Raw genomic sequence first — 123142 nt, forward strand, 5'->3', positions numbered from 1 at the left:
TATATATTAACGAAACTGATTTCAATATCATAATTCCTGCCATATTCTGTTCCACTTTGACTATTCTATGTTGCTTGTATACAGATCTAAGTAATACAAAGATTATTTATTTGTCTTCTAGTCACGTACGGAATTAGTGTGTAGTGTGGGAGTCACGTTGAAGCACGAACCTTACATCTTCTGTGGTGTGATATTTGGTACAAACGTTTTACCATTAATAAATTCCATTGTGCCTTCGAATGTAAATAATAATGCACTAACTACTATTTGTACACATTATACATTAATCCACAGTATTTCATGCAATAAAGAGTAGAGAAAAGCTTCATATCCTGTCGGTTTGTTTATTCATTTCGAGTCGCACGCAGCTGTGTTCCTGGTGTGTGGCGCCGCAGGGACATTTCAAGCCACGCAGTCGGGAGCATCGGTCACTAACGCTTACATCCGCATTTGCCTTCAGTCTCATATAACAAGCGTTATGTTTCAGTGATGTCAGTTGTATGTCAGCATAGCCAACACGCTTCAAATATGTGATTGAAGCGTTCCTCTGTGGAATATTGCCTACACTCTGCGGGATAATTAATTCCGGGAACGGGGTAGAGAATAAACAAGGGTTTAAAGGAGATAAATGCATCTACATTTTGTTGAATGAACAGTTCTATATACACATCTTTTAGTGATACATATATATGTTTGACTACCTTAAATACAGCTTCATTTTCTGTAACAACTTGATCTGCACCGCAGTAGGTTTTCAACAGGTATGTTATGAACAATATATTTAGGTCTGTTGAACATATTTACACGCTAACGACTAAACTAAAATATCATATATAGATTATATAATAAAATTACCACTTGAATCCATTTGAATTTCAGTTGCACGTAACATAATGAATACTCTTATACATCAAGATTAAGATGTATGGTTGTACTAAAGGCCTCCGGTTCATATACAAGACAGGCGTACAAAGAGATAACACCAGTGAGTACAACACGGCTGTAGAGTGTGCAGACAATGTTACAAAGTGGATGTACACAATTATTTTACTAAGTGACGTCACGATACTAAAAATTCTTTCGACGACAAAGTGCATGGTGAACAAAGAGTGCTGAATTAGGAATTGTTTTCCATCCTTAGCGTTCAACAGTGTTTTACATGGATACAAATTTGGTAAATGCAGGTATTTCTATGGGATATATGCTTCCCTTACATCAGTATAAACAGTGCAAACAAACAGTATATGAAATTCATTCTCTATACAAGTTTGACAGAAAGGACGCAATCTCTTTGGCTTCGTAAAAAACGCTGTCGTCCAATGTTAACCATTATTTCAGATAATACAAAACGAAATCTTGAATACCTCAGACATGAAATACAAATATATTGATTGTTTCATTGTAATTATACATAAACACGCACCTAAAAGTTGCTCAAAGTATTTGTGTTTGGACTAGAAATACCTGATTTGTAATCAGTTCTTCAACTTCGAGTCATGGTACCGAAACATGACATACGGCCTTCAAACTATAGTTAAGTTACATTTGCTGGTGAGATATTTATGCAAGAGTGTACCGAATTCGACGTAATAAGGGTGCTCTCAAAATTAGAAATAGGGCGCTCTTATTAGAATATTATTTTGGTGGAAAAAAACAGAGTTGAAAGATATATTTCGTGGATTATGTTGACAGCCTGAACTGTTTATATACGACAGATATATTTTCCAGAATTTAATTGCCCATAAATAAGGGTGCATATAACACACGAGTGCGTATTATACACAAACGGATAAGTCTTATGTACATTGATCAATCGGAAGGGGTGCTAATGGGGATTGTTCACTAGCCAATATATTAGCAATATCGCCGTCCGCTCTTATTAGAGCGGAGCGCTTATTACGTCGAATACGGTACGTGAATCTTAGTATATTGGTTTGTAAGAGGAAAGGGGGCGGTCGGGTAGCCTAGTGGTTAAAGCGTTCGCTCGTCACGCCGAAGACCCGGGTACAATGTGTACAATGTGTGAAGCCCATTTCTGGTGTCCCCCGCCGTGATATTGCTGGAATATTGCTAAAAGCGGCGTAAAACCATACTCACTCACTCACTGTAAGAGGAAAGCAGTACAGTGTAGTTTCACGTAACATGCATGAAATACCAATTTGGTTTTTAAAGAACCTGTAGTATTAAATTACCTCACACAAGAGTGAGAGAGTGTGTTAGGTTTTACGCCGCTTTGACCAGTATTAGAGGCCTATCACGACGTATCAGCTTGTTGTGGAAGGAAGCCCGATGTGATGCAGGTCATAGACGTTTACCACTTTGACACCACGAGCAATGGCATGGTGCTGACAATCCTTGAAACATAACCAGAGCGATGCGAAACCGCGATCAAAGGTTTCTGGACGCGTATTTTAGCGCCTTAAACGACTGGGCAGCCCGAATCCCCATACACAAGACGTATATGGGATGGTACATGTATCTGTAGACAATATCTGGGTTAAAGTAGCTAATACAGACAGGCTATCAGGGTTGTTAGAACTGATTTTAGATTGCCCATTTCTTATGAGACGCCCCCGAAATAGTCCTCATAACTGACGGCTCGATAGTGAATTGCCCATCCCTCCGCCATAACCTTTTTTTTAATTCGACAAATATTTAACCTGACCGTTTCTTTTTATGATGTGGTTGAATCATGTTTGAGGCCGCAGTTAGCAATGTTCCATCTGTATCGCGACGACCTGTTTAACATAACATCTGGACCAGGGTCCACTTGCACAAAGCGATCTTAGCGCTAAGATGATCTTAATTCCCATACTTTAACATAGGCTTACAATAGTCTTAGCGCTAAGATCGTTTTGTGCAAGTGGGCCCAGGTGAACGAGTGAGAGCATGAACAATGATCCACGACATAGGGTACGACTTTAGTGCAGAATGGTCCTGATTCAGTTTACTGTGGACATTGCTCAGAAATACTCTCCACATTTTTACAAGACTAGACCTGAGGCATATCCATCCATGGAATCCACTCAGAGATAGAATGAGATATAGCGTTACATGAGAGTCTGCACGACATCGGTGTCAGAAAACTAATCCAGCCAAGTAAAACGTCTCTCCTCTTGTAACTAACGACTTGAACACGATGTGTGTTTGAACATGCATAAACAGATTCCTTGGTCCAGATATATACTTTCCAATAATATGATGCCTTCTCAGTACCCCACATATGTCATGTCTCATTGCGACAAGGCGTTTATGGATCTGGTGGTCAAGTTGGGTGACTTCCGTGTCGTTGTACCCAGACGGCGTGGCTCGATACTCGTAATATCAATCACAGGATTATTTACAGACCGACGCCATATTACTGGAATATTTAAACAAAACCGATCAATATTTTATCCAGAGTTTAACACGGCCACTAAGCTCGTTGTCTGAGTGGTACGTCTGATTTTTCCTCCTAATTGAGCTGTGTTAGCTAGAACTTGTTATACAACCACGGATCATGGACTGGATAACAGAATATATAATAACTAAATGAATTTCAAATTGTATTGGCGCAGACCGAGCATAATCAATATCACGAAGGAAAATGTATATATAAATAATTCAAAAGAGGTAATCCAATAACACATTATCTCAGACACACACATCTCACAATGACACGTATACACTGGTGTAAACAGCATTGTTTTCAGAGCGGCAGTCATGAAAAAAAAGGCAGAAATCATATTTCAGTCAATCTTTATTCAAGCACTCTAGCTGCTACATGCCTATTAATGAGATATCACAGATGTGTTGCACACAATGTTAACTATTATTTTCAAGTTTGGGTCCATGTAACAGCGTGTTGTACATAAGCGGACAAGTTTTGAGTTGTTAATGTATCTAGATTATTTAACAGTTGTCGGAATTTCACAATATTCATGAAAGGATTATACAGGAATAAACATTTTTCTCCCAGTGGAGTACAACTGACATACAGGTAAAAAAGTATATTCATCCTCATTAGCTAGGATATTACATATTTTTTTACATAATCGATCTGACCAAGGAGTACTTGTATATCGCCACCCTCAATGCATAGTTCATGGGATGAACATCGGAACCATGCCAATGAATAACGATATTTCTTAGTATTTACATCTCCTAGATATTGTTCAATATACATATGTTTGAGTTTTCAACATTCTATGATATACTCTGTGTGTGTGTGTGTGTGTGTGTGTGTGTGTGTGTGTGTGTGTGTGTGTGTGTGTGTGTGTGTGTGTGTGTGTGTGTGTGTGTGTGTGTGTGTGTTTAGCCTCTGTAGAGAAGACTTGATAAATACACTTTCACATTGTGCATACCACTATTGCACAGCAATTTTTCACACCCAGTTATTCTTTCCACTCGTATCACATAACATCATGATATTATTGTTACATTTCGTTGTGTATCTTGATGAATGTATTTTCCGGAGTTTCAGTCTGTACTTTACACCTCTTAGTTGTGAATAATGAGTGAGTTGGGTTTAAGGCCGCTTTTAACAGTATTCAAGTTATATCGCGGCATGTCAGCTTAATGTGGGAGGAAAGCCCGAAGTGATGCAGGTCTCAGACGTTTACCACTTCCGTGAAACCCGCGAGCACGGGTATGATGCTGACAAACCTAGAAACATAATCGGGGCGAACCGAGATTCGAACCCAAAATTATAGATTTCTGATGTGCCTAAGGGACGCAACTCTGCATAGCGAATCACGACGCCTTAGACGACTGGGCCACCCGTGCCCCTGTGAATAATGAATAGAGGATATCTACGACAATCGCCACAAACCATTGCGTTAGATGTGTTGATTTTTACACCAAGAAATCTTTTATATGCGCTCAAGTGAATCTTTTCGATATCATTAAAGTGTTGTAATCCCCATATTTCACCACCGTACATTAAGATTTGGTTAATTATAAAATAGAAATTTTAAAGGAATTACTTGTTACTTATAACTCCAAGGAAGTTTATATTCTTCATTATACCAAATGAAACTTTCTTGGCCTGGGTTGATGTTTCTCTTGCATGTGAAGACCAATTCAGATTGTTCCTGACATAAACACCCAAACATTTATAGTGTGTAGTTAAATCCAAAGTTTCAGCTTAAAATGACTATTTCCTTCTTTTATTTGTTCGTTTAGAGCTATGTTTTAACATAATCTTTTTAGTTTGTACTCCATTAAAAGTGAGTGACAATTTTCCAGTCATTTTCAAATACATATTTTTGCTTTTGCAAGTCAACAACTGTGCTGGAGAACACAGGTACCACATATCCCCACTTCTCATAATAACACGACTACGCTGGCGTCGAAAACGTTGTTAAAACAGAGCAGTGATTATCAGTATCGATTCACGAATACGGAACATGGTGATACAACTATCTATTTTTTTACTAATAATTACCCACGCTAAACTTTACCAGGGAACTATACCATGTCTACTTACGTACCGCGTATGGTAAAGAACACAGTTGACTTGAGATCTGTATTTCAATTTTGGCAATCTGACTCCCAGTTCGAGGACCAGTCGGCTAAGGCGCTGCAATTGGCTGTGTGTTCCTTAGAAACCTATGACGATTGGTTTAAATCCCTGACCTTGTTTCCTGGTTAGTAAGCACCATATCCGACCTCATGCTTTTCTCCAAAGTGGTAAACATTTATCGCCTCAATCATAAACACTACAGGCCATGTTCATGATTATAAGTCGGGTATATTTAAAAGCCACGTTAACCGTTTCTTCAGTGATCTGTTCACATTATTTTCACCACTATATTGACTTTTCAGCGTAGTGGAATCTATTTCGGCTGATAGCATTGTGTGCTGTATAAAGTCGACCTTAATGCTGGTCCACCATTTTCCGGTCTAAGTAACTGCAGGTACTGCTGACAGATACGCTTCACATTCATCAAGTGGTAGTTCTTTATATTTAAAAGTCTTTAGAATCTATAATAAAGACACTAATATGAATCTACACGCGATATCTACAATAGATCAACCATAACTCACTTGCAGCATCTAATACATTGGAATTGCAAAGGTATTATTATGATAATTATAATTAATATTTACCAATCATAAGCCATCAGCATGTTGTCATAAAAATACATATAAATATTATATACGTCAGTAAATTTTCTCAAGTTAATTGATACTAATTCTGTCACGCTGAGGCAATTGACATCCAAATTACTGATCCTCAGTTAATGCATGGTGTCCTTCTCTGCACAATGCTTTTTTTCCTTACATATCTCTTCATTGTGTGATGTATTAGATGAATCTACACCATCAGGGCCCACTTGCTGATCTTAGGCTATCGTAACTCTCATACTTTAACATGCACTTACGTCTTAGGGATCGACCTTTTGATTCATGTATGCTGGAGAGGGGGTCTGTCCACGAAAATACTTGTGAAACATAATTATGATTCAGACTGTTGAAATAAAATAATGGCCTGCCACGAAAAATACATTGTTGCAAGATGGTTTTTGTTTTAAAAAAAAGTAAGCTTCAGAGTTGTATCAAAAAAGATGGTTTTAAAATATATATAACCTCCATACAAAATCGCGGCCACCCCACCCAGTCATCCACCATCTGCAGTCAAAATTCGACATTGACATAGCGCCGTATTAAGATGGAATACTCTTGAATATAGCATCAAACAACATTCACTCACACAAGCCACATCTGCACATGTCATGACCTATAACCCGTCGTGAAGGTCGAGGTCTGTTCTATGACCTATAACCCGTCGTGAAGGCCAAGGTCTGTTCTGTTAACCCTTGAAATATTCTACGACCATCTAGCACCAGGGAATGCATGTCATGTTGTCTTCCATAGGTTCAGAAAAAACGAAAACAATAAAACAATAAAACTCCAATAGAGTTCATTACAATAAGTCTTCCTGAGATCGTGAACAACCGATACTGACTGCATATATCAGTCATGTATATCTGGTTTACTCAGGTTATACCAAGCCATTTGTAAGTAACTCGCTATTTGACATTAGAAAATCATTGTCTGTGTGTCTGCCTTGTGGAATAGTTGAAGAAACACGGATGTTGCTGATTACTCTGCTGAAAAACGTGATTCTACGTACATGTACCATGATTGATGACTATTCACATATATTGTGTATAGTGAGTGAGTGAGTGAGTTGGATTTAACACCGCTTTTAACAGTATTCCAGTTATATATCACGACGTGTCAGCTTGCCCGAAGTGATGCAAGTCTCAGACGTTTACCACTTTGGCAAAACCCAAGAGCACGGGTTTAGTGCTGACAAACCTAGAAAAATATTCGGGGCGAATCGAGATTCGAACCCAAAATCATAGGTTTCGTGCTTGACCAAGGGACAAGGGACAACGAATTGCGGCGCCTCATTCGACTGGGCTTACCGTGCCCCCCACAGACATACTGAAGCATCCAAGGGACGCAATTCTGCATGGCGAATTATGTTATTCATGTTAGATGACTGGGCAATCCGTGTCCCTTGCAAATACCAGAGCAATGTGGCTTCATATCGATTGATAATATTTACAACGCTTGGGCTTCTAAAGCATTAAGCGTGTCCCTTCTCATGTATCACTCGTAAATCATTGCAATACTACACTTTGTCAAGTTTTGTAATGTAATATTTTTGAAACCCACGAACACTAGTATCGCATGGACAAACCTAGAAACAGAGCGAACTCGGATTCAAACTGACGATACTTTTTTGGCTTAACTCTTCACGGCGACTTGCCTCCTTATAGGCGACTGGGCCATCCATGCCCCCTGTTTAATTGTTATATTAGTATCCTACTGAAAGAGCCACAACGTAGAGAAGACGGGGAGAATTATGTTAGTATCCCTAGCTACGTACGTGTAAATCACCGGTGGGATTACTCCACAGTCCATACATCGATACAACCAGTAGAGTCGAGGTCAAACTCTGCCCCATTGGCTGTGCATGAGACCAGTGCATGTACTGGTATATCACCTAGTGCAAACTCATCAGATGAATTCGATATTGTGGTCGTCCTTTAAATTTATGTAGACTTTTGAGTTCAATTAAGCATGTTCCCAATCAAACGACAATGAACAGAATTAAAAAATAGAAGCACCAAGTCGTTCGTAAAAAACGCAAACTGGAAAACCACTGTAAACTACAACAGCAGCAGAGCGTCCGTTTGTTACATGTGATTGAAGGTCAAGTACACAGATTCCAAATTCTTCTACAGTCTGGGAATATACACGTTCCAGTGACATGAGGAAGCACACATTTTTAAATAATGATCATGACAAACCTCAAAGTAACATCTCAAAATATCGTGAAAATAATCGAATGACACAAATATACATATTCATATGGAATACTGTAAGGGACATTCTCGCGATCTCGCATTCTCGCGATCTCGACCTTTGGAAACGAGCTAAATATGCCCAAAACACGAGAATGCGAGATCGCGAGAATGCGAGATTTGGCCAAAATCTCGCGTTCTCGCGATCTCGCATTCTCGTGTTTTTGGTACATAGCACTTTTTGTCAAAAGTCGACAACGCGAGAATGCGACATTTGGACATGATGCAAAATCTCGCAATCTCGCAATCTCGACTTGTCAAATTAGGCCACAAAAACACGAAATCGCGAGAACGCGAGAATGCGACATTTCATTTTCTCGCGATCTCGCGTTCTCGCGTTCTCGCGTTTTAGACCCTGTCCGTGCGCATGCGTAATATCATAAGGTCAAGCGCATGCGCACGTTAGTAGTCCTATGGTCATGCTTCTTTCATGCTCTTCATTCTCCAAGTAGCATTTCGCAAACTTATGACTTGAGCTTGGAAATGCTATGTAATTTAAATACACAAAGTCTCAGTCATCTCCCGTTGTTACAGTTTCCCATGTACTTTATAATAAAACCCTCAACATGCTCAATATATTTTACAAAAGAAATTGTGTGCATGAATGTCCAATGATGGTGAAAACATTAACTATCACCGTCAGTGAGTGAGTGAGTAGTATTGCTTAAAGCCGCATCAGCAGTATTGCAGCTATTCGCGGCTACACTGTGAGTTACAGAAATAATCACAAGCCAGTGAGTTTCTCAATGAGGCAATTTTATACACGGCTAGAATATTCATTAAAAGAAAATTCTCACAGACCAAATTGTAGCATTCGGATAAAATGATATTGTCCGATGGGTTTTTTTGTTTGTTTTTATACGATACCTTATTCGCTACTTTAATAAATTGATGTTCATCCGCGCCGAGCGTGACAACAAAACATCCTTCTACATTATTAGAAGTATCGTTAATATGAGTGTTTCTACTTTCTTTACCTGATAAAATACTCCGCAACACATAGCCCTACTGAACACACATGATGCATGTGAATCGCATCCGTCGACAGCAATTGTACACATATGCCTAAAGTAGGTCGATAAGAACAAAATAAAACGTTAAATTTAAATGTCTCCTGTCTCCCATGTTTTTAAAAAATCAATCAAACTGTAACTATTAATTTATTGCGGCCATAACATCCAAATGACAGGCATGCTTATACTGGAAAAGTACCCCCAATATCAAGCCTGGGGGACCGGCATGGCTCTGAATAAGTGAGTGAGTTTGGCTTAACACTGCTTTGAACAGTATTTATATTTCAGTTATATCCCGGCTTGTAGGTTTAAAGGGGCACTAATCTTCTTCTCGGCTGTCTAACACTGCCAGCTGGGGTTCACTATCTGCCGATTTGCTCGCTGACGCAACTGAGTGTGACAAGAGACTGGACTACTGTGTTCAAGAACACTGATTGGTTACCTGTAATCTCTGAATCTCAGACACAGGGCGCATGTTAATTAATTTCGTCAGCCTAAACAAACGGACAAAAAAACAACGATGGAAGCTCATCGGATGTCGTTATTTGGAAATACCCCAGATGGTTATTTCACAAATACAGCCTTTATGTTCGCTGTCGTTCTTTACACGTGCTTTACGGATTTTGGGAAATATTGGTGTTTTTCAGCATTTTTATAAAACATTCTTTCCCAAATTATCGTGCAATCCCGGGTATAAATTACGCACGGATCTGTTCCCTATCAATGGTTGCGATGATTAACACCAACGAACTTGCCAAGACTGACCGCTGTCCAGAGTGAGTGAGTGAGTGTGTTTGGTTTTACGCCGCTTTTTGCAATATTCCAGCAATATCACGGCGGGGGACACCAGAAATGGGCTTCACACATTGTACCCATGTCTGGAATCGAACCCGGGTCTTCGGCGTGACGAGCGAACCACTAGGCTACCCGACCGCCCCACCGCTGTCCAGAGGGAGAGAGCTATATGTATGCTGGAGCGACACAGAGAGCGGTTGCCATTAACATGAACTGCTCCAGACTGGTCGCACGTCTCCGACAGACTGGCAGAAGCGCAGACAGACCACGGAGTGGCAGACTAAAGGTCACGACCCCGCAGGATGACCGCTTTTTACGAGTACTTCATCCGAGAAACAGATTTCTTACTGTGACGTCATCAGCTGCCAACAGCTTAGGACATCCGGTCAGCAGACAAACAGTGACCAGACGACTACGACATTATTGTCTCCGGGCTTATCGCCCTTTCAAGGGCATGACCTTGACCCGTCAACATCCACGTGCCAGATTGACGTGGTGCAGGCAAACTCAGCGATGGCAACAAAGGGATTGGCGGCGAGTGCTGTTAAGTGACGAGAGCAGGTTCCAACTCTTCAAACCTGATGGGCGGACGCGAGTTTATCGCGAAGATGCATTGCCGCTCATGGAGGTCATATCCCGTTTTGAACGGTCTGGGCCGTTGTCACCATAAAGTTGTAACCAATGTTGTTGATCGAATACTGGACGAATGACCCCTTGTCAAGAAATGTCCCTGTTGGAGGTCAAGGACTTTGTTGTTGAATTAGCAATTTTACGGTTCTGAATGATGAATTTCTACAATACAATAATTGGCCCAGTGGCGAGATGGTGTAAATATTGAGTTTTTGAACTCTTTTTTCATTTTTTCTTCCTTAGTATGTTCCCATAAAAACAGCATGCTTATTTTTGTAAATACCTTTTACCGACACTGGGAAAAGACCGTAGAGTTTCTGGCCGTTAGGGATTCCAGAATTAAAATGGGACGTGTTAATTGTTATTGCTGCTTCAATGTGTGTTGGTCATATTTTATCATAGAAATATCGTTGGTAACGTTTCTTTTGGCCGTCAGTTTATTTTAATAGATTAAAAAATGGTATCCCAGCAGTGAAAGCATTTTCGGATTTTGGATTGCGCGGATAATACGATTGCTATCTCTTGTTGTTATCCACGTTTTCTGGCATAACCCTACACCTGTGTCTTTGCTCAGTTAATGAACCTATTACAGGTATAGTTAGTGGTAGCACTACTCAGATTACCTGACAACGGTTCCCATTTGGCTGTTGTGTCTTGTGTCTGGGGTAATTATTTCATCTGAATCCAGGTTTGAAGTGAGGTGAAATGTATGTTGTGTAATATTCACGTCGCAGCCCAGCAAGAGGAGTGATCAGTTCATTTACTTTTTTGTAAACGGATCATTCCTCGCCATCAAAAGTTCCACAGAAAATACGTTCATTGATTAATCACTGTTATCTTGCACAGTGGGTTTGTAAGTGTTTACATGTGTAGGTTTACTAAAGCAGACGGAATACACTCATATCATGGCGTGAAGTGCCGATGTAAAAACAACATACTTGGTTCAAAGGATTAGCCGATAATACGTTTATTGATAGTTCATTGCTTTCTAACTCCATGGATATTTATAAAGCACCATGGACATCATGAACATAATTGTCACACGTGCTATCTCAGCTGACCGATGAGATTAGACACCTTTGTGAAACATCTGAAACAAACTTAGTGATCAGTTGAGAAACGTACACGGGTTATAATATCCAGAAACGCTATATGTATATATTTTAAAACATTTGAATGTAACAGAGCCATGTGAAGTCGAATAAATTTATTTGTACAGCTGCAGACGTATGGGATATTGTTCCTATATGTGAATGTTCACGGATACATTCCTCGAACAAGGAAGCTGCCCAAATGTATACATAAAACTTCGGTGGGTCGTAATTATGATATTTGCATTTTGTTTTCATTCATTTGCTGTTGCATTGGACAAAATCATTTTTGTTCCTCTTGTACCTGTAGGCGTGTATACATGTATATTACACTCAATGTGTAAAATGTGATTCACTCAGGCAATTTATAAAATGTCTAAATATATCAGTAATATAGAAATTGACTGAATCCAAGTCCAGATTGACTAACAACTTTTAAGAGGTTGAAAAGGGCTTAAAAATAGACTATTTATCCTAGTATTAGAGTGAGTGAGTGTGTTTGATTTTACCCCGCTTTTAGCACTATTTCAGCAATAACCACTAGGCTACCCGACCGCCCCGCTAGTATTAGAAGCCAAAACTATAGAAACATACTTTGAATTTCGTTTCCTTTAATTTAATCCTATCATTTTCAGTCACTGGGTGATGAAATTAAAACATAAAAATGTTTGGAATTCGTAATAACAATAACATAAATTGACCGATTTTCAGTCAATTTGTAAAATAACTGAATATTTATGCGTTGCAAAAATTGCCTTCGTGAAACTTTATACATTTTGTCTAAACAATGTACCCACAATGAAATACTATTAATAAAAGCGATACATGCGCTTACGAATGGCGCAGCACAGGTCGCGACAAGTCTTGACATCTGCTATATCATCCGGATACTCACGGGGGAAAACAATAACAAAGACAACAACCAGTCTCGGGGCATTGCTGTAGATCAGTGCCCCTTTTAAATGGGAGGAAACCTACCATTGGGATTGCCTAAAAGTCGGGCCAAGAAAAGTCGGGGCGGGCCGGGCCAGCGGGTAATACTAAAACTGGATTGCAGAATAATAAAACGAAACGTGCATATCTAGGCAGATCTCAAATGTCCAGAAACGTATAGTTTTGCTCATTTAATTGAGTTTGTATCAAAATACATCTTCAGCAATGTAATAAAATGATAATTATAGCTACATACCGAGAGTCCATACCGAAAAGTCAGTGTCTTGACTGTGTCTTTACTTTGATGAGAAGGTTTCTTACCGACCTTAGCGTGCAGGGGTGTGATGTCCTGGGCAGGAATTCGAAATGACAGTGTTTTGACTACTCTTCTTTCATTAATTAACGTGTTTGGCACTAATTCGTGTTAAACCAACACAGGATGTTTTCTGCAAGTGGATATTCGCGAATGTCATAGGACTGACACGACACGTGTTAATAACTGTCAAAGCGCTTCTAAAGTTACAACACATACTTAACATCTATAGACTAATATTATATCTACCTATATTACACTTTAGTGTCTCATATTGCACTAGCAAACAAGGTGCTCAAAAGTGAAGCCCTTTTCCCTCTACATTATCTCTATCAGAAGTGTTTGGCTTGTGTTGGATCCGACTTGGCCCGGGCGGTCAAAATCAACTTTAAACACACAGATGTATCTTCAAGTGTGTTTACATCTATAGATTAGTGTTATATCTACCTACATACCACTTTATAACGTCACAGTTTTTCGCATTTAAAGATCTTCTCAAGGAAATCTCCGTCACATGTCCTTGTCCCGACTTCGCCCGGGCTGTCAAATTCATCTTAAACTTCACAGATGTATCACCAAATGTGTTGGAGTGAAGTATACTCGTTAAAGTGAAGCCCTTTGTTCATGGTTTGTGTCTGGTCGGAAAATCCCTTGCTTTTACCTATTCCGTCGTGTTTGTTTCAAGGATCATACTTACAGAGTAACGCTTGGAGAAGGTAAGGTGAGACACTTTGGATTTCAGGATAAACCTCTCCCTCAACCCTGCTTAATGCTTCTATTATCCGGGCCAAGTCGGACCCAACACAAGCAAAACACTTCTGATAGAGACTATGTTGAGAATGTAGAGGGAAAAGGGCTTCATTTAGATATAACACTAGTCTATAGATGTTAACACATTTGAAGATACATCTGTGAGGTTTAAGTTGATTTTGACAGCCCGGACCAAGTCGGACCGAACACTTCTGACATAGATTTTCTTAAGAAAACACAGTAAACATGCTTCACTTTGAGCCCCATGTTTTCTTTAAATACGATGTACCGTGACATTATCAAGTGGTATATAGGTAGATATAACACTAATCTATAGATGTAAACACATATGAAGATAGATATTTATGTTTAAAGTTGATTTTGACCGCCCGGGCCAAGTCGGACCCAACACAAGCCAAACACTTCTGATTGAGAGTATAGGGAGAAGAGGTCTACTTTAACCAACGTGTCTGCTTTAAATACGACGATCAGTGACATCATAAAGTGGTATTTACTTATATATAGTACGTTCCTATAAATATAAACGCTATGCTCACAGATGGAAATTTGTATCACGATAGCTAGAAGTATTTGATACGTTTCAAATCTTATTTCGTTTAACGATTGCTCTTTTACATGTTACCAAGATCAGCGACGCTTGCACACAGCTCCACTTTCTGGTTTTCAAGTGATTTACTCCGAATTACTTATTTATGGTGCACTTTTTTTTTTGGTGATTGTTCATTAATGTCATGTCTGTATGTTGCATCAATTATATGTAGGTATGATCGCCGATAATGAAGTAATTAGCCAGTAACACTTTGGCCCGCCTTGGCCCGGCCCGGCCCGGCCCGACTTTTAGGCAATGCCCCTACCTTTGTAGGTTTCTGGCACATCCAAGGGACGCAACTCTACACAACGAATTGCGACAACTCAGACGACTGAGCCACAAGATGACTGTACAGGCAAACAGGAACAAAAACACGAGAACGCGAGAACGCGAGATTGCGACATTGGTCAAGTGTCGCGATCTCGCGTTCTCGCGTTCTCGTGTTTTTGAAAATAGTTACATATAACTGTATAGGCATTTAGCACAAAAACACGAGAACGCGAGAACGCGAGATCGCGACATTGGTCAAGTGTCGCAATCTCGCGATCTCGCGTTCTCGTGTTTTTGAAAATAGTTACATATAACTGTATAGGCATTTAGCACAAAAACACGAGAACGCGAGATTGCGACATTGGTCAAGTGTCGCGATCTCGCGTTCTCGCGTTCTCGTGTTTTTGAAAATAGTTACATATAACTGTATAGGCATTTAGCACAAAAACACGAGAACGCGAGAACGCGAGATTGGTCAAGTGTCGCAATCTCGCGTTCTCGCGTTCTCGTGTTTTTGAAAATAGTTACATATAACTGTATAGGCAATTAGCACAAAAACACGAGAACGCGAGAACGCGAGATCGCGACATTGGTCAAGTGTCGCAATCTCGCGTTCTCGCGTTCTCGTGTTTTTGAAAATAGTTACATATAACTGTATAGGCAATTAGCACAAAAACACGAGAACGCGAGAACGCGAGATTGCGACATTGGTCAAGTGTCGCAATCTCGCGTTCTCGCGTTCTCGTGTTTTTGAAAATAGTTACATATAACTGTATAGGCATTTAGCACAAAAACACGAGAACGCGAGAACGCGAGATTGGTCAAGTGTCGCAATCTCGCGTTCTCGCGTTCTCGTGTTTTTGAAAATAGTTACATATAACTGTATAGGCAATTAGCACAAATACACGAGAACGCGAGAACGCGAGATCGCGACATTGGTCAAGTGTCGCAATCTCGCGTTCTCGCGTTCTCGTGTTTTTGAAAATAGTTACATATAACTGTATAGGCATTTAGCACAAAAACACGAGAACGCGAGAACGCGAGATTGCGACATTGGTCAAGTCTCGCGATCTCGCGTTCTCGCGTTCTCGTGTTTTTGAAAATAGTTACATATAACTGTATAGGCAATTAGCACAAAAACACGAGAACGCGAGATTGCGACAAAGGTCAAGTGTCGCGATCTCGCGTTCTCGCGTTCTCGTGTTTTTGAAAATAGTTACATATAACTGTATAGGCAATTAGCACAAAAACACGAGAACGCGAGAACGCGAGATTGCGACATTGGTCAAGTGTCGCGATCTCGCGTTCTCGTGTTTTTGTGCTAATTGTCTATACAGATAAATGTAACTATTTTGTAAGGTAATTCGTCACGGTAAACTCGGGGCGGTCGGGTAGCCGAGTGGTTAAAGCATTCGCACGTCACGCCGAAGACCCGGTTTCGATTCCCGACATGGGTACAATGTTTGAAGCACATTTCTAGTGTCCCCCGCCGTGATATTGGTGGAATATTGCTAAAAGCGGCGTAAAACCAAACTCACTCACTCACGGTAAACTCGCGTGCAGCGGCGTGAACTGAGGTGCGCACGAACCATTGTATCCAACATCTTATTACTGTCTGCAAACTGAAAAAGTTGGAAGAATGATGTTGGATGATGAATAAAATCTCACGCTCGTGTCTTTTAACATAAAAACGACGGGATGAACCACAACGTTCATAGAAATTTCTGCTTTGCAAATTAATGAAGTTTATTTCAAAATGGCTGCTCAAAATCACGTGACTTTTGACAATGTCAGAATGCAAATGTTCCAAGTCTTTTGATTATACAGAAATTTTATGTAGACTGGTAACATTATAAAGTCAAGAACACTCTCCGTTTCTTGCCTGTGAACTGACTGAATTTGACAAATATTGTCTAACAACTAACAGTCAAATAACCAACATGGATGCCTAAAGGTATTTTTCAGAAAGATTTTGTTTGTTTGTTTGTTGTTAACGCCGCACTCAGCAATATTCCAGCTATATGACGGCGGTCTGACATCAAATATATCAACACTCGTTAGGGTGGCCCAGTCGTCTGAGGCGCCGCGATTCTCTGTGCAGAGTTGCGTCAGTTGGGCACGCCCGGAACCTATGATTGTGGGTTCGAATCCCGGTTCGCCGTTCTCGTGGGCTTCATCGAAAAGGTAAACGTCTGAGACCTGCATCACTTCGGGCTTTCCTCTCATATTAAGCTGACACGCTGTGATGTAACTGGAATACTGTTTAAAGCGGTGTTAAACCCAACTCGCTCACTTACTCTATAGATGACTACACGTTTACTCGCTAAAATCATTGAAGAACGAAGCGGGGTGTATTATACGATTAATCATGACCTCATTTCTGATGATTTGATTGTGATCATGTACTTTAATATCGCAGAGAGTTTGATGACGTTAATTGTGAGAGGGAAAGTGACCGTCAGCTGGCTTTATTTAATTACTTATTTTCGTTGAGAAGGCGGTTGCATGAAGACGATAAACATCTCAGTGTCACCCACTGGGTATGGGTAATTTACATATTTGTCGTGTCTCGAAATATGAATTGTAAATAGTGTATCGTGCCAAATGTATGTGAGTTACTGAATAAATACAGCAGTTTCTAGAAAATGGTAATCGTATTTATAATGTTAAGTGTGTTTTACAACATGGACCAGGTTTATATTGTATCTTATGAGTGATGTCGGGATCGAGTTATCGCCCTTGATGAATCGTTTGTTCATTATAGGGTTAATATAATGATTTTGTATATCATTGATTAGTAAGTTCATGTACATGTACAGAATATAGACGTATGTTTATATGAAACGAATGAATGAAACCTATGCAGTATTGTTTTGTACATTAAAAGATGTCATTATCTACTCTGGCAATAAACACTCACACCCGTAGTCTATGTTTGAAATTGTATTTTCCATCACAATCCCCGGTTACGATATGAAAATATGAAAGTTAATTTTGTATTACAAATTGGTCTATGAGAATTTTGCCTTTCATGAATATGCTAGCCGTGTATAAAATTGCCTCATGGAGAAACTCACTGTGATTATTTCTGTAACTGTAGTACTGCTGATGCGACTTTAAGCAATATTACTCACTCACTGACGGTAATAGTTTCGTTTCCAGCTTTCAGACACATTAATATTTTCACTATCATTGGACATTCATGCACACAATTTCTTTTGTAAAATATATTGAGCATGTTGAGGGTTTTATTATAAAGTACATAGGAAACTGTAATAACGGGAGATGACTCAGACTTTGTGTATTTAAATTACATAGCATTTCCAAGCTCAAGTCATAAGTTTGCGAAATGCTACTTGGAGAATGAAGAGCATGAAAGAAGCATGACCATAGGACTACTAACGTGCGCATGCGCTTGACCTTATGATATTACGCATGCGCACGGACAGCGTCTAAAACGCGAGAACACGAGAACGCGAGATCGCGAGAAAATGAAATGTCGCATTCTCGCGTTCTCGCGATTTCGTGTTTTTGTGGCCTAATTTGACAAGTCGAGATTGCGAGATTGTGAGATTTTGCATTATGTTCAAATGTCGCATTCTCGCGTTGTCGACTTTTGACAAAAATGGCTATGTACCAAAAACACGAGAATGCGAGATCGTGAGAACGCGAGATTTTGGCCAAATCTCGCGTTCTCGCGATCTCGCATTCTCGTGTTTTTGGCATATTTAGCTCGTTTCCAAAGGTCGAGATCGCGAGAATGCGTGATCGCGAGAATGTCCCTTACAGTATTCCATATATTCATAACTAAAAAAAAATCATATTTTTCAATCATACCGTATTGTACAAATTGTGCGAGACTAAAATCTTGTGACATTGAAAAACAAATTAATTTTAATTTTTTTTTGCTTTATATATATGTTAATACATCACGAATGAAACACAGACTGGATACTGTAGAGTATGTAAGTCCCAGATGGGTGTGGTTTGATCGCTTTGTTGTTGTTGGTTGGGGTACCGTGCTTTATACAGATTGTGAAGCATGTGTTTATGCTTCCTATTCACAGGCAATTCAGTAATTTTCAGTGAAATTAGATGTTACGTCTCTGATGTGTGACATGGGACATCGCAAACATTGATAAACACCAACCTATTGATAGTTTAAAGTTGTCCAAGCAGAGGGATTCGTTTCATGAAAACCTGCATGATAACTGGATTCGTGAGCGGTACACGAGACTTGAGGACTGTGAGTCTCCCGAGAAGGAAATTATAACTACCTGGTATCACTGATGTGATCGAGTATGACACACGAACAACGTTCATCACAATGTGCTGACACGGTGTCCTTATTTAATCATTTTGGTACCTTTCTGAGTCCGATACCGGAATCTTGAGACAGCTGCACAACATTCTAATCACGACACATGTACGGGGACTGTATTTTACGTTCTTTGTCACATGTAAACACGGAATAGATTATGCAGATGATGGTTAATAGCCCGACATAGGAAGGCCTACTGGCACAGGAGAGTTGCTGTTTGTTTGGGGTTCCAGTTGACGTCACCTTACAGAAGTAGCCCGAGTAGGGAGTGACACACCCAATATGGCAACCCCCGGTCTCCTGATTACAAGTTCCATTTTTACAATGGTCCGGACACGCCTTATTGCACATGGCACCATGAAACCCTGTTCTGCAATGTGTGTCACAGACACCAGTTATTTTGTCACATGTACTCTTTGCACATCCGGAAGGGCACACTTGATCGCACGTGCTTCCGTAATATCCAGGTTTACACTGATAGCAGTGACCGATTCGATTACAGGTTTTTGAATTACTTGTGTTACACTCTCTGCCACAGCTGTGTTCACAGTTTCGCCCATAACAATGCTCCATACACATTAAACACACTCCATTTCCCGGGATTGCACACCCAAAATTTGCACAGTCATCAAGGGATGCCCCTGTAAAATGAAAAATATAATGTGAAAGAACAAGGATCACACCACACACAAAACAAGGATCATTTGTACAAAGTGAACAAGGATCACACCACACACAAAACAAGGATCATTTGTACAAAGTGAACAAGGATCACCCCGCACACACAAAACAAGGATCATTTGTACAAAGTGAACAAGGATCACACCACACACAAAACAAGGATCATTTGTACAAAGTGAACAAGGATCACCCCGCACACACAAAACAAGGATAATAAGTACAAAGTGAACAAGGATCACACCACACCCAAAACAAGGATCATTTGTACAAAGTGAACAAGGATCACACCACACACAAAACAAGGATCATTTGTACAAAGTGAACAAGAATCACACCACACCCAAAACAAGGATCATTTGTACAAAGTGAACAAGGATCACACCACACCCAAAACAAGGATCATTTGTACAAAGTGAACAAGAATCACACCACACCCAAAACAAGGATCATTTGTACAAAGTGAACAAGAATCACACCACACCCAAAACAAGGATAATAAGTACAAAGTGAACAAGAATCACCCCGCACACACAAAACAAGGATCATTTGTACAAAGTGAACAAGGATCACCCCGCACACACAAAACAAGGATCATTTGTACAAAGTGAACAAGGATCACCCCGCACACACAAAACAAGGATAATAAGTACAAAGTGAACAAGGATCACACCACACCCAAAACAAGGATCAGACCTCACACAAAACAAGGATCATTTGTACAAAGTGAACAAGGATCACACCACACACAAAACAAGGATCAGACCTCACACAAAACAAGGAACATAAGTACAAAGTGAACAAGGATCAGTTTCCCCGCATCGAAATATCAGCCAATTTCAGTGGCGGCTAATCGTCAAGGAGGGTATCACAGTGTGCGTGTCGCGGTAGCCCGACTCCCGGAGCAGGAATGGATTACTGTGATATAGTTCGTAGCCCGACTCACGTGCCATGTTTCTCATGGTGCTTGTACAGTTTACAGACAAATAGGACAGTAACTGACATCACATGTCTCATGTCTCGCGGAGGTCATGTATCAATAACCAATAAGATATGCTAGCTTCTTACCTTTTCCCACCAACAGCACACACACGAACCAGAAGAAGTATCGCATGCCTAGTTTCTACGCACTCATCGCAAGGACTGTGTGGAGAAATCCAGCAAAAATCGCAATATTTGTGTGGTAAATTCCTATTCTATAAATACTATAACGAAAGTTGAATGGCGCTTGGTAAATTCCAGCATGAGTGAAACACGTCATTATCGTTTAAAGTAGCGACAATGTAACATTTGGTTCGCCGTTCAAAGCGTATAGGTTTTCAATAACACTACACATGCGCTGTTAGTTGAGGTTGTCGTGCGCACCAATTGGGTCCGCCCGGAAATTGTACGTCCTTGACATGAGCTGAAATTAACTTGCTATACAAGTGCAAACTCATTGTATTGGAGATACTATATTAAAAACAAATCTTCAAAGCTGAAATATCACATTTTGTAGGTAGTATAATGTCGATTCTTTATCCTATGTTTTTGTATATTCTGAGGAATATTTCATTCACAGAAACAATTTCGCATTTTTTAAAATGTATTGTTCTATGTTTTTTAATCGTTATGTTTATGTATTCATCATTCCCTAGCACCACGCAATGAACCCCCTTCCCGACCTACAGTGTGATAATACGTAACACACTGGAAAGTAGATCTGAAGGAAATATCTGGTTTCCAGTTCTCTTTGCGCTGCGAGATTATTGTGACCTCTTCCGGAATACTAAGAATTCACTTTAGTTTAACGATGTGTCCGCTCAGTACAGGGTCAAACATGATATAGTTTGGTATAGGTTTTGAGCAATCCATACAAATAAATATTGGAACAGTAGTCTTGATCCCGCGTCTTAATGTGCAACGCCCCCGTGGTCTAATGGATGGAGCGTCTTCTCGGAGAGCGTAAGCTCGGTGGTTAAATCCCAGCCTAGGGCATGCCAAATATGTTAATGACACTTGTTGTTACCCTGCCTGGCGCTCGGTGCCAGTATACTGTGTCATCTGCTTGAGGTATCAATCTTAAAGTGTGGCGTGGTATCTCAGTGGGTTAGCCCTTTACAATTAGCATCAGTCCGGACATGTACAAGCACACACACACACACACACACACACACACACACACACACACACACACACACACACACAGTATATCATAGAATGTTGAAAACTCAAACATATGTATATTGAACAATATCTGTGAGATGTAAATACTAAGAAATATCGTTATTCATTGGCATGGTTTCGATGTTCATCCCATGAACTATGCATTGAGGGTGGCGATATACAAGTACTCCTTGGTCAGATCGATTATGTAAAAAAATATGTAATATCCTAGCTAATGAGGATGAATATAACTTTTTACCTGTATGTCAGTTGTACTCCACTGGGAGAAAAAATGTTTATTCCTGTTTAATCCTTTCATGAATATTGTGACATTCCGACAACTGTTAAATAATCTGGATACATTAACAACTCAAAACTTGTCCGCTTATGTACAACACGCTGTTACATGGACCCAAACTTGAAAATAATAGTAAACATTGTGTGCAACACATCTGTGATATCTCATTAATAGGCATGTAGCAGCTTAAGTGCTTGAATAAAGATTGACTGAAATATGATTTCTGCCTTTTCTTTCATGACTGCCGCTCTGAAAACAATGCAAGGATTACACCAGTGTTTCCTTGTCATTGTGAGATGTGTGTGTCGGTGATAATGTGTTATTGGATTACCTCTTTTGAATTATTTATATATACATTTTCCTTCGTGATATTGATTATGCTCGGTCTGCGCCATGCATGTTGCAATATCTTGAACGTAACACTAAACCCTATCCCACACCACGCACTTCACCTAAAAGTGCCATTCTTATTAACAGGGAAGTAAATTACGCGCACGCCTCAACCAGGTCAAATGTACGACTGTTTGCATAGCTCATTGGTAAAGCTTAATCTCCACCAGGAGAATGCTACAGGGAATTCACGCCCACAGATAAAACCACCTGGGTTTACCCATATAACTCTAAATATTTCAATCTGCCAAATATGTTTGCGTCCTCGTTGCCCATTTCCCAAAAATGTGTGTATTTGCCCGTAAATGTTTAATCACTCGTTTATGACTAATTAGGATCCTACGTGCAGATAAACCAGGGCAGGACAAAGGGCCTAAAAAAATCCTAACACTCTACTTGTTACGCCACTTCTGAATACACACGGGGGCACGGGGGCACGGGGGCACGGGGGCACGGGGGCACGGGGGCACGGTGGTTTGTCCTCTTAAAGGGGCACTGATCTAACGCCATTTCCCGGATTGGTTGTTGCCTTTGTTATTGTTTTTTCCCCTGTGAGTACCCGGATGATACGCAACGCAACTGAGCGTGACCAGAGACTGGGCTACCGTCTGCAAAGACAGCTAAATAAACTTGGAGGCTGGAGGCAATATTTGTTTTACGCATTTTTGAATAAACACTGATTAGTTAACTGTGATCTATAAAGATTCGACAAAGGGCGCATGTTAATTAATTTCTTCAGCCTAAACAAACAGACAAAAAGAAGGGCGGAGCTCATCGGAAGCGATTACTACTCCCTTGTTGTCATCAACGTTTTCTCGTATAACCCTACACTTGTGTATTTGTCGTCATTCACTTGATGCTCAGTTAATGAATTTATTACAGGTACAATTAGTGGTAGCACCACTTAGATTACCTGACAAAGGTTCCCATTTGGCATTTATTGTGTCTGTGGTAATTATTCAATCTATATCCAGGTTTGAAGTGAGGTGAAATGTGCGTTATGTAATATGCACGTGGCAGCCCAGCAAGAGATGAATGATCACTTGATTTACTTTTTTTGTAAATCAACGGATCGTTCCTAGTCATCAAAGGATTAACAGAAAATATGTTGATTGATTAATCACTGTTATCTTGCACAGTGGATATGTCAAAAGTGAGTGTTTACATGTCTAGGTTTACTAAAACAAAGGGAATACACTCATATCATGGCGTGAAGTGCCGATGTAAAAACAACATACTTTGTTCAAAGGGTTAACTGATAATACGTTGATTGGTTGCTCATTGTTATCAAACTCAGTGGATGTTTTAGGAACCGTGGACGTTATGAAAATAGTTGTCACGTGGCCTTTCTCAGCCAACCCTTGGAAACAATCCAAGTGATCAGTTGAGAAACGAACACTGGTTATAATATCCCGAAACGATATATATCTTTTAGAATATTTGATAGTTACAGAGACACGTGACATCGAATAAGTTATTTTGTATAGCTGCAGATGAGTGGGACATTATTCCTTTGTGTGGATATTCACGGATACATTCCTCGAACAAGGAAGCTGCCTATTTATACACATAAATTTGGTAAGTTGTAATTATGGTATTTGCATTTTGTTTTCCTTCATTTGAACCGATTCGTTCTTGTTTCTCTACGTCTTGGTTGGGAAATTCTTCAATGCGCGATAGACATTGTTTTCACAGGTCATTTCCTTTGTAAGCGTGTATAGATTACCGTCAATTTGTAAAATGTGATTCTCTCAGGCAATTTATAAAATGTGTAAATATTTCAGTCATTTTGACTAAAAGATCTGTCCAGATTGATTAAGACGATCAAAAGGGCCTACAAACATCACAACAGATTATTATGTAGGATTAGAAGCCAAACAACATAGAAATGTACTTTTCAACGTAACATTTTCAGTCTCTTGGTGATGACATTAAACATCAAAATGTTTGGAATTCGTTATCATAATAATACAGATGGAAATGTTTTTCAGTCACTTTGTAAAATAACTGAATATTTATACGTTTAATAAATATGTTACACATTTTGACAGTAAAAAAATATACACACTATAAAAAAAGCAATGCTCAGATGAAATATTTACTTTGTGTTGCAAGTCAAAATAGTGTAAACGAAAATCGCAAAATTACCAAGCAAGTGACTTATCAAAACTTCGTCACCATTACCGATGCTACCCACAAAAATACCTACATTTCCTTATTATCTCGAAAACTGTATTTCATTTTGTTGATCAATGTGACCATACGCTCTTATTACTACCGGTATCCATAAAAGTGACTAATGCGCTTACGAATGGCGCAACAGAGGTCGCGAGCTAGTCTAGATTTCTGCTCTACATCCGGGTACTCACTGGAAAAAACAATAACAAAGGCAACAACCAGTCCCGGGGAATTGCGTTAGATCAGTGCCCCTTTAACGGCCGCAGTTCTTTGCGCAGAATTGTCTAAAACCTGACACCACAGGCCGTGATATAACTTAAACAACTCACTCTCAAAAAAGGGGAAGATAACGAATCATGAATATATATGGCCTTTCCACCTGCCACGACGTATAAACATCCTCCAGATGTGAGTCTATGTAGCCTCATTATTCGTGTCACGTTAGGTTCGAAAAGCCTTGTTCCCAGTAAAGGACTCGCTTTGCTGGAAAACAGTTAATAGATACAGAGACAAATGCAAATGAGTTAAATTGAGTGAGTGAGTTAGCACTTGTATACATCAAACGTAAAATAAAAATCGCCATATAAATGAGTGAGTGAGTTGGGTTTTACGCCGCTATTAACAATATTCCAGCTATATCGCGGCGTGTCAGCTTAATGTGGGAGGAAAGACCGAAGTGATGCAGTTCTTAGACCTTTACCACTTCGGTCAAACCCACGAGCACGGTATGGTGCTGACAAACCTAGAAACATAATCGGGGCGAACCGGGATTCGAACCCACAAGCATAGGTTTCTGGCATGCCAAAGGGACGCAAGCCTGCACAGCGAATCGCGGGGCCTTAGACGACTGGGCCACCCGTGCCCCCAAATGAGTTAAAGGAAACCTGTGGCATATCAGTTCCATCTCGTCAATGCGCCTTCATATTTTAAGGCTTAAATGATGTCATTGAGTATGATGCCAGTAGACCCAGAGCACAGCGTTAAATAAATGCATCATTGTGAGCATTCATATTGTTTACATGTCACTTCCCTGACTGAGAATATAGTACATGTTTTAGGTAAAGAGAACTTGATGTCTATCGTCTCAGCTGACAAAGGACATATACAACCTGCGACTATCATCATTGTCCTGAGTATGACATGAGCTTCGTCCTCTAAAACACAACATTCTCTGCATAAAACATCCACATCGTCAGTTGTTCATAAGCCTTTCCAGATTTTCTGATAAACAAACGATGCGAAAACACTTTGAAGTAAACAAGAACCTTATTATAGTTTGAAATACTAATATTACTTTGATAACATACACAACGAATGTATTAAACGTAGCTTAGAACTTTTCCAGTTATGAAGAGAACAACCTTGAATTTGTAAATAAGAAGATTGACAACCCTTATCTCCATCCTTGATATACTTATTTATACCCAATCCCCAAACCAGATCTCAACAGGAAACCTTTAATATGTGTTACCCTGATATTGTGACTACCTCAACATAAGATAACAATTTTATGAGTATCTACCCCGTGTTTATACTACTCAAGGTAACCAGAACGAAATACAAGACTCTTTATATTTTGTATATAAAGCAGTCTTCCACGTTCCTATACGCATCTGTTTTAGGTAATTAATAACTTATATTTCTTTGTCGGATAAACGTTTTTATTATAAAACTTCAACTACACAATAAGCCGAAGGAGTGAAGGAGTGAGTGTGGTTTTACACCGCTTTTAGCAGTATTCCAACAATATCACGGCGGAGGTACACTGGAAAATGGGCTTCACACACTGTACCCATGTGAGGAATCGAACCCGGGTCTTCGGCGGGCCGAGCAAATGCTATTACTACAAGGCTAACCCACCGCCCAATAAACTGAAGGAACTGCAGTTAAAATCATACATAACATTATTATATATGTAAAAAGTGGCTTTTTCAGGTCAACATAAGTGAAATACCTATTTGTGATGTTTGTGAACCAGTACATGATAGACCCATTAAAACTTTATCAGCAGTAATGTTTCTGATATAATGAAACATTCCTTACAAAATATACATAACAGCCCCTTTCAGTTAATTTATTATAATACTAGATAATATTGATCATGTATTTGAGTTGCTAGATTTTCATGTAACTAAGTAAAATCCCATTATTCAAATATTAAGTTGTCTGCAGAAAATCATATTACTGATTTGAAACAGTCATTAATAATACATACAACATCACAAGTTATTAACCGATCTGCACACATAAAATATTGTTTATTCTGATAGGAATTTTAGCCCCTGACCACGTGGACTTGTATCCATGTCATGTGAATAAAACAAAGTTATAAAAAGCATGTCGGATATTCTGCTCTGTAATATAACACATAATCTGGTACAGATTCCTCTCCCAGTTCGAATGCCACTTTAACACCTTCATACCTGTTTAAAGTCTTGTACCACTGCTGTATAATCCCTGTATCACTGTTTAGGCCTCTATACCTGTTTAAAGCCTTGTACTTCTGTATGATCCTTGTACCATTCTATAAACATCTATACCCTTTTAAAGCCTTACTGCACCGTATAACCCCTGTACCACTTTATACACCTTCATACCTGTTTAAATCATGTTTAAAGTCTTGTACCTCTGTATAATCTCTATGCCATTCCATAAACCTCTATACCCTGCTTACAGCCTTGTACCAGAGTATAATCCCTACATCACTTTATGCACATCTAAATCATGTTTAAAGCCTTGTACCACTGCTGTGTAATCCCTGTATCATATTATATGTCTCTATACCCCGTTTAAAGCCTTGTACCTCTGTATAATCTCTATACCATTCCATAAACCCCCATACCCTGCTTAAAGCCTTGTACCACTGTATAATCCCTACATCACTTGATGTACATCTAAATCATGTTTAAAGCCTTGTACCACTGCTGTGTAATCCCTGTACCATTCTATAAACCACTGTTTAACTCCAGTATCACTTTATACACTTTTATATGCGTGCTTTAAAGCCTAGTAACGATGTATAATTCCTGTGTCACATTAAACACCTCTATATCATGTTTAAGGTCTCCCTCCACTGTGTAAGCCCTGTACCACTTTCAAAACCTCTCTTCCCTGTTTAAAATCTTGTACAACTGTATAATTCATGTACCACTTTGTGCACATCTATAACCTTTTTAAAGCCGTATACTACGCAGTCTGTATAATCTCCGATCTAATGCAAGAGAACACATTCCTATCAAGCCCAGAAAAAATAGAAACTTTGATCAACTTCGTTTGTTATCTATCCGATCAGTACCTGGGGCAAAGCTTGTTTTCACACGTTTGCTATCGTGTGGGACCCGCACACAACATACTATCCCATGTTAGTATATTGATTGCACCAGCACAGGACAGAGGACATGGCTGGACGACGCAATTTGTTCTTGATATTGCTGAGTCTCAACTTAACAGCCGGTAAGAAATTTAGTATAGTTGTGTGTTATACGAGCAATAGTGTCAGGAGATGTTTCCTTTCATATTTTAACTCTGAACCACATAAAGCCAACACATAGAGTGATAGGATATGTTTCTTCTTATCCTTTAACATTGAACCAGCTCACTCAGGCAATGTGATGTGACATGGATTCTTTTAAAAGTTAACATTGAATCACTACATGCAGCCAACCCATTAAATGATATGACATGTAGTCTCTCATAATTTATCATTGAACAACCACATGAAGCCAACACATTAAATGATATGACATGGATTCTCTCATAATTTAACATTGAACAACCACATGAAGCCAACACATTAAATGATATGACATGTAGTCTCTCATAATTTAACATTGAACAACCACATGAAGCCAACACATTTACTGATATGACATGTAGTTTCTCATAATTTATCATTGAACAACCACATAAAGCCAACACATTTAATGATATGACATGTAGTCTCTCATAATTTATCATTGAACAACCACATGAAGCCAACACATTTACTGATATGACATGTAGCCTCTCATAATTTAACATTGAACAACCACATAAAGCCAACACATTAAATGATATGATATGTAGTCTCTCATAATTTATCATTGAACAACCACATGAAGCCAACACATTTACTGATATGACATGTAGTCTCTCATAATTTAACATTGAACAAACACGTAAAGCCAACACATTAAATGATATGACATGTAGTCTCTCATAATTTAACATTGAACAACCACATGAAGCCAACACATTTACTGATATGACATGTAGTCTCTCATAATTTAGCATTGAACAACCACATAAAGCCATCACATTAAATGATATGACATGTAGTCTCTCATAATTTAACATTGAACAACCACATGAAGCCAACACATTTACTGATATGACATGTAGTCTCTCATAATTTAACATTGAACAACCGCATGAAGCCATCACATTAAATGATATGACATGTAGTCTCTCATAATTTAACATTGAACAACCACATAAAGCCATCACATTAAATGATATGACATGTAGTCTCTCATAATTTAACATTGAACAGCCACATAAAGCCATCACATTAAATGATATGACATGTAGTCTCTCATAATTTAACATTGAACAACCACGTGAAGCCAACACATTAAATGATATGACATGTAGTCTCTCATAATTTGACATTGAACAACCACATAAAGCCATCACATTAAATGATATGACATGTAGTCTCTCATAATTTAACATTGAACAACCACATAAAGCCATCACATTAAATGATATGACATGTAGTCTCTCATAATTTAAAATTGAACAACCACATAAAGCCAACACATTAAATGATATGACATGTAGTCTCTCATAATTTAACATTGAACAACCACATAAAGCCATCACATTAAATGATATGACATGTAGTCTCTCATGATTTAACATTGAACAACCACATGAAGCCAACACATTAAATGATATGACATGTAGTCTCTCATAATTTAACATTGAACAACCACATGAAGCCAACACATTTACTGATATGACATGTAGTCTCTCATAATTTAACATTGAACAACCGCATGAAGCCAACACATTAAATGATATGACATGTAGTCTCTCATAATTTAACATTGAACAACCACATAAAGCCATCACATTTACTGATATGACATGTAGTCTCTCATGATTTAACATTGAACAACCACATGAAGCCAACACATTAAATGATATGACATGTAGTCTCTCATAATTTAACATTGAACAACCACATGAAGCCAACACATTTACTGATATGACATGTAGTCTCTCATAATTTAACATTGAACAACCGCATGAAGCCAACACATTAAATGATATGACATGTAGTCTCTCATAATTTAACATTGACCAACCACATAAAGCCAACACATTTACTGATATGACATGTAGCCTCTCATAATGTAGCATTGAACAACCACATAAAGCCAACACATTAAATGATATGACATGTAGTCTCTCATAATGTAGCATTGAACAACCACATAAAGCCAACACATTTACTGATATGACATGTAGCCTCTCATAATGTAGCATTGAACAACCACATGAAGCCAACACATTAAATGATATGACTAGTCTCTCATAATTTAACATTGAACAACCACACGCAGCCAACCCGTTAAGTGACATCACATCAACAGGGCAACGGGTTCGGTTCACAAGTAATGCACTGACCTGTTCATGACGCTGTTCATGATGTACTTCTCATTTCAAGGTAACACAATGTGTTGTCGATGGTGATAGTGATCACTCACTCACTCACTCACTCACTCACTCACTCACTCACTCACTCACTCAAACTGAATGTTGTATTCATTGTACGATATCTTTAATGGGTAGATACTGCCAGTGAATAGAAAAACATGAATGCATTTGCAATACTATTTCAAAATACTTCATGTTTATTTCGCTAGCTATGATCACAACAGAAAGGTCCTTATCATGGTATCATATCATGCGGTATATGAACTGGAGGTCAACGTAAACACTGACGGCAGTTCGCGTGATTATAAAAATAGTGATATTACAGAATAGTGTACCAGACTGACGCTTATATCAATTGTAGACCCGACTATGTGACAAACCGTACGTGCTAAAGGCTAGCTAATGTTCAACAGATGAGAAGCACGTATGGAAAATGAAGTTTATTTCCCCTCAATATCGAAATCTCAAAATATATGATATAACACTCTTCAACATACCCCATACGCAACTGTTCCAGGTAATAAATACGGCGCTTTTTTTTGTCGCATAAATGTTCTTATTATAGATCTTTCACTAGGTGCCCAAACACATGGAGAAACATAAATAACACGAATACTGTTTTTGAGAATTGTGAATTATACCGAAGATTTGCATTGTATTCGAGCGCGGATACAACGTGTATTAAATTTGTGTGTTAAACAAAGTGTGTTGAAAGTATATGACCAAATGTTGCAGAATATATTAACGTTTCCCTTTGGTAAAAAAACAGGAGCGTATACCACGGACTGCGCGTATGCGTTGTTATGTCATCCAAGGTCAAGAACTAACATACCAGTGTCTACCTTTTATTGTTATTTGTTAACAATTAATCAAAACTGGCAGAGGTATAATCTCCCTATCACCTGAAGCGAAACATGGTTCTATACAAAATGATAGAATGTGACAAATTTAAATGTTCCTCCCCAATAACCAATTGATATTGACGACACAAGCGCTTCGAGATACGGAGCAGCATGTCGTATCGTGCCAGGGTGAGTGAGTGAGTTGGGTTTAACGCCGATTTTAACAATATTCCAGTTATATCACGGCGTGTCAGCTTAATGTGGGAGGAAAGCCCAACGTGATGTAGGTCTCAGACGTTTACCACTTCGGTGAAACCCACGAGCATGGGTATGGTGCTGACAAACCTGGAAACATAATCGGGGCGAACCGGGATTCGAACCCAAAATCATAGGTTTCTGGCGTGCCCAAGGGACGCAACTCTGCACAGCGAATCGCGGCGCCTTAGACGACTGGGCCACCCGTGCCCCCGTATCCTGCCAGAAGCACACAAGTACGTTGAGGATAAGGTTACAATAGAGGCGACCTTAGATTATGTCATGGAACTAGTTCTCACCCCCTAATTGTGGTTGACTGAATCCTTTTTAACCAGCCACACGGAGCGTTACTCCCACAGTACAGCAAATAAACACACATTTTATAAAAGGAGCATGGTGACATGACAGACGCTGGCGACATGATATAATTTCCGAATTTCTCATCATTGACAGACATGATTAATTTCAATATGATGTATGGAGTAAAGAACATATTCTTATTAAACATTGTCAGTGTTAATGAGACCACAGGAGAAACTGATGGTTTGTGTGTAAGTATCGCCGAGTCTCTCAAGGGCGAATCGTATTTACGAGCCAACATTAGAAGTATGTTCTCCAACTTAAGACACATCCCAACTTTCTCAGACTTAGCATAATCCCCTCTTTTAGTCTTTGACCAGATATTCTTTCATGAAAAATATTTGAAGTATAAACCAGAATCTTTTGAAGTCTATTTTTGTACCGAGCGAGTCAACCCTTGCATGCTTGAAGTTTCCATTGATGACCACCATGCAGGTGCTGCAAAGTCCGTCTCGAGTTCGAGTTCATCTATACAATGCATGACACAAGTTTCCTAACTGTTTTACGGGGCCCTAACCCAGTATTTTATTAACAGCTTGCATGGTTTTCGCACAAGGTGAGGGTTGGTCGGGTAGCCTAGTGGTTAAAGCGTTCGCTCGTCACGCCGAAGACCTGGGTTCGATTCCTGACATGGGTACAATGTGTGAAGCCCATTTCTGGAGTCCCCCGCCGTGATATTATTGGAATATTGCTAAAAGCGGCGTAAAACCATACTCAGTCACTCACTCACTCGTACAAGGTGAAGGGGGTAAGTACAGTCATGCCAACACGAGCTCTATTGTTTGTCACAGTGTTCATATCCGTGAATGGTTAGATCCCATCTGTCGACTTTCTGATGGGTGTAAAATAATTATTATCATTTTTAAGTCAACTGTACAAAACATGAAAATATATATCCTTAACAGGGACCTAAAAATAATATTCTATCCCAACTATACATGTAACCCTCTGCACACAAATATCTACCACCGAGAGATATAGGAATGAACGTGTCGCCTAATTGTAAAGAAATGATACTATCAGCACGTAACTTGATATAACCTAAAGCACTCACTCACTCACTCACTCACTCACTCACAAGAATGACTGCACTGGAAATTCGACCATTTAAGCTGCTTCATGCCTATCTCGCTAGCTATGCTCACAATAGCAAGGTCGTTGACTCTGCTGAGAACATGTGGTATGTAAACTTGAGGTCAACTAAGTCACTGAAGGCAGTTGACAAGACTTGAATAACTATTGATTCAGACTACTTATATGTGTATATCATCGTGCCTCCACCGAATATGCTAAAGGCTAAAGTCCAGCTGATAAACAACCACGTCTGGGAAATATGTTTTATTCCCCCTAACACTGAAATGTTAAAATATATATTTGGTATTTTACATGTATATTTGTCATGGTAGTTTGTTTGTTATATCTCTCTTCGATATTCAGTCATCAAAGATGTCTCACAGTGTTACACAGAATTCATGTGCACGAGGGATGAGAACCGCCTCACGGTTGTGATTCAGTGAGTGAGTGAGATGGGTTTAACGCCGCTTTTAACAGTATTCCACTTATATCATGGCGTGTCAGCTTAATGTGGGAGGAAAGCCCGAAGTGATGAAGGGCTCAGACGTTTACCACTTCGGTGAAACCCACGAGCACGGGTATGGTGCTGACAAACCTAGAAACATAATCGGGGCGAACCGGGATTCGAACCCACAATCATAGGTTTCCGGCGTGCCCAGGGACGCAACTCTGCACAGCGAATCGCGGCGCCTTAGACGACTGGGCCACCCGTGCCCCCGGTTGTGATTCAGTCACACGGAGGTCACACGGAGGTCACACAAGGTATTGATAAATGATCGAAGGCCCTGTCAAAGGAGTCGTGAAACAAGAGTTACTCACTCCTATGTCACTGTGCTGTTAACAGTCATGCTACGTCCCATTTACTCCCAAAATGTTATAATTGCGTCCATCCATATGCCACACATGTAAATACAACAGACATATTGTTTTTTGCGAATTGTGAATTATACTCTAAAAATGTATTGAATCATGAAATATAAAATTTAATGTTAATACCAAGTATCAGAACAAAGATAACACCCTATGCAAGAACGTCAGTAAATGTCAGTAAAACGTAACACCAAACACATCCTATAGTGCGCAGTAGCGCCAAACACACCGTCGGGTGTAATTGCAGATTTTGACACTTTCAAGGAAGGTCGATCAATATCTATAGACCATCTTTTCTGTCAATATCATTGATTCTGCTTATCATATAGTTGTGATTTACCAGACAATAATCATTTTTTTGTGCATGAACTAGCGGTGCGGACTCTGCAACGCGTGGGGCGTCTACGGGCTATTGATATTCTGGAAACTGTTAGAAATAGGCGTGCAGTGGCAAATACGTTCAATGTTTCACAGTATGTGATAAGCAGACTATGAAACAGGTATTGACAAAACAAAAATGTTGACGGTAGGCCCCGTTCAGGACATCCCAGGTCATCGACAAGAGTACAGGATTAATTTATCCGAAACCATGCTCTACGAAATCGGGTTCAAACGGTGAATCAAACTTTCATCAGGCTACAGGAGTGCGAGTTACGGGTCAGATGATTAGGAATCGTCTACATGCAGTTCGTGTTCATGCTCGACGGCAGCATGTTGTGTCGTCCCGTACAAATCGTTAAATTGCCAATTGTCGTCAATGGTGAACACATCGTCGGGCTAATCGTCGCTAGTCATGACACATGTTTTCAGATGAGCCCCAATTCACGTTCCACTTCCTAGATTCAGATTCAGATTCTTTATTTTCCATAGAACACCGACGGTGGTACAAGAGCATACATAAAGTACAGAGATAAATATAATATGTACATCAAGACGGCTGTGTGCATTTAGATTTAGCATTCAAAGTGTTAAATACAAATAATATATATTTTGATAGACGTTTTAGCTCGTTTAGTTTGGTCGCTGAAAATAGGCTTCTTAATGAAAACACATTTGACCAAGTTAAATATCTTCTAGGAATAAGTGCAAGACTTTTGTTATCAAAAGCTGGACATCGAAATATATAATAGAATTCGTCTGCTATTGCTGGGGAGTTACAGAGTGAACATAGACGTTGTTCTCTGGGTACATTATTCCAGCGGCCAGTCTCGGCTTAGTCAAGACAACTCAGTATTGTGATAGGTCGATAAGAAGCAGGGTCTAACGGGTCACCCTTTCTCTTGTATATAGGCTTAATAATACCAGTTGACCATGCATTAGGGAGTATACCCGTGGTGAATACAAGATTGAATAGTGATTTGAGTAGAGGCAGTAACAACTCAAATGCGTCAATCAAATAACTATTATCTATCAAATCCAACCCACAGGCTTTAATTCGTTTCAAAGATCTAATTCCCTCTTTTATTTCTTCTGATGATATAACTTTATTCAGTACAGTAATGTCATAGTTATCTGATTCAGTAACGTCTATTAACTCATCATCATCATCATCATATCTTGTAGAATTGATGTCCTTAAAAAATTCGTAAAACCTGTCTACATCCGGGGTCCATTATTTGTGTTGTCTGTCCCGTTTAATATTTTCCAGAACTCTTTGGGGGAAGCCTTAGTTTTTCTCCTCAATTGGGTACTAATTTCGTGTTTGTGTTTATTAATGTGTCTTGTGAGGCACTTTTTATAATTCTTTGTGACTTGGCGATAATGTAATCTATTCCTTTCGGTTCCAAATTTCCTGAAGAGTTTTCTGGTTTTAGAGTAGTTTCTACGCATGAACCTGCATTCTTTATTAAACCAGGGTTTATTTACCTTATTACTGTTACAATTCTGCTGACCTATTTATGGCAGTTACGGGGTCGTCATGACCGGTGAGTGCTGATTCAGTGAGTTTAGTTTTTGCGTCCATTTGATCTGCATCTATGATAGGCGCCGTCGTGTCTGACGAGGTCGAAACGAACGTCAAGCCAATGTCAACCTGAGACACTATGACAGATTTAGCTGTGGATCGGTTAAGATGTGGGGTAGCATCACTATGACTAACCGAACCCCACTCTATAAATTGTAAGGAAGGGTCACTGAACAGTACTATCGGGACAACATACTGGCAGCCGTTTGTGTGTGGGTCGACGTTTTGTCTTTCAGGACAACGCCCTTGCTTGTCGTGCACGAATCGCAAATGTTCGCTTGCTGCAGCACAACACGCATCTAGTATGTCATGGTCAGCAATGATCCCAGGCTTCCCCCAGGCCAGATGCTGCAAGAGGAGTGGGACAGACTCCCTCAAATCGCCATTGGCAGACTCTTGAAAGATGTTTGACAAATCGTGTCGGCATTACACACTACTGATCCCAAAACGTCAAATTTAAAATCTTCTTCCAGATCGTTGCCTACTTCATTGCCGGTTGTAAAGTGTTCTCATTTCGTCCATTATTGATATCATACAACTATTTCTAGAAACTAATATGTCTTACGATTTTGAAAATTTTAATTATTTTTTAGTATATCCTACTTTTCTTGAAGAGTAAAAAAAATACTTTTTCAATATTGCTAAATTATTGGAATATTGCTAAAAGCGGCGTAAAACCATACTCAGTCACTCACTCACTCGTACAAGGTGAAGGGGGTAATTACAGTCATGCCAACACGAGCTCTATTGTTTGTCACAGTGTTCATATCCGTGAATGGTTAGATCCCATCTGTCGACTTTCTGATGGGTGTAAAATAATTATTATCATTTTTAAGTCAACTGTACAAAACATGAAAATATATATCCTTAACAGGGACCTAAAAATAATATTCTATCCCAACTATACATGTAACCCTCTGCACACAAATATCTACCACCGAGAGATATAGGAATGAACGTGTCGCCTAATTGTAAAGAAATGATACTATCAGCACGTAACTTGATATAACCTAAAGCACTCACTCACTCACTCACTCACTCACTCACTCACAAGAATGACTGCACTGGAAATTCGACCATTTAAGCTGCTTCATGCCTATCTCGCTAGCTATGCTCACAATAGCAAGGTCGTTGACTCTGCTGAGAACATGTGGTATGTAAACTTGAGGTCAACTAAGTCACTGAAGGCAGTTGACAAGACTTGAATAACTATTGATTCAGACTACTTATATGTGTATATCATCGTGCCTCCACCGAATATGCTAAAGGCTAAAGTCCAGCTGATAAACAACCACGTCTGGGAAATATGTTTTATTCCCCCTAACACTGAAATGTTAAAATATATATTTGGTATTTTACATGTATATTTGTCATGGTAGTTTGTTTGTTATATCTCTCTTCGATATTCAGTCATCAAAGATGTCTCACAGTGTTACACAGAATTCATGTGCACGAGGGATGAGAACCGCCTCACGGTTGTGATTCAGTGAGTGAGTGAGATGGGTTTAACGCCGCTTTTAACAGTATTCCACTTATATCATGGCGTGTCAGCTTAATGTGGGAGGAAAGCCCGAAGTGATGAAGGGCTCAGACGTTTACCACTTCGGTGAAACCCACGAGCACGGGTATGGTGCTGACAAACCTAGAAACATAATCGGGGCGAACCGGGATTCGAACCCACAATCATAGGTTTCCGGCGTGCCCAGGGACGCAACTCTGCACAGCGAATCGCGGCGCCTTAGACGACTGGGCCACCCGTGCCCCCGGTTGTGATTCAGTCACACGGAGGTCACACGGAGGTCACACAAGGTATTGATAAATGATCGAAGGCCCTGTCAAAGGAGTCGTGAAACAAGAGTTACTCACTCCTATGTCACTGTGCTGTTAACAGTCATGCTACGTCCCATTTACTCCCAAAATGTTATAATTGCGTCCATCCATATGCCACACATGTAAATACAACAGACATATTGTTTTTTGCGAATTGTGAATTATACTCTAAAAATGTATTGAATCATGAAATATAAAATTTAATGTTAATACCAAGTATCAGAACAAAGATAACACCCTATGCAAGAACGTCAGTAAATGTCAGTAAAACGTAACACCAAACACATCCTATAGTGCGCAGTAGCGCCAAACACACCGTCGGGTGTAATTGCAGATTTTGACACTTTCAAGGAAGGTCGATCAATATCTATAGACCATCTTTTCTGTCAATATCATTGATTCTGCTTATCATATAGTTGTGATTTACCAGACAATAATCATTTTTTTGTGCATGAACTAGCGGTGCGGACTCTGCAACGCGTGGGGCGTCTACGGGCTATTGATATTCTGGAAACTGTTAGAAATAGGCGTGCAGTGGCAAATACGTTCAATGTTTCACAGTATGTGATAAGCAGACTATGAAACAGGTATTGACAAAACAAAAATGTTGACGGTAGGCCCCGTTCAGGACATCCCAGGTCATCGACAAGAGTACAGGATTAATTTATCCGAAACCATGCTCTACGAAATCGGGTTCAAACGGTGAATCAAACTTTCATCAGGCTACAGGAGTGCGAGTTACGGGTCAGATGATTAGGAATCGTCTACATGCAGTTCGTGTTCATGCTCGACGGCAGCATGTTGTGTCGTTCCGTACAAATCGTTAAATTGCCAATTGTCGTCAATGGTGAACACATCGTCGGGCTAATCGTCGCTAGTCATGACACATGTTTTCAGATGAGCCCCAATTCACGTTCCACTTCCTAGATTCAGATTCAGATTCTTTATTTTCCATAGAACACCGACGGTGGTACAAGAGCATACATAAAGTACAGAGATAAATATAATATGTACATCAAGACGGCTGTGTGCATTTAGATTTAGCATTCAAAGTGTTAAATACAAATAATATATATTTTGATAGACGTTTTAGCTCGTTTAGTTTGGTCGCTGAAAATAGGCTTCTTAATGAAAACACATTTGACCAAGTTAAATATCTTCTAGGAATAAGTGCAAGACTTTTGTTATCAAAAGCTGGACATCGAAATATATAATAGAATTCGTCTGCTATTGCTGGGGAGTTACAGAGTGAACATAGACGTTGTTCTCTGGGTACATTATTCCAGCGGCCAGTCTCGGCTTAGTCAAGACAACTCAGTATTGTGATAGGTCGATAAGAAGCAGGGTCTAACGGGTCACCCTTTCTCTTGTATATAGGCTTAATAATACCAGTTGACCATGCATTAGGGAGTATACCCGTGGTGAATACAAGATTGAATAGTGATTTGAGTAGAGGCAGTAACAACTCAAATGCGTCAATCAAATAACTATTATCTATCAAATCCAACCCACAGGCTTTAATTCGTTTCAAAGATCTAATTCCCTCTTTTATTTCTTCTGATGATATAACTTTATTCAGTACAGTAATGTCATAGTTATTATGATTCAGTAACGTCTATTAACTCATCATCATCATCATCATATCTTGTAGAATTGATGTCCTTAAAAAATTCGTAAAACCTGTCTACATCCGGGGTCCATTATTTGTGTTGTCTGTCCCGTTTAATATTTTCCAGAACTCTTTGGGGGAAGCCTTAGTTTTTCTCCTCAATTGGGTACTAATTTCGTGTTTGTGTTTATTAATGTGTCTTGTGAGGCACTTTTTATAATTCTTTGTGACTTGGCGATAATGTAATCTATTCCTTTCGGTTCCAAATTTCCTGAAGAGTTTTCTGGTTTTAGAGTAGTTTCTACGCATGAACCTGCATTCTTTATTAAACCAGGGTTTATTTACCTTATTACTGTTACAATTCTGCTGACCTATTTATGGCAGTTACGGGGTCGTCATGACCGGTGAGTGCTGATTCAGTGAGTTTAGTTTTTGCGTCCATTTGATCTGCATCTATGATAGGCGCCGTCGTGTCTGACGAGGTCGAAACGAACGTCAAGCCAATGTCAACCTGAGACACTATGACAGATTTAGCTGTGGATCGGTTAAGATGTGGGGTAGCATCACTATGACTAACCGAACCCCACTCTATAAATTGTAAGGAAGGGTCACTGAACAGTACTATCGGGACAACATACTGGCAGCCGTTTGTGTGTGGGTCGACGTTTTGTCTTTCAGGACAACGCCCTTGCTTGTCGTGCACGAATCGCAAATGTTCGCTTGCTGCAGCACAACACGCATCTAGTATGTCATGGTCAGCAATGATCCCAGGCTTCCCCCAGGCCAGATGCTGCAAGAGGAGTGGGACAGACTCCCTCAAATCGCCATTGGCAGACTCTTGAAAGATGTTTGACAAATCGTGTCGGCATTACACACTACTGATCCCAAAACGTCAAATTTAAAATCTTCTTCCAGATCGTTGCCTACTTCATTGCCGGTTGTAAAGTGTTCTCATTTCGTCCATTATTGATATCATACAACTATTTCTAGAAACTAATATGTCTTACGATTTTGAAAATTTTAATTATTTTTTAGTATATCCTACTTTTCTTGAAGAGTAAAAAAAATACTTTTTCAATGTCTGCAAATGCGGATACAAAGTGTTTTAAATTTGGCAAAAATCGTGTACTCGGGCACTGGTCTGTCTGGCCACACTCGACTATTTACAGGCCGGCTTTATGTATGATTTGTAGCGATAATACTCACTTAATGCAAAGAAACGATAATGTAATATCTGATACAATCAGCTTCAAGCGGAGGGGGTTGGGCCACTCACACGGGAGTATCCCATCATGGCGACTATTTCGGTTGTTGGGTTAATGGTCAGTCTCATCATACAAAGTGCCAACTGACACGCGCCTGCATCGGCTTCTTTAGTCCTATTGTTTTACCATCTGATATAATCTCTACCGTAAGATAATTGTTGTTTCGTCAACAATCTTTCGCTACACAAATATTTTCAAAATATTAACGTTTAGTCATAATCGACCTGAAATACATTCCCTTACAAGCCAATGTGATAAAATAAACATGTTTTATATTTTTCAACATTTCTCCAGCATATGTCCACGACTGCAGAAGACAATGTGTCAGCGTGTTTCGATGCAGGACAAGTGTTTCAAATGGCTAATATAAAGCTTACTGTTGAGATAGACATTGATGCAATTGAAATTGTCAAACTACTTTCCTTTCTCTGACATAACATTTTACTCTTTATGATATCTATTTAACCATAGTTTGGATTATATAATTGAGTGTTTCAACGCTGCCTTTACATTATTTCAGTCACATCGTAGCGTCTCAGCCTGATGTGGGAGGAAAACCCTAAGTGATGCAGTTTTTTAGACGTTTATCACTTTGCCGACAAACATAAAAGCATTACCAGAGAGAATCTGAGATTCGATACCTACAATGATAGGTTGCCGGTGCGCCTAAGGGGCGCAACTATGCAGAGCGAATTGTGGCGTCACAGGCGACTGGGGCTAACCTTAGTTACATCTTAATCATACATTGTCAGCGATAGCCAAAGAGTATTACATACTGAAACACACTTTGTAACTTCATCATACAGCTTTCATCATGACATACTGTAACATGTTCTCCTTGGAAGTAATTTAACTTTACGCGGGGGTTCGTATATATTGGTTTCACTGGGTCTTTCCCCGATCGGCATAAAGACCACCATGTTCAGGAACAACCTATGGTGTTGAACGCGGGAGTACGTACCTACTGATACATGGGTGTATACCATGATAGAACAAAGTCGCCTCAATATTCTTTGTTCCTGTTTCGTGTGTCAGGCTGTCATCATCATCATCATATGCATTATCATCGTCATCATCACCACCATCATCAGGGACATTTTTACACTATCTTTGAAACATCTGCGACAACTTTGCAATGTAAATGTGCATGTTGGTTTGTTCCACCTGACCTTGCTTATACATAGGACGGGAGGTCGGGTAGCCTAGTGGTTAAAGCGTTTGCTCGTCACGCCGAAGACCCGGGTTCGATTCCCGACATGGGTACAATATGTGAAGCCCATTTCTGGTGTCCCCGTCGCTATGTTGCTGGAATATTGCTAAAAGCGGCGTAAAACCATACTCACTCACTAACTATACATAGAACTCCTGCTATGTTTTATGACAATGCTTCTTGCGTAATAGAAAATACATGAACGTCAACACAGTATCATCTGGTCTCTTTCCAGGTTGTCCATATAACGCTACAATCAGTTACATACATTGAAGCTGCATGTTTTCGTTTTACATCGTTTGATTATCCTGTTCATACCAGCGCCGGGCTCAGTGGCAGGTACAACAACCAACTCCGTCAGGGACACATCAACCGACTACAGCACAGCGACAGCTGATGCAAGTGAGTCCATCAGGACTACTTCAACCGCACCATCTACAGAGGCTGCATTCACCTCAGCTACGACACTCGAATCAACACGACAGACAGGTAGGACGGTGCTTCATAGATAACATTACACGCACATCGCAGATTCGTAATAACCATAACCTTCTTCAGATCCACACAACTGACTACAATAAGTTTTAGCATCTGATGGTTACACGTCCTTCAGAACAATTCCCCTGAAAATTGCAGCGGGAGAAAATATGAGTTTTGATATGTAACTAAAAGAGGCGACCAAGGTCATGTCAGTATGAAAGCCTATTTTTCCACAGAAGGAGTTAAATAAGATATTGAAGGATATTGATAGAGTAGATACCAAATGATACATGGGAGTAGATATTTACTGATACACGAGAGTAGATACTGACTGATACACGGGAGTAGATAACTACTGATGCAAGGGAGTAGATATCTACTGATACGAGGGGGTAGATACTTACTGATTCACGGGGGTAGATAGCTGCTGATAGGCGGGAGTAGATATCTACTGATACAAAGGGGTAGATACTTACTCATTCACGAGGGTAGATAGCTGCTGATAGGCGGGAGTAGATATCAACTGATACAAGGGAGTAGATACTTACTGATACAGATGAGTACGTACCTACCGATACACGAGAGTAGATACCTACTGATATAAAAAGAGTAGATACTTAGTGATACACGGGAGTAGATACCTACTGATAAAAAAGAGTAGATACTTAACGTCCAAAACACAACTATGATAGCCGTGTCAAAGACATCACAATCGAATAACGAATTCATGTCTGTTTCATTCTTGGCCACAATCAGTTATGATTGCATAGTATTACTGTTCATGTTCATTTGTTCCATGTGACCTTGCTTATACATAGGACTCCTGCTATGAAGGCCGGCTGATAACTTAACGTGCAGTGAGGACGTGCTTGTGCTTGTATTCTGAAGGATATTTTAAAATCTAAATACATGTTTTATTATAATGCTTCATACGTAATAAAAACTACCTTCTCGAATCAGTTCAGATTTTGTATCTTACGTAAAACATCCGACATGAGCGTCAACACACTGTCATCTGGTCTCTTCCCAGTTGTCCTTATAACGCTGCAATCAATTACATACATTGAGGTTGCATGCTTTCGTTTAACATCGTTTGACTGTCCTGTTCATACCAGCGCCGACCTCACCCTATGCGAGAGCTAAAACAAGCGTGTCAACCAGTACTATTTCAACAGAACCATCTACAAAAGATGAAGCCACTTCAGCCACACCTACAACATCTACAGAGGCATTCTCAACTACTACACGCGAATCAACACGGCAGACAGGTAGGACGGTGCTTCATAGATAACATTACACGCACATCGCAGATTCGTAATAACCATAACCTACTTCAGATCCACACAACTGATTATTAATACATTTTAGCATCTGATGTTCAAACGTTCTTCAGAACAAATCCCCTTGAGATAGGAGCGGGAGAAAACATGAGTTCTGATATATAGCTAAACACGCCGACCAAGATCATGTCAATGGGAAGACCATGTATTTGTCCACAGAAGGAGTTCCTGATAAAATATTGAAGGATATTGATAGAGTAGATACCTACTGATACACGAGAGCAGATACTTACTGATACACGGGAGTAGATACCTACTATACTGATGCAAGGGAGCAGATATCTACTGATGCAAGGTTGTAGATACCTACTGATACAAGGGAGTAGATACATACTGATACACGGGAGTAGATACCTACTATACTGATACAAGGGAGTAGATACCTACTGATACAAGGGGGTAGATACTTACTTCTTCACAGGGGTAGATAGCTGCTGATAGGCGGGAGTAGATATCTCCTGATACAAGGGAGTAGATACTTACTGATACAGGTGAGTACGTGCCTACCGATACACGAGAGTAGATACCTTCTGATATAAAAAGAGTAGATACTTAGTGATACACGGGAGTAGATACCTACTGATAAAAAAGAGTAGATACTTAACGTCCAAACACAACTATGATAGCCGTGTCAAAGACATCACAATCGAATAACGAATTCATGTCTGTTTCATTCTTGGCCACAATCAGTTATGATTGCATAGTATTACTGTTCATGTTCATTTGTTCCATGTGACCTTGCTTATACATAGGACTCCTGCTATGAAGGCCGGCTGATAACTTAACGTGCAGTGAGGACGTGCTTGTGCTTGTATTCTGAAGGATATTTTAAAATCTAAATACATGTTTTATTATAATGCTTCATACGTAGTAAAAACTACCTTCTCGAATCAGTTCAGATTTTGTATCTTACGTAAAACATCCGACATGAGCGTCAACACACTGTCATCTGGTCTCTTCCCAGTTGTCCTTATAACGCTGCAATCAATTACATACATTGAGGTTGCATGCTTTCGTTTAACATCGTTTGACTGTCCTGTTCATACCAGCGCCGACCTCACCCTATGCGAGAGCTAAAACAAGCGTGTCAACCAGTACTATTTCAACAGAACCATCTACAAAAGATGAAGCCACTTCAGCCACACCTACAACATCTACAGAGGCATTCTCAACTACTACACGCGAATCAACACGGCAGACAGGTAGGACGGTGCTTCATAGATAACATTACACGCACATCGCAGATTCGTAATAACCATAACCTACTTCAGATCCACACAACTGATTATTAATACATTTTAGCATCTGATGTTCAAACGTTCTTCAGAACAAATCCCCTTGAGATAGGAGCGGGAGAAAACATGAGTTCTGATATATAGCTAAACACGCCGACCAAGATCATGTCAATGGGAAGACCATGTATTTGTCCACAGAAGGAGTTCCTGATAAAATATTGAAGGATATTGATAGAGTAGATACCTACTGATACACGAGAGCAGATACTTACTGATACACGGGAGTAGATACCTACTATACTGATGCAAGGGAGCAGATATCTACTGATGCAAGGTTGTAGATACCTACTGATACAAGGGAGTAGATACATACTGATACACGGGAGTAGATACCTACTATACTGATACAAGGGAGTAGATACCTACTGATACAAGGGGGTAGATACTTACTTCTTCACAGGGGTAGATAGCTGCTGATAGGCGGGAGTAGATATCTCCTGATACAAGGGAGTAGATACTTACTGATACAGGTGAGTACGTGCCTACCGATACACGAGAGTAGATACCTTCTGATATAAAAAGAGTAGATACTTAGTGATACACGGGAGTAGATACCTACCGATAAAAAAGAGTAGATACTTAACGTCCAAACACAACTATGATAGCCGTGTCAAAGACATCACAATCGAATAACGAATTCATGTCTGTTTCATTCTTGGCCACAATCAGTTATGATTGCATAGTATTACTGTTCATGTTCATTTGTTCCATGTGACCTTGCTTATACATAGGACTCCTGCTATGAAGGCCGGCTGATAACTTAACGTGCAGTGAGGACGTGCTTGTGCTTGTATTCTGAAGGATATTTTAAAATCTAAATACATGTTTTATTATAATGCTTCATACGTAATAAAAACTACCTTCTCGAATCAGTTCAGATTTTGTATCTTACGTAAAACATCCGACATGAGCGTCAACACACTGTCATCTGGTCTCTTCCCAGTTGTCCTTATAACGCTGCAATCAATTACATACATTGAGGTTGCATGCTTTCGTTTAACATCGTTTGACTGTCCTGTTCATACCAGCGCCGACCTCACCCTATGCGAGAGCTAAAACAAGCGTGTCAACCAGTACTATTTCAACAGAACCATCTACAAAAGATGAAGCCACTTCAGCCACACCTACAACATCTACAGAGGCATTCTCAACTACTACACGCGAATCAACACGGCAGACAGGTAGGACGGTGCTTCATAGATAACATTACACGCACATCGCAGATTCGCTAATAACCATAACCTACTTCAGATCCACACAACTGATTATTAATACATTTTAGCATCTCATGTGTCAAACGTCTTTCAGAACAAATCCACTTGATATCGGAGCGGGAGAAAACATGAGTTCTGATATATAACTAAAAACGCCGATCAAGATCATGTCAATGGGAAGACCATGTATTTGTCCACAGAAGGAGTTCCTGATACAATATTGAAGGATATTGATAGAGTAGATACCTACTGATACACGAGCGCAGATATTTACTGATACACGGAAGTAGATACCTACTATACTGATGCAAGGGGGTAGATATCTACTGATGCAAGGGAGTAGATACCTACTGATACAAAGGGGTAGATACTTACTGATTCACGAGGGTAGATAGCTGCTGATAGGCGGGAGTAGATATCAACTGATACAAGGGAGTAGATACTTACTGATACAGGTGAGTACGTACCTACCGATACACGAGAGTAGATACCTACTGATATAAAAAAAGTAGATACTTAGTGATACACGGGAGTAGATACCTACTGATAAAAAAGAGTAGATACTTAACGTCCAAACACAACTATGATAGCCGTGTCAAAGACATCACAATCGAATAACGAATTCATGTCTGTTTCATTCTTGGCCACAATCAGTTATGATTGCATAGTATTACTGTTCATGTTCATTTGTTCCATGTGACCTTGCTTATACATAGGACTCCTGCTATGAAGGCCGGCTGATAACTTAACGTGCAGTGAGGACGTGCTTGTGCTTGTATTCTGAAGGATATTTTAAAATCTAAATACATGTTTTATTATAATGCTTCATACGTAGTAAAAACTACCTTCTCGAATCAGTTCAGATTTTGTATCTTACGTAAAACATCCGACATGAGCGTCAACACACTGTCATCTGGTCTCTTCCCAGTTGTCCTTATAACGCTGCAATCAATTACATACATTGAGGTTGCATGCTTTCGTTTAACATCGTTTGACTGTCCTGTTCATACCAGCGCCGACCTCACCCTATGCGAGAGCTAAAACAAGCGTGTCAACCAGTACTATTTCAACAGAACCATCTACAAAAGATGAAGCCACTTCAGCCACACCTACAACATCTACAGAGGCATTCTCAACTACTACACGCGAATCAACACGGCAGACAGGTAGGACGGTGCTTCATAGATAACATTACACGCACATCGCAGATTCGTAATAACCATAACCTACTTCAGATCCACACAACTGATTATTAATACATTTTAGCATCTGATGTTCAAACGTTCTTCAGAACAAATCCCCTTGAGATAGGAGCGGGAGAAAACATGAGTTCTGATATATAGCTAAACACGCCGACCAAGATCATGTCAATGGGAAGACCATGTATTTGTCCACAGAAGGAGTTCCTGATAAAATATTGAAGGATATTGATAGAGTAGATACCTACTGATACACGAGAGCAGATACTTACTGATACACGGGAGTAGATACCTACTATACTGATGCAAGGGAGCAGATATCTACTGATGCAAGGTTGTAGATACCTACTGATACAAGGGAGTAGATACATACTGATACACGGGAGTAGATACCTACTATACTGATACAAGGGAGTAGATACCTACTGATACAAGGGGGTAGATACTTACTTCTTCACAGGGGTAGATAGCTGCTGATAGGCGGGAGTAGATATCTCCTGATACAAGGGAGTAGATACTTACTGATACAGGTGAGTACGTGCCTACCGATACACGAGAGTAGATACCTTCTGATATAAAAAGAGTAGATACTTAGTGATACACGGGAGTAGATACCTACCGATAAAAAAGAGTAGATACTTAACGTCCAAACACAACTATGATAGCCGTGTCAAAGACATCACAATCGAATAACGAATTCATGTCTGTTTCATTCTTGGCCACAATCAGTTATGATTGCATAGTATTACTGTTCATGTTCATTTGTTCCATGTGACCTTGCTTATACATAGGACTCCTGCTATGAAGGCCGGCTGATAACTTAACGTGCAGTGAGGACGTGCTTGTGCTTGTATTCTGAAGGATATTTTAAAATCTAAATACATGTTTTATTATAATGCTTCATACGTAATAAAAACTACCTTCTCGAATCAGTTCAGATTTTGTATCTTACGTAAAACATCCGACATGAGCGTCAACACACTGTCATCTGGTCTCTTCCCAGTTGTCCTTATAACGCTGCAATCAATTACATACATTGAGGTTGCATGCTTTCGTTTAACATCGTTTGACTGTCCTGTTCATACCAGCGCCGACCTCACCCTATGCGAGAGCTAAAACAAGCGTGTCAACCAGTACTATTTCAACAGAACCATCTACAAAAGATGAAGCCACTTCAGCCACACCTACAACATCTACAGAGGCATTCTCAACTACTACACGCGAATCAACACGGCAGACAGGTAGGACGGTGCTTCATAGATAACATTACACGCACATCGCAGATTCGCTAATAACCATAACCTACTTCAGATCCACACAACTGATTATTAATACATTTTAGCATCTCATGTGTCAAACGTCTTTCAGAACAAATCCACTTGATATCGGAGCGGGAGAAAACATGAGTTCTGATATATAACTAAAAACGCCGATCAAGATCATGTCAATGGGAAGACCATGTATTTGTCCACAGAAGGAGTTCCTGATACAATATTGAAGGATATTGATAGAGTAGATACCTACTGATACACGAGCGCAGATATTTACTGATACACGGAAGTAGATACCTACTATACTGATGCAAGGGGGTAGATATCTACTGATGCAAGGGAGTAGATACCTACTGATACAAAGGGGTAGATACTTACTGATTCACGAGGGTAGATAGCTGCTGATAGGCGGGAGTAGATATCAACTGATACAAGGGAGTAGATACTTACTGATACAGGTGAGTACGTACCTACCGATACACGAGAGTAGATACCTACTGATATAAAAAAAGTAGATACTTAGTGATACACGGGAGTAGATACCTACTGATAAAAAAGAGTAGATACTTAACGTCCAAAACACAACTATGATAGCCGTGTCAAAGACATCACAATCGAATAACGAATTCATGTCTGTTTCATTCTTGGCCACAATCAGTTATGATTGCATAGTATTACTGTTCATGTTCATTTGTTCCATGTGACCTTGCTTATATATAGGACTCCTGCTATGAAGGCCGGCTGATAACTTAACGTGCAGTGAGGACGTGCTTGTGCTTGTATTCTGAAGGATATTTTAAAATCTAAATACATGTTTTATTATAATGCTTCATACGTAGTAAAAACTACCTTCTCGAATCAGTTCAGATTTTGTATCTTACGTAAAACATCCGACATGAGCGTCAACACAGTGTCATCTGGTCTCTTCCCAGTTGTCCTTATAACGCTGCAATCAATTACGTACATTGAGGTTGCATGCTTTCGTTTAACATCGTTTGACTGTCCTGTTCATACCAGCGCCGACCTCAACCTATGCGAGAGCTAAAACAAGCGTGTCAACCAGTACTATTTCAACAGAACCATCTACAAAAGTTGAAGCCACTTCAGCCACACCTACAACATCTACAGAGGCATTCTCAACTACTACACGCGAATCAACACGGCAGACAGGTAGGACGGTGCTTCATAGATAACATTACACGCACATCGCAGATTCGTAATAACCATAACCTACTTCAGATCCACACAACTGATTATTAATACATTTTAGCATCTGATGTTCAAACGTTCTTCAGAACAAATCCCCTTGAGATCGGAGCGGGAGAAAACATGAGTTCTGATATATAGCTAAACACGCCGACCAAGATCATGTCAATGGGAAGACCATGTATTTGTCCACAGAAGGAGTTCCTGATAAAATATTGAAGGATATTGATAGAGAAGATACCTACTGATACACGAGAGCAGATACTTACTGATACACGGAAGTAGATACCTACTATACTGATGCAAGGGAGCAGATATCTACTGATGCAAGGTTGTAGATACCTACTGATACAAGGGAGTAGATACATACTGATACACGGGAGTAGATACCTACTATACTGATACAAGGGAGTAGACACCTACTGATACAAGGGGGTAGATACTTACTTCTTCACAGGGGTAGATAGCTGCTGATAGGCGGGAGTAGATATCTCCTGATACAAGGGAGTAGATACTTACTGATACAGGTGAGTACGTGCCTACCGATACACGAGAGTAGATACCTACTGATATACAAAGAGAAGATACTTAGTGATACACGGGAGTAGATACCTACTGATAAAAAAGAGTAGATACTTAACGTCCAAAACACAACTATGATAGCCGTGTCAAAGACATCACAATCGAATAACGAATTCATGTCTGTTTCATTCTTGGCCACAATCAGTTATGATTGCATAGTATTACTGTTCATGTTCATTTGTTCCATGTGACCTTGCTTATATATAGGACTCCTGCTATGAAGGCCGGCTGATAACTTAACGTGCAGTGAGGACGTGCTTGTGCTTGTATTCTGAAGGATATTTTAAAATCTAAATACATGTTTTATTATAATGCTTCATACGTAGTAAAAACTACCTTCTCGAATCAGTTCAGATTTTGTATCTTACGTAAAACATCCGACATGAGCGTCAACACAGTGTCATCTGGTCTCTTCCCAGTTGTCCTTATAACGCTGCAATCAATTACATACATTGAGGTTGCATGCTTTCGTTTAACATCGTTTGACTGTCCTGTTCATACCAGCGCCGACCACACCCTCAGCGAGAGCTAAAACAAGCGTGTCAACCAGTACTATTTCAACAGAACCATCTACAAAAGATGAAGCCACTTCAGCCACACCTACAACATCTACAGAGGCATTCTCAACTACTACACGCGAATCAACACGGCAGACAGGTAGGACGGTGCTTCATAGATAACATTACACGCACATCGCAGATTCGCTAATAACCATAACCTACTTCAGATCCACACAACTGATTATTAATACATTTTAGCATCTGATGTTCAAACGTTCTTCAGAACAAATCCCCTTGAGATCGGAGCGGGAGAAAACATGAGTTCTGATATATAGCTAAACACGCCGACCAAGATCATGTCAATGGGAAGACCATGTATTTGTCCACAGAAGGAGTTCCTGATAAAATATTGAAGGATATTGATAGAGTAGATACCTACTGATACACGAGAGCAGATACTTACTGATACACGGGAGTAGATACCTACTATACTGATGCAAGGGAGCAGATATCTACTGATGCAAGGGTGTAGATACCTACTGATACAAGGGAGTAGATACATACTGATACACGGGAGTAGATACCTACTATACTGATACAAGGGAGTAGACACCTACTGATACAAGGGGGTAGATACTTACTTCTTCACAGGGGTAGATAGCTGCTGATAGGCGGGAGTAGATATCAACTGATACAAGGGAGTAGATACTTACTGATACAGGTGAGTACGTGCCTACCGATACACGAGAGTAGATACCTACTGATATAAAAAGAGTAGATACTTAGTGATACACGGGAGTAGATACCTACTGATAAAAAAGAGTAGATACTTAACGTCCAAAACACAACTATGATAGCCGTGTCAAAGACATCACAATCGAATAACGAATTCACGTCTGTTTCATTCTTGGCCACAATCAGTTATGATTGCATAGTATTACTGTTCATGTTCATTTGTTCCATGTGACCTTGCTTATATATAGGACTCCTGCTATGAAGGCCGGCTGATAACTTAACGTGCAGTGAGGACGTGCTTGTGCTTGTATTCTGAAGGATATTTTAAAATCTAAATACATGTTTTATTATAATGCTTCATACGTAGTAAAAACTACCTTCTCGAATCAGTTCAGATTTTGTATCTTACGTAAAACATCCGACATGAGCGTCAACACAGTGTCATCTGGTCTCTTCCCAGTTGTCCTTATAACGCTGCAATCAATTACGTACATTGAGGTTGCATGCTTTCGTTTAACATCGTTTGACTGTCCTGTTCATACCAGCGCCGACCTCAACCTATGCGAGATCTAAAACAAGCGTGTCAACCAGTACTATTTCAACAGAACCATCTACAAAAGATGAAGCCACTTCAACCACACCTACAACATCTACAGAGGCATTCTCAACTACTACACTCGAATCAACACGGCAGACAGGTAGGACGGTGCTTCATAGATAACATTACACGCACATCGCAGATTCGTATTAACCATAACCTACTTCAGATCCACACAACTGATTATTAATACATTTTAGCATCTGATGTTCAAACGTTCTTCAGAACAAATCCCCTTGAGATCGGAGCGGGAGAAAACATGAGTTCTGATATATAGCTAAACACGCCGACCAAGATCATGTCAATGGGAAGACCATGTATTTGTCCACAGAAGGAGTTCCTGATAAAATATTGAAGGATATTGATAGAGTAGATACCTACTGATACACGAGAGCAGATATTTACTGATACACGGAAGTAGATACCTACTATACTGATGCAAGGGGGTAGATATCTACTGATGCAAGGGAGTAGATACCTACTGATACAAAGGGTTAGATACTTACAGATTCACGGGGGTAGATAGCTGCTGATAAGCGGGAGTAGATATCAACTGATACAAGGGAGTAGATACTTACTGATACAGGTGAGTACGTACCTACCGATACACGAGAGTAGATACCTACTGATATAAAAAGAGTAGATACTTAGTGATACACAGGAGTAGATACCTACTGATAAAAAAGAGTAGATACTTAACGTCCAAAACACAACTATGATAGCCGTGTCAAAGACATCACAATCGAATAACGAATTCATGTCTGTTTCATTCTTGGCCACAATCAGTTATGATTGCATAGTATTACTGTTCATGTTCATTTGTTCCATGTGACCTTGCTTATACATAAGACTCCTGCTATGAAGGCCGGCTGATAACTTAACGTGCAGTGAGGACGTGCTTGTGCTTGTATTCTGAAGGATATTTTAAAATCTAAATACATGTTTTATTATAATGCTTCATACGTAGTAAAAACTACCTTCTCGAATCAGTTCAGATTTTGTATCTTACGTAAAACATCCGACATGAGCGTCAACACAGTGTCATCTGGTCTCTTCCCAGTTGTCCTTATAACGCTGCAATCAATTACGTACATTGAGGTTGCATGCTTTCGTTTAACATCGTTTGACTGTCCTGTTCATACCAGCGCCGACCTCAACCTATGCGAGAGCTAAAACAAGCGTGTCAACCAGTACTATTTCAACAGAACCATCTACAAAAGATGAAGCCACTTCAGCCACACCTACAACATCTACAGAGGCATTCTCAACTACTACACGCGAATCAACACGGCAGACAGGTAGGACGGTGCTTCGTAGATAACATTACACGCACATCGCAGATTCGTATTAACCATAACCTACTTCAGATCCACACAACTGATTATTAATACATTTTAGCATCTGATGTTCAAACGTTCTTCAGAACAAATCCCCTTGAGATCGGAGCGGGAGAAAACATGAGTTCTGATATATAGCTAAACACGCCGACCAAGATCATGTCAATGGGAAGACCATGTATTTGTCCACAGAAGGAGTTCCTGATAAAATATTGAAGGATATTGATAGAGTAGATACCTACTGATACACGAGAGCAGATACTTACTGATACACGGGAGTAGATACCTACTATACTGATGCAAGGGAGCAGATATCTACTGATGCAAGGGTGTAGATACCTACTGATACAAGGGAGTAGATACATACTGATACACGGGAGTAGATACCTACTATACTGATACAAGGGAGTAGACACCTACTGATACAAGGGGGTAGATACTTACTTCTTCACTGGGGTAGATAGCTGCTGATAGGCGGGAGTAGATATCTTCTGATACAAGGGAGTAGATACTTACTGATACAGGTGAGTACGTGCCTACCGATACACGAGAGTAGATACCTACTGATATACAAAGAGAAGATACTTAGTGATACACGGGAGTAGATACCTACTGATAAAAAAGAGTAGATACTTAACGTCCAAAACACAACTATGATAGCCGTGTCAAAGACATCACAATCGAATAACGAATTCACGTCTGTTTCATTCTTGGCCACAATCAGTTATGATTGCATAGTATTACTGTTCATGTTCATTTGTTCCATGTGACCTTGCTTATATATAGGACTCCTGCTATGAAGGCCGGCTGATAACTTAACGTGCAGTGAGGACGTGCTTGTGCTTGTATTCTGAAGGATATTTTAAAATCTAAATACATGTTTTATTATAATGCTTCATACGTAGTAAAAACTACCTTCTCGAATCAGTTCAGATTTTGTATCTTACGTAAAACATCCGACATGAGCGTCAACACAGTGTCATCTGGTCTCTTCCCAGTTGTCCTTATAACGCTGCAATCAATTACGTACATTGAGGTTGCATGCTTTCGTTTAACATCGTTTGACTGTCCTGTTCATACCAGCGCCGACCTCAACCTATGCGAGAGCTAAAACAAGCGTGTCAACCAGTACTATTTCAACAGAACCATCTACAAAAGATGAAGCCACTTCAGCCACACCTACAACATCTACAGAGGCATTCTCAACTACTACACTCGAATCAACACGGCAGACAGGTAGGACGGTGCTTCATAGATAACATTACACGCACATCGCAGATTCGCTAATAACCATAACCTACTTCAGATCCACACAACTGATTATTAATACATTTTAGCATCTGATGTGTCAAACGTCCTTCAGAACAAATCCCCTTGAGATCGGAGCGGGAGAAAACATGATTTCTGATATATAACTAAACACGCCGACCAAGATCATGTCAATGGGAAGACCATGTATTTGTCCACAGAAGAAGTACCTAATAAAATATTGAAGGATATTGATAGAGAAGATACCTCCTGACACACCGGTGTAGATACTTACTGATAAACAGGAGTAGATACTAACTGATAAACGGGAGTAGATACTAACTGATAAACGGGAGTAGATACCAACTGATACAAGGGAGTAGATACCTACTGATAAACGAGAGTAGATACCAACTGATAAACGGGAGTAGATACCAACTGATAAACGGGAGTAGATACCTACTGATAAACGGGAGTAGATACCTACTGATAAACGGGAGTAGATTGTAACTGATACACAAGCCATATCGAATACAGGATATTCTACATCATACCCCTGGACAACTAGATCGACTTCGCTGACAACTTCCTCTAAAACAGAGGTGCATACATCAGGTACACCTACGTCTGAGACATCAACATCGCATACAACGACCGCGTCCCCTACAACAGATGTATATACAATGTCATCATCACCAGCAAGCGTCACAGCAGGTATGTTAATCAAAGTACATACACACTCTCAGGTAAGCATGTATACATGTTACGTTACTTCACTGAAATATTATATCGACTGTACATAAATATATATCATATATATTATATATCATGTGATAAATGTATCAGTTTGCTAACTCTCATTTAACATTCTTATTATGTTCATATGTAATATGTGTCTTATAGCTTTCAGTTCCACTGGTACATTGATAAAGTAATAATAATAATAATAATAATAATAATAATAATAATAATAATTTAGAATCATAAGAATTTATGGATGTCAACTTCTGTATTATGAGGAACACAACGTTTCGGAGTATATGCTTACTCCTTCAATAGGTTGATGAATGCCATGAGGCAGAGACCATAAATATGTACATGTAAGGACATCAAAATTAATAAGATAAGAAAAGGTGAAAAATAACAAAGGATAGGCACTTACAAGGGAAGCCAACATATGATTGGCGCTGATAGGTGATTAGAAACAGACATTGGAAGCCAACCTCATAAAACGAAGTTGACATCCATAAATAATCTTCCTTATGTGTATGACTTCTAAATGCCTTTCAAAGACCTGAGAGTCTTTATTGTCTGTAACGACGTTTCAGGGATGCTTCTTTTCCCTTCATGACCGGCTTCAACAACGCTATTCGTCTGATAAAGGGCCAAGAAGTAACCTTGAAATGACGTTACAAACAAGAAGTTGTTATCCTTAAAACGTTTTCTGCCTTCGTGTTACTGTTGAATTGTTGTTGTCGCTTGTTCTAAATGTCAATTAAAGATTTTTAACCACGTGTGTTGACCCCTAGAATGGTTGTATCTATTTGTATGAATGCAATGCTGTATATCTGTTATGTTTGGATATGTGTGGTATGTTGGGCATGATTGAAGTATGCATTACGTGCCAGTGATGATACGACCGGTGTCCGGGCATGTTAACAAGTCTATCCTGACAATGTCATGCTCCATCCAGTTAAAGGTGAGTGTTTCAGTATCCCGTCTGAAGCTTCCCTCGCTGACAGCCATGGGCGGTAAGTGGAATGGTAGGTATGATAAACCAAAACGCAGTAACCAGGTGTGTACATTTATGTATACGTGTCCGTAATCAGTATACATGGCCCTTGTCTGATCTGGCATCAAGCAAAAACGGAAATAATGCCGGTTAAGACAGGGATACGGGCTTCTCAGAGTTTGTCAATTTCAAAAGAAATCCCCCGATAGTCATATCTAGGAGGTTGTTATATACTACTCAACTTTGAAAGGGATAATCAGACATGTCATTCAGTAAAAACACTTCACATTTTATGAGAATCCATTTTGTGTATCATTGAAAGATGAAAAGATATCCATCACAGTGGAGTAGTGTCTGTAAAATGGTATATTGGTATCTGCGTGTTGATATGCAGTGAAATCCCTATAGTCTGGACACTGTTAGTTCGTAAACCTAACGATAACTGTATAACTTCTCTAAACGATTTAAGGACCATTCATTAATCTGGACGACTTTACTGCTGACCGTCCTGAATAATTGGGTTTCACTTTAGATGTGACGTCCACTAGTATTCTTTATACGTCCCTCACTCACTCTAGGCTGATCGTCGTCCTAGTATAGCGTAGATGTATGTGTACAACTGCATGAACTTTGTCCTCAGGTACTGAAGCCTTATGTTAGATGCGTAACCCATGAACGTTTTCTCAGAAAAAGAAGGGAGTTGGTGTACTATAATAATAATGTATTGACTGAACTAAGACGCCACAGGTTCATACATATTTACATAGTTTCAAAAAGTATGCGTTTTATCTGAGCATATTTTGTAATATTCATTTTCTGTAGACATAACATGTAAAATATAATACTTTATATGTCATATGTCAAATAATATGTATCTTACCAATGAAAATAATTGTGCTTTTATTACATAATGGTAATTGTTACATAATGATTACATAAGGTTATAATTCATATTCTGCGCTCTTCAATGTACATGTACAGTTGTTAAGGGTTCCACTGTATTTACTGTTATAATGCATTAGGTCATATTATCCTGACTGCAACTAATGCTATACAAATATTTAATATCTGGTTTAAAGGTCCAAAAGATGGACAGCATCTTCAAGATCGCTTTGTTACTTGTGCGGAAACTGCTCGACAGACCATGGGGACACAACAGCGACACATAAGAGCGGACACCGTCCGTCGACGATTGACGAGCAGACACCTCCACTGTCACAGGCCACACCGAGGACCCATTCTGACACCACGTCATCGCCGGGACCGTCTTCAGTGGGCAACACAGTACCAGCATTGGCGCCACCAGCAATGGAGAAGAGTCCTCTTCTCAGACGATAGCCGTTACTGTATCTTAACAGCAGATGGCATAGAGAGAGAGAGAGTCTGGCGACGCCGGGGGAAACGTTATTCGGATGCTTGTGTTGTTGAAAAAGACTCGTGGGGTGGTCCGAGCATCATGGTGTGGGGTGGAATTGGTCTTGCACAGAGGGTCAGCCCATTGGTCTTCCAGAACATCGGTCCAGGGAGAGGCAATGGTGTCACAGCAGCTCGGTACATTGATCAAGTCTTGAGACCACACGCCATACCTCATATAATTTGGCACGGCGCCGCAATTACGAGTTTCAGCATGATAACGTCCGTGCCCACACTGCAAGAGCAACAGGAGACTTCCTCCAGCAGAATGGCATCAGAACCACGTAGTGGCCTGCCCTCAGTCCCGATTTAAATCCCATAGAGCACCTGTTGGACGAGATTCAAAGACGGCTGAATAACGTCCGACCAAGGCCGACAACTGCAGCTGAACTGCATCAGGCGTTCCTCAGAGTGTGGGCTCAAGTGCATATGACCTTCATCGACCGCTTCATCCGTTCCATGTATCGACGTTACACGGCAGTCATCAATGCACATGGCGGACACACGAGATACTGACTTGTGATGCCATTTTTTCAGAGACTAGCGTCGTGTTTTACTTTAAGAACATTTGGACTCTAATTTCAACATTGATGATCAGTTTTGCCAAGTTTCAACTTTTTAGTATGTCTCAAAGTATATTTACAGCGTTTGGAAAAATAAGGTTTCTCATATATCTATCCATGGTGACGTTTCTTTTGCGGTTCAGTACATGTAATCAATCGGGACAAAAAGGACAAAATGTATTGATGATTTCTTAGGAGCGTTTTTAATTGTATGAAGTCTACAAAGATCCACACTCGACTGCCAAATGTAAATTTAACATGTTCTCTGGGGAATAGTTTGCTTTCAATAATAATACTTCCATGAGTTATATGTGTAGTATGTGTCATGAAGGAAACGGCACTACGCCGGAACGTACGAGGTACACTTCAAGTGATGCTACAGGCTGATATAACGCTTGGCATCTGCTACTCTCTCCGTGTCACGTGATGTTGCAGACAAACAAGAGGAAGTGGGAAGTGTTTGCTCAGTCTCAGTCACTGCATTTCTCAGGAATCGGATATTTGATACAATTTCCTTTATCGTTTCCTCTTATGAGTATTATCCTGTCAAGAGTTCTTTTGCCTTGACCTAATAACTTCTGGATGACGTTTCCATCACTCGAAGTATTTAGAGACTCACTCGATGTATAATAGCAATGAACGTGCTCTAACTTTCCATGCACAGTAAATAATAGCAATTTTAATTGACGTGTTTCCATTGTTGACTGTAAAATAGTTACCTACATCTTATATGCCTATGGGGTCACAGGTGGCCCAGTCGTCTAGGGCATCGCGATTCGCTGTGCATAGTTGCGTCCCTAGGGCACGCCAGAAACCTATGATTGTGGGTTCGAATCCCTGTTCGCCTCGATTATGTTTCTAGGTTTGTCAGCACCATACCCGTGCTCCTGGGTTTCACCGAAGTGATAAACGTCTGAGACCTGCATCACTTCGAGCTTTCCTCCCACGTTAAGCCGACACGCCGCGATATAACTGGAATACTGTTAAAAGCGGCGTTAAACCAAACTCACTCACTAACTCACTCATTTATGTGGCTATTTTTATTTTAAGTTTGATGTATACAAGTGGTCTGATGTAAATGAATAAGCATGAATTGTACTGTCGCCCTGACAGGGTCCTAACTTGTAATGCAAGAGGTGTTAGTGAAGCAGTAACAACACCCGGTGCAGCTTCGGACGCAGTGACACCCTCATTGTGCATAGCCCTGTCCAAAGACAACACGACTTGGTACTGGAGACATGTAGACACGCCGTGAACACCTGGTGTCTCGATTTCGACAACACATTGATGAAGTAAGACATGTTGTGGACACCTGGTGTCACATTTTATAGCATGGCTCGGTACTGGAGACAAGCCGTTGGCACATGGCGTCACACGTGAGACAACATGGAGACACGCCATAGACACCTGGCCACGTGTGCCATATATGCTTTTTCCTTTAATTTTGTGAAAACAGTAGTATACACTTTCAGTCAATCAGTGCTAGATGACACGATAACATTTGGACATGTCTACAGTCACAATGATATTCATTAAATGTTGGATGTCTGTTTTAATTCATTGTTGAATTTTGACAGAATAAGAATATGGAGAAACGCATGTTTCATTATTAATTAGGTGGTGTCTGTGGGTGATACCATTTCAATGAAGATGTAGGATGCAAAGTGCAGTGGATTCAACCTTGTCTTATGTTTGTTTAAGCTGTCTGCAAGCTGGGGTGTCTGCAATGGGGAGCGACCGTCGTCTCACCTGAGACAATCTGAGCCCGCCCGTCGAGGTCTCAATGGGTGAGACACGTAATGAAACCCTGGGTCTCTTTATCTTGTCTACGGGACTCTTTTATCAGATGCCTGGTAAATTTAACTACACGGGCGAGGAAATCACAGTACAAGTGATATATACCATCAGGGATGATATTGTTTGCTATGGTTTAAAATTTCAGGTCATATTCAGGTTTTTTCAAAGCCTTTCAGTGTGGCATTATTCATTGTGTAAGCTGTAGACGATAGTAGAATGAGTTGTCATTAATGCACGATTTATTGATTAACATTTGAACATTTGTCATTCACATATCTACACTACCACAGCGTGAATATGATTGAATCAGTAATGGATTTTCTCCTGTCTGAAATCTTGTTTGGCTTCAGCGACAAGTGTTTGGTTGAATATTTTAGGGGCGCATCTTCAGCTACCTTGGCCAACGCACGCGCGAGATACCACTGAACATGCATGCTGGTCCGTTTCGAGAACACCTGTGCCATCAGCGATTTACTATGATCCGTAAGGCATTCGATGTTTAACTTTCGCTTCCATGTTATTGGAACTCATCATATGCATGTCTTGTGCCACAGACGCATCTATTTTTATGACACTGGAAATCTATGAATTTTCAGCGTACACAGGGTAACAGGGCAAGAAAATATGTCTACTACTACAACTACTACTACTACTGCTACTACTACTACTACTGCTGCTGCTGCTGCTGCTGCTGCTGATGCTGCTGCTGCTGCTACTGGGTGCACGGGTGGCCCAGTCGTCTAAGGCGCCGCGATTCGCTGTGCAGAGTTGCGTCCCTTGGGCACGCTGAAACCTATGATTGTGGGTTCGAATCCCGGTTCGCCCCGATTATGTTTCTAGGTTTGTCAGCACCATACCCGTGGGTTTCACCGAAGTGGTAAACGTCTGAGACCTGCATCACTTCAGGCTTTCCTCCCACATTAAGCTGACACGCCATGATATAACAGGAATAATATTAAAAGCGGCGTTAAACCCAACTCACTCACTCACTACTAATAATAGTATATTGGTATTGGTAGTTTTCTTTGGGGTATTCAATATATACTTTCCACCCTTAGGTCCAGTTTAATGGGGTTTTGAAAAATCAACTAGTAGAATGAACACACAATGTCATTTAGAAGTTGGTCAAATGTAACAAATATTATGTTTGGAACAACACTTTATGAGCAAAGAACAGATTCTGGTACTTTTTGGGGTTTAAGCCCCACCCCACCCCACCACACCCCACCACTACCCCACCACACCCACCACCCCACCCTCCCCTGTTCATAAAGTGGACTTGTCCGGCATTGACTTATAACGTCTTTCTAAACTTTCTCCACTGCAGATAGAATATGTGTACACGGGGTCATCTCCCATTTGTCAGACACCTTAAAACAGCACCAACTTTTATCGTTGAGGGCACATCAGGTGTGAGATATATTCCCTTAAATCCGAATAGACTAGTCCTGTCATCAGCAACTGTCTGACAACTGGTACAAAAGAAAATATAATTTATACATAATCAGTGTTTATTCTATATTTATTATTGCTTTATACTTTGGAATATATTAGCTCTGTCTGCTTCTTCAATATTCTCGATGACTTCAATCAGACGATAGATGTTGGCGTGTTGATAAGAAAGAGACTTGTTCAGCCTATAGTGGAAACCTTCCAGATTGTTGTTGGAGCCTAGAGTATCATGATGGTTCCATAATGGTATCCGGAATCTGGCATCATCGTCGACCCGGTTGACTACCATGTAGTCGTTGAACTGCACAGCTCTAGGCACGCCAGGGAAGGAGTTCATGGCCTATTAAACTCACTTTTAGAAACAAGCTGGAAGCACCATCTCGCAAACTTCAGTGAAAACAAAGTTCATGTTTACAGTTTGACCAAACCGTTTACAACTTAAAAGAGATTGCCAGTGTCTGTGTCATATAATTAATTATGAGTAAAGGGGTACTGTACTGTCTGACAACTGGGTGTCTGGCAACTGGGTGTCTGGCAACTGGGCATCTGGCAACTGGGTGTCTGACAACTGGATGTCTGACAACTGGGTGACTGGCAACTGGGTGTCTGGCAACTGGGTGTCTGGCAACTGGGTGTCTGGCAACTGGGTGTCTGACAACTGGGTGTCTGGCAACTGGGTGTCAGACAACTGGGTGTCTGGTAACTGGGTGTCTGGCAACTGGGTGTCTGGCAACTGGATGTCTGACAACTTGATGTCTGACAACTGGGTGTCTGACAACTGGATGTCTGACAACTGGGTATCTGACAACTGGGTGTCTGGCAACTGGATGTCTGACAACTGGGTGTCTGACAACTGGATGTCTGACCACTGGATGTCTGACAACTGGGTGTCTGACAACTGGATGTCTGACAACTGGATGTCTGACAACTGGGTGTCTGACAACTGGATGTCTGACAACTGGATGTCTGACAACTGGGTGTCTGACAACTGGATGTCTGACAACTGGATGTCTGACAAATGGGTGTCTGACAACTGGATGTCTGACAACTGGATGTCTGACAACTGGGTGTCTGGCAACTGGATGTCTGACAACTGGATGTCTGACAACTGGATGTCTGACAACTGGGTGTCTGACAACTGGATGTCTGACAACTGGGTGTCTGACAAATGGGTGTCTGACAAATGGGTGTCTGACAAATGGGTGTCTGACAAATGGGAGGACCCTATGACGGGGGATTTGACACGATCAGAGTACTCTCCCTTCGTCCTGGCCTTGGGTGGAGAAGCGGCGTACCCTTGTGTGAGATAAAAACACTTCTCATTAAGTGGGTACTGTTAAGCGTCACAGCCATTTCAAAACTTAACAGTTTATCAACGCTTCCGTGTTCTGTGGTGTTAGTTTGCAGTGCGTGTGAGGGACTGAGTTTTTACACATAATAGACGCGTTCACCCTGCGTAGTGTCTGCGTTACTGTACCCCTCATCGTCTGATATCAGTTAGTTCTACACATCACTACGGGGGTATGGATCGTCCCGTAAGAAAAGTCTGCCAATAAGCGGTGTAGGATTAACTCCGTACCTTCAAATCATAAAGTATATAAAAATCTACATACTAATCCTTTTCTTTATCACATACCTTTAAATACGCACACCAACCAGTTATCGCTATTATCCGTGTTATTTCTGAAGTTCCGGAAATTAAAGTGTACAATATAAATACATTTGAGTATATGAGTCAATATATATCATCTTAGGGCACTAACAGAACTCTGAGATAATTGTGTGCAAGTTTGACAGGTTTGTGTTTTTTAATGTTTCATACTGTGTCTTTTCAGACTGGGGTTCCCATGACAACTTTCCTAGCATCACCTTGTGGACACCTGCCATCACGGACACTCACTGCGAACAACTGTTATAACGGACACTTGTAGCGAGCACCTGTCATTTCAGATACTCATTGCAGACACCTGTCATCATGGACAATCAAAGAGCGCACCTGTCACCACAGATGCCTACGGTGTGAGCGGCACATCTCATCTAACTGTTTTGTGACCTGAATTTATAGTTAGCTTACAAGCAAACCTGGCATATAATACAAGCGACTGGCCATCATCTAAAAGTGCCCCCATCCATTAATTATTGAAGTTAAATCTCTCTGATGTATCTATTGTGTCCCAGACCAGCTCGGTAGAAGTGTGTTGCCAGTGCGACAGGATACACTCAAAGGCAATCACTACACATTTTCACGCCTGTGTTTAGAAATCCAGATTGATTAAAGTTCGGAGAAATGAAATTAACCAGTCTTTGTTGATACACTGTCTTTGAATTTAGTATATATCTATGTTCGCCTGATACACCTAGACTAGGAAGCGGTGTGGTAGCCTATTGGTTTAAGCGTTCGCTCGTCACGCCGAAGGCCCGGGTTCGATTCCCCCCATGGGTACAATGTGTGAAGACCATTTCTGGTGTTTCTCCGCCATGATATTGCTAGAATATTGCTAAAAGCGCCGTAAAACCATACTCACTCACTCACTATTACTAGTCTATGTAATATATTATACATATCACACATTCATTGAACAAAATGTTTTGAGATCATACGTTCCAACGTTTACTTTGTTTTTGCTGCGTCTTTTCAGGTTTTCCGAGAAAAAAACATGGATTATTTGAAATAAACGCCCCAGGCATCAACATCGCTATTTTTTTATGTATTCGGTGATATTAAAAGTAACACCAAGATTTCATATTTACTGTGTGTAAATAGAAAACCAGATTTCAATGGAGGAATAATGTAAATTGGTCATTCATCGATTGACATTTTTGACAGCTACTCGCGGAGAGGAGTTGGATGGGTAGCCGTGAGTCTTGAGAGTTTCAAGGGCTTCCGTTCTGCCTGACACTGAAGCACATGTTACATATGTGGTGTCTGCTTTGGAGAGTGATTTTGTTCTAAATATGCCTCTGATCACCCAGTAGTGAATGGGTACCCGGTAGGGGGAGGTTGTAATGTGACTTTTAACATTCTTACACCTCACAGACTGCTAGTGTTGTACACTCCCCGGGGAGCTGAGAATGAAAATCGAGTGTTTAAGTGACCGGAGTAATAATTAGAGGTCATTGTATGTCAGGCTTCATATCATACCCCATATCAACCCGGGGGTCGAAGGTTCATATCGGGTATGATACGAAAACTGGAATATAATAACCTTTTTATCATATACAATAACTAAAATTGTAAAATGTATCTATTCGCAAGTGAATGCAAAACATTTTCAACTTGTTTGGATATCATTGTCACGGGAAAGGTATACAGCTAAGGGACGTAACTCTAATTTCTTACCACCCGGGCTGAAATCGATCGCCCATTGCTAAAGTCATATAAGCCTGGCAGGTGGTGGAATACGGGTCTGTTGGCGCTATCGCACATGCCAAATGCCTCATATTATTGATAGGAATATGACAATGCGATTGGCATGGTCAAAGCCCGTTTGAACAGATACAAATTTAAAACTTCAGTGAAGTATCAAATGTTATGTTCACTCTATGAAAATATCACTTTATTTCAACTTCAGGAATCTCAGTCTTTCACACTGAAGTATACAATAAAAGTACTATCGCAGCGTAATGGTTGGTGGAGCAGTAACTGTACTTCCGGCTGGATCAGCTGATGGGGCGGGAGAAGATTGGTCGTACACAGCCGCTAGGGGTGATGTGTATGGATAGAGAGGTCGACTAGCTTCCGTCTGGCAGAACGTCCTTCCCCCCGGGATAACTGGAGGTAGAGGGTAGACTGGGAGCGCAGGTGAAGCAGTGTACGGTGGTGGTGGCGGCGGCGGCGAAGGCGAAGGCGGGGTTCCTGAAAGGAAACAACGTATGAGTACCCGAAGCTGCAGACTAACACCCATCTTCACAAAGCGAGGGTAGCGTTGAAACTATCAACCGCGGGTCAATGTTGAAGTGACAATCGTCTTGGCTCTAAACCCGCTTTGTAGAACGAGGCTCATTATGCAAATACACAAAGCGATCGTACAGCTGTTAACTCCCATACTTTTCCATTTATTTAAAAAAGGTTGTAGCGCTGATCAGATCGATTTGTACAAGTTAGCACTAGCTGCAGTTTTGATGTAGGTGGAAAGCCACGTTGCCATTTAAACTAATATTTATACCCTGTAACATAAAGTAGGTTTATCGTTTGGGTGAAAAACAAAAAAAACATCCCATACATCTGGGCACAATTGATCTGGAACTCTTCCAAGCGATACAACTTTCAGGGACGTTCCAAAAAACGATTTAGGTTAATATGGCTCCGTGGAACATGCTCTTGTTGAGCCCGGTTCGCCTCCTCAAACGTCAGTCAACATCTTGTCATACGTTTGTCGACTTACTGGAAGTGGGAAAAAGACGCGACTGAACGATGCCAATCGCAACATCGTCAAAGGTTGTCGTGATTGTTTGTTTGTTGTTTAACGCCGCACTCAGCAATATTCCAGATATATGACGGCGGTCTGTCAATAATCAAGTCTGGACCAGACAATCCAGTGATTGACGTCATGAGCATCGCTCCACGCAATTTGGATACGATGACATCCATCAACCAAGCCAGCGAGCCTCACTACCCGATCCCGTTAGTCGCCTCTTACGACAAACATAGTCGCCTTTTACGTCGACAAGAGTGAGTTACAGGGCCTGAACAACAATCATTACGGTTGTGTACAATAATCATGTGTTTTACGAGCTTGATATGTGAAAGGAATTGTGTTATTTCAACTAAGACATGTTCACAACTAGATACTGCTGGAGCTTAGTATATGTTACCAACCTTGGCGGATAATCTGACCAGGATGCACGGGCGTGGTTCGTGTGATTATCCAGATCACAACTCTGATGAGGATTGAGACGAGGGTGATGCCAGCTACTGATCCAGCCACAGCCGCGACTATCACCCAGGTGTCGATAGTAGATACATACCTGAACAGGCAAATGAACAAGATTACCAAAATAAAAACAGGATATGTGTTTCTCATTGATTGACCTAACAAGGTTAATATTTAAGCGGCGGACCCACGAGTGACAACTCTTTCATGTCACAAGATGAGATACACATGTTAATTGACAACAAGAGACAAACGCTCTACGTTATGTATGTTCTTAGCATGTTAGGGTAAGAGACAAGGTCAGCAATCTGAATATGTTTTGGGGTTTGTGAGAGGGAAAATTTCAGCAGGTTTGGGTCGGAGACAAGGTAATCAGCGTGTATATATATTTTCTGTAAGGGTAGGAGACATGGTGAGAAACGTGTATTCTTGTAAATGTAAATATAAAAGGTCAGATACTTGTATAGATTTATTTGTGTGGGTAGGAAACAGGATCAGCAACTTGTATATGTATTTATGTTAGGATGAAGGGAAAATGTGTATGTATTTATTAAGGGTTGGAGACAGGGTCGGCAACTTGTATATGTATTTTTGTTAGGATGGGGGGTCTGTATGTGTAAATATGTTAGGGTTAGAGACTGAGTCAGCCACTTGTATATATATTTTTCTTTGGATATGAGACACGTGTCTGAAGTCTTTTCTGGCTTCAGCGACAAGTGTTTGGTTGAATATTTTAGGGGCGCATCTTCAGCTACCTTGGCCAACGCACGCGCGAGATACCACTGAACATGCATGCTGGTCCGTTTCGAGAACACCTGTGCCATCAGTGATTTACTATGATCCGTAAGGCATTCGATGTTCAACTTTCGCTTCCATGTTATTTGAACTCATCATATGCATGTCTTGTGGCACAGATACATCTATTTTTATGACGCAACTTGTATATGTATATTTTTCTGGGTATGAGACACGTGTATGTTTTAAATATAGCCCATCTATAGCCTAACATAGTATGCCAAGTCTGCCATTACTTTTTAACAGGTTTACAACACCCGGTGTTATCCGCCCCGCAGCAGTTGTTTTCACAGTGGACATTTCTGATGCGGAACTTGACGTTCTCGTCCATGTAGATCTCCCTACAGGTCGTATAGCCTATGGCCCCTGAAAACACAACCACAAGCAATGCCACGTCACTACACAGTTATAATCTCATTAAGTCCTGGGACAGCTTAGGAAACGACGAATTTATGATCTTGGATGGGTGGTGGTGGGTGGGGATAATTGGTCCAGAAAATATTGGGAAAGAAAAAAATGTGGTCTCAGACGTTTCCTCAGGATTTGATAATGGTGAGTGAGTGAATATAGTTTCACGCTACTTTTAGCAATATTCCAGCAATATAACGACAGGGGACACTAAAAGGGCTTCACACGTTTCACCCATGCGGGTAATCGAACTCGGCCTATTTAAAACATAATAATATTATGAAATGAAACTGATTTTAGTTATTGTAAACTGATGAACACCAAATAACTTCTCTAAGGATAAAATATATGGATGGACAAATTCTTTATTACAATAGGAGCGACCAACCTCGAAGACTTCAAAATTAGAAAACTACAAGAAGCCATCAACATTTATAAAAGACTCTAACCATCAATCAATTGCTTGTTAACGGTGTTAGAACCTACACCAAAACGTCGCTCCTATTGTAATAAATAAGTTGTTCATGAATATATTGTATCCATACTGAATACCAAATAGTTTTCATAAAATACACGTCTAAATTTCTGTAAGCTATAGTAGTATATGCAGGCACACGTTCTTGACAACTTGCACGCCAAATTGACAGCCATGCTGAGGAGAGAAACATGCGGTTTTTTAATGTCAAACTAGGTTATATATGTGTGAGTTTCAAATGTTTAAAAAACTTTAAAGAGACTACATGTAACCCAACTCTATGTTATATCCACTATACTAAGACAAAAACAAACACAAACTCTTTGGTGTTAGAGCAGATGTTGAGTGAAGCGGTATGGGCTGAGTCCAATGTTTAAGTAGGTTGGCGATCTGAACAGAGGAAATGCCGATAATACTCATGATCATGTTTTAAAAAAAAATATGGCAATGTATATGCATGTAAGGAACATTGTTATTTACGTCATGACATTATGCTGACATGTATAACAGGCATTCAAGTATGTAGCGACTTGGTAAGAGCCACTGACACGACTTCTTGGATTAAGGCAAGCCCCAAATTTCAACCGCTATAATTTCTCTTTACCCTTGAAATCTTAGTGGTTTCTATCGTGTTTTCTACCAAAAGGCATTGTTACACATACACGGTAACCGTAACTCGTCGGTCCGTAATGAATAATGAAAGTATTATATATATATCATTATTTTAAAATGCCTTCAAGAAATGACTGTAATTGTAAAGTAATTGTACATCATTCTAGCTTCCTCCTTGTTAAATCCGATGTTTTTATTGTTATTGACCAATCGGTGGGAATTATAATCCAAATTCATGGTTGACTAAATAATTATATACCCCTTGCCAAAAGTATCGCACCACGAAATAGAACTGTAATTCCGAGAAGATACCATTTTAGTTCCATGTAGTTAGATACGTTCATATTGCTCGTATGCCTATTTTATTTGCATACATACAATGTCACTCAGTTCGTCCACGACACTGGTACTGGACATGGTAGTCAGCATGAAATTACACTGGCAGAAAATAGAGGTATAAAACGAATGTGTATTTCAACTCCTCTTGACGAGAGCATACTTACCAGGCAGAAACACCAACAGGAGTCTCACACACAGATTCATGATTGCAGTGTCTCAGTACTCAATGTTGCGTCTTGCCTTTCCACTGTAGTCGTTTGTTTTGAAGACGTAGGTAGGGGTTACCTTATATTATCACCGTCCTTCATCGTGTCAGCTTCAACGAGCTGCATTGTATACGTAGTGCGCTGACACGGTCATAGCCATAGAAGACACAGACCTGTTACGAAAGGTTATGATACGACATGCACCAGATATATTAGACTGCATACAAAACATTTCTCATGTACATTTTATCAAAAGTGAGGAGGACGTTGGACTTTAAATCATTTTTTATTGAAAAAGTCATAAAGGAGGAATACGTTTTTTTATTGTTACAACCAAGAATACAAACACAAATGGACACACATTGATACAATGTCAGCTGTCGCGCAGTTTGAGTTATCCATAACTGCATGTGTATACTTCCTTTGACGTGAGAAATTTGATACACAATCTTTCTTGACATTAAAATGACTGACGAGCAGGATTGAAAGTGACGCTCCGATGCACGATAAAAGTAATATTTCCTCTCCTCATAGCAAGAGCCAAACAGCTGTTGGGATGTAGTTGAAGTGATATGAGGGTTAACGCAGTGTTTAGTTGAAAATCATCTTCTCGAAATAGTTTATGCAAAAGATCTTGAGACAAATCATGACAAACTTGTGCTTTTGGGGCGGTCCATTGACAGCACATGAATTCGGTACCTACGTACTTTCATTTCTCCCAAGGTTGTTTTCACAGATATGTACATCGTGTTCAAATTTCTAAATGTCACGGGCGGCTTCGGTGGGGCTAGACTTTCGTTCATATTTGTTTACAACAGCAGATATATATATATCGTCGCTATATAAGGGCAATAATCTTTGACGCGACGTTAAACCCAATTTCACCTCACCTCACCTCACCTCACCTCACCTCACCTCACCTCACCTCACCTGTTGCTCGGCATTTAAAACAAGGCCTGATCGGCTCGTCGGCACACACACACACACACACGCACGCGCGCGCGCGCACACACACACACACACACACACACACACACACACGCACACGCACACGCACACGCGCACGCACACCCACGCCCACACCCGCACTTGCATGCGCGTCATTATATAATCATTGATGCGACGCCAAACCCTATTCCAACCCCACCCACCATACAGAAGAAGAAAGAAAACTAGTTTATTTTTGTCATACCAACCGTCGTGGTCGCCCCGAGAGAGACAATAAGACACAGATTTTACAATATAAGTAATACATAGTATTACATATTAAGTCTTCTTTTAGGAACACCGGGCCTCGCCGGTTCTAAAAGACACCTTGAGTTTGTGAAACATATAAATATATTATACCAACACACATTGTATCATATATTCTACCCCTGAGTACGCACGAGGTAGTACAATAACGACATGCTATGCACCTTGGTCATATCACCACGAGCAGGCCATATGATTACATCTCCAGCTGTGTGCCTATACTATACCATGTAAATAACTGTATTATACAGATTGTACGTCGAGATATATAAGAAAGGCTTTGCACTTAGGCCCGACTTCCAGCTGAGGTAATCTTTGCATGAGGCCAGGAGAAGAAATGAATACCCCCACAGGTCACGTCTCGGTGTGGTGTAACGAGGTCGCCAGCATTGGCCTATGTCCAATCTGATAACAAGTTATATGTTCGCAGGCAAGTTCAGTTGTATCTGCTCAGCTATCATAATTAAGTTACGTCTCTTTTCTTACCCAAACATGGGACGCCTCGCCAGGCTAGTAGATAGAGCGTCAGTCCGGAGAGCAGTAGAACGGTGGTTCGATCGCGGGCCATTATTGTTACCCTGCCTGATAATAGGCATTAAACGGATAAAACAAGGAGTGGTCACCACGGGGTCAGTAAACTGTGTCTGAGTGGGGTATCCATGTTAAACTGGGGCATGGTACATTGTATCTCAGTTGGCTGACACTACAACACTGGCAAAGTCTGGACCGGACCAAGCAGCAATACACACACAGGATCATTGGTTCGCGTTGTTAGGAAGATGGATAAGACTGTCCCGGACGTTAGTGACAGTGTGACCCGTGAAGATCCGGGGTAGAATAGGTCTTCAGCAACCCATGCTTGCGTTAAAGGCAACTATGCTTTCGTCATAGGCGAGTTACGGGATCGGATGGTCAGGCTCGCTGACTTGGTTAATGCAAGTCATCGTATCCCAATTGCGTAGATCCATCCTCATGATGTCAATCCCTGGATTGTCTGGTCCAGACTCGATTATTTACAGACCGCCGTCATATAGCTGGAATGTTGCTGGGTACGGCGTTGAACAACAAACAAACAAACAAACAAACAAATGAAATACATTGTGATGAGATTCTGTTGGAACCTTCTTGTGTATGTACACAGTGCTAGTTTTGTTAACTGGGAGAACATTCACTTGTTTCTTTCAAAGGACACGCTGAAGGTTAAATGGCCGTAACTTTGAAGTTGGTCCCATTTATGTATTCTGGCGAAATGTGACGCTGAAATTGGTCATGTAATAGTTTTGTTTTGTCTGCGAGTTTCAGTATTCAGAGTTTGATATTCCGTAATTATAGTTTTCAAACGATTCTTGAATGTAATATAATTGATTGTGTCTTTTAATTTATTCATCAACCTCTAAGAACAACAGGGTATATTTTACTGCACGTCCCTACTTCTTCAGGCAACCGAGGTGTTGAACTATACACCGGTGGTCCAGTTGTCTAATGGGGCGTTTACACTCGTTGGCGACCTTTGTGCCACTCGTGTGCGACCATAGAATTTGCCAGGTCGTCGTTGGACGCTCAACGGAGGGAGAGTGGTTGCCTAGGTCGTTCCAAGGTGGTACACATGAGGTTGAGACATCGCCATGGACGCCATGGTCGCCGTGAAGTTTTGAACATGTTCAAAACACTCGCACAAAGGTCGGCGAGGAGGTTGGTTGCTCAAAGGTGGCTCAAAGGAGGCAGAAGGGAGGCACAAGCATTGCCGTTGTTGCAGAATGAAGGCCCAGTGGTCGCCCAATGGTCGCCAGGTAAAAGATGCGTTCTGCTGAAACATGTCCCGTGAATCTGGGCGATGCTTGTGCCTCCCTTGTGCCTTCTTTGGACGACCAACAGCGTGCATTGTACGATGAGTATGGCGACCGCCGTGCCTGCATTCGGCGACCACGGCAACACTTGAGACACCACGGCAATGCTTCTGCCTCTTTTCTGCCTCCTTTGAGCTACCTGTAGTGCCTCCTCAGCCTGCCTATAAATAGCGGACTTGTACCTGTAGTGTTTCATTGTGGTTGCAGACGTTGAACAACTCGAGCAGTTACTGCATGCTGAACAACTGCTGGAGCAGTTACATAGAAACATGATTTTCTTGGTTTAGGCGACCATTGAGCGTCCTGGCCAGTTTTTGATCGCTCGAAGGTGGCACAAAGGTCGCAACCCTGTGTAATGGGGCCTTAAGTTGCCACAATGCGCTGTGCAGAGTTGCTCCTTTTACCAACCTCCTCGGCGACCTTTGTGCGAAATTTGTAAAAAAATTCCCGGCGACCATGGCGATATCTGAACCTCCTGTGTACCACCTTGGAAGGACCATTCTGCCTCCTTTGAGCCTCCAACGACGACCTGGCAAATTTTATGGTCGCACACGGGAGGCACAAAGGTCGCCATCCTGTGTAAAGGCCCCATTGGTCTAAGATCGTGGGCTTGAATCCATGTTCGCTCTGATTGTGTTTCTATGTTTGTCAGCAAACTTGTACCGGTGAGAACTGCCTCGCTTCAGGCTTCCCTCCCACATCAAGCTTGTTTTCCGTTAAATACTGTTGAAGGCGACATTAAAACCCAACTCACTCACTCACTCGCTCGAATTTACAAAAGAGAGACGTAATGACGATTGTTTGTACATGCGCAAATTCGACACATTTGGCAACTTACACTTTATTAGATATATCTTAAAGAATTGACATTTGTACAAAAGTAACAACCTTCAGCACCGCTGACTTCACATTTTTTTATGGATGAATCATAATGTACCAAACAGAGGTGGGGAGCACCAGGGCTTCACACACTACCCATGTGAGGAATCGAACCCAGACCTACGGTGAGACAAGTGAACCCTTAACCATTTACCCACAGCCCAAATGTAGCAGGGCATGGAGTCCCACAGATGACATCCTTATCTTGTCAGCTTGCTGACGGGGTTAACCTCTTTGATCATGTGGACAAGGCGTCCGACCTCTGTCCAGAAGGTCCGTGGTTCGAATCTCATCACGGGACTTTATGGCTGCTACAAAAACACAACTCATGTTTTTGCTAGTACCCTTTAAGTAGTAGGGTGCCTGTGAGTCACTTGAAAGTAAACAGTCACATTACCAGCTCATCCTACCGGGTACCCATTTACTGCTGAGGAGACATCACATGTGCTACATGATTACCAATGTTGGTAGTAGTAGTAGTAGTAGTAGTAGTAGTAGTAGTAGTAGTAGTAGTAGTAGTAGTAGTAGTTGTTGTTGTTGTTGTAGTTGTAATAGTTGTAGTTGTAGAAGCAGTGGTTGGGAGACAGGGTGTTATATGTGCTACAAGTTGCTCTGTGGTATCAGCCGTGGTTCAAGCAAAGGTAGACCTTAGTGGGGCACCAGCTATGGCTTCCGCTGGTTCACTTCCGGAAGGGCCGGCGGCACCTCCTGGGAACGGTTGTACTTGAAGGGGCTGTGGTCCAGGGTACGGGTTATGCCCCCGTTTATCAATTGGTCCGGTCTCGTTGTACCCACCCAGGGGAGGGGAATACTCTGGCGGTGGGAGTGCTGCTGTTGTGTAGGGGGGTGGCTGCGCGAGACCCGGCCCTGCAGATACAATGAAGGATACATACGTTATTATTAGAATATGGCATCATATCCGGCAAAAAACGTCCCTGCTATGTATGCTAGCTACGCGCAACAAAGCAACAATAGGAAACAAAAGCGACAAAAACATTCAGTAATCATAAGAAATCTTTGCTAAAGGATAGAGTCGGTTGTCCGAATCCTACTATAACATGAGTGTTATGAATCACCATCAAGCAGTGATGATACAAAGTGTTCGCGACAACACCGTCATTGGGCTACGAGTCGGGCGATTATTGTGAAATGCCAAAGGATGAGAGGACTAACAAGAAGCAACGCTTCCAAAATGACTGATCAAACTGACTGAGTCTGAGAGAGACGGGACAACAGTATGTTGCCTACCGTAGCTGATGGTCTGTGTGTTTGTGCTTGAACTAGGATGAACCGTCCGTGATCGAGATCCATTTTGTGTTGTTTTAAAGAAGGAGTACATGACCGCTCCGATGATCATGCACACGACAAACAAGCCGAACAGTCCTACCAACACGCCTCCCACAATGACCCAGGTTTTCGTGTAAGTGAAGGAACTGTGGAGAAAAAAGACACATGGAATCTATTTCTCAATCTATGCCCATTCTATGCTCAGTCTATACTCACTCTATGCTAAGCCTTACTCAAGTCGGGCGGTGGGGTAGCCTTGTGGCAGAAGCGGTCGCTCGTCACTCGTGCTCGTGTGTTTCACCGAAGTGGTAAAGGTCTAACATCGTTCTGCATCACTTTGGGCTATCCTCCCACTTTATGCTGACACGCCGTGATATAGCTGAAATACTGTTAAAAGCGGCGTTAAACCCAATCACTCACTGATATATTCCCAGGTTACTTCATCACATATTGACTGTACATGTTGTACCGTGGCTAGGCATGTATCCTGATAATGTTTCTAGGTTTGTCAGCTCCAAAACATTAAGGACCTATTCACTTCAGACTTTACACCGACATCCAACTGAAGCGCCGTGATATAAGTACGGAGCGGCGTTAAACCTCATTCATTGCACTCACTCCAGTGTAGTACCTGGTTATGGATGAATCGTACGAACAACACTTGTCATCGTACGAGGTTCCACAGCAGTACCCGGTACAGTAGTATGTGGACTGTCTGTATTCCCAGTGCCAGTAGTCCCAGTATTTCTTCTTACAGCTGGTGTACCCAGCTGCACCTACATAAATAATGGAATCTCTACATGTGTATTTCCAAACAGTATATACCTGATAGGCTTATCCATATCATTCATATGGTTTAACATTATCTCTAAATATCATTACGAACGTTAGGGACCAATCATCTTTTTGCCAGTGGGATATCTTTTAAATATCTTGGATATTTGTTTAATAAAGTCAACAAAACTTTCTGAGGAAATATTTTGTCCAAATTGTTTTTTTCCAAAACACACTCTTAAAAAAGGAAATGCATATGCTTTGAATTTTGAAATGTTTTACTGTGTTTAGTTAAATGTGCATTTTTCATTTAATTTGATTGGCACAAGGATGAAACTTAGCATGGTAATGGTCACATATAGACATAATGGCAATACTGATTTCCTGTCACAAGACACGGACGTCCACGAGAGGGGCGTTCCGATCGGTATCTGGTGTGACCACGTTGTTCTGTTATCACTGCTCTGCACTCCCTTATCCTTCATTCATCCTACAAAGCGTTGGCCATTTGTGCAAGTGTCTGTGACGTATGTTGACGTTGACGAACACGTCTACCGAGTTTATCCCATAGATGCTCTATCGGGTCCGGATCCGGAGATCTGGAAGGCCATTAACGCCAGCTATATGACGGCGGTCTGTAAATAATCGAGTCTGGACCAGCCAATCCATCGAATGACATCACGAGCATCGATCCACGCAACTGGGATACGATGACGTGCATCAACCAAGTCAGCAACCATGACCACCCGATCCCGTTCGTCGCCTCTGAAGACAAGCACGGGCTGCTGAAGACCTATTCTACCCCGGATCTTCACGGGACGTTCGGTCTTCAAGAAGTCTATGACCTTGTAGATGTTCGGGTTTCCAGTGCCCCCCTTCCATGTGGTTGGTGGTTCTAGGTCCACCTGTAGATTAATGGTTCCACATGATGCGACCACGACTGAAGCAGCTGGTGAAGTTCTCAACATCGGGATCATTAGGAGCTGCTTCAAGGACTTCGAACCAGACGTCACTGAATGGTGGCACTGTGACGAGAGGTAGGTAGGGCCATGGCACGCGGACCAGCACGTTGACACTGTGGTCATCTATATGCAATCTACCGCCTCCGTGGTCTAATGGTAATGCGTCCGCCCGGAGAGCGGAAGGTCCGGGGTTCGATCCCCGGCCGCGTCATACCAAAAGACTTGTTGTTACCCTGTCTGGCGCTCGGCATTCAGGGGCTAAAACAAGGACAGGTCGGCTCGGAGTCAGTATACTGTGTCTGAGTGGGGTATTCATGTTAAACTGCGGCATGGTATCTCAGCACTATAAATCGGCATCAGTCCGGACTAGTACAAGCAGCCACACACACACATACACGTTCATGCACGTCGCTATATAAGTGCAATAATCTTGGACGCGACGTTAAACCCCATTTCACCTCACCTCACCTATATGCAATCGTCAGTTTTCTAGATTTGTACATGTTCCCAAATTGATGTCCATAATGAAAGAAGCACCTTTTAAAGATCACACTAGGACGTGTTACCTCTAGTGCATTCTGAGCTGCATACACATAGTCAGTAAATACATGTGTCAGGGTCACATTAGCTCCAATGTCCACATACAAGGGTGACCGGTGTACAGCTGAGTGAAAAGGGAGGGTCATTTGTCAAAGGTATAAGGTGTCAGCGTTGCTAAGATGGCGGAGGTTCTCGTCAGTGGCAAAGATCATGATCTTATTGTGGTCGGCCTCTGCTGTCATCCGAATGTTGAGAGTGGCAAAGATCATGATCTTATAGTGGCCCCCCTCTGCTATCATCAGAAAGTTGACAGTGGCAAAGATCATGATCTTATTGTGGTCTGCCTCTCCTGTCATCAGAAAGTTGTCAGTGGCCAAGATCGTGATCTTATAGTGGTCCTCCTCTGCTATCATCAGAAAGTTGACAGTGGCAAAGATCATGATCTTATTGTGGTCTCCCTCCGCTATCATCAGAAAGTTGACAGTGGCAAAGATCATGATCCTATTGTGGTCTCCCTCTGCTGTCATCAGAATGTGGTCTCCAGCTGCAGTCTTTGGTGTAAACTCCTGGTGAACAACAGTCTGACCTCTCCTAGACATCACGCTGAACATTAACGCCCATGTACAACAAGTACGGAGAACCTCGACAGCTGGGAATAGACTTCGTGTTTGCTAAGATGCAATGGTTGTCGACTAAAACTTGCAACTTATTTACATACATCCACTGATAACGTCTTTCTAAGATAACTTCTAATCAGTATTTCATTTCAATTAAAAATAGTGTCAGTAATTAAAGTGAACTGAAGCTAACTTGACACAAACAGTACAATGCAGTGTCAGTGAACGTTCGCTCACTCAATGCAGGGTACTCTTAACACAAACAGACTATAACGCCATGTTCATCCAGGCAGCACAGACGCTACATATTAATCCGTGTTAAGTGCCAGGTAGGTAAGGTGTACACCGCTCACTGCGTATTATCAATTTTACTTCATGCTGGTTGGCTAGTCAGATCCAATTGTTCCATTGTTTTAATTGTTTGTGATGTCATGTGAAAACATTGTCGCAAATAACTGAAAGATAAGGTCAACCATTGTTCATGATCATTAAGGTTCAAAAACGATTTAGTGTGACGTCCATCTAAAGCCCAACTAGACGAAGTAAGAGGAAACAATTTTGGGGAGACCCACAACATATTGTGTTTCAGAACAACCAGCATGCATATGTCCATCTTTGTTTCTGAGTAAAGCCTAAGGACAAATAGTTTTGTAAGCATTTTCGGACAACTTATATGATATGATATAAATATATATCCTCGGGTGTTTTTGTATCATAAATATCACACATCGGCAAATATTTTCAATTCTTCATACCTATATATTTGGAGGGGGTGGAGGGAGAGGTAAAAGGAACTCATGAAAGAGTTATAGTCAGGTTGACATTGCCAAATAAATAAAGTTTGTAAAAGGAAATCTGTGGCTGGGTCAATTTGTGCAAACAAAGATTGGTTCAATGAATAAGAAATGAACATGATCCCTAACCAAGTTTGAAATGTTGTAACTTTGTGCCGACAAAAGTAAATTTATTGATTTATAAAGATAAGTTGTCTGACAAACCTATCAGCAGTTAAAGTTTTAAATAAAATTATATTTTTGAAAAAAGAACCAACGTAGAAGTGTTCTGTGAGGGCTGACTAAGCGCCAGCACAGTTCACTTTTGGGCAATAATATCGCAAACAAAATTTTTCAATTGAACATCAAATGTGATAAAAATCAAATGAGGCGAAGGGTTTCCTTTACTACTACAGCAGGGGTTGTTTCAACAGGAAGGCCTGATAGCTGTCAGGAGATGGAGAGGTTTGATGAGCGTGTTATACATCGAGTTTGTCAGACAACGTTTTAGGGTTAATTCAGACCAACATGTGCAGTCAAAATTAAGGACACTATAAAGGTCGGTCGTATCACACTGTCAGCTGCAGTCGTACTGGTCTTTAAAACCAAACAGGGTGATGGCAGCGCAGTGTTTAGGGCGGAAATCTCAATGAGGTCGTCCTAATTGATAACATGTTTATTTCGCGGGGAATGGTAATTGAGAATTTCGTGAAAACAAAGGAAGACGGTGGGGACAAAGAAACTGCGACTGAGACGGAGAGACTGCGACGCAAAAAGAGAGAGAATGTAGACATGTGACAGCGAGTGAAGGGCGTAAGGCGGAGCCAGATCTCCAGAGGAACATTATGATGAGATATACGGAGGAACGAAGACGGAGACAGACGGAGGAACGAAGACGAAGACAGACGGAGGAACGAAGACGAAGACAGACTGCATGAGGGAGAAATGGAGACAGACGGAGGAACGAAGACGCAGACAGCCGGAGGAACGAAAACGAAGACAGACTGCATGAGGGAGAAACGGAGGGACGAAGACGAAGATAGACGGAGGAACGAAGACGAAGACAGACTGCATGAGGGAGAAATGGAGACAGACGGAGGAACGAAGACGGAGACAGACGGAGGAACGAAGACGGAGACAGATGGTGACATAGACTACGTTAGGGGGAGAGAGAAGGACGGACACACAGCCTATGTGACCGAGAGAAAGGAAACAAAACATAGACTACGTGAGAGACGCCAATGACGTCTCACGTCATATTTGTCAGACACTATGGCAAGACAGTGAGATAGTTTATGATTTGGTTATCACCTGTATGACAATATATTTCATATACTTTTAAATACCGATTTTAAGACATTGACCCTGTTCAATACTTACCTGACACAAATACGACAATGAGCAGTCCCAAGTTTAGAGTATCCATTAGTGTAGTGTTTAAAAGTCCCGCATGACAGGCGAAGGCCTCATCTGGTAAATGAGAACACTGTCCCGTCAACAATTGTACCTCAAGGCAGTTTCACGTTTCGTTGATTACAGGTTTCCAAGACACGGAGTACACAAGGCGGCTCACTGCTGGCACAACATCAAAACAGGCCCTGTCACGGGCTCTAGTGTTACGTACATGTGTATATATTCTATAAGAAAAGTTAATTGAGCCTCCAGAAAGGTGCACACTTGTGTCAATGTGCACTGACGGCTAATCAAAATGCATACGGGTTTTTTATAGGTTGCCAATGAATTGCATAAGAAGACAGTTGTTCTTTAACATTCACGGGGGTTTTAGACAGGTGGGAAATCATCAGTATAAAGTCTGAAGTAATCCCTTTGTGACAAGTTTGATGTATCGGTCTCTGCAGGATATTTCTACATTGTCGAACCGACAGTACTATTGCACTGACTGATTTCTGAGTGTAGGGATTAAGTGGGTGCTTCCTTTGTCTTGGGTTTCTTTGATAGGATTCAATAACCCCTGAAGTACTGGCGTACTGAAATACCCAAAACAATCTTTAGCTTTTACGTCCATAGAATTCCTGTATCCATAATCTGTATTTACTTATACTGGTACTTCAGATCATGTTCACCAAATTGAATTCGCGATTTGTGTGGACGGAAACTTGAAATTGACTTGAAATTTGCTCTGAATCATGTAACATAAATATGACTATAAATATTTCTCAGACAACAGAATGTAAGTTTACCAGAGATTGAAGCAGACTTTTGTAATCTACAGAGATGACGTTCAGATTAAATATCTTGAATCTTGGTACACTGGTCGATGGATGTAGGTCACGCTGTTATACGCATAACGAACAGACAGCAATGCATCGGGTCTGCCCGAATATAATCGAGTAAACATCGCCATAGCAATAAAACAAACCTGGCACCCACGATATCCACCACAACAGGAGTGCCCATCACCAAAACAGAAGTGTTCTCATAGATGCACAAACATGGTGGAATGCTATGACATCAAACAGAAAGTGATTCTCTGTATGGAATTTGACAATGATCAGTAGTAGTTCTATACTGAAATAGATAAAAGTGTGATAATAATATATAAAAAGAACTTTTCAATCAAACCGAGAAAATAAAAGTTATCGTTTGAAGGAGCAGCAGACAAATGGTTAAAAAGTACAGTCACAGAATATCTACATAGTTAGTGCCCTGGGTTTGGAATATGTATTGGGAGTGTACAGTTTGAGAAGGTCATTGAAATGTAATGGAATTCATCAACAACATTGTAGTTCATAAGAGCCATATCCACTTCCACGCCTTATTGGCTGGCGATGACCAGGTTCAGACTAAAACTAAAATATCAAAAAGATATTGGAGTCATCTTCAGTTTAAAATATTCTATTAACCCTTACTTTTGAGGAATATGAAATATATTTAAATGATAAATTATTGGACAACATGACAAGGTGAGTAGGGAGAATGGACTTCCGCGGGAATGTACTTTATTCTCTTAATGTTGCATACATATTTCGTATCACCGTGTAACATAAGAGAATGGTGAGGAATTATTGCTTTTGACAATTGTTACCATGGATAGGCAATATAAGACAATAGCGCACAAAATGAAGCTTCACTATTTTGTACTAGTTGGGATTTTAAGGTTCTGTAATTTGCATAGGCAAACCGATATCTCAACTGCTGCAGTATCTCGTCAACAACAAACTGTGAATAACGTCGGGAAACATTATAGCGCTGGGGAGTAGATATTTAGACGAGACATGTGGGTGATACTACTGGTCACAATCGGCTGATACGTACAGGACAATGAAGTCGTCGCCCAGTGATTGGCATCAAGATGATTGCTCATCACAAACGTTCTAGAGAGCTGTGGACAGGATGTCATGGAGTCAGACAGTTGCGTCATTGGCGGCACACAATGCTCTGTGATGAGTCTCGACTTGGGTGAGGGCTGGAATCGTGTTTGGAGACGTGTTCATAGGCTTTACCAGTACTGTACCGTATAGCAGAGCACGACTGATGTGTTGTTGGCTCTGTGATGTGCTTCTTCTATCACCAACATCTGTAGGACAGACCTCATCCAACTTGATGGTCGACTCTCATTATGATAGGTTGTTAGGTTGTTAGGCCAGTCGTGGTGCCCTTTCAGCATAGGATTGTCATCAGTGTGACCTCCATCACATAGCTCGTATCCAAACGTCCCTTCTGTTTAGGAATCAGAGCACTATGGTCCTTCCTGCAAGAAGAATAGCACAGGATGTCAAGGATGCCAGGACAGTTTAGATCAAGTCAAATTGTCATAGCTTTTATAAATGTTAAACCCTCATATACACTCGTATTATGGGCCATATGACCTGAAGTACAATTGAAACTAGAACATAATATATTGTCACGTGAATATAATGACATTTCATTTTCTCGAATCTGATATTTAAATTTTGTTTCCGATGACAATGATTACATGTACATTTTGTGGGTTGATAACGTTAATCATTAACAATTCACATTGACAGTTATTATTCAAGAAAAAAAGTTATGTAGATCTTAACCTCATATACGTGTTACACTTTAATGTCACCTTTGTACATACACTAAATTAACAACAACAATATCTTTAGATTTTCAACTTTTTGCATTGAAATTATGCAATGAAATTCTAAATTCACAAAAAATCTTATTAATGATAATGGTAAGACAGATAAATACATTTTAGGCTGAAGCCGTTACATCAATGTAATGTAATTGCTAAGATAATGTTAAGATGAAGCAGTTTCATGACAGTTTTGCATAGATAGAGCTTTCAATCTCTGCATAAATATTCCCACAAACATTTTGAATGTCACCAATATCCAGTGCACTCCACACAAAAGGAAAAAGCACATGAAAATATAGGATTCCTTACTTCGGCTACCCTATTATGTTTACCATTATCAACTGCTTCAACAACTTTGATCACGAAAGAGGATTTCTGCATTATTCCATTCTATAGACTTTATCCAGTGTTTACCTAACTGACTATGTGCAAGTATAATGCAGCATCCTGTTTCACCACGAATTGATTTATCTGAGGTATATTTACCAATACACACAACACGTTTGAAACATGAGATATATACGTTTATTTTACGAACTATTTTGTGCACAAAAACTGTGAAATGCATATAATATTAAATGGCTGAAAGACGAGAACAGAAACCAGCTTGTGATTGCGATATCAAATAATTAATTTCCATCCATGTTCTCAACTTGACACAAAATTAACTAACTAATTAATCGTCTTTTTTCCATGATTTGTAAAACGGGAAGGTCACGAAGTTCCAGGAAGAAAGGAAACTGCCTGAATCTAAAACTTTATTTCAAAAGTGGAATGAGGAAAGGTCTCGTTGCATATCAACTAGTGTAGGAGCAAACGAATTATGGAGAAAAAACCCTCCACGTACACCTGGAAAACTGTGAAACACGCCCTTCAGTTATCTTCTGTGTATATAAACTGTAAGACCTGAATACCTGTTTCCCCTTTTGGAACATGACCAGGTTTCTTTATCCTTACTTCATCACCAACTGGAGTTTTTCCACCTCTCAAGTTATCTGCTCGCTCCTTTAACTTCAGCTGCTTTTCTGTGACTCGAGTCCTGACGTCAGCATGACCTTTGTTAGGAGTCTTTGTGACACCTGCAATGTCAAGACCTGTTCTCATCTTCCGACCATGTAGTAGGAATGAGGATGATTCTTCAGTAGTTGCATGAGGATTTGTGCGGTAAATGCGGAGAAATTCTTTCACTAAAAGCTTGAGTGGTTTACTCTGGATTTTAGCAGGTTGCATTGTAAGCAGCTTTTCCGATTCCTGTTGACACGCTCAACAAGCCCATTTGCTTGTGGGTAGTACAGAGCAGATTTAATGTGCTTGGTATTTCTGTACTTCAGAAATTGTTCAAACTGAGTGGAGACGTGTCCATTGCCTGACACAATTTCAAGAGGGTATCCTTCCCGACTGAAGACTGTTTGTAAGAATTTGATGACAGTTTTTGTTGTAACACTTGCCGAGAATCCTACTTCTGGTCACTCACTGAAATAGTCAACCAAATAGCAAAACGACAGTCAGCAGGGGCTTTTTCAATCGGTCCCACTATGTCGATAGCCGGTTTTCCCCATGGTCTTTCAGGCCATGCTGTTGGAGTCATTGGAGCATATCTAGTTGAAGCAGGTTTGTCACTGGTATTACATATCTCACAGTTTGCTAGCTTCTCTTCGACTTTACGATCTCTTCCTGGCCACCAGTAGGGCTGGGAATTTGTCCTTAACAATACAATAGCCTCATTTGGCTTTCTGAAGTCAACACATACACAATTACCGTGCAAAAGAAGGATAGATAATTTCAATATGTCCCATACAAAACCTAAAGGAAAATTGTGTTTGGACGGTTAAAAATATAAAAAGTAAGATGGAAATAATACAATCATGCAAAACACAACTTTTAGACGGAAAAAAATATTGTTCCTCAAAACTGCTTGGGACATTGGGTATTAAGGTCGTTTTCATTCTGATCCCATTTCATATGATTTCTCAGTGTACCCGAAATCGGAGGTAGAGGGTAGACTGGGGGTGGGGTTGGGGGGGGGGGGGGGGGTGTGGGGGGGTTGGGGGGGGGGTGTTTGGGGTTGGGGGGGTTTGGGGGGAAGGGGGTGGGGGGAGGGATAAAACTTCACCGGAATCACACTCAATCGGGAAGGGGAAAGCTACAAGTCACGTGGTTTTTTGTGGTTAAGGTTGTGTGTGGTTAAGGTTGTGTGTGTGGTTAAGGTTGGTGTTGGGTTTGTGATTGATGTGGTGATATGTTTTATTTCTTATGTGGTGAGGATGGCGTTGGGGTAATGATTGGGTTGGTGACGTGGGGGTTGTGTGTGGTTAAGGTTGGTGTTGTGTTTATGTTTGAGGTGGTGACGTGGCGGTTGTGTCTGGTTGAGGTGGGTGTTGATGTTATGTTTGTGGTGGTGGCGTGGGCGTTGGGTTTGTGTTTGTGGTGATGACGTGGGGATTGTGTGTGGTTGAGGTGGTGACGATGGGGTTGTGTGTGGTTGAGGTGGCTGTTGTGTTTATGTTTGAGGTGGTGGGATGAGAGATGGGTGTGGTCGAAGTGTGTGTTTGGGGGAGGGTGTGTGTTTGAGGTGGTGACGTGGGGGTTGTATGTGGATGAGGTGGGGGTGGTTGAAGTGGGTTTTTTGTTGTTTATGTTTGAGGTCATGAGATGACGACTGTGTGGGGTTGAGGTGGGGGTTGGGTGTGGTTGGGCTGATGGTCTGAGTGGTTGGGATTGCGTTGTGTTGTTGTCGAAGCTGGGTGTCTGCTTGGTGGACCTTCGAGAAACAGACACTTAATACGTGGAAACAGTATTCATTTCTTTTGCAATAATGATAACATGTATCTGAGAATTGTACAAGACAATGTCTAAGTTTATAAAAGCATTTCTTTATACGTACCTGTCAGAAACGTTAGAAGAAGCTGACTTGTAATGTAGACATGTTTCATTGATAAAAGCCATGCCCAAATGTGACTATATACGTTGGTTAAACGCCTCTTACATGTTGCAACAGCTGCAACACTTCAGTGTCCGAGATCACCGAGATCACCGACTGAGACTCACCACACAGGACACACGAACTTGGAAAACAACTTCAAAATGGACCTCTCAAATCACAAGTTATCATATTACGTTGTGTATGTTGTGTCTCCAACAACCGACTATCACAGATCATGTTCAGTGTCGTGTCTTTATATTTGTCGGTATATGTTGCCGTGGTCTGGAATGGTCAGAGTATTGCGAAAGGACCAAAACCAATATCAAACTACCCAGCAATATTACCTTTCTTTCTCAAGTATAAAGGTTTTTTATATTAAATTTGTTTTTTTCCAAACTTATTTGGCATAAACTTCAATATAGGTAGTTGGACGATGGCTCGTTTTACACACAATAACGGAAGTACGATTGCTAAACTATACCGAAAGACAATTGATTTGTTAGAGAAATAGGTTTTTTCTTACGAACAGCGGTGATAGATTCTCGTGCTTTTTTTAATTTCACTTATTTGTAAAATCCCCACCCCCCAAAAAACAAGAATTGTCAAGACATATTATTTCTTTTCACATTTGAGATACGATGTTTTCGTCGGTTTATCACGTAAACCAACGAAATATATATAAGGCTAAGCATTATTTTTAAATGGATATCTTCTCGTGGAATCGCAGCTGATTGTTAATCACGATCAGTTCTACAACATTGTTATTTTTGTCAAAATATTATCAGTACTGCTGTAGGACTGTCACGTTATTCTCACTATGTAGGTAGAAACTTAAAACTATTACAATTTCTAAGTAAACTCAGTATGTTGAACGAAAGAAATAATTGAAATGAATGGGTTCACGCTTAAATTAAATGTTGTATTTACCGGTCTCATTTTCATTGTTTTGAAATGATATTTGCTCTGTAAGTTTAAGGATGTGACACCAGTTTGCTGTATTTATAAACATTAACAACATGAAATGGGTTTGTGTAATATCATATCATAGCTATAGTAAAACGCCGAACGTTAGATTGTAAAGAGCGAGTGCAATTATTACAATTTATGATATATAACGAACATGCGCTGTGTGTCAATGCTAAGAAGATATCATGAAACCAAAAGAGAGACTTTATAGTCCCATTTTATTAGCAACACCATCACTGGTGAGGAATAACTTTGATCGAAATATCCTCTCAGCAACATGAATATGGTATAATAGTTTGCATGTACAATGTATCACACACAAGTACGGTGAAAATATTGTTTTGACTTTTAAAAACACCAACTGAAGTTTGATTCCCACTAAACATTTTCAGCCTTATATTCTTATATTCTGCATGGTAGCCTAGTTCGGTGGAAACTGGACTTTTATAGTCAGTTAACGCTCTTGCCTCGGGGGATGGACATAACCAGCCGATGGCAGATTATCTGATCATCCACGCTTGGAGTTGTTGCATGAAACAATAAGCATAACCTCCCAATGTGATGTGTTTATTTATGTAGATGTGACGTGGATGCATTTAGGTGCATTTCAAATCTGTTGGTTCTGCAGGCTGATCACCAGGAACGTCGACACGTTGTGGGAACTAGTGTCATTCACGCGTAAACCCTAAGATAGATTACACTAAGCGCCCCATCCCCGCTACTGACAGTCACGCCATGATACACATAACTTGATAAATAGAGAATCTCACCCAAGTGTCTTTTGATATCAAATATATCAACACGAGTTGATAAAAGTGGAAAAATTCCGAGGCTTGCCGAGGATTTTTGCCACTTTTATCAACGAGTGTTGATATATTCGATATCAAAAGACACAAGGGTGAGATTTTATTTATCATCCAACATCATTCTTCCAACTTTTTCAATTTGTAGAAAGTAATTAGCAGTGTCTTCAGTGTAAAAAGTACAACTAACAGCTTCAGTAGCAGAGCCATTAGTGATGTCATCTGATTGTGACGTCATGGTAACCAGTGACGTCACAATGGTCTGCAAAGCATTGTGATGTACTTTCATTGCAGCGATATCTACAGTGTTGATCTCATCCAAGCGATACCTCCTCTGGGAGCCAGTTTTGGATGATAAACATAGTGGTCACACACCTATACTCCCTTCAGTAACTATATCCTGCAGTGTAATGTCGCGGCGGAGATCCCCTAGCCTAATTGTTAAACAGTTCGCTCTGACCCAGTGTCAACTTAGCCACAGTGTTGGTGTCCCCCGCTAAGTTATGGTGGAACACTCTGTATGGTAATGCTTACTCACACATTCACTCACTCACTCACTTGAAAGTGACAAAACGCTTTCCAGTTTCACAAGAAATCCTTTCGCTCGGTCAGATACCATAGAAAGTCCACTCGCTTTGTAAAAACTGGTATTTAACGAGAATGAGTGTAGTATTCTCTATATTCATAACGTGTTCGCGTTAATGTGCAGTGGATATTGCCGTGTTACCTCCCTCGCGCACCCCAGGGAAACTGCCATCTCCATGCCGTGCTCTCGTGGATGTTACCTTGACCTCCTACATGTACGCCCCACGGTTACTGCCCTATAAAAACTCCCTTGTCACGTTACGTTAAGTGAGTGAGTGAGTTGGGTTTAACGCCGCTTTTAACAGCATTTCGGTAATATCAAGGCGTGTCAGCTTAATGTGGGAGGAAAGCCCGAAGTGATGCAGGTCTCAGACGTTTACCATTTCGGTGAAACCCACGAGCACGGGGATGGTGCTGACAAACCTAGAAACATAATCAGGGTGAACCGGGATTCGAATCCACAATCATAGGTTTCTGGGGTGCCCAAGGGACGCAACTCTGCACAGCGAATCTGGGCGCCTTAGACAACTGGGCCACCCGTGCCCCCGTTAGGTGAGTGATTGACTATTTCTCTACGTATGTCACCACAAACGGGCTTCACACATTGTACCCATTTGGGAAATCAAACCAGCGTCATCGTCGTGGCTAACCAACGGTTAAACCACTTGGTTGCACCACAGCACCGAGAATACACACAGCGGAAAACGACGGGAGACAGACAACTGAATCAGAACCTGCCTCTACACTCGATCAAGTTGGTCATGTCTAACATCTGTCACATCTGTATCATCTGGCTCAGGTGTACCATCTGGTTTATGTGTAACATCTGGGACATGTGTATCATCTGGTTTATCTGTATCATCTGGATCCTGTGTAACATCTGGGCCCTGTGTATCATCTGGTTCATATGTACTATCTGGATCCTGTATAACATCTGGATCCTGTGTAACATCTGGTTCATATGTACTATCTAGGGCATGTGTACCATCTGGGCCCTGTGTATCATCTGGTTCATATGTACTATCTGGATCATGTGTACCATCTGGGCCCTGTGTATCATCTGGTTTATATGTACTATCTGAATCATGTGTACTATCTGGGTCCTGTGTATCATCTGGGTCCTGTGTACTATCTGGATCCTGTGTAACATCTGGGGCATGTGTATCATCTGGTTCATGTGTACTATCTGGGGCATGTGTACCGTCAGGGTCCTGTGTATCATCTGGGTCCTGTGTACTATCTGGATCCTGTGTAACATCTGGGGCATGTGTATCATCTGGTTCATGTGTACTATCTGGAACATGTGTATCATCTGGTTTATCTGTATCATCTGAATCCTGTGTAACATCTGGGCCCTGTGTATCATCTGGTTCATATGTACTATCTTGCTCATGTGTACCATCTGGGCCATGTGTATCATCTGGGTCATGTATACCATCTGGCTCATGTATACCATCTGGCTCATGTGAATCATCCTGGTCATGTGTGCCATCATAAACAATTTCAACGAAAAACATTTCAGAATTGAGTATCCTCGTCAACAAGTGTCAAATATATTTACATTTTTTAAAATGTTTCCTTTCAGTTGTAAAAATATTTCGTGTTTGGGAGGAAATATATTTTATAGACAAAACTACTAGCCACATGTTGATTGTTTATTTTGCTATTGGTATATAACCTACATAACACAATTCGTGTGCAAAAGAAGGATAGATAATTTCAATATGTCCCATAAAAAACCTAAAGGAAAATTGTGTTTGGACGGTTAAAAATATAAAAAGTAAGATGGAAATAATACAATCATGCAAAACACAACTTTTAGACGGAAAAAATTATGATGAAGAAGTTACTCTAATGTGTATAATATATCATCATTTTTAACATATTCAGGCCATGCACGTTCTTATGAATTATAAGAGTTTTATATAGGAAATAGGAACTCTACTGAGAAGGTGCTTAAGATGAGGAGTCACATGTGCACGATATGCCCTTCCCTGGACGTTTGAAGGACGTGAACCTGGGTGCTGGGCCTGTTGCAGGCCTTGATGACGAATACGATGATGCCAACAAAGATGCAGAAGCCAATGATCCCTCCCACAGATCCGGCAGTGACACCAGTAATCGAAACGCTGGTTTTGGCTCTGGAGACAATACAATGGAACTGTTAGACATTGTCGATCTACAGAAATTGCAAGAATGTATTGTTCTATTGTTTACAATCGGACAAAGGTTTAACATTGGAATTGTTGAAGGGAAGGTATAATGAGGGCCCTTCTGTCAACACTTTGTTCTAACTTGGTATTATAAGTTGTAGTAGTATCACGAAGGGTACATGTGGATTTATGTGTCCCGCGTTAGGTTTAATATCACGAGCCGGAGGCTAGCAGTATAAACCAAACAAAGGACATATAAATTTAAATGTAGTCCGTGATAATGGTACAACGAATTATCTTACCCCACAAATTCAAAATTGATAGACAATAGCTGTTCGATTGAGCTGAGGTCAACTCGTTCTTTGTCACGTGACTTTCGCTGACTCGGAAAAAGCGTGCGGCTTTTTGCTTTGAAGTGGGGTATAAGGGATTTATTCTCCCTCTACGTGCACCCTGTCTTGTTCGTGGCGGGGTATTAGGGATTTGTTCTTCCGCTGAGAATGTTTTGCCCTCCAAGGCGGGATACATATTAGCATTTTACCAAGATCACGTGAACTAATCCGATCTCATCATTCTAACATGGAGGTATGATAATGACATTTATATTTCACGACCCCCTACTAGTATACTAGAGTATAGCGTCCGCCCGGAAAGCAGAAGGTCAAGGGTTCGATCACCGGCCGCGTCTTACCAAAAGACGTTAAAAGATGGTACTTGTTGTTGCCCTGTCTGGCGCTCGGCATAAAGGGGCTAAAACAAGGACTGGTCGGCTCGGAGTCAGTATACTGTGTTAGAGTGGGGTATTTATGTTAAATGCGGCATGGTATCTCAGTGTGCTAGCACTATAAATCGGCATCAATCCGGACAAGCACAAGCAGCCACACAAACACACACACGTACATGCACGTCGCTATATAAGTGCAATAACCTTGGACACGACGTTAAACCCCATTTTTCCTCGGGCATCTTCATTCATACCAGACGGAAAATATGAATTGGAAACATCGTTCAGAAACGACAATAATTCAAAAGAGTTTCAAGTCACTCACGTGCAGCATTTAGCTGTGTACAAGCTTCCACAGCAGTAACCAGAGCAATAGTAGGTTTTGTAGTAGGAACTGTAAGTACTGTAATATCTTTTACAGTACTGTCCGGCATAGACGCCTGTAACATGATCATACCATATAGGTAACATAACATACTCAACATATTACACGTTACACAGCAACATTGTGATACTGTGTTGTGACAAGTTACAGGTTGAACAATGACATTGTGGCAATGTGTGGATAATATATTACAGGTAGCACAGTTACAGTGTGTCGGTAACATATTATAAGTATCACAGTTACAGTGTGTCGGTAACATATTATAGGTAGCACAGTTACAATGTGTCGGTAACATAGTACTGATAACATAGTGACACTGTGGCATTGTGTAGATAACGTATTATAAATAGTATAGTAATACTGTGACACTATGTCGGTAACATAAACAGGTAGCACAGTAACATTGTGACATTATGTAGGTAACATGTTACAGATAACGCTGTAACAGATAACATCACAGTGATGACGTGAGTCATTAATAAAATTTGTATCTTTAATTGTGAAAATACATTGATTACGTTACGTTGATCAGAAGCGTAACCACTCATGTTTTTCTGTGGAAGAGATATAACCAGCATTGCACCTGGGACCTGACATTTATAAAGTCGTGTATATTGAATGTTATACAGAAGACTGAGGTACATGTATATAGAGAAGAAACTGGTGAATACATATAACAACGGAAAAAGCAGGTGTTGTTTAATATTCGTGATTTGATAAAACGCTGTCGCCCTCGTGTGTCCAACACAGACCGAAGTTCTGCATTTCACGAGATTTCCACTTTCCATTTTCATCAATTATCCATAGCTCTTTTCAAGTAGTTTATAGGGATGGCTAGAAAAGGCTGAGCCTACGAAGTATCATGTATAGTATACAGCCTTATAGATGTGGGCAGCTCAGTTCAAAATCTAAAAGATTTTCAACTACCAACACTTTGGAAAATGTTGATAAATTATATTACTTCCGTGCATGATTATGGGTGATCGACAACTCACAATACGTCACACAGTCAATACACTTCTGAGAAATGAACTGGGCACGACAAAGGTTTAAGCAAGCTGGGATCCAAGACTCCTGATCAGAAACGTTCCAGGTTCATCATCTCTCGTGAGAATGTACGCCGTCGTTTTGAAGCAGACCCAGCTGAGCTTGTTGATTTGTAACCATTTGTATCCATTGATGAGTCTCGGGTTCACCACCATCAGCCAGAGACCAAACAACAGCCAAAGCAGCGGAAACATCCAACGTCTTTTCTTCCTCAAAATGGCAAAGTCTGTTCCACTCCGAAAGGCCATGCTGAATTTATGCTAATATGCTTTGACAACTGCGTAAGAATACATAAGGATAATACGTGGTGGAAACACGCATGAAAGGTCGGTTGTTCAACCGTGTATAAAGTTTATGTCACCATGGCACCAATGCATGGCCGTGGTTGTGGCTTTGAACACATTGAACAAACTCCGTATTCACCAGATTTGCACCTCGGGCTTCCGCCTCTTCCCAAACTAGAAGAAAGAACTGCCTGGCAAACATTATACACATGATTGCAAAGTCATTTCTGTGGAGGATTGTTTACCTCACCAGGAGGAAGCCTTCTACACCATTGGGATTCACTCCTGTATCGTTGACAGAAGTGTGTGGACTCCGGAGGGGATTATGTTAAAATATAGTCATAAAATAGCACCAGTTAAGCAGCAAGGCTCAGAACTTTTCAACCTCTTGTAACTTAAATATATTCAGGCCCATATTGGTAAAATACGAAAACCTCAATATATGTCACTTATGGGATAAACGGTGTGTATAATTTTAATTTGCGCCTGTTGTTGAGTATTTGATACCTGGAAATGCCATTTGGAAACCATCTCGTCGAACAGACATATGTCGACATTGTGAGATGCTACAAAAGTATCGTAGCGGCATTGCTAAGGTAATACAATCCCGTGACAAACTAAACCCACAACAAACATCTTATGATAACTGTTGATCAATATAATGAATAATCCATAATGAAAGCGAAAACCATTTCTCAAAGACGAATGCCAATTTGCTCAAAATCGGTAATGATAACATTTATACTTTTATATCATGAATATTAGTGATCGGTTGTGACAAAACATATACTTATTAAGAAAATGAAACATTCACAAGATTACTGGATTTCCAATCCCATTTAAAGCCCTTTTCAACAAATCAGATTGAGCCACACACACTCCTTTATTATACAATGCGTTATACCGGGAGTTTTTAACTCTTACCTTGGAAGCTAATGGTCAGCAACAGCATCCAGGTTAGCATCATGCTCGTCATGTTGTGTTGGTAAATCTTCCAAGACCAAATGCAACCCAACTGGCAGTTTAACCAAACAGCAGGTATACTGGTGCCCTGATTCAAAGCATATACATGTACACTTGTAGCGGTTCACAATGGAATCCTAGAAGAAACATTGTCGCATTGTCGCATTTTTTTACACTTTTTGCCTGTTGATGCCAGGGCGACACTGCAACAACGCGACAACGTCCCGTCTGGGGTTCCATAGTTAAGGATTCAATGTAAATAAACTAGTTTTATGACGAACCGATACACCATGTACTTCGTCTTGGTGACAATGTTTTTCCAAGTTGTTTCTTTGTCTCATTAAATAGTATTATATTTCTACAATAATAAAAATTCATTTTGACAATTGACAATTTATTGTTGTTACCCTATACAATGTAGGTATTAACCAACGTGTGGGGCTACTGATAATAGTGTCGAATTCTGTTTACCTGCAGCTGTGCCACAACTTCGGGTCATATCTTAGGATGTACTCTATTCTACGGAGATATGCAATATAATGGTAGAGTGACCAGCCTAATAATAGGCGAAGTGTAACATAATATTCGACCGATATATATTAGAGAGGTGGAGAGAAGGCAGTCAAAGATAAGGGAGGGGGAAGAGAGCTAGAGAGAAAGGGGGAGAAAGAAGAAGTAGAAGAAGAATGAGAAGGAGGTGGAGAGTAAGAATATGTTTTCATTTCAATGATATGTCAATTGTATATCAGAGCGAATAAAATAGTAGTAAGTATTATACCTACCGTACGTCACACCCTGCTTGTTTAACAAGCAATAACTTCTTGTGTTTGAGCGATGACTTGACCAAGTGGAATCTAAGTACATATTGCCGAAACATTGCCCAACCTGCATTAACACTGAATCGTAACATTAATGATTGCGTAGATGCAGCCTCACGGCATGCAATGGCAATAAGGGCACGACAAACATGTTTCACGAGTTAAATACTGGATTAAAACATGTACATTTAATTACACAAACATAAGCGGGAGGTCTGCCCAATGTTACACAAACACTGCAAATTAAAAAAACAGGAAGTATGACTGGCATATCATTAAGACAGACATGTTATCAGATTTATGCATGTAGTTTTCAAGACCAAAGTGATAGGTTGTGTTCTCTAAATACGCATTTGAAAACACGTGTCTCTCACTGCCCTTCTAGAAGTTGATACTAGTAAGGAATAATGAAACTATTATAACAGTTTCTGATTTACTTCACGTTGAGTTGAATGTTGGCGCGCGGACAGCGTCCGCCAAAGGACATGGTAACACGAGTAATACTCAATTACAACGCCAGCGTCGTGGATATAAAACAATTAATGCCACGTTGTAACAGGAAGAACCAATACGTCCATTACGTGACTCCATGCTGGGACACGGGTAGCACTGTGAGTCAAGACGTAGCACAAGTTCTAGGATGCCTCCCCTGTTAAGATGCGGGTCTTCAGCCACCCGTACTTGTCGTAAGAGGCGGTTAACAGGATCGGTGCTCAGACTCGCTGACTTCGTTTATGTCATCGTATCTCAATGGGTAAACTCATGATGTCAGTCACTCGATTGTTTGGTCCAGACTCAATTATTTACAGACCGACCTCATACAGCTGTACTATTACTGCGTGCAACGTTAAACAACACACACGCACACGCATACACGCACACGTACACGCACACGCACACGCACACACAAAACTCAACTGCTTATGTATTTTATAGTATGGACATTTTATTCAAATTCAGGGGTGGTCGGGTAGCATAATGGTTCAAGCGTTCGCTCGTCACGCCGAAGACCCGGTTTTTGATTCCCGACATGAGTACAATGCGTGAAGCCCATTTCTGGTGTTCCCCGCCGTGATATTGCAGGAATATTGCTAAAGGCGGCGTAAAACCGTACTCACTCACTCACTATTCAAATTTCAAGAAACTTTATGCTTTTCATCATTAAAGACCTCTCATTCTAGACATTTTATAGTCGACATGATGCGCAATGCTCGATGGTAACCTATGTCATGACCTTTACAATGAGTTTTCATACGCACTGGCACTATAACTTGTAATGACATTGTGTGTGTGGAGGGTGCTGACGGTAAGGCAATACACCTGGTGTCCTGGTGTCATCCTTCAGTGTTCCATTCAGGTTTCAATACAGTGTCGTTTTTACGCCCTACATTTTGGCAGATATTTGAGATTTTTGCCTGGCATCCTGACACGGGGATCGGTTGGACAGGCTGTGTACCTTGCCTAATTGTGCCCGAGGACGTGGTATGTTGACTTGCCTCATTGTGCCCGAGGGCGTGGTATGTTGATTTGCCTAATTGTGCCCGAGGGCGTGGTATGTTGATTTGCCCAATTGTGCCCGAGGGCGTGGTATGTTGACTTGCCTAATTGTGCCCGAGGACGTGGTATGTTGACTTGCCTAATTGTGCCCGAGGGCGTGGTATGTTGATTTGCCTAATTGTGCCCGATGGCGTGGTATGTTGATTTGCCTAAGTGTGCCGAAGGCGTGGTATGATGATTTGCCTAATTGTGCCCGAGGGCGTGGTATGTTGATTTGCCTAATTGTGCCCGAGGGCGTGTTATGTTGACTTGCCTAATTGTGTCCGAGGGCGTGGTATGTTGACTTGCCTAATTGTGCCCGAGGGCGTGGTATGTTGACTTGCCTAATTGTGTCCGAGGGCGTGGTATGTTGACTTTCCTAATTGTGCCCGAGGGCGTGGTATGTTAACTTGCCTAATTGTGCCCGCGGGCGTGGTATGTTGATTTGCCTATTAGTGCACGAAGGCGTGGTATGTTGACTTGCCTAATTGTGCCCGAGGGCGTGGTATGTTGACTTGCCTAATTGTGCCCGAGGGCGTGGTATGTTGACTTGCCTAATTGTGCCCGAGGGCGTGGTATGTTGACTTGCCTAATTGTGCTCGAGGGCGTGGTATGTTGATCATGCCACCTGAGCTGATTTGCCTAGTCAAGGCTCCATTATTTACGGGCTGCCTGTGATAAAACAATAAACTAAATTGTTCACAGGATGTCCTGATAAAAATCGGAAAGGAATGTTTGGCTCGTTTGACAATAAACCCTATATTTCTTCCCTCTGTGTATTAGATAAGGTGCTGTAGTGTATGTATGGCTGTTATATACACACGACAAGCAAGGCACAGGTTTTTTTCGTGTTCCGTAACCTCAACGTTTATATCCTCCTTCAGTTTCATGTCACGACTGGCCCAGACTTCTAGCCTGCCTAGTTGCGCTCCTCCAGCGTGCCAGAATCCTGTAATTGTTGGTTAGAATCCCAAATTCAGCCTGATAATGATATTCAGTTTGTCAGCAACATAATACGTACGTTTATGTAATTCTATGAATATTCTTAGGTATAACAAACTGTGATGTATTTATTTCACGTGGTATGTTAAATCTCTTTTGTGTAATATGTTAATGTCAAATAAGATGTAATATAATGTCAGGTTTTAACGTATTGTTCTTAGTACTATTTACAGATTTAAAAAATGCAGCAAAGAGGATTTGGGTGATCAGGCTTTGTTTGGCTCAAAATCAGCTAGGGGCCCTTGTGCCCTCTACACGCACCCCAGACAGCGAATAGTCGAACCCAACAAGAATGTGTCGGTGAATGTGAGGACTTCCCACACTGCAGGCTTCTGCATTATCCAGATTGCCAGAAGGACTGTATTCCGGGCAGCAACCACGGGTACTCTTCCACAGTCTGTCAACAGATTGGGAGGTACCAAACATAAGGCACCAGGAACAATGGGCAGTCGGACATCTTGGCACTTGGGAAGCAAGCGTGACATTTCAAAATCGAGGTCCGCATATTTGCCATATTTTTCCTGAATCTTGTCAATCACATTAGTGTCAAAAGGGACAGAACATTCAATGATATAAATTATTTCATTGGGATTATCAGAAAGGACAAGATCAGGTGTGTTGGCCTAAATAGGTATGAGGCTGTATACGGGCCTATACCAGTTTGCATCATGCCACAACTGGATTCATAAAACACATTCGTATATAATTTCTCCATTAGAATATTAAACCAGAGAGTCCAATGGTTCCAACTCTTAATAAGAAAGTTATTGGTACTTCCACTGTGTACTATGTTCGGGTTTCGGAACACACTTCCTGCATTTGAACTTTGTATCAGAAACTCACATGGTTCTCGCTATTTCTGTAATTGAGTTGTTAGTACATACGTTTTGGATTACCAAGCTTCCGGTTCCAGAAAATACATCCTGCATTATACCGGAAAGTTTCATGGGTTTAGTTCAGTTTGATGCGACTTATTTGGAACTTCCGGTTTAGACTGTTACTTCTCTTTTATTGTTAAAAAAAACATTTTACAAAATTCCTAAACAGCAGGACAAAAATGATTAAATTGGGACCTGTAATTTTTGTGGTATCTGGTGTTCAAATGTCCACATTCACACTGTACATTGGTATGGCTCTTATTCGCGCATCACGCAAGTCCATACAAGTATTACCCCAGTCTACGGTTCGATGCCAAGGGTCAGTGTCATAGGGTGAAATATGAAAACGTCACGGTCGGATAAGCTATGCATACGATCGTACTGTTATAACATACATTTGTATTTGCAAACTTATGTACAAGTTTTAAAACCATGTATTATATAAAGGACGAATTTGCATAATAATCTGCAGCAAAGGCTACAAGTAACAAACATAAAACAAGCGATATTGAGTATGCGGACCTTTGCAGTGTTCGGTATAAACATTTTTTAGTGAGTTTAATTTGTCATCGCGATAGCAATATTCCGTCAACACGTCGTTATTTCCATGTTGCGATTCATCTTTTTCAGTTTTCTCCACCGGCGCCATTCGTAATCACAAGCATGATTCCGTCATCCCGTACAGAAGAGCTATGAGCGGAACAAGACACAATCTATATTTCATTGGTCGATAATCTAACTGCAACCTCACATCATTTAAACATTTCCTTAGAGTAAATATTTATGAGTTACCCCCACCTCCCTCTCCAAGACCAGGGCTTGCCCTCATACGTGTACAAAAGTCACGAAGACGTCAATGATCATCACAATATGCCATTGATGGCTGTAATGTTTGTTGACCTAGATTGACCGACACTCTTTCAGCCAATACCATGACGTAGCGGAATAGTTGACACAGAAATCTACCATCCATGGCGTGTCTGATCAGTGAATGGTCAATGTCCCGACGGAGATATTAACGCCCACTCATGCCACATGCTTATGGGCTATTCTAAAGAGAATCTATCATATATTCGGTTTAATAGTGTGTGTTCATTCAGTCATAAATGTACGAGAAGATCCTGAAAATGCTGTAGTTCGTATAAATACTTTCTAGGCTACATGTTCATGTATCTGCCCAGAGTACACACGGTAAGTACATTATCATGGAAAATGTTTCATGATGCTTGTATCGGTTTATCAATAATTATTTCTTGTTTTTACATGCAAAATCACACTTTATATTTGTTATTTTGCATAGGTCTTTAACCTCACGAATCTTTGTTAGTCATACTTCATAAGCATTCTGTTGTCATTCTTGGAATAACTTATCTAGCATCGTATTATAGCTTCATTTATACGCTTCCTTCGTAGTATAACCTAGTTAAAATATATTCAATATGGCCAGTAATACGTGCGAGTGGTAAAGACATTATTATATGAACTGTAAATAATGTTAAGATGTCTAATGTGTTTCATCAACCTAAAGTAAAAACATAATTTTACAGGATTAAATGTCTAAATCAACATCAAATCATGGCAAAATATACAGACCTACAGAATTGTACATTTATTTTTCTCATTCCTGTCGATCTGGAAACAAACTGTACATGTCGAGTAAACAAGAACAGAATTGCATGTAATTCCCGTCTAACGAAATGGGAAGCAAGGGTGACCCAGTCGTCAAAGGCGCCGCAGATAGCTATGCTGAGTTCGTTTCAGAAACCTATGATCATTGGTTCGAATCCCGGTTCGCCCTGATTATGTTTCTAGGTTTTGCAGCACATCAAACGTTCTCGCTGGTTTCACCAACGTGGTAAAGGTGTAAAACCAACATACCTCCGGGCTTCCCTCGCACAACACACTGACACGCTGTGATATGTGCAATGCTGTTCAAGGAGGCGTTAAATCCAACTCACTCTAACAAAGTTAACCCTCGTGAAGATCCGGGTTAGAATTGGTCTCCGGCAACCCACGCTTGTCGTAAGAGACAACTTACAGGATCAGCTGGTCTGACTCGCCAGCTTGTGTATGCATGTAATGTATCCCAATTACGTTGTTCGATGATCATAATCTCTGTAACTTGTTTGTCTGGTCCAGAGTCGATTCTGTACAGAGCGCCGTCATACTGTCGGAATATTGCTGAGTGTGGCGTTAAACACCAATCACAGAAACACACTAATAAATATAACGTCGTCTCGCATATTGTACCATGCGATAGATAGATAGAAAACGGACACTTCACGGTGAATTTTATGTTTTTGGGGTTTTTTTATTGAGAGACTCTCAGGTACAACTGGGGGCACGGGTTGCCCAGTTGTCTGAGGCGCCGCGATTCGCTGTTCAGGGTTGCGTCCTTTGGGCACGTCAGACACCTATGATTGTGGGTTTGAATCCCGGTTCGCCCCGATTATGTTTCTAGGTTTGTCAGCACCATACGCGTGGTCGTGGGTTTCACCGAAGTGGTAAACGTCTGAGACCTGCATCACTTCGGGCTTTCCTCCCATATTAAGCTGACACGCCGTGTTATAACTGCAATACTGTTAAAAACGGCGTTAAACCCAATTCACTCACCCACTCACTCAGGCACAACTGTGAAACTATGCGATAAGTAAAACACAAACTCAAATTTAAATGATGCCAACAAAAGATACCAACCTAAAGACACCTACACGTAAATTATAGCGACAAAACCCGTTCCATAACCATAAGAAAGCTATGCTAAACGCCGTGTCCATCGTACGATTCCGACTCATAAGGAACACAGACGGTTATCGTGACCTGGTTGTACTCGACTGACTGAGCATCATGTACTAGTGTGAAGAGCTGGATACCTGCCCTTGTATCATTATACTTTAACAGAATCAATGTTATGTCATGTATAGATTGGTTATATCGACTATTACAGCACGGCGTCAACAGCCTACCGCAGTGAATACACCTGTTTACTCCAGGTAAACACAGGGTTGTAAATAACAGACGCCCAGGTCGCGTTCTCATTCTCGGGTGTGACTGGATTACAGTTGATCAAGGGTGAGTCTTTTTCTGCATATTCTCAATTAGTTGTGTTATAATTGTTATCTGTTACTTCTCACACCTGTTGAAGGGGCAATATGTAGCCCTGGCATGTTGTGTATGTGTACTAAAGAAGTTGTTATCCATAATACTCCTTCTCATACTTGTCTCTAGTTAAATGTGTGTGTGTGTGTGTGGGGGGGGGGGGGGGGGGGGGGGTTATGTCGTAAGGGCTAGGAAAGATGGTTTCTGTATATCCATATTTGAATATTCTAACTTTTCACTGAATTCATAATACATAATATGGGAGAGAGAGAGAGAGAGAGAGAGAGAGAGAGAGAGAGAGAGAGAGAGAGAGAGAGAATGTTACTCACATTATTAACACATTGAACCGTACAACATAAATGACCTCTGTGATTCTTTAATATATGAGGGTTGTTTCTTTGAATGCACCAGAGTTTACAAAATAAACAGGTAAATAAATCAAAGTGATCATTTCAAAGGTCGTCTTCTGTATAAAATGTAAAATCAACCTTAATCGGTTTGTTATTTCAAAACTTCTGGAGTCACTTGATGGATAACACTAAAAACAGCAATGACTACATTAACTGGGTCAGTCGTTTCTTTTTGTTACCGTCTTTTGTTATGTCTAAAGTTGATGGTCTGTGTCGATTCATAAACCTTTCCAAGAAAACATGAAATTTGATAGTTCACGGAAACACAGACCCATTTCAAGGAATGACATATGTATGCCATATACGCTAACTCAAATTACTGTCGAGGTTTATGTGAACTATTGTCTGAGTCATCCTGAAGATCTTAGTGGATAGCAAGTATGTCATATTTATTTTGAAATAGCCAGTGTCAGAGGGTTATTGATACACCCCTATTATATTTAATAGTAATACATAGCTATGTACGAACACTATTGTGTCATAACACAACAATAAATCACAGCGGTATAAACCTAGTTTGATGTGGTTACAGTTAATGCATGAACAAAACACAACTGAAGATTGTCTGTCTCGCGTTTACAGTAAATAAACAACAATATATGGTAAGTGTTTCAGAGAAATCCTATTACTGCATTCCATATTTAAGTTTTAGTGTAATACATTTTAAACCCTTTTCTTCAATACATTAGTCAAATACAATATTTCAAATGCTGTCGCATATCCATTGAATGTTTGACACAGACAGAAGACGAGACACTGTTTTGAAAAACACCCGCAGCTGGGTTTTGTTTACCTGCTGCCATGACAACAACGCGACCCGTGCTTATTGTGCATGACCTCTCTCTGCCAACCAGGAAGTAACTGCTCCAATGGCCATCACGGTTGTACAAAGCAGGAGAGATATTGTGTCGTGTAGGTACACGTCGCCCGATACAACAGATTGTATACCCAGTCAAGTGTGCAGCTCAGGCTATTGTCACACAGCAATCTGTGACAGATCTTGACAGCCGAAAACACAACGCGAATCTGTTACTTATGGGCCATTAAAATATATTGGAAGATCTGCTACCTTAGTTTTTTACTCGGTTTCATGATCAAAAGAAGCATAGAATTCAATGTGTGCGACAGTGTGTATATCTGTTAAGCCGTTTGATTGAGATTTTAGCAATACACCTATTTCCACAGGTTGTTTCTCAATAGATTATAAACTATAAATGATCTCTAGCTATGGCGACTCCTAACGAGTTATCATGATTCTTGGGAAAATATAAAAGGTCTTAATTTTAATCATTAACGCAAAATTCCTAAAAGTAAATCAAAGTGTATGCAATGTCAACATACTCCACGTGAAATCCGGGACAGCTACCTGTGTAAGAACTGACACAGGTGAGGATCAAATGGCTATAAAGAGAGACAGATGTTTCTTTGTGTGTCATCGCACCACGACAACATCGATCGTAATTTACTGTTGACTTGATTAATCACATGCCTCTGGAAGACAGTTGCAATATAGCAAACTGCGGCGAAATAAGATGTTGACCATTTCGTCGGAGTAAATACAATACAATTTGATAAATTGATTTCATGTGGTTAATAGAAGTATCTAAAATCGTATTTTTCATCTGTAGATCATGAATACACTTTAAATATGATAATCACAGTATGAAAATAACGAAACGAATATAGTGTTATTCCGTGGTATTGGACCCAGTGCACGACCTGTCATTGTTTTTAATATTATTATTGTTAAATAAAACAATACTTAAAATGAATACTTTCTGCATGCCTAGCCCGACGTACAAATTGCCCCGTCCTTAAGACATCTTTTTATGTTTACACACATTTATCCAAATACTATTTCAACTCAAATTTGTTTTTTGCACCGGATTTGGACTGTTTCCATCTACAGTCGGGTGGTTAAATCGCACGCTCGTCCCGCCAAAGGCCCGGGTGCGTTTTCCCTCAAGGGCACAATGTGATAAGTGGGATATTGCTGAGAGCAGCGTAAAACTACACTCAATCACTCACTCACTCACACACTCTTTAGGAATATTGTCTTTGTTTGTATTCTAGTATCGAGTATTTGATTGTATTCCAATATTCAGTAATTGTTTGTATTACAATACTGATTATTTGGCTATATTAAAGTAATGGGTATTTGATTGTATTCCAATAGTGAGTTTTTTATTGTATTCCAGTATTGGGTATTTGATTGTATTCCACTAGTGAGTATTTGATTGTATTCCAGAAGTGAGTATTTAATTGTATTCAACTAGTGAGTATTTGATTGTATTCCAGAAGTGAGTATTTAATTGTATTCCAGTAGTGGGTATTTGATTGTATTCCAGTAGTGAGTATTTAATTGTATTCCAGTACTGAGTATTTGATTGTATTCCAGTGGTGAGTTTTTCATTGTATTCCAGTATTGGGTATATGATTGTATTCCAGTATTGAGTATTTGAGTGTATTCCAGTAATGAATATTTCATTGTATTCCAGGAATGGATATTTCATTGTATTCCAGTAGTCAGTAGTTGATGGTACTTCAATAGTGTATTTCATTGTAATCCAGTATTGAGTATTTGTTTGTATTCTAGTAGTGAGTATTTGAGTTTATTCCATCACTGAGTGTTAGATAGTATTCCATCATTTAGTGTTAAATAGTATTCCAGTGTTAAGTGTTTGTTTGTATTCCAGCTGTGAGTATTTGACTTTATTTCAGTACAGATTATCTGATTGTACTCCAGTGGTGAATATTTCAGTTTATTCCATCACTGAGTGTTAGATAGTATTCCATCATTTAGTGCTAAATAGTATTCTAGTGTTAAGTGTTTGTTTGTATTCCAGCTGTGAGTATTTGACTTTATTTCAGTACAGATTATCTGATTGTACTCCAGTGGTGAATATTTGAGTTTATTCCATCATTGAGTGTAAGATAGCATTCCATTGTTGAGTATTTGATTGCATTCCAGTTGTGAGTATTCGATTATGTTCCAGTATTGAGTATTTGATTGTATGCCAGTAGTGAGTATTGATTGTATTCCAGAAGTGAGTATTTAATTGTATTCCAGTAGTGGGTATTTGATTGTATGCCAGTAGTGAGAATTTGATTGTATGCCTGTAGTGAGAATTTGATTGCATTCCAGTTGTGAGTATTCGATTATGTTCCAGTAGTGAGTATTTGATTGTATGCCAGTAGTGAGTATTTGATTGTATTCCAGTACTGACTACTACAAGACAAGATGACATCACCTGAGCGAGCCCCTTCGACCATGTCCGACATCGTGCTAGAGGCAGAGAGCCGGCTCCCCGAGGACTTCAACCCCTGCGTCACCGACACCTTCCTGGCAGTGCCGACTGCAGGCATCGTCGTCGTGCCGTGGAGAGTGTTCCAAATATTCCCAGAAATTGTACATCCGAAATTCCGGACTGTTGAAAACGAAATCGTGTACGACGGTGATGTTAACATCCTCATGAGTGCAGCATCGTTGTCAACGTCGGACCGGGGATATATGGAGGAACTCACACAGTCATGGTAGGTTTCTTAAAGAGTAAACAGGCAGTGGGGCAGCCTAATGGTCGAAGCGTTTGTAAGTTTCGACGTCTGAAGTTGTTAACACTAAAAACAACTTAATGTATTACAGGGTTATTCAAGTTTCAACGGAGGAGGACCTGGACACAGTGACGGGTCGTCTTTCCGCCTTCCCCTCCTTGCTGTGTGTTACTCTGACAATCCGCAACGTCATGGAAGACAATTCAGAAAGTACGTAACACAGTGATAGTGGTTAAGCGCTGATCTCTGGTTCGATCATACGACGGCAATTACATGCAATGTAAGAGGTTTATAGATATGTGTTGAGACCTCCTGAATCGTAATCTTTGAGTAAATCCTGAAGCGAGGTACCAAGGTTTGAATAAGTAAGTGAATGTTGCTTTAAACCGTTATGACTAATCGCCTACGATCAAGGCAAATCAGCGACTGCACGTGTGAGCAACGACCAACGCGATCGTGCCATGCAAACAGTTACGTCGCCAAATCTTACCTTGAAGCATTATAAAGGAGCCCTGAATCCCTACGGGCACCGAAGGATCCTGTTTTAGATTGAGGGGATACAATGCTCCTGAGAGGAGTTTAACTCTTTGCACCACTTCGCCAACCTGGACTATGAAGAACATTGTACGCGTGGATATCAATTGTTGTTTATTCACCGTTACGATATGCCTTGGAGGGATTCTATGGTTAATTGTGTTACCATTTTGTTTCCAGTACCCATGGTCATCTTCATCAGCCCCGAGGCAAACTGCATGAAGAACCTCACCTCCAAACTCGCCGATGTGAAAGGAGGATTCGGGAATGGCAAAAAGTTTTCATTGGAGGTAAATATAAAAAGTCAACGCTGGAGAATAATCAGTTTCGATTATCTGCCGAAACAGATTCCATCGGGCGTAAAAGGTAAACTAGAGAGAAAAATTATACGAATAGAGGAAATATTTAATATTAAGAATGCTAGGCTACAAAATGTATTGGTTAACCCAACTATCGACACATCACAACATCGATACGGCATTACATATTTGACAAGTTAAGATATGGATCTATCAAGCATGAGACATATGACTTTTATATGAGATTTTTTTCCATATTTGATCATATCTTTAACTATGTTGCTTTATTGACAGAATAAACAAAATGCAAAATGATCAGTTTTCTTCTGACATTAGCAGGAGTATGAAATGAACAATGCTCCAGATATCATGTGACGTTAAATGTGGGTCTCATCCTTCACATTGTGCTGATTGGGAGAAGTCACTATTTATTTTATGCTTATTGACCATCGGTTGCCTATTCGCTAGATATAGTTACTTTCTTTGGGTGTGTCAACACAATACCAGCAAAGTGGGTTTTGGTAATCCTGGCACAGTCAGGATGGTTAGGATACTCATCGGCTCAGGGCCCTTTCCCCCTCTACATGAAGCCTAGACAGCGAACCTCTCCCAGGAAGCGCTGCCGAGTCGAACCTAACCAGAACCTTTCGGAGAAATTGAAGACTCCTCAACACTGCAGCCTTCTTCATTACCCAGATTGTCAGAAGGGCTGTATTCCTGACAGCAAACCCGGGTACTCTCCCAATGTCTGTCAACGGATTAGGATGTACCAAACCTAAGGCACCAACTTGGGATGCAAGCGTGACATTTCGAAAGCGACAGCTGCATATTTGCCATTTTTTTCCTGAATCTTGTCAATCAAAAAGGACAGAAAACTCAATGATATACATGATTTCATTGGATTATCAAAACGGACAAGATCAGATTTGTTGGCCTGGATAAGTCTGAGGCTGTATACGGGCCTGTTCCAAAGATTTTTCCATGACACCCTCTACATATTCTGGGTCGTACCATGGATGGACCTCTAAATGTGTGCAAAGGTGCAAAATATAATTCTATCAAGAAGAGCCTCCACGTTTATCAAACCACGTCCTCCCATTATAACTGGTAAATATACGCGATTCCAGGAAGAACGAGGGTCGTGGGATCTATTGTCTGACATGATTCTTTGTTTGAGGGTGTCAGTACCCTGAATTTCTTGTTCCGTCCAATCAACAACACCAAAAGAGTACGAAAGGACGGTTACAGCATAAGTATTTGTGGCCATGACTCTTTTGCGAGCGTTCAGCTCTGAACACCAGATTTTCTACATTTGTATTCTGCCCGTGGTGTGTCTTTGATATGGGCATTCTGGAGTTTTTCTGTTACCTGCATAGGCCCGATCGTCCACGAAATAGTCCATAATTCCACCCTAAATAAACTGACCGATCTTCTTCGTCTTCATTTTCTTCTTCTTACATGAAATACTGTTAAACCGGCGTTAAAATAAACCCACTCGTTACTCTTATATGCTTACGTTATAGTACCAATGCAGACTTTGATAACATGTGGCAGTGGAAATGTAACAATGTTTAAATAACAGGAAAGTATAAGCAAAATCATTTCAATGAAATGTTGTGAACATATGAACCTCATATTGACATCTCATATCTACCCCAAGAAGGGAAACAATATAGTATGCTATTCCCCCTTTACAGGTTGATCTCGGCCCATCGTTACAACAGTGGGGCAAGACAGTCTTGAGAAGAGAGTTCTTGAGCGTTGGAGGAAGGTTCTGTGTTACGAGTGGCGCCATCTTTAATCACGTGTTTGACTGGAATAACATACTGGGTTGTGTCCCTTGCCTGCCGTGTGGTGTGATCGGCTCATCTGCTTATCGGGTCAGTTGGAACTGGATTTGTTTTCATTAGCAAACAGATGTTCTAAGATATTAGTATCGTGAATGTGCAATTTTCAATGTTTACGTTATATCTGATCGTATTTTTCCGGGCATTTTCAGAGTGCACATGGAGATGGAGATTGTTTATTTGGTAATTCTGCTAAAAAATACAAATATGTGTGAATACAAGGATATGAAAATTCAGGACAGAGGTTATCCGATATTATTACTGTTCAACCTTTAAATAATTCCAAAGCATGCTTGTCATAACAGTGTCCCGTTTCACAAAGTAATCGTATCTCTAGCCATGTAATTGTTCGTAATCCAAGTTATCTTTTCGGATAGGGGGTGGGGGTGTCGGGTACTGGATTCTTTGTCAAAATATGTTTTTGACAAGCGTTTCAAAACAAACAATAGAAATAAGTTATGGGACCCACATCACGTCATGTCAGATCTCCAGTGTAAAATGTGAGGGGCGGGGAGGGGTGACGACAAATTTCCATCATTTTGTACATTTTACAAAACTACCACCACCAACAACAACACAATCCCCCGCATCCATTCTTAGAACACTACGACCGCTCTGTGATTGAGGCCCTGTCTAATACACCATTTTATCACTGAAGCACATAAATAACTTCTTAATAAGCCAAAAGAAAAAACATTTTCGGGACGATTGATTGTAGAAACAGACAATTTTGGCTTTTAACTGGAAATTTGTTTGCCTCTCTGTTGATTCATATACTACTTTCTACGCTTTAATATCATCACAATGTCTGATATTTTGTCCAGATCCACAGAAAGATAAATTACCAAGATGAGATCTTCGATACAATACAAGATATCGTCATCATTGGGACAAAAGGCTCGGACTTGTCAACGCAACAGGAAGCTGTGTACCTCTGTAAGCTATACTTTATACACTCTGTACAGACAACTATCTAATGTAAACGCAATTCGCTGTCGCATATGCTAATAGGACACCTCTGATCGTGGGTTCCCATTTCAGAATCGCCATGATTCTGTGTCTTTGTCTTAGCACCATGGCCTGCTCGTGATTTCAGCAAGTGGTAAACGTCGAATATAAAACGTCAACGCCAGATAATAACCAGTCTCAATTATCTGCCGAAACAGATATCCACTGGGCGTGAAAGGCAAAATAGGGATAGATTATATGAAAGGATCACTGATAATCCTTAAGGAGACCAGGTGTTAGTTAAAAGGTTAAGCATGCCCTGCTCTACCGATAGCACCCGCCACTCACAAAATTTGCCCCAGCTATACTCCTGCAATACGACGGCATTAGCTGGAATATATGCAGTTTTTTTATTTCTGGATTCCAGTACAGCCTAGCTTCAGTAATGAGTGAATGAGTGAGTAAATAGTTTACATCGCATAGGAATATAGCGGTGAGGACAAGGTATTCATCTTGAAATATTTGTCGACAAAGAACAATAAAACAGTAAGGTATATCACATTGCATTGTATTTCAGTGATGCAGTGGATTAAGGTATTTCGACTGTACTATTGTATGGATTGCCGACGGAAGATGCCGCCGTTAGAATCTGACGGCAACAGTGGACCCTTTTGCACATGTAAAGTCAGAATCACATCCTCACCTGTTTTCGGGAAGAATAAAGTGGCCCCTTTGGACGTTGGAGAAGGCAGTTATTGTGGCGACCCGAACACGTCCAGATCAGAAACAGGAACAACATCTTCAGTAGACAGAGCTGGAACATCTATGACAGCAACTGCAACAGTAGCATCAACGCAGGATGGCAAGACGCAATACCAAGAACACCATGACGAATCCAGAACACAGAAGACCAAATTTAGAAAACATACATCTAAACAGAAAAAGGTCACTGATGACAAAGGGGGTCCTTTTGCCCCTTACCGAGAAAAGATCGCTGGCAGGGCTATAGCAAGGAGGAAGAAAGGGATAATGCAACAGGGTCTGAATCAAACAGAAATAGAGATTAATATGAACATATTAAATGCGAGACAGCCAGGTGGGGCTGTTCAACCGAAACAAGCTGTGTTCAAATATCCAGCCAAAAGAATATCCGGTCAGCAAAAGAAACCAGGACAGCGCAGGAGGAGCTCAGGCTTTGTGGAGGTTCAGTTAAAGATGGCTGATGGCGCAGAGGGAGCTGAAGAAGGGGAAGCCAATGTTGAGGCATCTGAAGTTACACTGGACAACAATGGTGTAGCTAGTGGAGTTTCTTGTGTGCATAATGAAGATGACGTATCGGATGATGGCTTCTTCTTCGTGGACACTGACATGGACGAACAGTTTGAGAGAAATCCACTTGGTCAGACGGACCTTCAGAGTTTCTTGACCTACGAAAGGGATCCGAAAACAGGCACTGTTAATCCTGGTTTCGGTGGACAACCTGTTTTGAAACAGCCAAAGAAAAATCCGGAGAGCATTGCTTGAAACAGCATTGTTAGTGTTTAATATGTCAATATTATAATTGTGTTTGGTATTTCCACACTATAACTGTGTTTTGTATGTCAGTTCTATAATCTGTGATGACTTACAAGTGCATTCTCTGGGTGTAACCTTCACCTTCAATAAACTGCGGGGCAAAAGAAAGTATACATGCGAAAATTGGATTTGACCAATACATTACAAATGTTTCCTTAACCTTACTAGGCCGAAAACAGTCGCCGACACGCTGCAAACGGTAAGTCCAAAACGTAACTACGATACCCGTATCAAATACATCGCCATCAAATAACCATTTCTTGTTTGTGGCCAAAAATGAAACAATCAAACATGGGTGTTTTCTTTCTTTGGCCCGGCAGTTTAGTTGATACACGCCTTCAATGTATTAATATGCAGAGAAAATATTTTTTATACCACACATCTTATAATGACGATAGCTTTTTTTATGTTCACATGAAAATAGCGAGAAATCACATGACAATCTTATCATCATCCATTGGATAGTTCTATCTTATAAGCAGTCGGTAGAGCTCACAGCATAGGAATCAATGCTAGTCCGAAGTTACAAGATTTCAGATAGGTAATGACATGTAGTAGACTGTTAGGATCTACATCCTGCATTAGAAATGGTACGCTTGTGTTAATGTTAATAGGGGAAGCATAAGCTCCTTCAGCAGCAACCCTCATACTTGACAGAATAATATACTTCTTGTGTGTTACTATGACGAAAATTATTGGTGAATCTATTCAATAAGGAGTATGTAAATGTATGGCTTAACTATGAACATTGAATCCATCCGTCATAATGACAGTAGGGTCATCAGTATTGTACAGTTGTACAGTTATCTGACAAACAGATTATTAGCCCATGTGACCCATTGTACAAATGATAATTCATATTTATGTGCGCTTCAAATTACAGATTGTCTCTGAAATAACATATTATAGGTGCGCTTCTACAATTGTACAATTATCGTGTTTCCTGTATCTAAATATACTAAACCCCAAAAGAAACATCACCGTCGATAAATATATGAGAAACCTTATTTGTCCAAACACTGTTAACATACTTTGAGACATATTAAAAAGATGAAACTTGAAACCAAGGTTGAAATTAAAGTGTCACATGTTCTTAAAGTGAAACACAACACTAGTCTCCGAGAAAATGGCATCACAAGTCAGTATCTCGTGTATCCGCCATGTCCATTTATGACTGCCGTGCAACGTCGACACATGAAATGGATGAGGCGGTTGATGAAGGCCATAGGCACTTGAGCCCACACTCTGAGGAGCGCCTGACGCAGTTCAGCTGCAGTTGCCGGCCTTGGTCGGACGTCATTCAGCCATCTTTTAATCTCGTCCCACACATGCCAAATGGGATTTAAATCGGGACTGAGGGCAGGCACTGCATGGTTCTGATGTAATTCTGCTAGAGGAAGTCTCTTGTTGATCTCAGAGTGTGGGCACGGGCGTTATCATGCTGAAAGTCGTGGTTGCGGCGACGTGCCAAATGAGGCATGGCGTGTGGTCTCAAGACTTGATCAATGTACCGAACTGCTGTGACACCATTGCCTCTCCCTGGAACGATGTACTGGACCACAGGGCCGACCCTCTGTGCAAGACCAATTTCACCCCACACCATGATGCTCGGACCACCCCACGAGTCTCTCTCAACAACACAAGCATCCGAATAAAGTTTCGGACGCCGTCGCCAGACTCTCTCTCTCTCTCTGCCATCTGCTGTTCAGATACAGTAACGGCTCTTGTCTGAGGAGAGGACTCTTCTCCACTACTGGTGGCGCCAATGATGTTGCTGCGTTGCCCACTGAAGACGGTGCCGGCGATGACGTGGTGTCAGAATGGGTCCTCGGTATGGCCTGTGACAGTGGAGGTGTCTGCTCGTCAATCGTCGACGCACGGTGTCCGCTCTTATGTGTCGCTGTTGTGTCCCCATGATCTGTCGAGCAGTTTCCGCAGCAGTAAAAAAGCGATCTTGAAGATGCTGTCGCACAATCTGACGATCCTTACGTCGGCTTGTGACCCTAGGTCTTCGACTACGTTGTCGGTCATCTGTAGTGTTGGTGGTCTGGTACCGTTGCTGGAGCCTTATATGGTCTTCACGTGAACTTGCAGGGCGGTTTGTCCAGCTTGCAATCGTCCAAGGGCTTGGTATCGCTGATATCTTGTCAATCTTTGTATGTGGTAGTAACTCAATAACGAATGAATGTTATCCGATCTGGGTGGATTTTTATAGGGCAAGAAATGAGGGAACGCATGTACATTTCAATTAGCACAGAACTCACGTGCATCGGTTTACCATGGCCATTGCCGTGATGCGTTTGTGCGATCGGTTTTATTGTCATCTGCTTTGTTTTTTTATCATCAAATTTTATTTTTCCGGACAAGGTAATGTTTAATTTTAGAAACTTTGGCAAAAATTACCCAGATATTTAAATGACATCTTTGCATGCAATGTTACTTGGGGTTTATTTTGTGGTTCAGTATATAAGCGTTCATAAAAAAGTTTTCACTTAACCTGAAGGTGAAATGTTTGTTATATGCAAAATAGTATTTGGCGACAAAACACTTTCAATTATCATAACACATATCTGCTAAAAGAGAAGCCTCTGTACGACTCCGTCAATAGAATGGTCATGTGTTTATAGTGATGATATATGCTGTCCGCGAAAAGATGAGCGAATTCTGCCCCACCGGTGACACATGTCACAAACACATGCACAGGCAAGTAAATGTTCATCCGAAAACACAGTGGAATACATGTGTATGTTGTACAAGTCGAAAAAGGGAATCGCATCGGATATTTTGGTCTCCGATGAGTCACATTTGTCCTCCACACGTCTGCAATAAAACCTTTTGAAAGCTTTACCGAGGCCTTAAATATTGTATAACTCATTTTGAGCAAGAGTCATATGACGATCTTTATATTAAAATCTAAGTACTAAGAGTATTCTTGATTGTACCTCAAAAGTTGTGAGTTGTTGTGTATATGTGCTCGGCATAAAGTGAAAGTAGACATTTGGTAAGTATGACATCATTTAATTAATACTCCTTTCGCGAACACCTATTGTCATCACTGATTTTCAGTGATCTGTTTATATGGCTTTCACTACTATTTCGCCTGGTTGTGAACATGCCATTCAAGTACTTACTTTACACACGCATTGATAACCGCTAACGCCCAGAAAGACTACTGCCTCTAATCCCTTCTTAGTCCTACCCCCTTCCACCCACCCCCTTTAATACCTGAACCCCCTACTCTAATCCCTACATATAATAAACAATTAATTAAAGCGACAAAACCCTTTTCCTTATCCAATAGAAATCTCTGCAAAATCAGAGTCGATTGTACAAATCCGAATATATCATGAGAATGTGTTTATGAATCACTTTCAAATAGTAATGATGCCAGGTGTTCACGAAAGCCAACCAAGTTTACAAAACACAAGCCAACCCCCTCCTTCCAGCAATTTCTCTTATTTCCCTCCTTGCCTAAACCTTTGAAACGAATATATACTTTAATACTGGAGAACTGGTACCAACCCTTCCCTCCCATTCTGATGATCCCATACGTTTCATCCCCCCCAGCCCAACCCCTCAACCACCATTTCCCATTGTCCCACTTGTGTAATACTTTTAAGGAAATGTTCTAACTTCCTGAACTACTGCTGGACATTGAACTTCTGGACAGGTTAATATAACAACCCGACTGTTTCTTCTTTCTTGAGTGAGTGTTGTGTTTGATTAGCAAAGTGTTGATGTCCGACAGGATGATTAAAGCAACTGGAAAGATTAGGAACATGAACCCAAAACAGCCGACAGCATTAGCCGATGGACGATTATCAATGGCACAGGTTTTCTTTGACCTTGTCTTTCTGAGGGAAGATGTATCCACTCCCAACTCCTTCTTCACCCTCTCTCTATGTTCCTGTACAGCTTCCTTTGACATATTCTGAAGGCGGTTGCTTCGACAGAAGCAGTTACACCTCCATGACCCCTTCTTGATCATACTCAGGATATTTTCCCTTTCCTTCAGAACTGTCAGAGAATTATTGGGTGACTTGAGGAACTCCTGCATCAGTACTGTCATGTTCAGTGTTCTTTGTTGTCCAGTGTTTCTATGCAACCGGTCATACTGGACTGTTAATGTCACTGGTTTAGGAGACTCATCAGGTTGGATCTGTGTGGTTTTCATTGTTTCCAAGCTTGTTGGCGTGCTTGGAACATTCTTTGTTGTCTTTTGTTGGGTTGACGCGTCTGTTGTGACTTTTACGGTCATTGTTGACTCCGTCAGTGTTTCCCTTGTCCACTTGAGGGTGTCAGTGGTGGCATCTGACGGAGTAATGGACGTGGCCTCCTTTATCGTTGATGTATCATATGTCGGTTCAGTCTCGTTGGCAGTGCTATGAGGTGTGATGCCTGTCGTTGACGGAATTCCAGTGTGATCTGTTTCAACTGTCGTGGTGTCATGATGGGTGCTTTCTTTACTGGTCAATATACTGGTACCTGTTGTCATTCCTAGTCTCTCAATGATATCTGTAAAAATCATCGAATACATGAAACATTCTAATCTATGATATCGCATGTATGTGATGTAAACGCATAACCTGCAACCTTATTATCTAAATGGCTCCAGTAAAAGCTTATGACATAAAAATGCTAAGACATGTTTCATTAAAACCCAACATACTTTAGACGGCTGTTCTTTTTCTGAGACTGAGATATTTACCGGTCTATGATTGGTGTATGAATTGTTTTTCTTGAGGAAAGTGATGTGAGATATGTACATACCAGGCAGAAGATGTTTACATCTTGTTCCATGCCTCTTCCTACTTCTTCTTATTGTACCAGAGGTAGAGACATGTTGTACGTCAAATCCACAGATGCTACTGGAATTTCTGTTGCAATTCCTCCCGTCCCACTCCATGTTACTCCCGTACAATGCCAAGCATGACCGTGAGTTCTTGGCTGACCACCCTGTGATTGGATCACAGTCACTCCAGAGCCAGATTTTAAACGTTTCCGAATATCTATACATGAAGCCACCAATGAACGCTGGACCTCCTGGAAATTATATGTTGAGAGATACACGGAGCATTACCTCATCTTACATTACAAATACTAGTGAAAGATTGGTCAAGGAGCGGGTAATCGCATTTTTGTGGGTTATAACTCAAGACAAGTGTAACGAGTTTTGCTTAGTGAAACTGATCGAAACTGCGGATATATATTACGGACTTGTATGAATGAATGTCGGGAAGATCAATTCGTTTTCAACCGATCCCTGGCGTGATGTATCCTGTGTGTGAACAATAATGGCTCAGGGTACATAGGCTACACAGGGTACACACCACATATCCATCAAGATCGGTTGACAACTTATTGCGTAACCTTAACTTGAAAAAAATGTAATGAAAGGACTGAACGCAGTGGTGTTTTTATCATTTATATATAAACACGTGAATCGAAAATAATCGCGTTCGCATAAGTATTGCAACAATATCTAGTTTAATAGTAATACTAAGCTGGAATGTTGTCACTTTCGCTTGTGTCCATCATTTTACATCACAACATATACAGATGATATCAATGTCAAAACAATTCCTATCCTAAGTAGTTGTCATCCAACATGTACAGCGAACATTTCTTTATTTTTGCAGTTATTTATATCACTATTAATTCTTTTCTGAAAAAAAATATTCATAAAAATGCATTTTGATTAACAAGAAACCTAGGGGCGAAAGAAAGTTGATCAAGTTTGTTTTTTATTTGACTTTCCTTAAATGAGATTAATAAGTAATAAGTGACTGGGTCATTTTGTGTAAAATGAAATTGGACGACTTGGGTAAGAAATGAACTTGCAACCACATGACCCCTACTATGTTTGAAATGGAAATCTGTGCCGAAAAAAGAAATTTACTGATTTTCAAAGATAAGATGTCTAAGATACTGATCAGCAGTTGTGTATTTTGTGAAGTCATTAATTGTAATTGGTAAAGTTTGCTCTTCCAAAAAAGGAGGGGATCATGAATTACATATCTTAGTACTACGTATTAGAATAAAGATATGTGTTAACGACAAATATCTTGTGCAAAAACGTTTATGTCTGTAAAACTTAACACCAAACACAGCCTATAGTTTGCACGTGCCTCCTGCAGTAGCTATACACACATGCGTAGGGTGTCTTTCCTCACTTCAACACTTTCAAGGAATGTCGATTAATCTCTTTCTGTGGACCATTATTTCTGTCAATCTTACTGATTTTTTTTATCATACAGTTGTGATTTACTTGAATTCATTCACTGTTTGTGTATGTACTAATGATGCGACGTCTGCCATGCGTGGATCGTCTACGGGCTATTGGCATGCTGGAAACTGGCAGCAGCCAATACGTTCAATGCCTCACAGTCTGTGATTCGCAGATCATGAAACAGGTATCAACAAACCCCAAATGCTGACGATCGACGCCGTTCAAGGAGTCCCAGGTCAACGGCGGGAGTACAAGATCCATTGATCCGCTCTAATGTGCCACGCGTTGTGCCGCCTCTTACAAATCGTCATATTGACAACAGGCGTCAATGAACGTCAAGCCAAAAGTTAATATCAAATTGACAGATCACTATAACTGAGCCAACCCCACTCCATATCGTGAAAGAAAAGGACAGTTTTACATACTGACACCCTTCGTTGTCGCTTTTGCAGGGTGTGAGGGTCGACCAGTTGTTTTTCAGAATGACAACGCCCGTACTCACCGTGCGCTAATCGCCAATGCACACCTCAAGTAGCACAAAATTCGTAGAATGCCATGGCCAGCAATGAGCCCAGACGTTTCCCACGTTGAACACGTCTGGGACATGATAGGGGGACGTGTGCGTCAACGTTATAGACCGCCGGCCACATTGGCTGAATTTTCCCAGGCCTTGCAAGAGGAGTGTGTCAGATTCCCTCAAATAGCCATTGGGAGACTCACACGCAGTATGCCTCGTCGAGTGAAGGAATGTTTTTTCAAATCGTGACGCTGTTACACACTACTGATCCAAATACGTCATCTTTGAAAATTTCTATTTTACCCCACTCGTTCTTCAAGACCGTTGGCGGTCATTACATCCACAGTCATACACCACTACCGTGTTCCCAATTCGTTCATTAATATTAATATACATCCGTTACAATTTTTAATTATTTCCGAGTACTTCCTACTTTTTAAGGAGTTTATATAAAAAGGCTAAAATCACGTAGAGGTATCTTTTGAGTGCTGACTTAGCAGGTCAACGGCAAGAGTACCAGATTTTGCAATAAAATATCGCTAACTTGAGCTACGTCGTATTTTCAATTGAAAATCAAACACATGCCTAAAATATATTATCAAATCAACTGAGAGGAAAATAGTTTGCTCCTCAGTTTAGAACATGTTTAAATTCGGAATGTTTACTGCGAAGATGTATATTTAAGCGTTGACATATTACCTACCAAATTTGGCATAAATGCCTTTTATAGTCTGGAACATCTTGTCCGTCTTTATATCGAAGAGGAAGCCCCCTGGAATATGACAATGGATGCTTGCAAACTGCCTGGTAAGTTCCCTGTGTTCATACTTCACGCACATGTCATCAGCCGGGAAGTACATGAATCCCACCCCCGTCGGGCAGTTGGTCTGATCTGAAAAGTTTACAACATTAAATACCATACACACGAGAACAAACGTGAATCTAGCTAAACGGAATGCTTTGCTGTCTTAAATATATGGATAGGATAGTAGACAAACCAGTATGTGTTCTTCATTTAAGACATGGCTGTACTTGTGTCAATTTATCAAGGCTGCAATTGACAAGTTATTAATTTGCTTGTGTTGGACCAGTAGACATCTTTAAAATCGTTTTTTGTTCATGGGATAGATGTATTTGTGTGAGTTTGGAATAGTATTTCAGATACAACACATCACTTTAGCTCATGATCTGGGATTCGATTCTGAGACCAACTGATCCTTTCTTAGCTACGTTTCTGACCACTTGTGCACCCGTTCCTCTGATGTACAAATCTGTTGAGACACCAAATTAGTTGCAACCTGTGTTAAAAAATGATGGCAGGAATAAAGCCTGGGAGACCTGCTGACACAGATTTGGCATAAACATGCTTACCCATCAACATTCCGGGTTCGAGGCTGGAAGCAACATCATCCTTCATAGAATGCACTATGAGCCCAAATGGTACAGTAGAGTTTAGGTGCAAGAGTCCTGAAGCACCATGGACTTTCGTGAAGGTTTTCATGGGACACGATTCAATGTCATGCGTGAAGACCTTTGGATCATGTAATTCCCCAACTGCTTGGGAAAGGAGATCTACGACATCTTCGTGTACAATGACTGTCAGAAAATACTGCGATTTCCCGGCAAGATTAACGGTATACTGTTGTAAATACTGGCTACTCGAAGGAACTTGGTGTACTGTATGTAACTGACGTCCATTTGTTTCGATAGGTTTCAATACAACCAAGACATACATCGGCTTGGTTGAGGAAATACACAAAGGCTTATCTACATCCAAGATGATGTCAATGGGCTCCTTATCTAGAATGTTTCCCCATCTCTTGCCTGTACTGGAAGAAAGTTTCGTTCCGGCCTTAGGGGCATATATTCTATACAGACTCTTCACGACTGGGTAAACGGGAAGCACATAACTCCACCCAAATAACGACTTGGGTAACATCATCTTCTCAACCAGGTTCACAAAGTTCCCTGTTTGGCACGTACTTCCAACCATCACGGCGACTACCTTATTGCTGCTGATGGTACTTCCGGTTACATCGGAAGAACACTTAATGCCATACACAGACAACTTGTTCATATTGATGATCTTCTTGGACCCATGCTTAAATCCATGACAGTCAAGGTCCTTCTTTGCCAGTCTTAATGTGATGGTAACTTTGGTGTTATCGTCCTTGGACACAATGGAAAAGAATGTCTGGCAGCTCGGATCGGGAAGATAGGTTACAACAACGTAGCTTGTAGACAACCTTTCTACTGGAATACACATAAACCCAGCTGATATATCTGGCCTTTTACTGATGCCACGTACAGACACTGAGGACGTTGATGATATAGAAATTCCTTTTGGTTCCATTTCATTGAATTTGCTGTAACTTGAAGGAATATATATTGTTTTGACTTTCTTTGTCATGCTTATTGACTGCTGGCTATTCGAAAAAGTCAGGTTTATTTTGACGTTAGGCTCTCCTGTTATTTCCGCTTGTGTTGTATTCTTCAAGGCGGTAGGTCCAAACTGTGTGAATGCCAAGATGAACTCTTTGCCCCAGTTATCGCGAACTCCTTCACTTAAGGATACTGAAAGAGGAAAGTAACAAAATAACAGAATTATACAACCTAAGGCTACGTCTATTAAGTATATATGGACACGACTGCAATATACGCACTTATTTATTGCTTTTGTTGTTTAACGCCGCACTCCGACATATTCCAGCTCTATGACGGCGGCCTGTAAATTATCGAATCTGGACTAGACGAAACAGTGATTGCTATTACCAGTAACAATCCAAGTTGTCGGGGTATGATGACCCGCACCAAGTCAACAAGCATGATCACCCCGACCCAAAACCGTAAATAGAATCTCTATTCACCTAGGCAGAAGCAATACAATCATCATTACATATTAAAGTAACTTAAAGCAACCACCTTGTCTTACCCAGAAGAAGGCAGCCCTCTAGTACCAGCATCATAGTGCTGCAAAATAAATGATGTATTTGCAAAAAAAAATACAACCTTCACACGTTTTCAAGAACACGCTTAATTTCAATGTTATTGATTCAATTTGTAAACACCGTCCATATTTATAATTTACCTACATTAGGTGACTTTACGAAAAGATAGCTCGTATGATAGCATATCACTCCATATGGTGTTCAGTTCATTTTAAATAAACTACTACAGCTTCCTGTGCTCCTTCAATGTGATGTTACCCACCTAAGACACATGTGACAGGCTCTCCTAAACTGATCTGTTATTTCAACTGTGTTGAAGACGTTCCCGATTCAAACAGAGCGGTTTCCAATAAACACGAGAAAATAACATAATTTATGTATACCCTCACTGTGCTATCAGTATAGAGACGCATTTAGAAATTTGCATTATTAACAGAAATTGATCTGTGAGTTACGGATACCACCCGATTTCCGTGTTTACTCACAACAGATGTGTGTATACGTTCTGCCCTGTTTAAATACCTCATCCTTAAAGCATTATCTAGTTAAGGTTGTAGAATTATAGATAGTTCTATACACATAATATTGCTTTAAATACGTTCATAGTGAATTTATTGTTACGAGAAATGTTTGAAAGTATCTCTTAAATTTCTGGATCTGTTAAATTATTTACTGTTTTTTTCTACCAGATTTGACCTCAGGCCTATTTCAGTTTCATGTGCAATTCCGTAGATGTGGCGCCAGCGAAAAGGGTTCCATATGTGTATGAATTGTTGTTATTGTTTCGTATTCTACCGTTTTTGGTTACGTAATTGTTCACAAGAGAGTGACTCATAAATCAAAAATATACTATGCTTCTCCCTGCAAATTTACCATCTTGCACACCTAGGTACACGTCGGTTATGTCATCGATACTAGCAATTGGTGTGAACGACATCAGTAATGGTTGTGTACATCAACAATAATAAGTGTCATGTTACTACTTAACGATTAACTGACGAGTGTGTATTTGTTTCGGTTCATTGAGGTATGAATCAAAAAACCGATTTGGAAACTGTATAAATCCGCGTAGTGGATTATAACAAAAGCTTGCGCATCGGTTTTTCGATTCATACTTCAATGAACCGAAAAAATACACAGTCAATCCTTAGAATTAAATTCCACCACGAAATCATGTGTTATCTACAATAGTTTAACCAAAAATAGTTGCATATGTCAAAGCAGACGAAAATGATAAACATTCCAGGTGTAGGAATACATACTGTGTCCTGACATGAATCAAGTGATTGTTTAATTTATGCACATAACTTGACACGCCCACAAAGTCAGTAGCTAATCAACGGAGAGTAGGATCAAAACAAACTTCATAGGACCTGTCAATCAAGGCAAGAGGCGAGAACTGCAACAGTCAGACTGTTACCAACCGGAAAACACAACAGAAGGCGAATGTTTCAAATGACATGGTCAGTAACCGCCAGATACAAACATTAGTTCCCTGGGATAAAGGGAAGACACTGTTGGAAAAATGCAGTTTAGAAATGAAACCCGAAGACATGATATTTGTGGAACCCAAGCGAGCAAGCCTGCACGTTTGCTGTTTCATTCCTTCTCGGCCTTCGGCCTCAAAGGGTACTTTGGACAATGAATATGCATGAATTTCGTTAAATGTCCTGTGCATGACCATACACGTGAGCAGAAAGGGAATTCCCTCAACTGTAATATTGGGATTCACCTCCATTCCGTAGTAATAAAAGTAGTCCACTTCGGTGGGCTTGGATTAATACATTCAGAATGCAGGAATTACAATGAACACAGCGAAATTTTAATTATAAGAGTATTGAAGCCTATTCCTGGCGTCCACCACAGTTACATGTGCAATGCTTGAAAATTGTTAATGGTGGCTTAAGACATTCTCACTCATGCTTGTAAATAGGACCCCTTTTGAATGTAGCTACAATGTGCGCCAATTTCTCACATATATACATACATACATACATACATACATACATACATACATACATACATACATACATACATACATACATACATACATATATAATATAAATATATATCTATATATATACTCACACGCAAAAGAAAGACAAGTCGAGTATGCAGAATACATGTTATTTATTTTTAATAGTAAAGACAAGAAATACTAATAGGGCAAGATTGACAAAAAATTGTTTTTTTCAAATGTTAAGGGCTTACACAGTTTCGGGTCAATACCCAAAATGTCATTCGATACCTGGTGTGACCACCATTAGCATTGATCACTGCCACACATCTCCTGTACAATGAGTGGATCAGACGATTTGTGCAGAGCAGTTGTGCGTAGTTCATCGGCAGTTGTAGGGACTGGGCGCACATTGTGCAGACGCCTTTGAACCTCATCCCACAAGTGTTCGATGGGGTTCAGATCAGGGCTGAGGGCTGGTCACGGTAGAACACGGATGTTGTGTTGTTGCAGAAAGGCCATGGTAGCTCTGGCAACATGGAGACGAGCGTTGTTCTGCTGGAAAATGTGTTGTTGATGTTGTGCAAAAAATGGAACAACGTGGGGTCTGATCACTTGGTCGATATACCGCTGAGCACATTCAGAAAGCACATGGGTCCAAGTCTCGCATTAAGTCCAATCCCTGCCCATATCATGACGCTAGTTCCACCCCATGGATCCCTTTCCACAACGTTTCTGTCAGCGAAACGATCACCTCGACGCCGCCAAATTCTGACTCTTCCGTCTGCATGGGAGACACAAAAGCGACTTTCATCAGAGAAGATGACACGCCTCCACTCACGATGACGCCAATTGTGATGACCCTGTGCCCACTGAAGTCGTGCTTGTCAATACCGTGGTTGGAGAACAGGACGACGTGCTGGTCGGCGACATCTGAGGTTGTTGGAACGGAGACGGAAAATTCTATCATCAAAGATCCAATTGATGAAACCCAAATTGAACTCTAGAATGTATTGATAGATTTGTCATTTCAATCGTAAATGTTGCACTGTTACTTTACAAATACTGTATATTTAATTCAAATGTCTCCCTACAATTGTTAAATTACTTGGTGTCGTCGCTGGAGTGTGTAAATACATTATGACGTCACAGTTGTAATTTATGACGTCATTACATGTCATTGTCAGTTACACTGAAGAGCTGTCAGCGAAACTACTATGTTTGAAACTGATATAAAGAAGATGATGGACTAACGTGGACTTTATTATTTTATTATATATTACATGTACACCGAGTGAGCATTTACCTCATTTTTGTATATATATATATATATATATATATATATATATATATATATATATATATATATATATATATATATATATATATATATACTGAGTCAAATTCAAAACTTCACATTTTTAAAAGTAATCCCATATATAATATATAACGGACAAATGTATCAGAAAAGGTAATGTTTAATGATTAATGTCCAAAGAAGGATTTTAATTAACGGTGGTAACCTACGGTATTCGGTATTAACATCAACAGTTTAAATCATAAGTCTCAAGCACGAGAATCTGATGGCACACAAGTTCAGTAGCGTGTATGGCCACCATGTGCGTTGACAACTGCCACACAACGCCTCCGCATGTACCTCGTGATGCTTGTGAACACATGATTGGGAAGACGACGCCATTGTTGCTGCAAAATGGTGCTAAGATCTTGCAA

At 40.6% G+C, this 123142-nt stretch overlaps 7 protein-coding genes across 7 annotated transcripts; 2 read left to right on the top strand and 5 right to left on the bottom strand.

The window, feature by feature from the left end:
* The first annotated feature begins 28165 nt into the window (after nucleotides 1–28165).
* On the top strand, nucleotides 28166–58422 carry LOC139450806 (uncharacterized). Its single transcript, XM_071232644.1, has 14 exons — nucleotides 28166–28228; nucleotides 42078–42245; nucleotides 43352–43504; nucleotides 44626–44778; nucleotides 45900–46052; nucleotides 47099–47251; nucleotides 48373–48525; nucleotides 49573–49725; nucleotides 50848–51000; nucleotides 52124–52276; nucleotides 53322–53474; nucleotides 54597–54749; nucleotides 55299–55475; nucleotides 58229–58422. Exons 1-14 carry the CDS (start codon nucleotides 28174–28176, stop codon nucleotides 58420–58422), a joined length of 2124 nt encoding a protein of 707 aa, XP_071088745.1. The 5' UTR covers nucleotides 28166–28173.
* A 6907-nt stretch (nucleotides 58423–65329) lies between these two features.
* LOC139450807 (uncharacterized) lies at nucleotides 65330–69425 on the bottom strand. The gene is made up of 4 exons (XM_071232645.1): nucleotides 69386–69425; nucleotides 67624–67753; nucleotides 66538–66686; nucleotides 65330–65574 (listed from the first exon to the last, which is right to left on the bottom strand). Exons 1-4 carry the CDS (start codon nucleotides 69423–69425, stop codon nucleotides 65330–65332), a joined length of 564 nt encoding a protein of 187 aa, XP_071088746.1.
* A 3948-nt stretch (nucleotides 69426–73373) lies between these two features.
* LOC139450628 (uncharacterized) lies at nucleotides 73374–79812 on the bottom strand. Its single transcript, XM_071232414.1, has 4 exons — nucleotides 79741–79812; nucleotides 75326–75470; nucleotides 74656–74840; nucleotides 73374–74274 (listed from the first exon to the last, which is right to left on the bottom strand). The coding sequence occupies exons 1-4, from the start codon at nucleotides 79784–79786 to the stop codon at nucleotides 74039–74041; spliced, it is 612 nt and encodes a 203-aa protein (XP_071088515.1). The 5' UTR covers nucleotides 79787–79812; the 3' UTR covers nucleotides 73374–74038.
* An 8864-nt stretch (nucleotides 79813–88676) lies between these two features.
* On the bottom strand, nucleotides 88677–89180 carry LOC139450808 (uncharacterized). Its single transcript, XM_071232647.1, has one exon. The coding sequence runs from the start codon at nucleotides 89178–89180 to the stop codon at nucleotides 88677–88679; it is 504 nt and encodes a 167-aa protein (XP_071088748.1).
* A 495-nt stretch (nucleotides 89181–89675) lies between these two features.
* On the bottom strand, nucleotides 89676–93275 carry LOC139450127 (uncharacterized). The gene is made up of 3 exons (XM_071231778.1): nucleotides 93224–93275; nucleotides 90909–91023; nucleotides 89676–89847 (listed from the first exon to the last, which is right to left on the bottom strand). Exons 1-3 carry the CDS (start codon nucleotides 93273–93275, stop codon nucleotides 89676–89678), a joined length of 339 nt encoding a protein of 112 aa, XP_071087879.1.
* Nucleotides 93276–100488: 7213 nt separating this feature from the next.
* Nucleotides 100489–111358, top strand: LOC139449867 (uncharacterized). The gene is made up of 7 exons (XM_071231432.1): nucleotides 100489–100568; nucleotides 104226–104539; nucleotides 104649–104767; nucleotides 105272–105381; nucleotides 107088–107270; nucleotides 108062–108173; nucleotides 108763–111358. The coding sequence occupies exons 2-7, from the start codon at nucleotides 104247–104249 to the stop codon at nucleotides 109707–109709; spliced, it is 1764 nt and encodes a 587-aa protein (XP_071087533.1). The 5' UTR covers nucleotides 100489–100568; nucleotides 104226–104246; the 3' UTR covers nucleotides 109710–111358.
* A 2030-nt stretch (nucleotides 111359–113388) lies between these two features.
* Nucleotides 113389–118241, bottom strand: LOC139449509 (uncharacterized). Its single transcript, XM_071230932.1, has 4 exons — nucleotides 117878–118241; nucleotides 117210–117398; nucleotides 114531–114803; nucleotides 113389–114275 (listed from the first exon to the last, which is right to left on the bottom strand). The coding sequence occupies exons 1-4, from the start codon at nucleotides 118239–118241 to the stop codon at nucleotides 113389–113391; spliced, it is 1713 nt and encodes a 570-aa protein (XP_071087033.1).
* Nucleotides 118242–123142: the final 4901 nt, after the last annotated feature.

Source organism: Haliotis cracherodii, unplaced genomic scaffold (genome assembly GCF_022045235.1).
Source record: "Haliotis cracherodii isolate W230 unplaced genomic scaffold, xgHalCrac1.p SCAF_8, whole genome shotgun sequence".
Classification (NCBI taxonomy): domain Eukaryota; kingdom Metazoa; phylum Mollusca; class Gastropoda; order Lepetellida; family Haliotidae; genus Haliotis; species Haliotis cracherodii.

What these genes read in the sequence shown, in the direction of transcription:
- LOC139450806 (XM_071232644.1), top strand. Translation starts at nt 28,174, where the DNA reads ATGGCTGGACGACGCAATTTGTTCTTGATATTGCTGAGTCTCAACTTA. An exon ending in CGAATCAACACGGCAGACAG is followed by an intron (nt 49,726 to 50,847) that starts GTAGGACGGTGC and finishes TGTTCATACCAG; the next exon opens with CGCCGACCACACCCTCAGCG. An exon ending in CGAATCAACACGGCAGACAG is followed by an intron (nt 52,277 to 53,321) that starts GTAGGACGGTGC and finishes TGTTCATACCAG; the next exon opens with CGCCGACCTCAACCTATGCG.
- LOC139450807 (XM_071232645.1), bottom strand. Translation starts at nt 69,425, where the DNA reads ATGAATCTGTGTGTGAGACTCCTGTTGGTGTTTCTGCCTG. An exon ending in TGTTGTAAACCTGTTAAAAA is followed by an intron (nt 66,687 to 67,623) that starts GTAATGGCAGAC and finishes TTGCCTGTTCAG; the next exon opens with GTATGTATCTACTATCGACA. An exon ending in TGGTCAGATTATCCGCCAAG is followed by an intron (nt 65,575 to 66,537) that starts GTTGGTAACATA and finishes GTTTCCTTTCAG; the next exon opens with GAACCCCGCCTTCGCCTTCG.
- LOC139450628 (XM_071232414.1), bottom strand. Translation starts at nt 79,786, where the DNA reads ATGGATACTCTAAACTTGGGACTGCTCATTGTCGTATTTGTGTCAG. An exon ending in CATTGTCGTATTTGTGTCAG is followed by an intron (nt 75,471 to 79,740) that starts GTAAGTATTGAA and finishes TTATTTATGTAG; the next exon opens with GTGCAGCTGGGTACACCAGC. An exon ending in CACACAGACCATCAGCTACG is followed by an intron (nt 74,275 to 74,655) that starts GTAGGCAACATA and finishes TTGTATCTGCAG; the next exon opens with GGCCGGGTCTCGCGCAGCCA.
- LOC139450808 (XM_071232647.1), bottom strand. Translation starts at nt 89,180, where the DNA reads ATGATTCACATGAGCCAGATGGTATACATGAGCCAGATGGTATACATG.
- LOC139450127 (XM_071231778.1), bottom strand. Translation starts at nt 93,275, where the DNA reads ATGACGAGCATGATGCTAACCTGGATGCTGTTGCTGACCATTAGCTTC. An exon ending in GCTGACCATTAGCTTCCAAG is followed by an intron (nt 91,024 to 93,223) that starts GTAAGAGTTAAA and finishes ATCATGTTACAG; the next exon opens with GCGTCTATGCCGGACAGTAC. An exon ending in TACACAGCTAAATGCTGCAC is followed by an intron (nt 89,848 to 90,908) that starts GTGAGTGACTTG and finishes TATTGTCTCCAG; the next exon opens with AGCCAAAACCAGCGTTTCGA.
- LOC139449867 (XM_071231432.1), top strand. Translation starts at nt 104,247, where the DNA reads ATGACATCACCTGAGCGAGCCCCTTCGACCATGTCCGACATCGTGCTA. An exon ending in GAGGAACTCACACAGTCATG is followed by an intron (nt 104,540 to 104,648) that starts GTAGGTTTCTTA and finishes AATGTATTACAG; the next exon opens with GGTTATTCAAGTTTCAACGG. An exon ending in TCGGCTCATCTGCTTATCGG is followed by an intron (nt 107,271 to 108,061) that starts GTCAGTTGGAAC and finishes TATTTTGTCCAG; the next exon opens with ATCCACAGAAAGATAAATTA.
- LOC139449509 (XM_071230932.1), bottom strand. Translation starts at nt 118,241, where the DNA reads ATGTATGTCTTGGTTGTATTGAAACCTATCGAAACAAATGGACGTCAG. An exon ending in AGGCATTTATGCCAAATTTG is followed by an intron (nt 114,804 to 117,209) that starts GTAGGTAATATG and finishes TATAATTTCCAG; the next exon opens with GAGGTCCAGCGTTCATTGGT. An exon ending in ATGTAAACATCTTCTGCCTG is followed by an intron (nt 114,276 to 114,530) that starts GTATGTACATAT and finishes TGATTTTTACAG; the next exon opens with ATATCATTGAGAGACTAGGA.